Source organism: Rhinichthys klamathensis, unplaced genomic scaffold, assembly GCF_029890125.1.
Source record: "Rhinichthys klamathensis goyatoka isolate OS25496 unplaced genomic scaffold, OSU_Roscu_1.1 h1tg000073l_1, whole genome shotgun sequence".
In the NCBI taxonomy this organism is placed as follows: domain Eukaryota; kingdom Metazoa; phylum Chordata; class Actinopteri; order Cypriniformes; family Leuciscidae; genus Rhinichthys; species Rhinichthys klamathensis.
The window spans coordinates 95,321-239,499 of NW_026606616.1; the positions used below are offsets into that span (position 1 = coordinate 95,321).

At 39.3% G+C, this 144,179-nt stretch overlaps 4 protein-coding genes and 1 long non-coding RNA gene across 5 annotated transcripts; 2 read left to right on the plus strand and 3 right to left on the minus strand.

Moving 5' to 3' along the window:
• Positions 1-7,279: 7,279 nt before the first annotated feature.
• On the plus strand, positions 7,280-7,695 carry LOC130085117 (uncharacterized). The gene is made up of 3 exons (XR_008807110.1): positions 7,280-7,370; positions 7,407-7,536; positions 7,579-7,695. It is a non-coding gene; the product is annotated as an uncharacterized LOC130085117 (long non-coding RNA).
• LOC130085115 (fibrocystin-L-like) lies at positions 7,403-59,736 on the minus strand. Its single transcript, XM_056250687.1, has 60 exons — positions 59,614-59,736; positions 59,383-59,493; positions 59,034-59,192; positions 58,791-58,912; positions 58,529-58,680; positions 58,264-58,430; positions 57,293-57,428; positions 56,954-57,108; positions 56,295-56,417; positions 55,628-55,733; positions 55,432-55,539; positions 44,959-45,120; positions 43,394-43,515; positions 42,759-42,891; positions 41,272-41,464; positions 40,970-41,112; positions 40,691-40,795; positions 38,233-38,421; positions 37,010-37,180; positions 36,658-36,875; positions 33,391-34,366; positions 32,383-32,631; positions 31,232-31,385; positions 30,793-30,963; positions 29,553-29,709; positions 29,236-29,392; positions 28,935-29,144; positions 26,823-26,952; positions 26,235-26,476; positions 26,016-26,152; positions 24,864-25,893; positions 23,452-23,643; positions 21,541-21,692; positions 20,869-21,028; positions 20,557-20,737; positions 20,340-20,428; positions 20,082-20,236; positions 19,791-19,920; positions 19,548-19,666; positions 19,264-19,393; positions 17,569-17,742; positions 16,181-16,284; positions 15,981-16,104; positions 15,768-15,889; positions 15,419-15,509; positions 14,570-14,718; positions 14,299-14,421; positions 13,885-13,996; positions 13,662-13,778; positions 13,401-13,566; positions 12,747-12,979; positions 12,494-12,658; positions 12,207-12,364; positions 10,449-10,584; positions 10,019-10,360; positions 9,790-9,941; positions 8,642-8,788; positions 7,883-8,036; positions 7,579-7,775; positions 7,403-7,536 (listed from the first exon to the last, which is right to left on the minus strand). The coding sequence occupies exons 1-60, from the start codon at positions 59,683-59,685 to the stop codon at positions 7,525-7,527; spliced, it is 10,746 nt and encodes a 3,581-aa protein (XP_056106662.1). The 5' UTR covers positions 59,686-59,736; the 3' UTR covers positions 7,403-7,524.
• Positions 59,737-61,920: 2,184 nt separating this feature from the next.
• On the minus strand, positions 61,921-66,949 carry LOC130085112 (fibrocystin-L-like). Its single transcript, XM_056250685.1, is given in 16 exon segments — positions 61,921-62,111; positions 62,238-62,373; positions 62,547-62,706; positions 62,843-62,934; positions 63,559-63,824; positions 64,377-64,466; positions 64,635-64,745; positions 64,837-64,907; positions 65,003-65,045; positions 65,130-65,203; positions 65,276-65,329; positions 65,442-65,535; positions 65,623-65,680; positions 65,767-65,875; positions 66,397-66,688; positions 66,845-66,949. Coding segments are annotated over 16 exon segments (1,908 nt in total). The 5' UTR covers positions 66,912-66,949.
• Positions 66,950-68,756: 1,807 nt separating this feature from the next.
• On the plus strand, positions 68,757-113,376 carry nudcd1 (NudC domain containing 1). Its single transcript, XM_056250689.1, has 10 exons — positions 68,757-68,962; positions 69,254-69,408; positions 73,574-73,762; positions 73,925-74,114; positions 76,516-76,704; positions 87,250-87,457; positions 91,049-91,193; positions 99,958-100,083; positions 112,473-112,632; positions 112,811-113,376. Exons 1-10 carry the CDS (start codon positions 68,848-68,850, stop codon positions 113,095-113,097), a joined length of 1,764 nt encoding a protein of 587 aa, XP_056106664.1. The 5' UTR covers positions 68,757-68,847; the 3' UTR covers positions 113,098-113,376.
• An 11,735-nt stretch (positions 113,377-125,111) lies between these two features.
• trhrb (thyrotropin-releasing hormone receptor b) lies at positions 125,112-127,174 on the minus strand. The gene is made up of 2 exons (XM_056250690.1): positions 126,268-127,174; positions 125,112-125,582 (listed from the first exon to the last, which is right to left on the minus strand). The coding sequence occupies exons 1-2, from the start codon at positions 127,027-127,029 to the stop codon at positions 125,157-125,159; spliced, it is 1,188 nt and encodes a 395-aa protein (XP_056106665.1). The 5' UTR covers positions 127,030-127,174; the 3' UTR covers positions 125,112-125,156.
• Positions 127,175-144,179: the final 17,005 nt, after the last annotated feature.

A 144,179-nucleotide genomic window follows, 5' to 3' on the forward strand; every position in this document is an offset into this window, starting at 1 on the left:
TTTACACTGTCTGAACCGTTCCCTATCCCCTATAGTGCACTATGTGCCATTCTCCATTCACCTGGACGCTTTAGATCAGCGGTTTTCAAAAGGTGAGGCGCGCCTCCCCTGGGGGGCGCCAAAGAGCCACAGGGGAGGCGCGACATGCGAAGAAAGATTAACATACATTGCTGCTAGGTAACTTCAGACTGTTAACGTTAGCTAAATATTTATTGTAGAACATTCTGTGTAGCTTACTAAAAAACATTCTGTGTAGGCCTACCATGAAAACGAATCCACTTTAAACCGCAGCATTTTTCTGTCAGTAATGTATGACAAGTAGTGCTGTCAACGTTGACGCATGCGATTAATTTTTGCCCAGCTTAAAGTATTTAACGCAGCATTCGTTCTTTCTGTCATCCTTTAGCTAGGGTTATATGATCACGCTCTTATTCACGCAAATGCTCTTAAACCATTCATGCGCGACAAGACAAAAGAGAACGCGCTGTCAGTGAATGTCCTCCTGACACACACACACACACACACACGACTCACAGAAAGACGCGCGCCAGTATCGAGTTCTCTTTCGCGCTTGAACGAACAATAACACACACATTTATGCCAAAATGTTCTCTTTGTCGAGTATCCTCACAATACCAGTCTTAAATTAATTAAATAAAATCTTAAATGGAAGTAAAAGTGAGAATGAGATGCGTGAGATCCTGTCTGCAGATCTTAAAGTGATAGGAGCCACAATTCTCTGTCAGTAAAGTTAACCAAAGAGCAAAGGGAACAGAGAAAATTACTCCCTGCTCTTGACTAAAGAACACTTGTAGCTTTAATAAGGATTAATCTATATTTCATTTATAATTTATGCAGTGCGGACTGTTTTATAACCTTAATCAATTTCTGTATATTTCATACCTCTTAGACAGGAAAGGCACAGGTAAATATGACATTTATTATGGGTTTAAGTGAGGATTGTTTTAAGTTAACTTAAATAAAAAATTGTTATATTTTTTGAAGCCTAATAAATGTTTAAAATTTGGGGAAAAATCATTTTCATGGAGACATCAGTAGCTATATTAATATCAGTGATACTGGCCTTCATTCATAAAAAGATGGCATTAACATACAGCCATAATAATTGAAAATAAATGGTTCCACTGAAGATAAGTCTGTCTGTGCAGTTTCAGCCATCGGGTGTCGTCAGCGTTGGCGCCGATTACACATGTTAAGCATGTTTTGTTAACTTGTGGTTAGGACTACTGATGTTCAATGTTCAATTTTAAAAGTAGCCTCAATTAGGTCTGCATGAAGTTGGAAATGATTTGCTGTTGCAAAGAATCGTTTATGAATGCACTTTTAAAAAGGTCGTGGAAATAAAATGTCTTCAAATACAATATTTTAAAATATTTAAAAAAAAATCTACATTTATCAGTTTTTATTGAAACTCATCATTGCCTGGAACACACAAAATATGGCATTTACTGCAGAGGCGTGTGTGGGTTAGGGCCGGCGGTCGGGATTTTGGGGAAGGGGCCGGGGCTCGGCTGTCCTTACCTACTGTAAGGGGAGGCTCATGTTCACCCAATTTGAAAACCCCTGCTTTAGATTATAGAGAGCATTTGATTGGACAGAAAATCTGATGAGAATCTGAAGTGCAGAGTGATGTCATCAAAATCAGTTGCTGAGTCCCAATTAGGAGGCTGGATCCTTCGAAGGGCGCATTTGAAGTCTGATTGCGGCACAAGGTAGACCGGTTTTATTTAATAGCTCAAGATCTAAAATAAATTTTAAACTTTTATGTTGGTTCAACTCAATTAATTATCTTTTTTAATGTAAATAAGCTTAAATGTTGAGTCAACACAACTTGCAATTACTTGGTAGATCTATTTGCTTGAGTAAAGAATGCTGAGTGAACTCGTAGCCTACATATAACAAAGGTTTTCTTGTTAGTTTGTCGTACATTTGTTTAAATGTGGATTTAGTTAAAAAGTGTGATGCAAAAATGGTGCATGCATTTTTTAAATCAATCCAACACATCATTTTTGTTAAGCGTAAGACTAAACAGGCACGCAAAGAAGTGCAGCTCGTATTGTAAGTGTGTGAGTTGTCATCATCTATTTTGGAATGATTGTAATGTATTCTAAAAATAAACTTGTTCTGTCCATCAGCATCATTTTGGGATATCATTTGTCAGTTTACTATGAGTTTAAAAGAGTGCGAGCACAAACAACACATCCAGATTGTAACTCCTAGTTGTTCGTATAGTTCTTAAGACACAGTCTAATGGATGTTTATGCAACTGGCCCCAGCCCAGACCACTACTCTACAGGTTTATGGAAGTTCAAGTCCATTTACTAATATTACATAACCATATATTCTGCCATATAAGCAGTAGCCTATAAAAACAATTAAATAATTACACCACCATTTACTTTTCTTCTTATTATTATTATTATTATTATTATTACATTGAATTGCAACACTTTAATATTATATTATTAAAAAAAATGTTAGTGTTGTTAGGACTTTTTTTATGCTTAATGGATTAAACAGAGCTGCACACATTTCGCCTGCCACCTGATGGCACTGTTTTCTACACTCCTGGTGCTTTGAATCTTTGCCCGAAACAATCAGAGAAAAGCTTCATAGCTTTAAGAGGCTTAATTTCTCCATCTCTAGTCCCCTACAGAATTTTATGTCGAGGTTTTTAAAATGAATGCTTGGGAAATATAAAACAAAAAACATTATACAGAATACCAATGCATAAAACATTACTTAAAAAAGAACAAGAAAACAAAGCCTATAGTGTAACCAATAGTTTTGTTTATTTGTTTCATAAGACAGACTCACCAATTGGCTCTATAATATGCCGAAGCAGAAAACAGGAATAAAGCGAGGATTTGCTTTATAGGCAAAATTTTGAAGCCTTGACAACAGAATGAAAGCCTCTTAACAAAGATTGCATCATTTTATAGTTAAATGAACCTGGGATTAAAAAATGCAGTTTTAATGGGTTTCAATGGGGACATTTTTGTCCAAAATGCGTTGAGAGGGAGTATTTTGTGTACCTAGTGCAAAAAATATTTGAAGAAGAAAATGGCAGTGAAATAGAAAAATTCCAATAAAAATACACACCTGTGCCAAATTTTATGCAGTTAGCATTAACACAGGCTAAGTGATCAAAAACACAAAACTGAAAAGGACAAAAATATCCATAAGGATGCACAAGGGTTCATCAATCCTGGAATTGTATGTGTTTGATGTGTTTCTCATAGGTGTTTTCCATTCATCACCCTCCCTGATGCGAAAAAGATTATAGGCATTGCGGAGGTCTTGTTTGGAAAATTATTTGGCATTGCAAAGTTGTTCTAGGGCAGCTGGTACCAGAGGCAATGGATATCGAAACTTGACAGTGATGTCGTTGAGACATACAGAGGCTGCAGGTGACGTAGAAGCTCTGATGAACCCCTTTGAAAGTAACCCCTCGATGTAGTTCCTCATGGTTTCGGAGTAGGGTTGTGATATGGGAAAAATTCGACCCTTAGGTGGTGCTGCGCCTGGTAATAGTTCAATGGAGCATTGAGCGGTGAGGAGGAAGTTCCAATTCCCTGGTCTTGCTAAAAGCCTTGATGAGGTCAGAGTATTCAATGGGATGAGTAGGAAGAAGAGCAGGTTCGTCTTATAGCATAACGGTCTGAACGGAGAGTGAAGAGCTGGCAGTTAAACAATTGGAGTGACATGACGAGTCCCATTTGATGATTCGACCCTCCTTCCATGAAATGAGGGGATTATGTTCCCCTGTTATGTTGAACATATTAAGAAGAGGATCTATGACCTCTGGAAGCATCTCTTTCAATAGCTTAGTCGGTATAGGGTCTAACATGCATGTTGTCGATTTAAATGATTTAACGAGTTTAGAAAATTCTTCCTCTCCTATAGAAATTAATGAATCGAAATTTTCTGTAGTATACCAAATGCTAGGCAATCCTGAGATAGACACCCCGGAGGAGAATATTTTGTTCTCCTTTTCTTTTCCTTCCGCCTCACGGTTGACGGAACCCAATTTGTCAAAGAAAGAACTAACACAAACTCTACAGATCCCAAGAGGGCGCGGATGAAAGTGGGCGACACAACGCCTCGCCGCTCTCGTCCCCATCTTTCCTTGTCACCAGCTCTCAGTCAGGCGGCCCCAAGAGAACGCATAGCCTTATCACACCCCCTCTGCCAGTCCGTGGAACCAGACCCCGCCCTTACCACGGGACGCTACGCCTCTCATGTCAGGGTCGTCTGTTCACCACCTCGCTGACCCCACTGGTTCGGTACCTGGGAGCCTGGCTAGAGCTTCCCAGCCCATCCCGCTGGCTCGCTATGCGATTCAATTCGCCCAGCTAACCACCAGGTTTCGGGGAATTTGATTCATGGTGGGCAAGGACACCCCTGTCATGCAAGGAGAGGTCGCAGCCTTACTGGCGAAGGGTGTGATCAAGCCGGTTCCTCCAGCTGACATGAAGTACGGGTTTTACAGCCCCTACTTCATACCCAAGAAAAGTGGTGGGTTACGACCGATCCTGGACCTGCGTTCCTTGTTCCGAGCCTTACACAGACTTCCATTCAAGATGTTCAAACGCATTTTCGAATGTGTTCGTCTTCTGGATTGGTTTGTAACGAACGACCTGAAATACTTTCATGTCTCCATTTCCCCGTGACACAGACCATTTCTACGCTTTGCTTTCGAGGGGCAGGCATATCAGTAGTCAGAACGACTGGCTGATTCTAGCTCACTCTCGGATTGTGCGAACACAGGGACCTGGTGCTCAAGCACCTCTCCCAACTGGGCCTTCGGGTCAACTGGGAAACGAGCAAACTCTCCCCTGTGCAGAGGATCTCTTTTCTCGGTATGGAGATAGACTCGTCGCCATGTTCGTGCAGCTTACGAGTGAGCGCTCTGTAACTGAGTCAATTTAAAGGGGAAGATGGTGGTTCAACTAAAACTTTTTCAGAGGCCCCTGGGGCATATGGCATCCGCAGCGGCAGTCACGCTGCTTGGGTTGCTTCATATGAGACCGCTTCAGCACTGGCTTCACGACCGAATCCCGAGATGGGCATGGCAACAGGGCATGCACTGAGTGTCAGTAACTCCGGCCTGCCGTCGAACCTTCAACCCGTGGTCCAACCTCTCCTTCTTACGGGCAGGTGTTCCCCTAGAACGAGTTTCCAGGCATATTATTGTCTCAACAGATGCCTCCACCATGGGCTGGGGTGTCATGTGCAACGGACAGGACCCCGACCTCAGTGTCATGTCAATTGCCTCGAGTTGCTAGCAGTACGTCTTGCTCTGCACCACTTCAGGGCCCTGCTGAGGGGCAAGCACGTACTGGTCTGGACAGACAACACTGCGACCGTAGCGTACATCAACCGCCAAGGTGGTCTACGCTTATGTCACATGTAGCGACATGTAGCCATTTCCTTTTATGGAGTCAGAACGTTTGTGGAGACTGACGTCGCATCGTGCCATTCACATCTCGGGCAAGCTAAAAGACGGCGCTTCTTACGGCTTTGGCTTCAGTTAAGAGGGTAGGGAACCTGCAGGCATTTTCAGTTGAAGAAGCTTGACTGGAATTCGGGCCGGCTCACTCTCATGTGATCCTGAGACCCCGGCGGGGATATGTGCCCAAAGTTCCCACCACTCCCTTCAGGGATCAGGTGGTAACCTTGCAAGCGCTACCCCTGGAGGAGGCAGACCCAGCCCTAGCACTGCTCTGTCCAGTACGCGCCCTCCGTGCTTACGTAGATAGAACTCAGTGTTTTAGGACCTCAGACCAGCTCTTTGTCTGTTACGGAGGCCAGCAGAAGGGAAAGGCTGTCTCCAAGCAAAGGTTGTCCCACTGGATAGTGGATAATATAGCCTTGGCTTACCAAGCCCAAATTCTGCCATGCCCCTAGGGCTGAAGGCACACTCGACCAGGAGTGTTGCTTCCTCCAGGGCTTTGGTGCATTTACACTCCTCAGGTGAGTTCCACAGTTCTGAACCCTGGGTTCATCCAGCACTGTTGACGTCTAACACCTGTGTGCTGCCCAGTTGGTCAGCCCTCGTGTCGGACTAGGTGCCTCCATGTGTTGCGAATCCCCTGTTTGGGCAATCCCACATGTGTATTTCCATTGTCTCCTCTGGTAGCACATGTCTTTCCCTTGGCAAGACCACTCTTGCCGTCTTTTTTCATCTTTTTTTACCTCAGAGAAATTTGGTAACTCTTGCGTTAAGCCTAGCCCTTCGATTGTGCTGGAATCACGACAAGGATATCTGGCTTGCGCAGGGCACTGGAAGACAGCCATTGTGGTGTTTTGGATAGTACCCCATTCTCAGTTGTTCTGACATAATGTAGAACATGACTGACTGAAAGGGAACGTCCAGGTTACGTATGTAACCCTCGTTCCCTGAAGGAGGGAACGAAGACGTTACGTCTTCTTGCCACAACCGTTATACCTCTCAACAGCCGGGACACACCTCTCGGCTCCTCAGCGAAGAACTTGAATGCGAGAATGCAGGCACTGCTCCTTATATACACACAGCGGGGCAGAGCTTGTGATGCAAATTCCGCTGACCAAGATACTTTGCGTACCATTGGCTCGTTTTGTACAACGCTAAGGTCATTGGGCTCTCGGGCGAGACCACATTCGCCAGTCGTTTTGACATAACGTCTCCGTTCCATCCTTCAGGGAACGAGGATTACATACGTAACCGAGACGATGTTGCAACAGCAGGTTATATATGACAGGGTAATCCAAGAGATAACAGCAGCAACATGAACAAGAGGCAAATCAAAAGTGGAACAAGAAATAAAACACAGGATGGCAAGAGCAAAATGGCAGACATGAACCAAACAACGATCTGACAAAGACTGACTGCAACACAAGGGTAGATACAGGAAGACATAATGAGTGTCAGGTGAGGTTGGCCTGATTAACTCGTCAGTGTAATGAGTTGCCCAGCAACGCTGAAAGGCAATCAGACCACAGACAGAAACACAACACATGCAAGGATAACCACACAGACCCATGAACAGTGACACAACCTGTCATTCACATGAGACCATATGAGATCCAATTGTTTCCCGATGGACAATATCAAGTCCCACCCAACATTCATTTCACACGTTTAATTTATGACAGAAGGAAGAAAAGATCACAACTTTGATTTCATGCCAATGGAAATGTTTGGCGTTTATATGTTCAAGAATTTAATGTAGAAAAAAAGACAACAGAAGTAAGATAGAACTTGATTTTATTGAGCATATAAGAAAGCATATAAATGTATAATTTCCAAAGTAAAGTAATATGAATAGATTTAAAGCAAATAAAAACTTTTGTTAAAAGTAACAGTTGTTTTTTGTTGTTGTTCTACAGTCTCAGAATAATAGTTGTAGCTTACAGATCATGGTCATATGTGAAAACAACAGAAGTATATAGAAAAAGGCAAATCATTTGAAGGTGAGGTTATATATATTATATGTATACGAGTGCACTTCTTCATTGGTTCTAGAGTCCCCTGTATAAAAGTGCACTTCTTCATTGGTTCTAGAGTCCCCTGAGCAGGAGGAGTAAACCACTCAACAACATGAGCAGATACACAGATGGTGACGAGATAGCTGGACTGGAGTCAAAGATGCTGGGGAAATCATCGTCCGTAGTGACAACTATAGAAGACGGGGTTGTAGGTGATCTGAGCGTAAAAGATCTGGACTGAGCTTTCCATTCATTTAGAGTAAAGGCCAACTTCAAGTTATCACCTTTAGAAAAGAGGTACAGAGAGAGAAATTATCGTAAATGCTTAAAATAACAAGTGACATTGGCCTCCAAAAAATCAAAATCATATAGGCTAATAGAGACGACCCACCACTTGTGAAGATGGCTAAGTCAGTGTAATTGGCCCAGCAGCCACTGAACAGGATGGTGGTGTTTCCGTAAAGCCCCTCTGTTGGATTCCCGTTAGCATCTTTGAGCACAGCTGAGATGGTCAGAGTCGTCACACCCACGGACACACAGTCACCCTGGAAACAGACACACACAAAAAAGATGCTCTGCTTATTCGATACCAGGTGTCGTTTCCTAGTAATCAATCACCTAGGTAGGGTTACACCAGTCATTCATAAGTTCTTAATTAAAGGGTCATAAAACCCCCTTGTGTTAGCACTGGTCGTTCACACCTAACATCTAAAAAAAACTAAAGAAATGGGTGTATAAAGCTGTGGAAAAGTGGGAGTGTAGAGGGTGGGAAGAGGGCAGACAAGTAATAAAATACAGACCTACAACACACATTATACAGACAAATGAATATTAAAACATGAGTGGAGAAAGAAACACTTGATGCATTTTAAACATATAACCCTATGACAACAAACGCACAAAAAAAACTTATCATTAGAGACGACTAACAATGATCACGAATAAATCAAATGAGTAAGAGTATTTAAAAGGTCTAATCATATTTTCATTACATTTACGAGCACTGCAATATCTGAACAAATGACACGCGTCAGTTTAACACAGAAAGAATAAAGGCAACTTTATGCCACTTACGTCTAAAACTGTGCTCCTTACGCACAGCTGAAAACTACCTGAAAACTTGCATCAGATATTCTTAATGAAATCTCACCGCTGCGTCCAGAGCCATGATGCTGGGCTGCACGCTGAGGGGTCCGGGGGACGATCCGGCCACTGGCTGTATCGCCACCATCAGGGATGATACCGTCTTGACCGTCTCCACCTGCTGGTCTTCACGGGTCACCTCCTGAGTGGCCACCTGAGAGAGAGACCGTTACAGCTCAAATAAGGAAAAGCATGTTGTGTGCTTTACTGTAGAGCATCATATTGGTTCTTATTCTGATACAAATTCAAAGATATTTTGGGGTTTAGTCGGGGTTAAGCTCAATGAACAGCATTTGTGACAGTGTTGATTACAACAAAAATTAATTTCGTCCCTCATTTTCTTTAAAAAAGCAAAAATGGAGGTTACGGTGAGGCACTTGCAATGGAAGTGAATGAGGCCAGTTTTTTGAAGAATTTAAAAACAGAAATGTAAAGCTTTTAATTTTATAAAAGCACTTATAGTATGTATTCTTGTGTATTATTTGAGTTGTAGAGCTGTTTAAAGCATAATAATTACAGTAGTTTTAAGAGTTATGGTGTTGTCATGGTGACAAAGTTGTAAAATTAGAAATAATTTCACAGAGATAAGGTTAAAAAGTTTTTTTTTCACACTAAAATCATTTTAACACTCATACTGTTCACGTCTTGAGATAATACTGTCTGATGTATAAGTCTTGATGTAACAGTATACACCAAAGTCTCTGGGCTCATGCCATTCCTGACACCAATATTTTAACAATTCATAAAAGATGAATCTGGCATTTTGGTATAGAGATAAATGTTAGGATCATGATTACAGCATGCCATACAGTGTATATTAGCACAATTTGTTGTTTGCTTTTGTGATTGGTTCAATGGCATGATTCAATTTGTTGTTTGCTTTGGGTCCATGTTTAGACCCAAAAACGCTCACTCGTGAAGGTGACTATTTTAATGTTCATGGATTGGCCCCATTCACTTCCATTGTAAGTGCCTCACTGTAACCCAGATTGTTGCTTGGTTGATTGAGTTTAACTTGTATTGAACCCATAATATTTCTTTAAATATCAACTTTGTCGTATGTGTTTCAATTAAAATTCCCAAATGCTGCTTGACATCATCATAACATTTTAAAATGTTAGAGAGTTTGGTCATGTGATCTGATTAGCATCTTACATCATTCCAGGTGGGGTCACTGGAAGAGGGTGGAGGAGGGATGATGCCCAGGGATGACACATTGAAGCCGATGGACTGACTCAGATTGCCGGAGACAGCAGCGCGGCCCAGATCGTCAGCAATGTTCTTCAGGGCCACAAACTGTTGGTCTTCTGCAGATGGTTTATAAATATTAAGACATTGTATTGTGATCTAAACATTGTATTTGTCATTTTATTCTTGCTCTCACCAGTGGTGCTGTTGGTGGATGTCTGAACAGGGGGCTCCCTGATCTCCACCTGCACCGTCAGTCCTGTCGAGCGCCTCCTTCTCGCATTAGTACCCTCACGGACGATGTTGGTAATTCGAATCTTGTTCGCCGGTATTTTCAGAAGTAAAGCTAGATTGTTGATCAGTTTTGTCTTGAAGAACTCCGCCTCAGTCATGGCTGGGAGGTTGAAGGCCAGGAACAAAACCGGGGAGGTGCGGATTTGGACCGGCTCTGAGCCTCGAAGAAGTATGTTCAGCATTTTGTAGTCCTGGTCAAAAAAGTTGGAGCCGTGACTGGAGTTGAAACTGGGAACGTATTGCCCTGAGGAGCACAGAGAGGAATCAAAGTAAGAATTGTGAAAAATGGTCTGCTGGCCTGCATTAACATGCATTATTGTGCTGTACTCTACCTGTATAAGTTGGCTCACGCAGAATGTAGTCAGTTTTGCCAGCATTCCACTCAGCATTTGTTGGACCAACCAAAGTATTGTTAACGTACACATCCAGCCGCTGAGGGTTTGAGTAAAATACAGCAACCCTGACAGCCTGAGAACAACAGAATATTACTGTAGTTAAGGTTCTACTGTAATATTATCTCATAATAACTTAAGTTAAAACAAAAATTATACATATATAAATATACATATATATATATATATATATATATATATATATGTGTGTGTGTGTAGTGGGTTTGTATTGTGTTTGGTGTATTTTTTGGGTGATGTCATGACAAAATGCGTCCCCCATCATTTACGCACAAATCGGCTAAAGAGTGCACAGCGTGATGCTGTGAGTGTGAGACACGTACATGGTTGTTTGCCGTGGTAGTAGTGTGAGCGTGGAGAGCTGCTGCACAAGGAGTGTACATCTTATATCGTCCGCTTCCTTCCTGTTCATGTTGCTGATGATACCCGGGTAGGTCATTTGAATTATGTGCAATAAGCAGAGTATTGTTTGTTCTTGAGCATGTATGTTTTGTTTGTTTTGTTGTAGCAACAAATCTGGCATCGTGGCGAACCTTGTACATCTCGTATCATTCTCTTTTTCCCCTGTTCATTTCACTGATGATACCCGGGTAGGTCGTTTGATTTATTATGTGCAATAAACTGTGCATTGTTTGTTCTTGAGCATGTATGTTTTGTGTGTTGTAGTAACAAACTTGACATCGCGGACGCTGCCTTAAAATAGGAAACATTTTGGAGGTAATTTGAATGGTTTATGTGTTTTTATATTTTATAAAAAAATGTATAACTAAATGAAATGTCTAAATGCAACTTGCATATTTTAATGGTGTATGAATCTAGGTGTATTAAATGTGTATTGTGTTTTATGTGTTGTGTTTTATTGTGTTTAGACTTATTAGGAGCTGATTGTGTATTTGACCGCTGTTTTTCCCGGTATTTAAAGTTTATGTACAATTGTGTTTTGTTTTGGTTGATTTTGTTATGTGAATATTGTATAGTTTATTTGTCTTTGTTTTCTTTGTCATTTGGCTGATTTTGAAAGGTGAATATTGTTTAGTTTATTTATAGTATATATATATATATATAAAATTGCAGGTTTGCATTCCTATTTATTTTGATGCAGATTAGGATATATTTTGGTCATAATGCAGTTTATTTATTTATTTATACACAGCTAGCTTATTAATTTTCCTGAATTGTGTCAACTTTTGTAGCTTTTAAATCAAATATTAACAAATATGTAAAATAATTTAGTAACAAATAAATTAATAAACTATAGAATTTTTTTAATTACTATATTATTTTACATTATATTTGTTAATAAATTAATACATTATTATTATTATTATCATCATCAATTATATAAATATTATATTAGGTATACATTTATATATATATATATATATTCATAAATTTGTTTCACAATTTAATCAATTAATTGTTTGATATTGATTCATCAATTCATTCATTTTTAATATTAAAAAGATACAACGATCTGCACAATTCAGAAAAACAATTAAGCTATTTAAAAAAATCTTATAATAAATTAGAAAACAAAATAGAAATAAAATAATAAGGCAGAATAAAACTGATTAAAAATTGTTTTCTCGTAATATGCCTTTTATTGTTCTAGATTTTGTATCACCTGTAGATGCTTATAGGTCAGTATTGTCTATTGTCAGTATAATCCATCTTACTAACCTCTGTAGGTCCAGCATTCAGTAACATAAGTCTCAGCTTCTGTGGTGTTGTGCTGGTGAAAAAGATGTCAAAGGATTTATTGGTGGCCACAATGGCGTGGAAGAGAGATACTCGCTTCTGACACGTGTAGCCGGCGCACCAGCCGTGGTCTTGTGGGCCTGGAACAAGATATTCACAGTAAGATTAAAATTCAACGATACACAATGAAACCTTTTCTGCTTATATAAAATCCTAAACAATATTATGCATAAAATAGTAGGTGTTACAGGGGGAGGTAAGAGTCATACCATTCACCAAATCCACATATTTGTCCCCCAGGATGGCTACAGGTGAGAGACGCCTGGTCTCTGTGTCTGCGTCCAAACTTTCGATGACCAGCATCCTATAGTTGAGCCCAAAGCACTTGTAGCTCTGCCAGGTGTTCATGTACGTACAGGTGTCTCTGATCACTCCTGCACAGGTAAAACAGCCACGTCATACGTTAAAAGCAGCTCCATCATTTTAAGTTCTCTCTCTTAGATCACTGTAAATGTACTGTACCTTTGTAAGGAGCGATTTGATTCACAGGTATCCGGCTGCCGTTGAGAGAGGTGAGCATGACTTTGGGGATGCGGTAATCGCCCAGTCCGTGTCGGGGATCCCCGTTCCACTCGTACTCGGACTGGGGCACCACTGCTCCTACTGCACCCAGGAAACTGCCATCCAGATCCTTCAACATCGTCTTCTTCTTAGCATCACAGTCCATGTCCACACAGTCTGATGGGTTCACCTTGCTGAGATATAAGAGTGGAAAAAATCAATCAGTCACTTCATATTTTTTGGTCATCCCAACATTGTTCTCTCAATCACACATTTTCATTGTTGTCTTCCTTATAATGTTTCATAATTATTTTTTCGGGAGTAATAGTTTATTAACAGTAGAGATGCGCACCACAACTAACTTCATTAATGTAGAAATGTTTAAACCGACTAGTGTAACAACTCCAGATATTCAAAAAAGTCTGCATGTGAATATCTGTCACGATCACCAGCTGGAGTGCCCTGGTTGTCCACCAGAGGGCACTCCCCTCGTTCAGTTAAAATTAAATTATTTCGTTTTCTGTTTCAGATGTAGAATGTTTAATACAATTTAGTGGACTGTCGCACATCCTTAATTAACTTTGTGAATTGACATTGACTAAGCTTTTGAATTACCCCAGATCAGGCCGATGAATGTATGCCAGAGCGTCCTCTGTGCAGTTTATCTTGGCTATCCTCTCAACACTGATTGAATGTTGTAGATCCTCATTTCCCGGGTTGGTCATGAACATGTAATTTGTCTCCTTTGAGCACACACTCTTGAACCCAACAAAAGTTGTGTCTGGAAATAGAAACAGACAGTGTAAATAGATGCTCTTTTTTTGTATTATGAAAGTTTTAAATTGAAGAGGGACATTTTGAAGCAATGTGACTCACCAGAGACAGTCATTAGACCAGCTATGGCATTGTAGCTCATCAGTCCAGCGTGAGGCTTTTGTGGTGCAGTATTGTGGTAAGATTCAAATGTTGGCCAGGAAATTCCAGACCTTCCACCTGTTGCACACAGAAAATGCAGTTAGAATCAGCACGGAAAATGGATCAGTTACATCAAACGAATGTATTCACTAGTGCATAGATGATTCTTTAATATGTATTGTACCATTGGGGGGGCGAGGGGCCCTGTGGCTTTTGCTGAGCATAACATAGGTCATAGTTGTGGACAGACTGTCAAAACAGTTGAAGTTAGGGCTGCTGCCCACAATCAGGGCACCCTGTAGAGATGATTTTTGAAAAATGTAATAAAAAAATGAACAGAATAAGAATGCTTTATTTTCTTAAGGCCAATTCACACTGCACCAACAGATGCCGACCAACAGTGACAGTCACCAAATTACAGTATGTAACTTCACAGACATTCCAAAACCCGACAAATGCGGATTCAACATGTTCAATCTGCGAAAATGAGAGCTGACAGATGCTCTCATTGACCCTACAAAGTGTCGGTTGCTGTCTGTCGGTGCAGTGTAAATTGGCCTTTAGTTTTGACCGAAGAGACATAATAGTGCATCCTCACCTGTACACGGACTATTTTGTCAGAGTATTTGTGGCTGAGTGAGGGAGGACTGTAGATGAGAGACATGATACTCATTCCATTATCAATGAGGCTCACGTTAGAAACTAACACGTTCATCGATACCTGGAAGTGAGGAGAGGAAAACATGAATGCTCACCAGACCAGCACAATGCATTTGTATAACTAAATTAACAATTTATCTGACCAATAAAACACTTGGCTTTGCAGTTACTGTAATTATAGTAGGAAGTTTGCAGATCATTTATCCTACTTGAACATAAATGCCAAAATCAAAGCTCCTCCAGACAGTGAAGCCCTGGATTTGAGAGCAACCAGCAAGTCCATCTTTATTCATGTAGAGTCCGTACAGACCGCCATGTGCCTCATTCTGACTCCATTGAGCCACTGAATTTGGAGATCCTTTTGACATATTGTTGGAAACATCAAATAAATAAGTAAATATTTATATAAATATTAGGGATGCACAGTGTATCAATACTATATCAGTTATCAGCCTAAATTGGAGGTTTTTAAATTATTTATCAGTATTTGTACATACTCATCAATCACTCACTTAACACTCATATAAAGTTAATATTAAAAAATAATAATTTAGTAACAACGTAAAACAAAATTGGTATTCATTTTCCTAATTGTACATTATAATGTTGTGATGCCTAAATTCACTTGTATCAATCAAAACGGTAACACTTTACAATAAGGTTTAATAAGTTAACATTAGTTAACTACTTTATTTAACATTAATTAAGAATGAACAATAATTGTACAGCATTTATTAATCTAAATTAATGTTCATTTCAACATTTACTAATACATTATTAAAATCAAAAGTTGTGTTTGTTAACATTAGTTAATGCACTGTGAACTCACATGAACAAACAATGAATGACTGTATTTTTTATTAACTAACATTAACAAAGATTAATAAATACTGTCACAAAAGTTTTGTTCATTGTTAGTTCATGTTAGTTAATACATTAACTAATGTTAACTAATGAAACCTTATTGTAAAGTGTTCCCATTAAAACCACCAATTTGTTTTTATTTATTAAAAAAATGTTCTTGTTTTATTTTTGAAAATAATTATTGGCTTCTATACCTGGGCATGGTTCACCATCAATTCGGAATCCCACTCGTTCATAGCCAGCAACAATATTCCCTTGAAGAATTGCATTGGTTGCCTCACTCACCTACAACATCAACACTAATATATCAGTTCTTTATCTAGTACTAATCTATTCAGGCAGTAATACCATGGTTTTTATTTTATTTTATTTTTTTACATGTACCATGGTTATATCATGTTTATTGAACATGTACCATAGCATTCTTGCACTGTGGAGTGCCATCAAGATACCAAGGTAAATGAATATGGTAATCATTCTGGACCATGTAGAACAGTACCATGGAACTAGCATCTGATCACAGTATGTTTCTTTAAGGGTTACCTCAATGGCTGCATTCCATTCAAAGTTAAATTCCTCCGCTCTGCCGTTGTACGATCCAGGCCACAGTGTCAGGGTAACTAAGTTCCTCCTGATGGCATTACTGTCACCCCAGACTCTCATTCCTGGGAAATTGGAATAAAAAGTGCAGAATAGAAAAGTGCTAAATCATATCATATTTGGTTTAATAGTATTTAATAGCCGTTGAATCTGCACCTTCTCCAACGGTGTGATGGATCACGTTGTCATCAATACTCAGTCCATCAGTTCCGAAAACACCAATAGCAGGAGCAAAGCCGTCATGAAAAGCACATCCCTTGACGTAAGACTCACCAACCACCTAAAAATATTGTGACAGTAAGTAGTTGAAAGGAATACGTGTGATAATCATGTACTGCATCAAGACTTTCTCTCACCCCTCCCAGGTCATAAAACACCAGAGAGTAACGTGGGTCTGACGGGTCGTTCCATCCTTCCTGCCCGGTGTGGTAGAACTGAACATTTCTGATCTGGGCTTTTCCTGTGAGGCAAATTATCATTAGCTTTAGTGAGTTTTCATTACTTACACAAATACAAAAATATCATTTTGACATGAAGTTCTTTGAATTTGACTGCTTGCAAGATTATTTTTATCAAAACTATAAAACATTACTATTTTTCTGCTTTATCTCATCTTCTAGGTAATTAAACCATATCCATGATTAATATACACACACACACACACACACACACATATATATATATTAGGGCTGTCAAACGATTAATCACGATTAATCGCATCCAAAATAAAAGTTTGTGTTTACTAAATATATATGTGTGTGTACTGTGTATAATTATTTTGTATATAAATGCACACATGTATATATTTAAGAAAAATATGTTATTTATATATAAAATGTTTATATTTATATAAAAGATACATTATATATAGGCTACATTCAGTCTATATACAGTATATACATGCAAATATTTCTTAAATACACATGCATGTGTGGGTATTTATGTATTAAAAATAATTATACACAGTACACACACATATATTATGTAAACACAAACTTTTATTTTGGATGCGATTAATCGCGATTAATCGTTTGACAGCCCTAATATATATATATTTCTGTCATGGCAACTCTCAGGCATGGTAATGTGTATGTCAATGTTGTATGTTTGGTCTTGGCGGAATAGATCTGCTATGCAGCTGCTTTTATTGCTGCTGCTGCTGTAGGTTATTACGGGACTTGCTACTGCCAGTACATACACAACACGCTGCTGTGAGCAAGTAAGACATGCAGCTGCTGTACAATATAGCGTACATGAATTACCCGTTGGAGATCTATACATGTGGAGCTGGGGAAGGTGGAGGTTTTCTGAAGTGCGCTGCACTGCTAAGGCAAATGCTACCCAAGTATTTGAAGGTTGAGCAGTGGGCATATTGGCTACAGATACAGCAGGAACAATAAAAAAATATATATTTTTCACTGCTTATTGCGCTTAAACAGTCAAATAGACACAAAATAATGTCACAATGCCGGTCTAGGCGAGTATTCACGTAAACACAGTCAGTTATGTTTTCAAGAATGTAAACAGTTGAGAAAGAAAACGCAAGTGTAACAGTATAATGGATCCGTGAGTCAGGTCTTACAGTGACAGCAGCCTAATATACCTGCTGCCAAATTATGAGATAACATAAAAAACATGCCAAAATTGTGGCCAGTGAAAATGCTGACTGGCTAGTAACTTTGGAAAACCACTAGCCATAGTGGTTGGTGAGCAAAAAAGTTCATGTCAAGTTCATTGATTATACCTCTGTAATCAATCCCTCCACTGGAGAAGCTTCCCACCAGCACTCTGGCTCCATAAGACTGTGTGTACATTTCTGGATACTCCTGACCAATGATCTTGATGTTCCTGGTCAGTAAAGCCACATTGCCTGCAAGCTGATAACTTCTTGAAGTACCTGGCACACTGTAGCTCTCCCCTATATGACCAAATACATTTAATATTAATTTAATTAATTGTAATTTTTATTTTTTTTTTTTTAAATCAAAAAAAGTGAAAATGTATCATGGTTTCCCCCCCAAAAAATGTGTTTAGTGTATTTCTTAGTGTTAAAAAATTGTTTTTAACACCAAGATTTGTTTCTTGAGCACCAAATTAGCATATTAGAATGAAGACTGGAGTAATTGTTGCTTAAAATTCAGCTTTGCCATCTTAGGAATAAATGACACTACCGTTAATAAAATAGTACAAAATAAATATACAGTCATGTGAAAAAAAAGTACACCCTTTTGAATTATATGGTTTTACATATCAGGACACAATAAAAATCATCTGGCCCGTGGCAGTTCTTAAAATTAGGTAAATACAACCTCAGATCAACAACAACACATGACATATTACACTGTGTCATTATTTATTTAACAAAAACTAGGCCAAAATGGAGAAGTCATGTGTGACAAACTAAGTACACCCTTACAGCTTCCATAGGAATTAAGAGTGTAAGTAACAGTCAGGACTCAGCAGCTGCTAATCAAATGCCATCAGAAAGTGTGACCAACTCTATAAAAGCAGACGTTTTGGCAGTTTGCTGGTCTGGAGCATTCAGGTGTGATTTAACACAATGCCAAGGAGGAAAGACATCAGCAATGATCTTAGAAAAGCAATTATTGCTGCCCATCAATCTAGAAAGGGTTACAAGGCCATTTCCAAACAATTTGAAGTCCATCATTCTAATCTACATTGAGGAAGATTATTCACAAGTGGACAGATGTCAATTTTACAAGGAGTGGATGTCCCAGAAAATTCACCCCAAGGTCAGACTGCATTGCTCAAAAAAACTGCAAAAAATCTATAGAAGCTATATCTCAGACTCTTTAGGTGATGGCGCAGTGGATAAGACACATGCCTTTGGTGTGAGAGACCCGGGTTCGAATCCACTGTGAGACACCAATGTGTCCCTGAGCAAGACACTTAACCTCTAGTTGCTCCAGAGGCGTGTGACCTCTGACATATATAGCAATTGTAAGTCGCTTTGGATAAAAGCGTCAGCTTACTCAGCTAAATGAATAAATGTAAATGTTAAAGTTAAGTACAGTACAATTAGAAAAAGACTGAACAAGTATGGCTTGTTAGGAAGGGTTGCCAGGAGAAAGCAACATGGCAACACGGCTTAGGTTTTGCAAAGTTGCATCTGAACAAACCTCAAGAATTCTGAAACAATGTCCTTTGGACAGATGAGACCAAAGTGGAGATGTTTGGCCATAATGCAAAGAGCCACGTTTGGCGAAAACCAAACACAGCATATCAGCACAAACACTCATACCAGCGGGAAGTAACAGTCATATCATAACAGTCAACCTCATACCAACACAGGATTCAAAAGGGTGTACTTTCTTTTTCACATGACTGTTTATCTGTGTACCTATTTTCAACAGCTTATCGATACAGCATAATGCCTATTATTGCTATAATGGCATTATCTATAATCTAGGGGACTAACCGATGTGTGTGAATGATAAAGGCTGGTCCAGAGTAAGTGTGCGCCCATAATCTGAGATAGCAGTTATGGTGCGGATTTCTGTCTGCCAAGGGTCATAGCTGGTGGTGGAGAGCAGGATCTTCTCCCCAACCTGGAGGAAATAAAAGTGTTTTATTCAAACAAAGAGAATAATGGTTCAGAGTACTAATGCATGAAATCTAAATGGCATCACCAAATAACACAAGGAGGTTAAATAATTATCTTAACTTCTCTGTTTTTATTTTTATTTTTATAAAGCTTCTGACCTTCCAGTCCACAGATTCCTGTAGAGAGAGAGTGCTGTTTCCTGCCTGGGATGTGTTAGCCAGCTTAGTGTGATACACGTTGTGTGGCATCCCATAAAGGTCAAGAGATCCAAACACACCTGGAAGACAATGTTTCCACTCAAATCAACTTCTTTTTTAAGTTGGCAAACGATTGAGAGGAACGTCTCTGATGCATATACAATCAATAAGGAGATTTCTTTATTTTTATTCCTGTTGATTTACCTAGAACTTTGGACCCTTGGTTTGGTCCAGAGGGTAACAGCCAGTCTGGTGTGGAATGGCTTCCTCTCAGTATGATCTGCAGCTGACCTCTGAAGGGTTCATCAGGCCACCCAGCAATCAGACGTCCACCCTGATTGAGTCAAGTGAACATGTACAGATAGAGTTAGTGTCTTTAGAATGGACAGAAGTATGTGAAATTTGCACACAGAAAGAGTCTGGTTCTGATTTTGTGTAATAATCCTAAGGTGTCTATAGTAGTACGATGCCATTTGAATGTAGTTATGTGCTTACTTGAATGGAGATGTATGTGGCATTCAGAACAATGTTATTATATTGAGAAACATTGCTGGTGGAGGTGCCATTGTTTGTGTCTGGAATCTCCAGAACTCCAACTATTTTCAGCTTGTTCAGGGAGGGGACTACAACATCCACAACCATCCAAATGCCTTCAAGAAATGATGGGACATTTTTTAATGAAATAACATACCATATTGATAAATAGCTTTTTCTTTGTCTTTGCTTGGGATTTGTCACATTAGAGATGCTTACCAGCTGGAATTATCACATCAGAGCCTTCTTGTGGCACATTGAAGTTGTTCTCTGAGCTTGACCGCCAGAACGATGTATTTGACCAGAGACTAAACCCAACATATGTTTTATTAGAAAAGGTCAATCGATTCAAAAGATCAAAATAATAATAATAGGTATTATTATTATTATTATCATTATATGAAAAAAAGTGCTTAGCGTGTGTGTGTTAACATACACATAGATGAAGTTTGCAGGTCTGTGGGCAGTTGTGTTGGCTGGATTGATTACAGGAGGGATAGGTTGAATACAGCGGGGATAGTAACACTGATACACTCTGAAGTTCAACGATCTGTCTACAGCTGAGCGGTCCACACTGTTCCTCCTCCTCCGGCTAGTCACACGGTCTCTTCCAGACACTGTAGTCACAAAACTCAAAATCTTAATTTTTTTGCATAGTACTGAACAGCCCTAAGTATGATACTGTATGTGTCCTCTTTAAATACAAAGATAGCATATATGTCTTGGGTGAAAGGACAAGTAGTTTTACCCATGTAATAGAGGCTTCTGGATGACTCGTTAAAGTACCAGTCTCCATTTACATTTGCAGTGTGGTTCAGGGGCTGGGAGGAACCATTCCTGTCATCTATAATGCGGAAGTGGTCAGGTGTCTGAGTCAGGTTGTGATTCATGATTATATAATTTTCTCGCTGTCATGGAGAAAGAGAGAAAAAAATGACTTGCTAAATAACAACCTTAATTGGATGGAACATAATTAAAAGCATAGTTTTATTGGCCAAGGGTTGTGATGCTAAAAGCCACAAAAAAAAAAAAAAACATCTTAAAATTTATGTAAAATTAATTGATTGTGAAAAATTATTTACAAAAATCTGAATTGAATGAATGAATAGTAGTGGGTACTAGAAATGTAGATATAAATATTACAAAAAATAACAATGCTTTATATCATAATTAGGGCTCCTGGAGAGCAAATAGTTAAACCCCTGATGTAAGTCGAAATAAACGTTCTGGGTTTCTTTTTTACTTTTCTTTTTTTACCCTTATGGAGTTTCACATACTAATTATTAATGATCAGTTCCACAGATACTATAAATAACAATAAATGGGTTTGCAACAATATAAGGGTGAGTAAATGTTAACAAAATTGTTTCATTTGAAAGCATATTGAATTATTTAGTAACGTGTAGTGTGAACACTTTACCTGAAAACCGTAGACCATTCCATTGTATGAGATGTTAGTGATTTGGGAAGCACCATCAAAGTTCCAGTTATAGGTTTGGCCGGTGGGCAGCATTGCCATCCAGCCAAATGTGTGGGTCACAAGTTTTTTAAGGAAAGGAAGCAAGCATGTTCCTAAAGAGAGGTATGAGAGTAAGACATGAGTTGTTGTGCCAACAAAGATGCTTTCTAATCATCACAGCTCACTTCAACCCAGCAAATACAGAATGCTCCCTTACGAAAATAAAATATATTTACCAATATATGAATGATCAATATATTAAATGATATAACAGTATATTTGAAAATATACAGAATAATATATTGTGTTAACATATTACAATATATTGAATAATACATAAGGAATTGCCGCTTTTCATATATTGAAAAATATGTGACAATATATTTACTAATATATAATAATGTATGTAATTTTATATTCAGTAATACACTTCATAATACATAGATGTATGTGATCAGATATGGTACTGCATGTGTTATATATTGCATATATATTTACTCATGCATTATAACACACATATATAGAGAAAAGAATAATGGAATTTATTTCTTATATTTTATAATTATTTACATTAAAAATGTTCCATATTTTCAAGCTAGTTAACAAAAGCACAAGCACACCTGCATGTACTAAAGATAGTCAAGAGACTATCACTGTGCTGAGGAGCACACAGCCATAACTTTTAAAATATAGTAATTACAGTCTTCCTGGTATTCGGCCAATCGTCAACTGAACCACAGGCTCTACTCTTCAGTACAATGGTAACCCCAAAAACTCAGACATACCAGAAAACCTTTTTAAATTCCAAAATAATAGAACATTAAATAGTAACAGATCTCCCCCTATATTAATATTGAGCAAAACACGTCAAATAACACTTTTAACCATTTTAACCATAGACAGTAAAAGAAATGGACACAGCGACCCCATAGATTTCAACGGAGAAAATTGAAGCCCATTAGGACTGCTTTTATGGATTCTCTATCTATGGGCTTCTCCCTTGACTTTATGCCTCCATGTCCACCCGATTGCCTCATAGACAGTAAAAGATTGCCTACGAGCTTCTCCTTCTGTCTATACGGTAATTTCTCTACTGTGCGACAGAGAGTCCCGTGGTTATGACGCAATCGTTAGCCTATTTTTACAAAAACGGCTTCTACGGGGCCATAACGTAAGATACAAAGTAATGGAGCCTTTTATACATTGTCGTGTTTCTTTAGAAATAAATAATGGACAAATGGAGTCTTTGGACACCTCAGATGTAAAGTTATTCGCTGTCAAAGTGACGCCAAAATGAATGGGAGTCAATGGAATGCTAACAGCAGGTGAAGTTCTGCTACAATGGCGGCCCCCAAGCAAAGCTTCAGTTTCCGGCTGGTGAATTATCCCCTTGGATTTTAACATTTGCTCTCCTTCAATAGTCAGAAGCAAAGCATGCTGGGAACTAGACATCTGTTGTAACTCATTCCGTGAATGTGTGTGTGTGTGTGTGTGTGTGTGTGTGTGTGTGTGTGTGTGTGTGTGTGTGTGTGTGTGTGTGTGTATATATGTGTATGTGAACATACATTAACATTTAAATGGGAACATGTATATGCAATATATGTACACATTAAAGGATAAAACTTTGTGAATATTATTTGTCTTCATTTATAAGTATTGTATATGTATTAATATATAGCCACACAAGGTCAATGCATTACAGTCAGTATATTACATATGGCCCCTAAGATTTTTCAACTACTGTTCCCAGAACATTCTGGAAACCAAAAAAGTACATACAGAAAGAGTCAATTGTATTGAAACATGTCTAACATATGCATAGCATACAACTTTTTTTTTCATGGCTCAATCACCCACATTATTTTCTCGTACCATATGAGTTGGTCAGAATCACATCCTTAGCTTGAAGTGAAGCTGGTGAGGGATTGAAGACGACCATGCGGTGGAAGTTAATAGTGTTGTCACACACTGCAGCAGGGACGCCAACACTCCACTCTGTTCCCGGAAAGCAGTGTCTCGGGTCGAGCAGGTTATTCCTTGGTACCACCTTGTAACTAATGTTCCCTTTTCAGAAATATAAAATATTTATATATTCATTATTTTTGTTTTGGGGGGTTTTAACGCAACAGTACTAATGCTTTTTCAATGTAAAGTTTCAGTTTTATAATGCCAATAAAGCTATGTATCCATTAACACTAGAACGGCCACGGCGGTCATTTTGACCGTTTTGAATTTTATATCTGCAATAACTTTGTTGAAAAAATAAATAAAATCCTGCTGGTACCTGACTTTTCCTAAAAGTGTCTGTATTTTCATTTAAAATGTTTTTAATATAAATTACACATAAGGGAAAAAAACAAATGATCATATTGACCTATTTCGGCCATAGACGGTCATATTGACCGCACTGAATTTCGCGGTATTCTTTTGTTACATTTCTCGTCGCGGTTGACCTTGTCTATTAAGAAATAATCAGAAGATTCAATTGCAAAATGAAAGATATGTTTATTGAGAGCTGGTCAGATGCTGGGAGAGTTAAGGTGTGTAAATGTCCGGTATGAAGCCCTTAAGCACAGGGACGCTGCGTGTAGAATGGAGTGCTGAACGCAGGATAACACACGGAAAACAGGCAGGGAACAAACACGCAGGAAAAATCCACAACGATCTGACAAAGACTAGGCGACAACAGTAGGCCTAACACTAAAAAGGGTCGAATGCTGATCAGTTGCAGCTGGTGCGTTGATCAGAGCGGGCGTGCTGATCAGCTGCTATGATCAGCGACCACGCACGCACGCACGCACACACACACACACACACACACACACACACAACAAGACGAGAAAGGAGACAGCGAATTCATAAACCGTGACATTGTCTCTCTCGCTGTCAAAAGAATATCTAAATAAGATACTTTTAGTTATTATCCTGTTCTGAGTTATGTTGAATGGATATGGAAATAGTGCTATCTGTTGAATATGCGATAATTACGGGCTACTGATATTATTATTTATAAATGTATAATTAAACTTTTTTAAATTTACAGTTTGGTGTTGTTTTGTTTTTAAAAGATATCCTAATACAATAAATGCATTCATCTCTCAATTGGGTATTTATCATTAAAGATATAGAGATTGCAATCTAACGGTCAAAATGACCGCTTGTGGCAGTTCTAGTAGTTATGGAATTCTGGCACTTCTAGTGTTAAGATATTGTTACACAGATAAAAGGTTTTTTTTTTCAAGTTATCATGATTCTATATATTGTAATATCTAATGTTTCTATACCTGTCAGGGACCCATCAGTATCTACTAGTGCCACCTCATGCTCCCATCTGAACCAGGCCTTGTTGGGCGACTGATGAAACTGGATCCCACTGAACCTCGCGCTCCAGCCTCCACAGCGGAACATGCAGGTTCCAACTATTTCTGCCACTCCGACAGCAGCACACGATGGACGATCAAAGTTCACAAACTTGGTGTTGATGACGCTCATACCATCATCCAGGGGCAGGACAACGCCACGAGCGGTGCAGTAGTCGCTCCCCAGCCCCAGCTCATCCACATGACCCACCACAGTGCTGTTGACCACGGCCGCTCCTCCATTCAGTCCCCATCCGCTGACATACGGCTGGATGATCCTCTTGGCCTCCACTCCTGCCTTCTCATTATTGACCATTAGGAACTCGCTGAACTGAACCGCTCCTACGTTCACCCACTCGGCACCTTTCTCATTGTTCCAGGAAGTGAAGCGGCGGAAGACCGCTGGCGCTGGTGTAGAGGAGCTGCAGCTGCCAGTACGCATTGGGAAAAACTCTTGGAAGATCCACAAGCCAAACCAGCCCTGTGAATGCACCGTATTGTTGAAAAACTCTCCTAGTGGAACTCTCTTCTGACAGATGTTGGCATCATACGAAGGGCCATCTGGATTATCGTGCATGCGGTACCAGAAGCCGAAATGTGTCCCACCAGCCGCAGCATTGTGCCTAATGATGTTATTAGGGTTGGTGACCCAGTATGCAGCTGGAGTTACATCATCATTTAGCAGACTGGTGCTCTGTTTTACAAATATCGCCAGGTTGTACTGTAGAATGTTGCCGGTCTCAATGCCATCCTCAATAAAGAAGGCTCCACCCATGATATTGTAGATGACATTACGTTCCACCAGCAGGTTGTGGGTGTTGTGGATGGTGATGGCACGGTTGTAGGACTGGTGAATGCCACATCCACGCACGTATGACTTAAACTTAACATCACCCAGTAGATGCCAGTGGATTGGGTAGCGTCCCAGACGGAACGCCTGTCCAACATTGAAGAGCTGAAGGAAGAATGTCATACATAATGCCACAATTAAATTTCAAGGAAAATATTTATTCTTAAAGGTCTCCAAGAGTTTTGAAACAAATGTTTTTTTTTTAATAACAGTAAATCAACATTTACCTCGACATATTCAATTCTGCCAATTGCCAGATTTTGGTTTGGTTGTGGTGCGTGGAACATGATGCAGCCACCAAACTGGTCACTTCCTACCTCTTCTCCAAACCTACCCTGGAAACAAGTCTGGGTGGCAAATTCCCCTGTAAGCAAAAGCATTCATATAATTTGATGACTTTTAGCTGTTTGTCTTTCCATCCACAGCTGAGGAAATAACATCCAAACCTGTGTTGAATCCATCAGGGCAAGCTGCAATCTGATCGTTCCACTCCACGTTGTTGGATCCACGGACAACGATATTTCTGGTAAGAAGGCCCACCTCTGCTCTCGCTTCAAAAACTGTCCCATCAGGCAGTGTGACAGACACACCCAGATGAGTGTATCTCAGTGGTTCGGTCAGAGTGAGGGTCCTACCGTCAGCAGAAACTGAGGCAATTCTCATCAACTCGTTCTCACGCTGACTGTGTCTGTGAATTCAGTCAAAACATATGTTTTATTATTAGCATTAGCACTAATTTAAATTAGCATTAGCAACTTATTTTTTAGCATCATTATTAGCATATTTTATAGCATTTAGCATATTCAATTTGAGCAAGAAGAATTTAAACAGTAAATTTATAATTTAGTTTTTTACCCCTAAAACAAATCAAATGATATCACCTAAAAATGCAAAAATGTTTATACATCAAATTAATTGATTTGGGACCATTTTATAAAGAACAACTGCAGCACTTTTCATTTCCTTGGTCCTTGTTCCTACACTTATGTAGATGCAATTAAATCAACCTGAAATTTTTCACCCTGCATCAATACCTATGCCCAGTGGAAGCGATGGCAATTTCGTCACCAGTCTTCCAGGTGACGGCATCCATCAGTGTCAGCGTGTTGGAGCCGTTTCGTGCAGTCTGAGAAAGGCGAGTCCACGGCATAGGGACAGGGATTCCTGGAGAAGTAGGACTGTAGTTAAGCCCTGAACAAAACCTCTCACTCCAGGGAAGTGATTACGCACTATGGTGTCTGTATCAGGGAAATTTAGCACTTCTGTGAAGCCCACCAAAGGGGCTTTCTGACTTAACTGAGCCTTCAAGGAATGTTATGTAGGTCATCTCTATATTTGTGAGGATTACTTCATTTTCTAGGTATTATGTTTCTGAATTAGTGACCTTTAGATGCAGATGTACTCGAACCTCTGATGTTCCTGTTACTTCAATCAAGTCAAGTCAAGTCAAAAAAAGAATAATAATAATAAATTATAGTTTCAGGTACTGTACATCTGTTTAATGTTTATGGTTACTCTATCGTTTAAAAGTTTAGGATCCGTAAGAATATTTTAGTGTGTTCACTGGAAAACGGGCTCTCAAATTTCATTCTCACTTCTGCATATTCAAACTTTACAAAACACACACATACATACGTATATGTATGTATGTATGTATAGAGTTGGCAAAAAAAAAAAAAAGAGGATTTGTTGCTTAAGCAACATTTCTTATTAGGGGTTCAAACCCTATTGTAATTGCTGAAACCCTATTGTAATTTTAAAATTTTAAGGATTTTTATTATTATTCTTCCGCCATAAAACTAATCGTTCAGAACAAACCGTAAGGCCTAGAGACTTGAAACTTGGCCAGATGGTAGGTCTCAATTTGGGCCGAGACTAACAAGGGGTGACCCCGATTTCTCCAATAGGGGGCGCTACAGTGATCAAAAATGCGAAACTGCTCATAACTCCTAGACCGTTTGTCATAGACTCAAGTGCCTTATATAGTGCCTGTTATCCTTTCTGCCATAAATAAATTGTGAAATTTAGAATTTTGACGAAAACCTTTTGCGAACAAGTCCTATTTTTTTGGCCCAATCGGAACCAAATCAGTGCAGAAATATTCTCTGGAGTCTGAATATCAATAATTATCGAGAAAAAAAAAAGTCTAAATTTCGATTCATTGTCGCTAAGGGGCACCAAAATGTTTAAAGTGGGAGGGGCCACTTTTACTAAAATGACTGTAACTCAATCTTTGGTTACGTGAAAAAACTTGCGGTGATTGGCCAAGTGGTGGCATTATAACAGTAAAAAAACATGAAAATGGCTATAACCACCCAATCGTTAGTCCGATTGACTCGAAAATTGGCATGCAGTGTCTTTGTCCAAGGAGTCATGATTGTCTATGAGGACATTGGTTGATGGCAGCCATGTTTTTTTTAAATATGCCAATGAAGTTTGAGCATCTATTAGACAAGGTTAATGGAGGCCGATCGGAACAAAACTCGGTAGGCCTGTTTGACTCATGGCCCTAAAGGTCTGTAAAAAATTTGATAGAAATTGGCCCCTGGGGGATGATATCGCATTTTATGAGTGTGTAAATGATTGTATATTACCCAAAGCTTCAAACAATATTTATATCATATGTTAGATCTCCTCATTCCGAACAACTTTGCCTCGAGAACCACGACTGTCAATCAACCTCAATAACACCACTGCAGTACAATTATCTGGACTCTCTAGGTCAATAATAACAAAAAAAAAATATTTACTTTACCCTTTGGGGTTTATTTTTCTTTGATGAATAGGAAGTTCAAAAGAACAGCCTTTATTTGTGATGCAAATCTTTTGTAACATTATAAATGTCAATTTAAGCTCAATTTAGGTCAATTTAATGCATACTTGCTGAATACATACAGTATTGATTTTTTTTTTAAATAACCTTACTGAACTCAAACTTTTGAACAGTAATGTATATTAAATAAATAAATGCACACACATATATATATATATATATATATATATATATATATATATATATATACACAATTTCTTGTATTTATTTATTTTAGAAATGTTTAATATAACAAATAGTTGTATATACATTTTAATTATATTGAATTCACTAAAAAATCATTTGAACCGAATAGTGTTGTTTATTTGCATACCATGCAGATCCAACACCCCTTCTCTGACAGCCAGGGTCTTGGTGCCATAGACAGGAAGTTCTGTGGAACGCAGGTGTCCATGCAGTGTGATTATGGCCTTGTGCTGGAAGGGGGCCTGCTCTGTTCCGATCTGCAGCGCTCCACCATCTGTGATCAGAATATTCTCTGCCTGCAGCTCAATATCTGCCTCATCAAAAATCAGTCGCCCACCTAAATAGAAAAAAATACATGAACATAACTGTGAGTGTAAGTGTACCAAGGCTTTGTTTAATAAAGGCAGAATTTGTCTAAATGAGCATACCCTGGATAAGGAGCATCTTAAGAACTGGAGTGCTGATGTCCAGAAGGATGGTCTGGCCAGGAGTAATTACAGCAAACATGCCCTCCTCAGGTGGGGAGAGACCACCCCATGTATAGGGAGATGACCATACATCAATGTAGAAGAAGGTAGCATTATTCTGAGAGAGTGGACAGACATTATTATATTATTGATATTACAGATACATATATTATTATTGTTATTATTTAATAATATATATATTGAGAATAAATAAGTATTTATTTTGTCACTGTGCTGTTTAAGAAGGTCAAATATATTTATGTCATGTTTGACGTTACCATTCTGGCAATTCCTCTGTTCCCCAGCTGGATTCGCACTTGAGTTTCTTGGGATCTGCGCTGAGAGTTGGTCACACAGATGATTTGCGATTCATTGGCTGACTCGACATCGCAGACAGACCCTGCGATTGTGACGGTGACTTCATTGACATTTGAGCTACAGGTGAGATGGGGAAGACAAAAGCCAGTGAAATTGAGAATGTAAAAATGATTCTGTCATCATTTCTTCATCCTCAATAGGCTTTAGTAGATTTGAGATATAGTGTACAAACTGTATGGTCTACTTTTGTAATTGACAGCACCTGGTCAACAATGAAAGTGAATGTTTGTGAATAGCTGCTCTGATATTATGCTTAACGCCTTTTTGTGTTAAAGGTTTGGAATGACATGAGGGTGAATAAATGATAGGTGAATTTTTGTTTTGGGTGAATTATTTTTTATTTATTTTATTTTTTTACATAGATAACAAAAATTGACTTGTATTGACCAGGGTTATTATCATTAACTACAATTAAAACTTAAAAAAATTCAAGGATATCAAACAAGCATGCTTGAGCTTCCATTCATCAAATTTGTATGTTCGCTAATAAAGCGACAATATAATAACCGAAAAAAGAAGACTTGGATTAAACTGCTCGTTTCTTATGGATTTATTTTATGATCTCTTTATGAATGATTTGAAGCGTCAAGAGTTTTGGGTGACTTTTATTGGAGGGACAGAAATATTTCAGATTTCATTAAAAATATCTTAATTTGAGTTCAGAAGATGATTAATTTGAGTTCATTCTGAGTGAACTAACCTTTTAAACTAAATAAAAATGAGAAATGTTGCTTTTTTTCAACTAACTGAAATAAGTTTAGGTTGAAGCATTAAAATTACTAACTGGATAACTGGACTAACTACTAACTGGACTAAATTACTAACTGCAAATAAATAAAACTAAAACTAAAATAAAAATAAATCTAAATAGTAATATATATAGATATATAAATAAAAATACTAAACAGTTAAACTAAGTAAAAAATGAAACTGAAAATATATCAAATAAAAGCCAATTCAAAATATGATTAAAAATATAATAGTATACAGTATAAAATAATACTAAAATAACACTGCTATTGGCTGTACTTCACATAATGTTATATTTAGAAACAATAATGCCGAAGTAAACAATGAACACTGTTTCCAAGCATGATTGGAGGACAATCAGCCACAATGTAATTCTGGTCTGTTCTGCACCTGAAACCTGAGCCGGTAATCGTGAGTCTGGTGCCTCCAGCGGTTCCCCCTCTGCGTGGTGAAACGGTGGTGATAACAGGGGTCAGAGAGGATCTGTAAGTGTAGCTGTTCGTGAGGTTGACGGTGTCACCTCCATTCATCACTATGACTGTGCAGGCCCGCTCTGCTTCACTTCCTGCAAGAGACAAAAGCATTCATTAAGATACAAGCAGGCAGACTGATAGTCTTTATTTCAGTTCTATTCATCTGTGACTTGTTTCCGAGCTGTCACATTTGTCATTGTCTCTCAGTGACTGACGTCTTTCAGTTCCATGCATTCCTGGCATGTTTTGCAAATCTTTGTACTGGGAGTTCATTGACATACTTAATTTGATGGATTAAGCTTTGTTATGCTAACTGAACACTTCTAGACACACATGCAATGCTTTTAAACTGATACATGCCATTGTTGGGTGGGACCTCGCAGTTCAGATGGGTAGATGTGGAGTTCTGCAGGTGCACGTTACACTCTCTGTTACAGATAAGGACTCGTGTGATGTTTGGGTCAAATCCAGAGCCTTGAATGGCAACAACAGCTCCTCCGGCGTAACTTCCTACGGCGAGACAGAGCAAATTAGGTATCCTGTAGTATTTTATTAATCTGAAATCTTGTGTGAATATGACAGTAAGTATGGAAAGGCACTGTGTGACAGTGGTTCCCATCTAGTTTTGCTTCAGGACCCACATTTTTTATCAAACATAACAAAAGTGTTCCTAAAATCAAACAATGATATTACCTTTACCATTATATATATATATTTTTTTAGTTGGTTTTGTGTTTTGAAAATCTGTTTTTGCTTCTAATCATCTTTTGAATATTGATTGATTGGATTGATGCTCTTGGCAGCCAATAATTCACTGGACAAATACAATTGATATTCATCTGAAAATTCATGTTTTGTTTTTCCATGACGAGGCAATGTCACACAACCAACATGTTCACAGATAAATGTGATAGATAAATGTGGCCAAGTAGTGTTAAGTTTGATTGACATCATCAAAATATATTTTATAGGAATAAATACATGCATTTTAACACATATTAAAATAGAAAATAGTTACTTTAAATTTTAATAATATTTTACAATATTTACTTTTTTTATTGTATTTTTGGTCAAATAAATGCAGCCTTGGTGCCATTCTCAAAAACAATTTTTGTTTTTTTTACCATCCCCAAACTTTTGAAAATGATGGTATATGCCTTATTAGAAATCTGTGATTTTGTGATCCCACAACAAATGCATTAACACAGTAACAAGGGGAATTTACATATAATGTTTAATTGTAATGGTCAGAGAAGGTGAAAATTGCCATGAAAAGCTGAATTACTGAATAATTACTTCTTTAAAAAAAATAGGTTTTTATTAAAGAGTTGATTTGGCTTCATATCTATATTCTGTATGACACGTGTTGCTTAAAAATAAGCAATTTTCAGGTAACTAGGCAAATTTCCTTCTAAGTCTGCTGAAATTTTTCACACAGTTTGAAACTTTGGCTATATTCTGTCCATATTGACAAATCTTTTGCCCAAGAGAAAGTGTTTTTGATTACCCTCATTCGGTGTGACCCCTGTCAGCAGCAGCTCATAGGTGAAGACAGACTGGGTCAAGGCATGACCTTTGACCTGATGGTGAAAAATGACTGGGAAAGTTCCTCCTGCGTGCTCTCCAACAGTGCACAGCAACTGCATATCTGTGATGGATGTCACGCTACAAGCCACACCGCCGATCTCGAAGGAGACGAGTGCTACATCTGTGCCAAAGCCAGAACCAGACACGGTGATCTCTGTTCCACCCGAACCTGCGAGGAAGGGATTATGTCTGTAGTATTACTATGAAGTGTTGTGATATTCAATAGTTCAATAGAGTGCTGCAGAGATGACGTATTTGTGTTGGCCAATACCTGGAAACAAGTTTTTTAGCACTTCTGGTCCCATCATCCTGAAGTCAATGTTTTTTTTAATGGGCTTTAAATAAGGTCTGTGGTTAACAAAATCTGAAGATATTTTCATGTTTTATTCTAAAACATAAAATACATCAGTAAATACCCCCTTGTGATTTTTTTTAAAGCTTGTACTTGTCTTGATAAAGGTGGTTGTTAACAAGTAGCAAAATGGGACTACAGAGGTTGTCTGAGACATTAAACATCTCGCTGAACAGGAAAACTCATCGAAAATGTTTTTAAAATAAAGACCCATGAGAAAATTCAAAAGCTTAATGGTGGTGATGCTGAAGTTATGCGACCATTTATAGCCCATGTTTAGCTTTTTACCTCTGCGATAGTATTTAGACTTTAAATTTCATAAAAGTTGTTCATATGTGAAATGATCAAGATTATCATGGGCGTCTTATCACAATACATGTAAGAATCCAAACCTTTGTTGGATACTGAGCTTATTTTATGCAATAATTCAAAAGCCAATGGAAAAATCCTATCTGTCAAGGGAAAAAGGGTGATGTTAACTTTTGGGTTGGCCAACAAAAATATGTCATCTCTGAAGCACTCCATAGTAAATGCCACTATTTATATAATTTTTTTTAATGTAATGCATGTTCGTACCTGTTATAGGACTGAGAGAGGTGATGTTTGGAGTTTGTTCCCTAGAGTAGTTGAAACGTTGAGGTGGATACACAACATCAAACACCCTAATGTTCACCTGCACCTGTCCCTCTGCATGAGGAGGTGTCATGCACCTCACCGTGTCTGGAGTCACATCTAAAATCCTGCAGGGGGAGTTAGCGAGCTTCACGGTTGTATTTCCTGCCACAAAGCCATTTCCTGTGATCAAGAGTGGAGTTCCTCCAGCAATGCTGCCTGATGTTGGGTTGACGCTGGCTTGTGCTATGCTGGTCAGGGTGGCGTCTCCAGTGGCAAGACCTTTTCTCATGACCACCACCTGTAGGACGTGCGCGCCAGCGGGAAGGGCACCAACTAAAACCGTGATGTTGTTATCAGTTACTTCTGTGACTTCCAGCAGGATGTTGGCCGCAGATACCATTAGATCAGCAGAGTTGTTCCCAAATCCACTGCCAGTGACCTCAACGGTGGTGGCGTTTCCACTAACCGAGTTAGGGAACACCGTGGATACGTTTGGTGCGATGGAGTCAGAATATTCAAACGTGCAATCAAAACTGCATGAGGAAGAGATGGAGTTGACGTAAACTGCGACGTTTCCCCTGCGAGCCGCAGATGGTGAAGTATCGCACACCACTTGGGTGTAGTTCATGAAAACCACTTTGCATGGAATGTCTGCTACCGTAACTAAGCCGTTCGAGAACCCAGAACCAGAGATGAAGAGTCGTGTGTAGCCTGTGGTGCTGCCCACCAAGGGAAAGACAGAATCGACCACGGGTAGAACTACAAATCTGCGGTCGTACTCTTTCGGCATGTACAGGATGGCGGTGCCAAGGTTGTTGATTCTGACACTTACGGATAAAGGGATTCCCACTGGTGCTCCGCTGTCAGGACTGAGTTGGCAGTTAATCTCAGTGGAGGTGCTGTTGATAACGTTGCATGGACGATCTCCAACTTTGACCTTTGGTTGGCAAAAAAATAAAGACTTTTGTTTCACTTTTTGCTATGCTGCCCAAAAGTGAGTGGAATTTACAGTGAATATTGTCATAATATTTCATTCAATGATAAACTGTATATAAGGGATTTTTTTTTTTGCAAAACAGAAACAGATGAGCCCATCTCTGATGAACTTCTGTTCATTCATTTTCCAAAGTTACTCTTTTGTTTTAAAATAATATGTTTTTCACTTGTTTTTCCAGAAACAATATCTAAACATCCTTTAAACAAAATGAATTAAGTAAGGAATAATTGACTCCAGGCCGTTGAATTATTAGAAAAATAATGTACACCCGAGGTGGTAATGCGGTCACGACACGAAGCATTATTTTTCTAATAATTCAACGGCCTGGAGTCAATTATTACGCTTATACTACAGTTACCACACCTCTAAACATTATTCAGATGATGTATTTCAAGACGTTTGTAAAGTTTTTGTTTTGTCATTAAAATGCTCTTGTATGTAGGACTAATCTCTTATGCATCTAATCCCATGCCTCCGTTGCTAATTCCAAAACGTCATTTTAGAGTTCGTAACGGAGGTTTGAGCCACTGATCGCAGATGGGGACACAGTTAACGACTGGCTGAAACATTCTAGACTGACTGCTTCCATCGACTGTAGCAGATTTTAAACACCGACTGTGAACACAGACTGAATGCGCTGAGAGAGAGAGAGAGAGAGAGAGAGAGAGAGAGAGAGAGAGAGAGAGAGAGAAGCGTGTGCGTCAATTATTATTTATTTATTCATTCAATTCGTTTTAATTCATTCATTCTTTTTTTTCTAATAAATGAAACACAAAGCCCTTTTAACAAGTATAGGCCTTGAAACACAAAGCCCTTTTAACAAGTATAGGCCTATCAATAATTATGTATTTGTTATATTATCTGCAATAATTACGAAAACCTGTGCAGCAGGACTATCAATTTATTTATATATTCAGTTTAATTTTCTATTGATTATAGATAGGACTATATACTTTATTTATCAAAATTAAGGCGCACTTGACCACATTCAAATCTTGAATACTGCGCCGGTCTGAGTCTACGCCCAAACAGCCAGGGGGACCCGGCCTGTCTCGGTTTGAGGACCGCAGACATGGCCAGAGGGCTAGCGTCACCTCTCATGCCCCTCCTCTTCCGAGGAATAGGTCACGAAGGAGGCGTGATGCTAGAAAGAAGCAGCAGGATCTGAGAGAAGTGATCCACAGACACTCTCAGCGTTAGTGAAGGTATCCTTTCCTCTGAGAGTCATTACATCTACCCTTCTCCTCTTCTCTCTACCTTTCTGCAACCTCCGTCAGATCAGCTCTTTTAAATAAAGCTGGATGTACTCCCCTCTCTAGGGTCTTATATAAAGTACCCAGCCTCTACAGTGCTTTGACACGCTGTAGATACTGGGAAACCCCTTTGGGCATGAGCATTGTAACCCCCCTCTGTTGCAAGGGTCGGTATGCTGAGTCGTGCTCCCCAGGACGCTTTTTGTGTCTCTATTGTGAGAATCTGTTTAAAAGAAACATACAGGTTGTTGGCTAGCTAGCCTCTCTGGTGGCTCTGGGGGTTGACGTATGTACCCAAATAGTGACTGGGCAGGGCCATATTCTCTTAAAGGAACCTTTTCCCAAAAACAGAGTGAAGATTTTGGTTCCAGGCCTGAGCAAGTCCTCTGTTCTCTAGGTACCCCTTATATTCTTCCTGGCATAAATCTTACGCATTGTTGCTTCTCAAGTAAATTTAATTTAGCTATTTGAAAATAACCATTAAATATTTTTTGTTAATATGGGGTGATCACACTCAAAAACTTTTATAAAGTATTATTTTAGTTAGAAAGATAAAATGAAGGATATAGAAAAATATTTAAATTTAATTTAAAGCATATCTGAATCAATATTATTTGTTAGAGAATTTTTTTTAAAAAGTGTCAAGATTTGGATTAGTTAAATAAATAAATAAAATTAGTCAAATTAGTGTGCTTTTTTTTTTGGAGAATAGAGTAAAAAAAAAAAATTCCCTACTGTTATAAATAGATGAATTGTATACGTTTTTATTTCTAAGCCTAAGTAATTGATGTACCTTTACTCTGAAATCTGAAGTAATAAATATATATGAATTTCTATGTGTGTATGTTTTTTTGTGTATAGCCACAATACATACACATTTTGGTGCATTGTATTTCAGTGACATCTGTCGGGTGTTTGGGACATTCCAAAAAATCCATTTCAGCGCCTTTAATGCCATAGCTGACCACTGAAGCTCACCTCATTTGCACAGTTAATGTTGCTAAAGCCAGATCCATTGATGTTGATGATGTCATGTGTGGTACCATGGTCAGGCGTAATCTGGTACACAGTGGGGCTGGCGCAGGAAGTAAAACTGAAGTAGTGACCGTCTGAGGTCTCATTCAGTTCCAGCTGATCTTGAAAACAGTTCAAAGTGGTCATACACTCAGAGTCAGATGAGTTCATTTGTCCTGCAACTGGGGAGGACACAAAGGACAATTAGGATGATTTTACCTTCCAATTCCTTACCCAAAACCAGCTTATGCTGAAATGTGAAATTCTGAATGTAATGTTGAGTTAAATTACTTATGAATATAGGTTGTCATTGTACCTATATTAATAGAGGCCTGTATTCCTGTCACAAACACCTGAAGCCCAACAGTGCTTTTCTCCCGAGGCATAACAGTCACCACTCCCTGCAGCGTCTTCTGGTTGCCAGAGTCGATGTAACCGCTGCTGTAGTAGTAAACTCCAGGAGAGGTGAAACGATAGGCGAAAAACCCTAACAGACACAACAAGAACAGCATTATCAGATTTTGTTCCTCCTCAATCAAACTGGCATCATGCCTCCAGCTCTTATTGTTCTCTGTTCCTTTACAGAATACAAACTTTAACATCTACAGCAAAAGGCATTCAACTAATTTTCTAACAAAATAGCACAGAACATTGTTTATTTTATTTATTTATTTATTTATGCACAATGACTGGTGTGTAATTAAATATGTTGTAATTATAGTTCATTAGAAAGCAGACACCTTGGGTTTACTCTTCATGAAATCTGACACTCTCACAAAACAAATGCTTGTCTGGATCAGGGGTATTTAATCACATTTCCCCGAGAACCAGTCTCTAATGTCAGAAAGGTCAGGACAATCAAAAGCCACTTACACTGTTTCAGAGTCAATATATTGTATTGTGTGTGACAAAATGAAATAATGTACATTTCGTAAAAATGTCCATTTTAAAGCTGGCAGCCATTAAAAGTAAAAGTAAGAAACAGCTTAAAAAGTTAGAAGTTATGTATTCAAAATAGTATCTCCCCGACTCCAGTGTTTCCAGTGTAGAATTGCAAAAAATTAATTTAATTAAATTCAAATGTATTTGTATAGATACTTTCACCATACAAATTATTCCAAAGTAACTATACAGAAAATAGGAAAACAACTTTAGACTGATAAATAAATAAACATAACAAATCCTGAATTAATAAAAAAAAATGCTTTACTTGTCTTGCTACTTATATTGTAGGAATAATGTATTTTTCAAAAGTATTAATATTTAATATAGATATTAATAGCATAAATGCATATTTATGAAAACCATTAAATTGTTTACATATTAATATTCATGATTTGCAGTTTTTCATTCCTCTAGTTACATAGGATCTCTTTATAAGAATGAGCAAGCAAGACAAATTTAAGCAAGGACTGGTTTTCAAAATGGTGTTCAGGAAGATGTTGTTCTCACAAACAGTTTATGTAGTTGTTTGTCTGCTTGATGTAAATTAGAATGAGCAGGTTTAACACACAGGATGTAAGATAGTAGTTTTTGTACCTTTGGCAGTTCCTGTGTCTCCACTGCTGAAAGCAATGCCATCATAGTCTGTGCTGCTGGGACTGGACACACTGAAGACCCTGTAGTTTAGACCGGGCACAAAAGCTGGTGCGTCCCAACGCCAAACCACTGTGTCTCCCACTGAGGCTATTATCCCAGAGGGACTCCAGACGTAACCCTGACCATACACTGAACACATATGATGTTATTAACTGTATGCAAGTGGGCAAACAAGCACATGTAGTCAAACACAAACATTTTATGACAATATTTAGGGACATTTTCCAGACTAGATGAATTATTTAATAGTTTAGACCCAAAACAAAAATTCATTTATATATATAAAAAAAACATTACTTTGCATAATTAGAACACTTATTTGGACTGTAAAAATCTCCATGATTTCCATTACTTAAGCTTTTGTTAATTTCCTTGTTAAAATTTTTCATGACCTTTTAATATTTTATTTCAATGCGATTTCCATTACTTTACGATTTTATTTGTTTATCCCTTTTGTTATTTTGAGATTTTATTCATTTCTATCACTTTTCCATTACATTAAGATTTTAATCTCCAGCATTTTCCATTGCGTTTTAAAATTGTATTCATTTCCATAATTTATTTGTCTGTAACACTTTACAATAAGGTCTCATTTGTTAGTATTACTTAAATACTGTATATTAACATGACCAATAAATAATACTACAGCATGTATTAAAGGTTGTATCAGCGATGTCAGGCCCAAAAAAGGCCCAAACATAAATGATCACATTCATCTAATCTTTCCTAACAATTCGCTAGCTGCCCGCCCCATAAGCAGGCCATCAAAAAAACGCATCTCTGTAGGCCTATCGATTGGTTCCAACCAATCACCGACAGGGGGTGGGTGTTGTGAGGTTTTGGGCTTGTGCATGGCTGCACGCGAAGTCGGTGCTGAAGAATAAGCCAGCATCTATCAACGAACCCATGTCGGTGATTGGATGGAACACTATTTATTTTGGTTTTGAGTGGTTGGTGAAACCAGTTGTTTTTGTGTGCAGATCTTAGAGCCTAGGCTGACTCCTAGGCCGTTCCACACCTCCGTTACTGCATGCCCTTTGTACGTGGCCCCTCAGCCAGTTTTGATGGACACTCGTCCTAGGGACAGTTGGCCCGAAGAAACAAAAGGTCTGTTATGGACTTTGAGTTTGGCAGCAGGCCAGGGTGCTTTCACATGGAGCGTGCCGCTCTGCCACGGCCACCTCGGGACTCGGCCGTGAAGTCAGTGCTGAAGCGGTCTTCATATGGAGGAAGCCAAGCGGCTGCATCTACCATATGCCCCAGGAGCCTCTGAAGAGTTTCAGTGGGACCCTTTCTCACTTCTATACAGCACTAACCATCCACACACTCTTTTTCAGAGATGCGGTGGACCGAATCCATCTCCAAACTAGAAAAGAGATCCTCCCTACTGCGGCCGGCTCCATGCTGAGGCCTGGCAGGAGGCTGCTGCGGAGGCCCAGCCGGAGTGGCAGCAGGGAAACGCCCTCGACCGCATCCAGAAACGCCAGTGAAATGACATCTTGAAAAAGACGCAAAGCACCAGTGTTGCTCTTTCAGGAAATAGGACCCATCACCAGTGCCGGAGCACACAGGGGAATGACCGCGGCAACACTGAACAGTGAACTGAAACAGTGAAGAACTCACTTTTCCACCCACTAACCAGCCGTCAACACAAACATTTAGAAATTTGTTGCTCAAAGCTTGCGATCATCGCTGCACTCGCGTTGTAGAAATCACCAGCACTGGGAGAGTCTTCCAGAAGAACACCGACACACTCGCTCGTTGTAAACAACAGCACTCTTCAGAGACATCAAACGATCGGCTCCGAAGCGAAAGGCAATTAGTGCATGCATCCACTTCCGTATTTATACCCGCGCCGCGGGAGCGGAGTGTGTGATGCATATCACGCACGCCAATTCCATTGACTCGTTCAATAGTACTCGAAGATGACTGGCTCCCTGGCGTGATCCCATTCAGTCGACGTCGACTACGTCTGACGTTCTCGACTGAAAGGGAACCATGAATGTGAGTAAGCGCACACAGAATTTGTGTACTTTTCATATTTTTGGCACTGATTGTTGGGGGATTCTTCGTAATAGTCAAATAGGTAACATAAACGTCATATCAGCACAACTGGTAATATGATGCTTTGTGAATTCTTCAGGAAAACTACAAAGGATTTCACTGAATTCTGCCAGTGTGGATACTGTGTGGGTTTAAATACAGCTTAACAAGAAAAGAAAAAAAGAAAGAAATTATCCCGCTCAAACAGTGCTATGGAATATCATGGGGTTTTTTTTGCTCTAGTGTATTTGATAAGTCTGAGTCAATGTGCTGACAGCCATTGTTTCACTGTCTCTGATGTATTCAGGTATTGTGTGCGTGACAGAAAAAGAGATAAAAAGTAAAGAGATATTACCGGGGTGGAAACCTTGGTTCGTCACAGTGTGTGTTTTATCTCTAGACTGGGTCACACACTCAAGATGATGATCTGAAACGGCTTTCACTCGGCATTGTGTGTCCCCTGTATGAAACGCACAATGTGACAACAGTACTAAATGATCTGGAAACGATTGGTTTGAGTAATACACTGTTTAAGATCAAAGAGTAAATCAAAGCATTTCACGGTAGTTTTAAACATGGGGAATATTTTAAAGAATGTTGATATATACTTTTGTCCATTGTAGTCTTGTCTTACCTAGAGTGACATTATTGTCTGCTGTGACAGGGCTGAACCCGGAGCCGGTGATAGTGATGGTGGTTCCGCCATACAAAGACCCCAGAGATGGAGAAAAACTCGTGACCTCTAGAACATACTTTATGGTGGTATTAAGGCCAGCACTGCAAACACACACAAAAAAACAATTAATCACTTTTAAAAAATTCACTTATGATTAAATGTCACTGTAAATGCAATTTCACAACTCATTCTACATTTGAAGCATAATATTTACATAGTTTGAAATCTGATGTTATGGAGCATAGTAAGTGATATGAGACCTGGTTAAGGTGTAACCCTGGTTTCCGACTCTCACACGGACATTGTACATAGCTGGGGGAAGTGTGGGTAACAGGCAGGTGATGTTTTCATTGGTCCACTGCAGCAATTCACACTCAGCTTCACCAATCAAAACAGAGCTGCCATTAGCCTGCGCCCCAAAATTTGTGCCCAAGATGGTGAGAATTCTGTGCCCTTTATCAAAAAAGATAAGTGAAAACAGGGTAAAATTAATCTTCTTGTAAGATTGTGAGGGGAGAGAACAATGAGGAAGTCAGATACAAAACTGTTGTTAGTGTGATTATTTGAGTTTTTAGAGCAGATTTCAGTGTTGTTGACAGGTCCTTTTATGAAACATCACATTGTTGATTGTCCTTCACTGCAGACAAACCGACTTTTCTGATTGCGTGACATCAGCTAAAGCCAGTGGAATTATCTGGCATGCACAAAAGAGCTGAAAAAAAAGTCTGGAGGCCTAATTGGGGGTTTACTGCTGTAACCAAGATGAAAAAGCAGATCAGAACAATGGGATGGAAAGAGACACTGGAATGTGATTCTACCTGTTTGTTTGTTTGTATCCCCTTGACGTTCATCTTTATTATCATGTCTCTCTAAGAACAGATGCTAACCAGTGTTTATTTGAATATGGATTCGAATTCATTAATTATAGGTTGGAATGTGTGTGTGTGTGTGTGTGTGTGTGTGTGTGTGTGTGTGTGTGTGTGTGTGTGTGTGTGTGTGTGTGTGTGTGTGTGTGTGTGTGTGTGTGTGTGTGTGTGTGTGTGTGTGGTGTGTGTGTGTGGGTGTGTGTGTGTGTGGGTGTGTGTGTGGGTGTGTGTGTGGGTTTGTTGGTGGGTGTACATATATGAAACTGTAAAAAAAGAAAATTAATAAATACAAATTATGTAATTATTGTAAATGTTTCATATAAGCTTATATGTGAACCTGTATGCTCTAAATGTATATGACATTTTATCAAACTATTAGAATAAATAATTTTCATTGAGTTGATAAATTATGCATAATTTATAGTTGTTACATATGTTACATGTAGTTACTATAGTGATAAGGACACTGTAAAATAAAGTGTTACCATTACAAGCTTGGCTATTCTTATTTACTACTCGACATTCTTTTGAATAAAGGCAAGGGAAGAGACAGAGTATCGGATTACAGCTCTAATCTCAGATCGGAACACAATCAGTTGTTGACTGTTTGCAAACATAGAACGAGGCCAACAACTGTATAGGGCACCAATTTTGACAAGATGAATAGGTATTGAAAAACATATTTGAACATCTAAAGCAATTCAGGGTACTTGTCAGTGTCACGGTCTGGGTCTAATGTAATGTCTAATGAAAAGGGCCCAGCTTCTTTAACGTTTTAAGGTCATAGGTTAAATTCCCAGGGAATAAATGGACTGTTAAACATATCTGCCCTGAATTGGGTAAAAGAGAGTCTACCAAATTTATAAATATTAATATCTTACCGAATACTGTTGTAGTTTGTGGGCTCATAGATGTGATTAAGGCTGTCAGAGTGCTGCTGTACGTGAAAGAGCCATTTGATATTGCTGTCATCTCTGCCGTGGTCAGTGTTACTGTCCGTTCACCTTCTGACCCCTGATTGATGTCATACACAAGATTCATGAATAAAAATTCCATGGATTCAGTATTGTACAGCATAAGGTTTATTTTTTTGAAAGCAAGTACATTAAGGGGGAAATTCCCTAAGATTGCATTGTGCCCACTATGATATTTATTTGGATGTGCTGTCTTGTTTCAGAATGGGATTTACCAAAGGAAAGATGCAAATTCCATATAAACGCAATTCACATGTGACAATTTCACATCTTTCAAGTCAGCTCTGAGTGCCAAGTTGTGGGGCATGGGGATGCACATTTAAAAAAAAAAAAAAAAAAAAGACATTCCATTTAAAGTGGTACAACTTTTTAGTGAATTTGCCCTTAGGAGTTCTGTTAATACTAATAAAACAATATTCATAATAATAACTTTTATATTATATTACAATTTTATTTAAAGGGGTTTATAACTCATTTAGGATTTAAAATTTAAATACTTTTTTTTTTTTAAATCTTCATGGGAAATCAAGCTCTTCACTTACAGCAGGAACTATGCATCTCAGCTGGAAAAGTTCCACTTCTATAATGTTACATGGCTGAGTGCCAATGGTGACTGCGGTATCATTCCTGAATCCATAGCCTGACACTATCAGAATCGTCCCTCCTGTGAAACCATACAAAAAAAAAAAAAAGATCACGCTAGTAGCTAATTGTAAGTAACAGTCATAAGATATGTTGGGATAACATCGGTAAGCAGATTTTGGACACACCAAATCCAGTTTAGAAATGAATGTGTCAGTTCAACTTGTCATTTCAATTGTGCTGTTGATATATATATATATACACTCACCGGCCACTTTATTAGGTACCCCATGCTAGTAACGGGTTGGACCCCCTTTTGCCTTCAGAACTGCCTCAATTCTTCGTGGCATAGATTCAACAAGGTGCTGGAAGCATTCCTCAGGGAGTTTGGTCCATATTGACATGATGGCATCACACAGTTGCCGCAGATTTGTCGGCTGCACATCCATGATGCGAATCTCCCGTTCCACCACATCCCAAAGATGCTCTATTGGGTTGAGATCTGGTGACTGTGGAGGCCATTTTAGTACAGTGAACTCATTGTCATGTTCAAGAAACCAATTTGAAATGATTAGAGCTTTGTGACATGGTGGAAGTAGCCATCAGAGGATGGGTACATGGTGGCCATAAAGGGATGGACATGGTCAGAAACAATGCTCAGGTAGGCCGTGGCATTTAAACGATGCCCAATTGGCACTAAGGGGCCTAAAGTGTGCCAGGAAAACATCCCCCACACCATTACACCACCACCACCAGCCTGCACAGTGGTAACAAGGCATGATGGTTCCATGTTCTCATTCTGTTTACGCCAAATTCTGACTCTAACATCTGAATGTCTCAACAGAAATCGAGACTCATCAGACCAGGCAACATTTTTCCAGTCTTCAACTGTTCAATTTTGGTGAGCTCTTGCAAATTGTAGCCTCTTTTTCCTATTTGTAGTGGAGATGAGTGGTACCCGGTGGAGTCTTCTGCTGTTGTAGCCCATCCGCCTCAAGGTTGTGCGTGTTGTGGCTTCACAAATGCTTTGCTGCATACCTCGGTTGTAACGAGTGGTTATTTCAGTCACTGTTGCCCTTCTATCAGCTCGAACCAGTCTGGCCATTCTCCTCTGACCTCTGGCATCAACAAGGCATTTCCGCCCACAGAACTGCCGCTCACTGGATGTTTTTTCTTTTTCGGACCATTCTCTGTAAACCCTAGAGATGGTTGTGCGTGAAAATCCCAGTAGATTAGCAGTTTCTGAAATACTCAGACCAGCCCTTCTGGCACCAACAATCATGCCACGTTCAAAGTCACTCAAATCAACTTTCTTCCCCATACTGATGCTCGGTTTGAACTGCAGGAGATTGTCTTGACCATGTCTACATGCCTAAATGCACTGAGTTGCCGCCATGTGATTGGCTGCTTAGAAATTAAGTGTTAACGAGCAGTTGGACAGGTGTACCTAATAAAGTGGCCGGTGAGTGTGTATATATATATATATTACACTCTTCCATATGTAGAGAATTGTAATGCTATGTACCTGCTACACTTCCTGTTGTGGGGTTTATGGAAGTCACTCCTAACAGATGTGTGAACAAGCTGTTATTACTTTGGTATTGGGCATTTCCCAGCACAGAGAAACTCAGAGAGACCGGCTGTACACCTGCACTTGCAGGACCGACCTGGCAGGTTATAGAAGTATCTGAAACACAAATAAATAATTTGATCAGATGTTTGCTTGAATTGTATATTTAAAAAAAGTTCAGTAAAAATGTACTCACCAAAACTTTATGAATAATGATTTAAATTTTTATTTTTCTCATGCAAATCTATAGTATGACTTTGGAAGACTTGGAATATAGTGAACAAGTCATTTGATCCACTTTAATGGCGTTATGCATTCTTTTTAAAGCTTGAATGCCTCTGTAAGCTTCTTAAGACCTGAACGGATCCAATATAATAATACACATCCGTTTTCTTTCTCAACTGTTTATATTCACTTAAGACCAGTGTTGGGGAAAGCTACTTTTAAAAGTAATGTCTTACAATATTGCGTTACTCCCTAAAAAAAGTAACTAGCCTAATTGTGTTGCTTAGTTACTTTTTATGCAAAGTAATATGTTACTTTTGCGTTACTTTTTCTCACCTGGGCTGGGACTGATTGCTTGTAGGGGTGTCCCCGACTATGGATTTTCATAGAATCAGAATCGTCAAGTCTTGCCTATAGTCGACTAATAGTCTATTCATGTGTGTGGGGGTGGGGCTGGGGGCGGGGCTTTAACATTTTAAAGCCGCGATGTACAGAACATCACACAAAGATATAGAAGAAAATGTATAAAAACATTTTGGATCAATAAAACTAAGAAATAACATAAACAACTCTAGAAAGGCCACACTGCAGACAGGATTTGCATTTCATTAAATCGGCTAAATTGCCTGTGCTGTGTGAGCAGGCTATAGTACAGCACAACATCGATGCACCGAAAAAATAAACAATTAATTTACAGAATTAAATTAGAACAGAATATACCTTTCTAATAAATAAAAATACAAAACGAAATAAATCAGATTCAAGTCCCAAGATGAGGAGCAAATGTGTGCAAAATGCCTAAAGTGGAGGGGAACAAGCCACAATGATAACCCTGACAGATCAATAAATACAATTAAAATAAATAAATAATTAAAAAATCAACTTTGTTTTTTTAACTGCAGAAACAACAATAAACGCTAAACTGGAGAGGCAGTCTTTTTAGCTAAAAATGTTCACAGCATCCAAAAATCAAATTAGAACCGGCTGAAATGTTTTGAAATCACTTGTAGCAGTGTTTGGATTAATTCACGCAAGTTAAAAAATATTTATTAAAAGCTTCTTTCTTTGCACAATTTTATTTACAGCATTATCATAATAGGCTGTATATTAACGTAGGCTATTGACACAAAACCGGTAGTTCTATGTGAAATCAGACATTGAGCACCCTCATATAACCAAAGAGGCATGATCCTCGTTTCATAAGACCTCTGCGAAAATTCGACTGTGAGATCAGGCTCATATCGAAGCATCGAATCTTCGACTATTCAGGGTCTACTTGCTTTTTAAAACCAAAAAGTTATATTTTTGACAAATTTAAAGGCCCTTTTATACGGTGGCCGAGAGAGCTCAACGCGCTGCAACTGAAGAAAACGCATGCAAATAGAAGACAACGCGTGCAAATAGAAAAAAGCACATGCAAATAAAATAAAACGCATGCAAATAGAAAAAAACGCGTGCAAATAAAAAAAAACACCCGCAAATTAAGAAAACATCTTCATCAGTTTCACAACACAGGTGTGCTCCAAATACTCACAACACCACCAAATACATAAACGCGCTGCAAATAACACAGAGCACAACGGAAATGTTTCCAGGGGAACCAAATAAGTGACGAACCCGGCTGGGACGTGCTGGCATAGATATCCATAAATCTATGCGTGCTGGTGCTTACAGCTTAAAATTATACTTTATTTATTTGTTTATTTATTTATTTGTTTGTGCAAAACATACAGAGATTACATTTTTTATGACATACAACTTGTATACAATGTACAAAATGTATTAACAATATGTTCAATGTCATCAGAATACAAATGAGAAAAGAACAATGAGCTGGAAACTAAAATAAATAAATAAAAAAGATAAAGAAGAAAATCATGAAGGAAAGATATTTATCTATAGATCAGTTACACTGTACAAATTGTTTCATGTTATTACATTTTCATAAAGAAAAGTTTCATAAGAAATGTTAGGTAATGTAGGGTCCAAAATTTTAAAGTTGAGACACAGATATATAACGCATATTTTAAAAGCTTTTTTTGTAAACTAAAAATAAAAATGTATTTGCATCCGTTATGTTAACAGCATCATATTTCTGTGGTAAGACCAGCTGATGGACGCCGTGCTGCGTTGTCATGGGAACATCCCAGGTGAAAATAATGAGGAAATTACGTTGTCTTTAGTTGCTCCCTTCATCAAGTGCGTTCCACACGGCTGCCTAACAGCACACTAGAGCCTTGCTCACTCCAAAAGGGCTTTGCAATCTGCCCTTCGAAGGGAGTATGGCATAGGGAAGCTCTCGAGCAATAAGCACGTCTCAGCCGGGTTCGTCACTTATTTGGTTCCCCTGGAAACATTTCCGTTGTGGTCTGTGTTATTTGCAGCGCGTTTTCTGTATTTGGTTGTGTTGTGAACTTTTGCAGCGCGTTTCCTTATTTGGAGCACACGTGTGTTGTGAAACTGATGAAGATGTTTTTTTTTATTTGCAGGTGTTTTTTTCTATTTGCACGCGTGTTTTTCTATTTGCATGTGTTTTTTTCTATTTGCATGCGTTTTTTTCTATTTGCACGCATTTTTCTCTATTTGCATGTGTTTGCTTCAGTTGCAGCGCGTTGAGCTGTCTCGGCCACCGTAATTTTACACCAAAAGTGAATTAAATAAGCCCGAGGGTGAAGGAAATGCAAATGCACGCCTGTACAGTAGATGTTTCAGCTCAAAGAAAACCTTTCAGCTGCTTCTGGATTACAGAAGAATAGGACACAGGAGAAGAGAGTTCCCTTTCAAGGCGGTCACTTCGACATTACGTCATACTGACGTATATGGGAACTCCTCCCTTCTCCATTTTCACTGAAATCTTATAGGATAACGCCAGCTGGAGACAGCTGGCCAATTGACGCAAAACATGCAAATGCTGACCGGACCGCGGGCAGTATAAAATAGCATGGGCGCGACAATTACGTCAGAATCTCTTTCTTCACGCTAGAAGTCTTATCTGAAGTCATCGTGGAAGTTGCAATAGAGGTTACTCACCATGTTTCCTCCCCGCATCCGATGGCTGCTACATGCCAGATATGTGCGGTATTGACTCGCTCTACCCAAACAAGGATCTACCGAGGCCGCACTCACGGACGACTGGCATACGTGCTGGTCTACCAGTGCGCGCCCTCATAAACTCCGGGCATCAGCAGGGATGAGGCCCACTGCCGCCAGCGGCTGCTGGTGGGCCCTCTCACGCCCAAAGAAGAGTTGACAGTCGTTCTCCCCTGTGGCCCAGTGGCGGAACCTGAAGCCTTCGCGCGAGAGACCCGTGTTCGATCCCGGCTCTCGCAGCAGATACATTTTAAACCTGCCCGTCGCCTCTCCGGTCCTTTTCGCGGGCTCGCTAGACGGACTCGACGCGATAGGCTTCGTCGGAAAGGATACTTTTATTATTTTACTTAGCCCGGTATCTAACAGCCAGGCTACTTCAAGAAAGATTCCGTCTTCACGACGTCCTATAGGTAAGTCATGCGAAGACGCATCCAGAGAGACGAGGCAAGGCGATGGCTCTGTGTCTAAAGGCGCGAAAGTGGTTGTTTCCCCCTGTGGCTCAGTGGCGAACCCCAAAGCCGTCGCACGGGAGACCCGTGTTCGATCCCAGCTCTCACAGCAGATAAAATTTAGTCGCGCCGCGGCCAGACATTAAACCGAAACTTTTGATCTCTATACGTCCAGCCTTCCTCGATGTCTCTCTTCGTCGGCACCTCGTCCCGCCTAATTCGGCTACAGCCGCCAAAACGGTTCGAACCCGTAACGAACCGGATCTTCACCGTTGGCAGAGGGCGGGACCGGGAATGTGGCGACACAGGCCACGGAGAGCGCCGCGTCAGGACGCCCCGCTCTGGTAATGGAGGTGCACAGCTTACAGCTTATGTCGTCAGGCTGCCCTGTATCCTTCAGTGCAACTGGCCATTCTGATTTAACCACGTATCCACAGTTGTTGTCGTTACGCCACTGACGCTGTGTTTATGTTCAGACTACACACTGATATGTGCTATGATTGTGCCGTCATATTTTGCCCTGTTTCTTTCAGTGCGAATGGCTATTCTGATTACCACGTATCCACAGTTGTTGTCGCTATGCCACTGACGCTGTGTTTATGTACACACTGCACACTGATATGTGCTATGGTTTAACTGTTATATCCTTATATATTGCCCTGTATCCCTCAGTGCAACTGGCTATTCTGATTTAACCACGTAGTCACAGTTGTTGTCGCTACGCCACTGACGCTGTGTTTATGTACACACTGCACACTGATTTGTGCTATGATTTAACTGTTATATCCTTATATATTGCCCTGTATCCCTCAGTGCAACTGGCTATTCTGATTTAACCACGTAATCACAGTTGTTGTCGCTACGCCACTGACGCTGTGTTTATGTACACACTGCACACTGATTTGTGCTATGATTTAACTGTTATATCCTTATATATTGCCCTGTATCCCTCAGTGCAACTGGCTATTCTGATTTAACCACGTAATCACAGTTGTTGTCGCTACGCCACTGACGCTGTGTTTATGTACACACTGCACACTGATTTGTGCTATGATTTAACTGTTATATCCTTATATATTGCCCTGTATCCCTCAGTGCAACTGGCTATTCTATAACCACGTAATCACAGTTGTTGTCGCTACGCCACTGACGCTGTGTTTATGTACACACTGCACACTGATATGTGCTATGATTTAACTGTTATGCCCTTATATTTTGCCCTGTATCCCTCAGTGCAACTGGCCATTCTGATTTAACCACGTAATCACAGTTGTTGTCGCTACGCCACTGACGCTGTGTTTGTTCACACTGCACACTGATATGTGCTAAGATTTGCGCCGTTATATGCTGCCCTGTTTCTTCAGTGCAAATGGCTATTCTGATTACCACGTGTTCACAGTTGTTGTGCGATGAAATGACGCTGTGTTTACGTGCACTCTACACACTGATATGTGTTCATGATTCATGCCGCTATAAATTGCCCTGTATCCTTCAGTGCAACTGGCTATTCTGATTCACAGTTGTGCGATGCCACTGACGCTGTGTTTATGTACACTGATATGTGTGTGTTATGCTTATGCCACGATATTGCCCTGTACCCTTCAGTGCAACTGGCTATTCTGATTACTACGTATTCACAGTTGTTGCGTTGCAACGGACGTTGTGTTACGTACACACTACGCATTGTTATGTGTATGATTTACGCCATTATATATTGCCCTGTTCCTGATCCTTCAGTGCAAATGGCTATTCCGATTACTACGTATTCACAGTCTTGCGATGCAACTGACGCTGTGTTACGTACACACCGTACACTGCGTTATGAATTTTGCCGTTGTTGCCCTGTATCCTTCAGTGCAAATGGCTATTCTGATTACTACGTATTCACAGTTGTTGTGCGATGCAACTGACGCTGTGTTACGTACACACTACACAGCGTTATGTGTGGGGATTTATGCCATTATATGTTGCCCTGTAATTTTCAGTGCAAATGGCTATTCTGATTACTATGCAGTACGTATTCACAGTTGTTGTGCGATGCAACTGACGCTGTGTTTATGTACACACTACACACTATGTGTTATGAATTTTGCCTTTGTATTTTGCCCTGTATCCTTCAGTGCAAATAACTATTCTGATTACTACGTATTCACAGTGTGGTGCGATGCAACTGACACTGTGTTACGTACATACAACTCACTGTTATGTGTATGATTTATGCCATTATATATTGCCCTGTTTCTTTCAGTGCAAATGGCTATTCTGATTACTACGCAGTGCATATTCACAGTTGTCTTGTGATGCAACTGACGCCGTGTCTATGTACACTCTACACACTGTATGTGTTATGCTTATGCCGTTGTACATTGCCCTGTATCCTTCAGTGCAAATGGCTATTCTGATTACGTACACAGTTGTTGTGCGGTGCAACTGACGCTGTGTACACGCTACGCACTGATGTGCTATGTTTACGCCGCTAAATATTGCCCTGTATCATCAGTGCAACCGGCTATTCTGACTTACTATGTATTCACAGTCGATGTCGCGATGCCTCTGACGCTGTGTTTTTGTACACACTAATGTGACTATGCTATCGCGTTGCCCTGTATCATTCAGTGCACCTAGCTATCCTATCTAACTGTGCATAGTCACAGTGTGTCGCTACGGCGACTTGCGCTGCATCTGTGTCCACACTGAAGCGATTATGCAGTTATGTTGCTAACGTAACTGACCATTATGTGAACTGTGCATATTCATGCAGTCTCGGTCGCTTCATCGACTTGCACCGCATTATACACTCAGATGTTTGATATGTGCACACTGATGGGTAATGCTGTTATGTTGCCCTCTATCCTTCAGTGCAACATCCAGCTATCCTATCTAACTGCATATTCAGTTCTGTCGCTATGGCGACTACACGGCACGTACAAGGACAAGTTTTTGCTATTTTATTGCCCTGTTTCCTTCAGTGCAAAACTAGCTATCCTATCTAACCGTGCATATTCACAGTTCTGGATGTATGTACGTAAACGGATGTGTTATGCTGTAATGCTGCCCTGTTTCCTTCAGTGCTGCTAGCCATCCTAATCTAACTATGCATCTTAGTTTCTGAAAAATGCTGTACGTGCATGTGCTACGCTGTTATATTGCCCCGTTCCTATCAGGGTAACTGGTTATTCTGTGCAAACTCATATATTCACAGTTGTAGCTACAGTTATGACTGTTTGTTTGCTTACTGAGGTGCTATGCTATTATGGGGCTATTTTCTAACTGCGTATATTCACAGTTGTCGTCGCTACGGCCACTGGCACTGTGTTTATGTACATTCAGTTATGTGTTGATTTGCACTTCTGTACATTGGCTATAGAACATCGGCTATGTTCTACAAGGTGGCACCCCAGCCCCAAGCTGTGGAACCTTCTTGTGTGTCCGCTGCTGGGTCCTTAGTTGAGCAAGACACTTCACACTGACAAGTGCTGAGAAACGGAGCTCTCCCTAAGATGGCCTTACCACCGGCTCTCGCCCCAGCGAAGCACTTGGAGACTTACGCTCATTCTAGTGAATGTTGTCGCATTGTCTCGGACCTGATGACTGCAGCGTCACTCCCAGTCTGATACCAAGCTACGTTCCGAAGTCGCTTACACCGTTCAGAGCACAGGTTGATCCCTGCCCGCCTTATCTGCTGAGTTTCAGCCTCGCATGATGCCGATGCTCAGAGTGATGTTGGCCCTGTAAGGGATTTGTGGATGTACGTGGATCACTTGGCAGCAGTCTACCAGCTGTTGTGTGCTTGGTGGATGGTACTAGGGACGTGCTGTTTTATACAGAGACTTCTCTCTGAATTCGATGCTTTAAATGGTTGCTTAATGCCTACGGGATTTAGGTATGCTGGCTGTCTTCTCAGAACACATTCGCCAGGGTTCCAAGTTTGATGCACCACCTTAGCGTGGTGGGTTCGGTGAGTTTTATCAATGTACTCATGAAACTGTTACCACCAGCTGTGCAGTAGTCTGTATTGCAGAGTTACCATTGCTGCTAACTCTGTGTTATGACTATAAGGTTACATAGATGTTTCCACATTACGCAGTAGTTCCAACAAACTGTTAACTCTGTGTGTGGCTTAAGGTTATGCAGCTGTCACCGCTATGCCGTCGACACTGTGTTAGCTCTTGTGCTCGAGTGCTTATGGTATTCTGCTGCCCTGTCCAGTGCAGCCTTCGCCTCATTGCAGTGGATGCGCAACTTGGTAAGCCGGAGCAGACGTTGGTCTAGTTTCGCCTATCAGTTTTGAGTGCTCCTAGCGGCGCTGCTGGCTTAGAACTGTTGTTCCTGTGGGAGTGTAGCTTGACCCCGTTCAGGGCTTATCTTCACTGGGCTCACGGCGGGATTCTATACAGTTCCCATATACGTCAGTATGACGTAATGTCGAAGTGACCGCCTTGAAAGGGAACGTCTCCGGTTACTTTCGTAACCTAGGTTCCCTGAGAGGCGGGAACGAGACATTACGTCAACCGCCGTGCTCGCCGTTTGATCAGCTGTGCTAGCGTTCAGTCTTGATTCTGACGTAATTGTCGCGCCCATGCTATTTTATACTGCCCGCGGTCCGGTCAGCATTTGCATGTTTTGCGTCAATTGGCCAGCTGTCTCCAGCTGGCGTTATCCTATAAGATTTCAGTGAAAATGGAGAAGGGAGGAGTTCCCATATACGTCAGTATGACGTAATGTCTCGTTCCCGCCTCTCAGGGAACCGAGGTTACGAAAGTAACCGGAGACGTTCAACACTCTTCCTTTAACAATTTACACAAACACAAATGTGATGTTTATCCTGAAAGTAATTTGTCTTATTGCATTAGATCATCGAAGGTCAGCAAAGACATTGGTTAATAAAGTGAAATTAAATACATAAAGTAGCCTATTTGTGTTATGTAACATTTAATTACTGCATATATTAAAAACATATTTAATGAGTTTGCATTTAAGGAATGCTGTATCTATTTTTGTGCAAGTGAGATGAGTAATGCCTGCTCAGGTCTATACAAGACGAATTATATCTCATGTTTAACCACTACAGAGACGTCAGAGTCAGCGGCAAACATCAGAACGACTAGCCGAGGAAAGGCTGTTCCAAGCGGGGTACTTGAGCGCCGAGCACCCGGTGATTGGTGGGAATGGATCTCAGTCAAATTATCATAACTCTATAAATAAACCACAGATTTGAGCTTTAAAAAAATACATTCTCGCCTGAAAAACTCTTAAAACTACATTTCGTGACACAATAACAGTAGTATTATATTTCAACTGTATATTAAAAATGGCGCTTCTAATGCCCTTGTAGCACGCGCAAGTGACGATACTCTGTCAACCGATCAACGTTCTGCAGTGAGCCTAGCTCCACCTTTTAGTACCGTACCACTGTGCCAGAGCCATAGAGCCATCTATGGCTCTGCACCGTGCTGGGTAACTTACCCCAACGGAAGGGTACTAAAAAAGTGGTATACGGTACGGTTCAGCTTTTTGGTACCATTCACAACTTTTGACAGTGGAAACGCAAATAATTGCGTACCGTACCGCTCAGTGGAAACGAGCCATTAGTCGGCATATAAAAAAAAAAAAATTTAAAAAACGGATGCCCCATGTAAGTTAGTAACAAATTGTTAATTATATATTTGAATATTAAACCGTAAAAAGACTATTTAAATACAAATACTGCATGTTCTGTGTCAGTGCAGACGACGCGCAGATTCATACGTTAACGTTCGTTACCTCACACATAACGTTAACTTACACACACTGAAGCATGTGTGACGCTCGCGCTGTTCTTTGCCTAAATGAGGACACGAATGCATGAAATTTCAGATCCACTCTGAAAGTCACTTCGTGAGCATCTAACCGCTTCATTTGAGAAAAACTATCGTCATATCATAAACACAGAAACTCAAAGGTCTTCACGGCAACCCGTCAAAATAAAAGTTCGGTTTAACTTGACAGAAATATATTACTTTTGTTTTGTACAGTAGAATTTAGATACGTCTCAGTGTAATAATATTACTAACACTTATACAAATAAATTATCATCAAAACTTTATTTTTTAAGGAATAAATCAAATTGTTCTTCCCTGTTTTAATTTTTAGCAGTAAAACTCATTGTGCAGCACGTTGTTTGACAAAACGTTTGTTTAATTCCATATGATTAAAAGAAATGTTTTATGTCTTCATTTGATTACTAGAAAAAACACACATTTAATATAATTTTTTTTTAATGTTGTATAAGTTTAATAGTTGTATAAGTTTCATGATTTCAATTAATTAGACATGCTTTTTTTATTACAAAAAAATTAAAACGGAATTTGGGATAAAATAAAACGGATTTCATAGGGCCCTAAATGTGCGCAGGTGTGTTTTGCTTTTTTATGTTTTTAATTAATTTATGAAGCCACTATCGTTACATATTGTCAGTGGTGGAATAACGTTTAATCGACTATTAGGGGGCAACCCTAGTATTTTGACATTCTTTTTTGTGTATGTATCCATCCAAGCCCAAGGAGATGTGAAAAGGAGACAATTCTGTGTTTGTGTGCTGTTTGAAATGCAGCTCTCTGTGTGCGCACTTTGGGTGTGTGCGAGCAAAAAAAAGATTTTATGACATTACTGAGTTTTGACTTACTGGTAATCTGTAGAACAGAGCATTCCACATCTCCAATCTTTATAGTGACATTTCCGCCATCAAAACCAGATCCAGTTATGGTAAGAACTGTTCCCAGACTGCTGGATCCTGAAAGACAAGTTATATCAGTAATATAAACCACTGTGAATGGAGATGACAGCTTTTATGTGATACTGGATCATTTACTCTTCTTTACCTTCTTTAGGCGAGATCCCGGTCACTGTTGGGGTCTTTGGCTCACTCCAGGTGAAACCACAGTCCCCTGTGCACCGTGATGGAATACCATTGATGAAAACTTCCACCTTAAAGATTAGCACAGAAATATACATTTCTGTCATTAGACATCCTAAACCAAGGTTTCTCAACTGGTTTTGCTTCAGGACCCAGATATTAAACTAGACTTAAGTTTACATTTATATTAAGAGGAGACCCAACACAGTACTAAAATAGAAAATAAAAAATCTAAAACATTTACATTAATATAAAAATAATATTAATGTTTACTTCTTTTACCAGTAAAACTGTATGTAATGCATTCTTGAGAACTTAGAATAAAATATTAATTGGATTAGGCACATTCAAACTATAAAAAATGCACAACTGTCTTTTTGTAATAATACAAAGAACCTTTCAATTCAGCCATAATCCTCTCAACATGCAAATTCCCTAGAACATTTGGATATTCAAACAGAGTAACAACTGGACAGCCCCTGCACCTGACCCACTATGCAGCGCTATTGAAATCTGCACACTACACTGCATCAGGTAACATGAGGAAGAGCCTTAAAAAGAAGCTGCATTTATATGAACGATGTATGTTGGACAAACATTATTGCAGCAAAAGCAGTGAGTAAGAAACTCACCTGTGGTTTATTTGTAGGCACGCGCAGAAAGTCTCCCATAATTCTCTGTTTGAAGAGGCCTCCTTGCTCGGTCTCGTGTGACGTCAATGAAGGGTTCACACCAACCACATTGGAAGCATTGATCTGGTTAACGTTATCAAAAAATGTTTAATTCATCCAGGTATAAAATGAAAAGTTTGAGTCAATTAAGATATTAAATTTGGGGTTGGAAAGGTTTTTTTAATATAAAGGTTTTTAAAAGTCTCTTATGCTCACCAAGGCTGCATATCCTTCAGAAATCATTCTGATTTGGTGCTCAATAATATCTTATTATTATCAATGTTTAAAACAGTTGTTCTCCTTAAGATATTTCTACCCACTGGATACACTCAAGACTGGCACTTTTTTATTTTTTCATTGAATATCTTTTTTACTTTGAAATATTTCACATTGCAGAAGTAAAAATGGGTTGCAAATACCTTTCCATGTTGACTTTATGTTATGTTATATACACATGTTTTGTACACATGTACACATTTGATTAAAAAAATTAGCACATCAAATTTTTTTTAACCAAACTTTTATTTAAATTGCCATTAGCATTTCTCATGAGCAGTTCTCCTGCCGTCTTGCAAACCCCAGCTCATTTTATTGTAATAGCACTCTGAACTCTTTCTTGCCTTTAACAGAGGCTGATTTCCAGGGATGGTGAGCCACTGTATGTACCAGCTGTAGCCTCTACAGTCTCCAGATCTCTGCACCTGCAGCTGGCCGAGCTCTGGGATCCCCTGCAGGGAGTACTGCAGGTCCGCAGCACTGATGTCTACCGCCAGGCCTGGGAACACAATGCACATACCACATGAAAAAAAACAGATAACCTCTTGGGAGATTGTGGTTTATGTAGAAATAAGTCTAGTTCGCTATTCTACTAAATTAGTTTTGCGACTCAAACAATTTTTCAGTTATTTCCAGCAGCTACACAACAAAGTAACAGAGAAACCCACAGCCACCATGCTTACCTTCAACACGCCGGGCTAAGAACTCAACATTAAAGGTTCCTGTAAGAGGGGGGGTGGCTTTCTGAGGGCGCATGATAGTGACAGTGGCATTTCCTTGGCTTTGAATCAGTAGGTCTCCTGTTCTGTTTGGCATCTTCTGTTGGATATAAATGAAGACTGAAGAATGAGAATATGGAAGGCTTACATGGGATAATTCACCTCCAAGTCCATAAGACTTTCGTTCATTTTCAGAACACAAAGACATTTTAATGAAATCTGAGAGATTTATGTCCCTCCACTGAAAGTCTGTTCACCCAAAATTCAATCAAGTGATTTAATCCAAATCTTCTGAAGAGACACGATTGCTTTATATAAACAGATTTAATTTATGCTTTTATTAACAGAAATCGTTAACCAGCGAACATGCATAGAGTTTAACCGTACTTGCTTGATGCACAAGAACCTCATTGTTTCTTGCAGAAGCTCAAACGTTCTGAGTGACACACAAGAATGTACTTGAGCTTCTGTTTACCAAATTAGAATGCTGAAAACATTGTTCGCTGATCAATGTTTATATGTGATTAAAAATAATTTAAATTCATCATATAAAGCAAATGTGTCTCTTCAGAAGACTTCAATTCATTTGGATTGGTTTTATGATCTCTTTATGATTGTTTTAAAGCATTAGAATGTTGGGTGAATAGACTTTAAGTGGAGGGACAGAAATCTCTCAGATTTCATTAAAATATCTTCATTTGTGCTCTGAAAATGAGCAAAAGTCTTACGGGGTTGACAGAATTTTGTAACTGTGTGAACTATCCCTTTAACTATGCAATTATGTGCACACAATCTCCAGGAAACAATTCAGAGATATAGCAATGAACTCAAATGTCAAAGACATACAGTATGAAATGCAAATATTCTGTTGTCATCTGTCACATCAGAGAAATCTGGAAGTTCCAGCACTTCACTTCCATTTTACTCTAACTTACCTTCAGAAAGCCTATTTCAAACAGTGGGGCACCAAAGCCACAGTTGTAAGGTGTCGCGGTGATCTCATAGCTGACTTGTGAAGCATTTGCTTGTTTGCTCACAATTATGTTTGAAAAGAAAAGTCCTGAACTGGCCAGAGCAGGTGGTCTTCTTCTGTGGATTATAACTGAACACGTGGAGAGACATAATAGAACATTACATTTTAAAAGACCACTTTAAAATCAAATAAAATGTCAAATTTATTTTAAACGTATTCCTATTCACCACTAGAATCCAAAGCACGTCCAATGTGAACAGCATCTATGAAGTAACCAGAGTTTGCCACTCCATACACACTGAACTGAAGAAGTTTGTAGTTGGAGCCTATGTAGTTTGTCTGTATGGAACTCAGGAGATCCACACACTTGTAGTTCCACCTGAGAATGATAACATCAATGGTAACCTCACATGAATTGATTTTGTTATTACATTTTTGCGATAAAGACAGACATCAGGTTACTATTCATGTTCAGTAGATTAAACTTACTCATCCGTTGAGTCAAACTGCACAGAGATGCGTATGTTCTCTTCCCGGACAGTATTTGCAGTCATGTAACTGAACAATATTCCCAGTTCATTCACCAGACGCCCTTTGTAGGCCAAGCAGAGCTACAAAAAAAATATATATATACATATATAAATATATATATTAATCTTTGAAAATGTTATTTCCATGCTGAGAAAGATCCATTAGTAAGGATGAGATGCTGAGGTGTTTAGTGGAGCTTACAGTGTTGTATGTTTGTAGCAGTATTGGGTTGTAGATTGCTCCGGATGCTGTAATGTCATTGACATTGAAGAGAATCTCTGGATTCTTCAGAGACCAGCGGCCACAGAAAGCCTCCGAATCAGTGACCCGGACCCCTCTGCGGCTTAGATCACCTGAAAACTGTTTGATAAGGAGAAAGCTCTAAAAACTGGACAACAAAGTGATGTTTTCAACAAAATAACTGATGTCTATAATGCTATACCTAATGTCACACATTATTTGCAAGGCAAACTTGACTTGATTTGAAATAGGTAGGCATGTCCTCTGCATGTAGAACATACTTGATCATCTGCTTTGCAGCCTTGCTTACCCCTGTGGTGGTGGTCTCATAATCTCTGAAAAATTTCACATTAGTGTTCTCCATGGTCGGAATCTCTGCTGGACATTTAGCGCTGATCATCATATCTAGTGCTGAACGCACCTTTAATAAAAAAAGAAAACGAATATTTCAAGAGAGTATTCAAGCTGTTTGTACACAGGACTGTAATGGCTATCATTTTATTCTATGGTAAATATTAAGAAATATAAAACAAACAAAAACCTCAGCTTCAGAAGCATTGAAAGGCAGAGGGAGGGACGGAACTCCACCCCACAGCAGTGTGAACGTCTCCATGCTGGCCTGGCCTTTCACATCCTCAGTAACTGTGATGTTAGTATCTGAGCCCATGATCAGGTAGTCAAGATCCTTAAAGTCACCTGAGATAAAAAAACAAAACAAAAACATATTGCAAAATACTCTTAAATGTACTGGAATAATTTACAAGCAACATAAAAGGCAACAACAAAAAAACACCCTAATGCACAAAACTGCTAACAAAAATAAGTAACAAGTTAATAATTTAAATATATATGAAAAGTATATAAAGTGGTGCGTTATGCAGAGACTTCTTTTTTACTCTTTTTTTTTATTAGTAGTATTTTGGTAACACTTCACTTAAAGCCTTTATGTATCATGCATTATGAAGGTATTCATTATGTATGTTATAATGCCTTATACATATTCATAAATAATTGTAACCAAAATTGTTTGTCATGTTATTTTAATGCATTACACTTTCTAAAGATGTAAAAATTAAGTTTATAATGTATTATAACTGTGGTTACAATTATTCATTAAATCATACAATCCATTATAAGCTGCATTACAAAGCATAATAATGCATTATATTTAAAGGCTTTAAGCTTAAAGCTCCAGTCCGTAACTTTTTTGGGTTAAAAATTTAAAATATTTTTTTGAGAAAATACATAACCAGTCAGTGTTCAAAACTATCTGCTTGCCTTAGCTCGATTCAAAACGGTAAGCTTGTAATAATGTTTTTAATTCCAGTGGTACTGGTGGATTTCCGCGGGAAATTCAAGCATGTCTTTGTGTCATTACGTCACATCTGTACACATAAAGAAGGAGTCTCGGCTAGTAGGCTATATTGCGTGTGAGGATGTTGGAGGTGGAGATCTAAATAATAAATTGATTTATAGTCTTTTCTCACAGCACTTAATATAAAACATATTAATTTGATGGATCCAGAAAGGTTCAAACGACAATCACTAGGGACAACAGATTCACCCGATGTAAAATGGAAAAGACTTTGGACTGAGAGTTTGGAAAAAGAGACTGCAACCGGCCCATGCGAAAACAAGGATAAATATCTGAAGGGCTTTAAATGTAGTCACGCAATGCTAATGTTGATAACATTAACAATTTGACAACAAAGTATAATTTGGACGGTTTTGACGTGATATGACAAGCGATCGTTAGATTTAATCAGCGCGATTTACTGCAATGCTTTTTTCCCCTTAGTTGGTCCCCTTAATCCCTTAAACGTGGATGTTATTTACTTTTTCAGATGACAATTTATGGTGAAAATTCTTATGTTGGTCACACTTCCAAAAAGTAGAATCTGTGATTCTGAATGCCAGTATCCACACCGGCGCAGTGACTGACAGCCGCACACTCTCCTCAAACATTGGATTCATCCGCGCTGTGCCGTGCCAAGGTACAACTCACGTAAAGTCGATAATTCCGCGAATAAATGCAATTGCAGATTTCGAACAGAGATGGCGACAAAGAGGAAAAACTGCGGACTGCAGCTTTAAAGTGTTACCGTATTGGTTACTAACAAACATATTATTTTAACATTATTTTACCGTAGAAGTGCACATTAAAAAGTATAGTCTCACCATGCTATATATATGTTTTACCATACTTTTTAATTTCAATAAAACATATATCTAACAGTATTTTACATGTACATACATTACTGTCCTGTTAAATCAAAATTGTCAAAATATAGCGGTGACTAAATAAAGAGTGACACATTGTTGGCCAATTAACCAGTAAGAGCAATAGGTTTTAACTGTAGCATTTATAAATTAGTGTCATTACAAAAAATTTTTATTACAATTTATATTTTTACTGAAATTTAGTGTAATTGTCACATGTCTGTCCTGTCTTGTGATGCACATGGCTGTTTGTTATTTTGAGCCATGTGCTCTTGTCATTGTTTGATCCCTCCCCCTTGTTATCTGATTATTGGTTTATTTGCTCCACCTGTCTGTCTCGTTACCCTCCTTTGTTTGCCTCCCTATTTAGCCTTCCTGTGTTTGCTGTCCTGTGCTCGTTCGTTCTATTGGTTACGCGTGTTGTATTCTGTGCCTGGTCCTGCCCTGTCTGTTTTTGGATTTAGATTTGGTTTGTTTATTTTATGTTTTGTCTTATTAAAATACTTATTCTCTGCACCTGAATCCATGGAATTATTCCCGGTCCCACCGTGATAGTAATGGGTAATTTTGTTAAAGTACATAAACTCATGTATGTGTTTTTGTTAGCAAAAATCAGATGACAGAGAAATCAGTCAAAGAATCTTGATTTTAAAAAAAATATTGTTTTAAGTTCACCTCTGTTAGAGTTGAATGTCACATTGTACAGTGACTCATTGTCCAGTTCTAGCTTTGTGACTGTAACGCTGTCTGGTTTAATTGTCCACAAATCATTCAGAGCGTTCTGCAACTCCATCGCTGATGCACTAACTGGGATCGGTCCTACAACATGCAAAGCAACTCCAGTAAACATTACAAATATCCAAACAAAAAGATGTCTCTAGAGGTAGTGCAAAAGCGTGAATGCAAAAATATGGAGAATTTATAGTGCTGTGTGAACTAATGCACCTGTTTTAAGATCTCCATATGCCAGGAAGTAGTATGTGTTTTCACAGTTGCTCAGAGAGAAACAATCACTGTTGATTCTCAGAGTCTGCACCTCGTTGATGGGGGTTACTGGCATCCACCCCATGAAACGAACCACCTAAAACAATAAAGAATAAAAAAAAATGCACATAGCAGGTAGATGAGATCATATCTGAGACTTGAGTTTCTGCAGGTGCAGTGCAGAAAATGAATTCCTAAGGCTTCTTTCTATCTTATTTTATCTAGATAAGCTTTGAACTTTCCCTAAAATGCATCTGTGAGCTCACTTACCTGTTTTTCAGGTACTATATCATAGTATGCGTTAATCTTTTGTCTCTCATTAACCGCTTCAATTGTCTGCTGGGCTGTGAAAGGGCTGATCTCTTTGAAAAAGGCCACATCCACTGATGCTGCTACTCCATACTCCTGCACTAGAATCTCAATGTAGTACCTGTAGCACATTGAAAGATGTTTCATATTGACAATACTGTAATCAATATAGTCAATAATAACGACAAAAAGACTAATAGAGAGAAACCATTTATTACTTTATTTTAAACAATTTTTACTTGAAACCCTTCACTTACGGTTTTCCCTTCTCTAAGCGCATGACGTCTGACCTCTGAGTGTTATAGCTGAAAAAACTGCTTGTATATGAAGGCTGTGATGCAATCTTAACCTAAAATAAAACAAATGATTACATTTAAATTAAATTAAAACATGCTTGTGTAAGTTACTAGCCTCTACATAGCATGTTAATTGTCAGTGTATTGCTAGCACTTAGCACACTTTTTATTGCCTTTTTTTAAATTAGGTATCATTCGAAAGCTTAAACACTCATAATTAATCCTGTAAAAAAAACTTTTTTGAAATTGGACATCATTACCATGGAAAGGGTACTTTAAACCCTTTAGCTGGCTTAATTTTCATGATATCAACTTCAAATTTGGTAAACAACTTGGTTAAAAACATGGCTTTATTTTTTCTAGCAATTTTAGAGTCCAAATTATTTTGTAAAATATTTTGTGTAAAATAAAAAACATTTAGTTCAGTACATTTGCTTTACATTTAACCTTTAACTTTTTTACACTTTAATTTTTCTGATGCTGCTTTTACTTCTGCAATAATCTGCTAAGTGCCTTCTTTAAAATAGATCCACCTTAGTAGTATTCCAAAGCATTCATACATTATAACCATTTAAGTCCAGATACAGTATATGCTCAAAAAGGCAGTTAACAGGAAAATTGCTTGCACTGATAACTACTGAAATTATGAAACTATGATTTTATTATCATTCAGGTACCTTATCCTGGGGAAGACCTGTCTTGCTGAAATATAGCTGGCATCGGTCGTCTGCTTTGATTCGGAAATAGTAGTTGTCGGTCTCCGTTGGAACAAAGAAACCACTCAATCGTGCCACAAAGTTATCCATTTCATTGGGCCAAACAAACGACAGTGAATCCACCCACTGGAAGGAATATCCAGGCCTACTGGAATTATACTTCAGGACGTCCTCAAGAAGGTTTGGAGAAGAACTGTTCCACATCTCCATTTTAAAACCTCTGCCACCTACAAACATAATCATTTAATCATCACTCAATACAATCAAGACAGTACTGTAATAGAAATGTACATTTTATATGTGTAATTAATTTCATAAATAGTAGGGGAGACCTCAGCATCTTGAACATTTTTACTTCAATGAATATTTTTCAGGGTAGCTTTCAAAGTCAATGTGTATGAACACATACCTTATAGCCATGGCTTTTGAACATATCCACCATTATTAACCATGAAAAAATATTCTGTACTAATTAAATTAAATTAAATATTAAGATCAAAGAGACGAATATTAAGGAATTATATAAATTCCAGTTTCCTTGTTGCCAATTATGTGATGGCCTCTGATATACAATGTCCTGTTGAAAACAGACAGTTACGTGACAAAAGAGAATCATGTTCTTGTTTGAGATAATGTGTTGTGACACTTCAACAGTGTCAAAGTTAAATGTTCTCGCGTGTGGAGCGCATAATTCTTCTGTCGTGCCAACAGTGTCGGGAAAGATTTTTACAGAAATATTACATCATCATAATAGATCTGACTTCAGATAAGGTTCTCACCAGGAAACACTGTCATATTGTTTTTTTCATAACCAGGTGTTATGCAGACAATCCTCTCATTTGATATCTTCTGAATCTGACACTCACGACCTAAGGAAGAAAATAATAAAAAAATACATTCAATTTTTTTTTTTTTTATACATAATTTATAATCATTTGGATAATTATAATTAGTCACAAAATTAATTAAATTATATATTTTGTTATGTATATCACATAGCATATATATATATATAATATTGATTTCCAAAGGGTTACCTCCTACTAACACCATGGCTCGTTGGTCAGTCTCATCAAAGTAATGTCCCTGAATGGTCAGTAATGTGCCGCCCAATATGCTGCCCTCAGAGGGAGAAACTCCTGTCACATCTGAAAGAGAACGGCCATGTTTTTTTTAAATCTGATTTTGTGCAGACAATTCCATGCTGTATTATTTAAGAAGAATAAATGTTATCCACACCTGCGTATGTCTGGAACATGGCAAGCTTGTTCAGTGCTGAGATGCTGAAAACCCCAAAGTCTGGCAAACTCCTACAAAAAGAAAATATGTTTTGTCTGCTTTTCTGTCGACAACATGCAGAGACTTTGATGTAAAGTTTAGTACAGTAAAATCAAACTTCTCTGACCTCCCAAATTGACCGTCGATAATGTAACTGAGGTTGTGATGACCTGAAAACCAAAGGCAATGACATTTAATCTGACAAAAATCTATAGTGAATGAAAAATTATTGAATGTTTTAATAATGTCCTCACCAACATACGTTCCAGTCATTTTACAGCTCATATATCCCCATTGACTGCTCTCATAATCCAAAAAGAGGCCATACCTGAAAAAGGGTGGAGGGTGCATTCACAATTAATGTTTACATTTATTAGTAACTTAATTTAGATATACTTACTTTTCATCTGAATTGGGTTTTAGAAGTTCACAAGGCATGCCTCCCATGTACGCTCTGTTCAAAGAAAACACATTAAAACAGTTTCAGACACACTTTATGACAAGACAGAATATATTTAACATTCATACAGTTATATTTTTCCATTGTGTATTAAATATTTCTAGACCTTAAAAATCTTGCATCCAGACCATTTGAGCTTTTGTCTGTGTTGCTTCCGTACACATCAGTGTAGATTCTTCCCCGCAGTGTCACCACAGTCCCTAAAGGTCATTCAGTTTTTTTTGTGAAAGGTATAGTTTTTTATAAACCAAAGCAGCAGAGTAATGACAAAAACTAACAAAACTTACCTGGGGGACCTGAGAGTGGACTGATACTTTGAATGCTAGGTGTATAGTATGTTCGGCTCTGTGAAAGCAGTGCATGTTTTTATGAATTGTAATATTTTGAGAAGATTATATTTTAGTAAGTATAATGAAGTCCATCTTACTTACATAAAACATGCACCAGTAATACCACTGATATCCATTACAAATTCTACTGGGAGGAATTGGCACGCCATCCACGCTGACCCGCACCTCATAGTCATCTTCTGGCAGAGCTCTAAATATAATGCAATATAAAGCTTTCTTTGAGAAAAATAAGCTATCAACATTGCACATAACACTATGTGGTACAGCTATTTCAAATAATTAAAATCTTATTATCTTCCCCATTTATGCACAAATATGACAGACTAAAGTCTGCTAGTAAACCTGTTATAACATCAAATGCAAAGGGAATTTAAAAATGCAACTTTTTTTTTTCAATATTACATACATACAGAATAATCTAGAATAACATTAAAAGAAAGTTCAGTCAAAAAATTTCAATATTCACATTTTCAAATTGCATGAATAAGATTTGGGAGCAGCGAGATCGGGGAAGATTTTCAGGGAATAAACTATATTAATTTTGGTATGTTTCTCATACATTGCTTGTATGAACTCAGAAGGCTTGGAGAAGTCATATGGACTGGTCATGATTTTCACATTTGAGTATTTAAAAGAAATCTACTTAATACAATGCCATGACTACAATCAAGATAAAAGAATAGCCTATATGTTATCTGATTCACTGCTTACCTTGTATAACACATGATCTGATTGGAGTGACTGGAGTCTTTCTCGACATCACAGGGAACAGATCTGGTTCGCGACACCAGCGTCACACTGTTGCCGAAGTTTGGGGGGGGAGAAAAAACGCTATAAGAGACTTTAAACTGATTCTGATTTTTAAAAAAATCTGAATTTTGGGATTAATTTAAAAGCATATTGATTTTTTATTTATTTGTAATACCTTGCCCCTCTATGGTGAGTCTCGTGCCGCCATTGAGGCCTCCAATTTTTGGGGTCACTTTGTTGACACGTTGCGCTCCTGTCAGGACAGAGATAGGCTAATAGGCAACTAAAATCTATTCATTTTAATGTCTGTAACGCGTTTAGGATGACAACAATGATATGAAATTTAGCAAAACGTTCAGAATGACGGAGGTATACAGCAATAAAAGTGGAAGATAAATCCAGCGCGTACCTGAGGAACTCCACAGTAAAATACAAACTGTGAGCGACAGGTGAAGCTCCCGTCGCACGTGCCTCATCCTGACGCACTCGCGCGCTTCAAAACAAAGCAGCCTGCAGTTACTGGAGACCTTCTGCACAAACAATATACACACCGTTTGTGATTAGCCTACACTTGTCATTTGTATTTCTATTACAAAACATATTTTAACATGTTCGTCTGAAAACAATGCTGAACAGACAGGCTATACCTATTCAGTATTCAGGCTATAGCCTATTCAATAAATATAGACAATAACGTGAATATAGCCTACATAAAAAAATTACACCGTGAATACATAAAGTCTATATATAGCCTAATTAAATATAAAGACATATTTGTAAAAAAAAAAAAAGAAAAAAAAAAGGTTAAAATAGTAGGCCAATGATTATTCTTGACAACAGGAAATAAGTGTTAGATATTTAGAAAAGTAATCGATATTTTTAGCCTATGTAAGTTGTAGGCTACTTTATGTATTGTTTTGGTGTATTGATGATATATATATATCATCAATACACAAAAAAATACATAAAGTAGCCTACAACTTATAGGCTAAAAATATCGATTACTTTTCTAAATATCTAACACTTACGGTATCTAACACTTATAATATCTAACACTGTTTAATATATATATATATTAAACAGTGTTAGATATTATAAGTGTTAGATAAGTGTTAGATATTTAGAAAAGTAATCGATATTATTAAACAGAGATTACTAAATAAGAACATTATAGTAATGTGGAAAATTCTTCAAAGTTCACACTGACACAATTAAGACTCACATACCTGTTAAAGCACTCTAGGGAAATCCAAACACCAGTGGCTCATTTGTTGAGAGGAGCTCTCTCTTTTTATAGCAAACTACCAGCCCACAGGCAAGAAGAAATGCGCTTTTCCTATGTGTCTCAGGTGATCATGAACATTGCTGTCATTCCACAAGTTATTCTTTCTCGGTGTACCTTAACAAACACCAAAAAAACTCACAGATAACAATCCTTATTTAAAACTCACCTTTGTGCAGTAATGTCAACATTACTTTTATATTCAAATGGTGACTAAATCTGAATAGACTATTTAATGTCCCTTAAATGTAATCCATTTGAATGACCTAAAACAAGATGAAATAAAGAAGATTTACAAGGAGAATTCTTGTACTTATTCAGTGATAAGTCATAGGCTATACTTGAGCAAAATGTGTTTCAGTATCAACGCAACAAAACAACAGCCCATATATAAAATGATGATTTCAGGTCATTAAGATGATCATGTCCTGATGAACAAGATTTAGGATAATTTATAATTTAACAGCAGTGTGTTGTGCTGGTATATCCAAGTGTGATCTCTATTCATCTTTGATACAGCTTACTTTTTTTTTTTTTTTTTTTTGCCAAATTTGAATAGTGCAACAGTTTTTATCTCCAGGGAAATTTTATCAACTAAATAATTAAATAATTAAAATTAAAGTTAGCTAGATAGATAGATACAAACATACACACACTATTCTTTAGTTTGTATTGCTGACGAATGACTTTCAAGTTCAATTATAATACCTATCATTAACAGATTATGTCTCACATCCACCAAATAGCAAGCGTTGATGAATATTATGCAAATTAATTGTTCGTGCCAATATCAGTCTTTAAGACACAGAGACAGTAGGCTATGCCTATGTTCTTATTTTGTACCAGTAAAAAACACATAAAAAAAAAAAAGCCAAATGCGAATCCGTTTTTAGCAATGCATTTTACTTTGTGACTCATGCTGGACTATGACTATAAAACGAAACCTACAGAGACTCAATTTCCCAGAATCCCGTGCGCTCGGTCCGTCTGAAAACTTGTCCGGGTTTTAGCGTGTGCATGACAGTAAAAGCTTATTTCCTGTTACTAGTAACGTTAGATTTTGGGTTTATTAAAGACATTTGTCCTCGATCTGAATGTACTGTTTCTTTGGAATATAATTTTTAAGAAATATGGCTTCACCGAATTGCTCATTGAAGGTAAACAGAGAGTTGCTGGATCCCAGTTTTGAAAGTTACAGGCTTTCACTGGACTCTATTCCTACTTACAATGTAGAGCTGGATGCAGGTGAGAAAAAAACATTTATTTGACCTGATACCATCCATTGTATAAGTGTTTATTTGTTGCTTTAATGCAGCGCACTGTGAGCTGTATTGTCAATAGTCCATAAACCACATAGCACTACAGATAATGCAGCTCTACAACATGTGCAGTGCTCTTTATGAACTACCAGATGTTTGCATCTTTGTTATGATCTTAAAGTTAGCCCAAAGCTGTGTTTAGGGCACATGACATCATATATGGTTTGGGATGCCTTCTCCAAGTCTGCTGCATCTGTTATGTGTTTCTTTATTTCAGCTGTGGCTGAGGTTAAACTGAAAGACAGTCAGTACACTCTGGACCATGTGAGAGCATTTGGTATGTACAACTACCTTCATATAGATCCCTGGTACGAAGACAGCGTCTACTTTGTTGACAGCAAGGGCCGGGTTCTCAATCTAACAGTCACATTGGTGAGTCTCTTAATGTCATTTCTGAAATATTCTGAAAGAGTATAAGGGCCACATATTTTGATGAACTTATATTTCCACCCCAGAGCACATAGCTACTGTATTTTCTCTCCCTTAGAATGCATGTGTGGGTCAGAAACAAATATACATTCTTAATAAATATAGCCCACTAAACAGGTAAATAGGTATTCAGCAAACTTCCAAGGATGGCACTGGATGACTTAAAAGTATGTATTTATATATATATATATTTCCCTCAATAACGTATTTTTATTGAAAAACATCACAATCTTGAATCTTATAGTATCACAGAATGAATCATGTTTAATTAATTTAGTGGGGTCCTATTATGCTGAAGACTTGATTTAGTTTTTGGGGTGTAGTAGAATATTTTTTATGCTTGATTGTTCAAAAAACACATTATTTTTCACATATTTTACATTATTACAGCACCTCTCTACCCAGTCTGGCTCAAACACGGCAACACACCGATTTTGATGAAGCCCCTCCTTCCAAAATACGCAATGCGCTGTGATTGGTTAGCTGGGCTAGTGTGTTTGATTGCCACCGCTTAGCACGTGTTCGGGAAATGTCCCACCTCCATAACTGTGAGTTCTTCTCTAGTGGAAATATGAATAAGGATGGCGTCAATTTCAAATGAATTCAAGCACGATTCAGACCCTGACAATGTTAACAAACAAGAGGATCGTGCTGAACAGATTTTATGCACGGACTTTGCAAGCACGGATTTCACAGGACGTTTCAGAGTGGTATGTTTTTTTGTAATTTTCGTATACATTAAATATACAATGTTATCTACCATTTAATTGTGATATTTTTCGGAAAACTAAGGTAATACAAACAGTAATGGATCACAAAACCATGGTTAATTTTCCTAAGGAGCGGTGAACCGTCATACAAAAGCAAGAGCTTAAAAGCAACAGAAAACAAGTCCCCTTTTTTGTGTATTCCGTGTGCGCGGATTATTTAAATGAGTAAAATTGTGACTTCGTAAGATCTGGAAAAAATGCGTTGTAATCCAAACGAGTCGTTCATTGTAGTTCTTGGAAAGTGGATTCTGTTAAGTAAAATATCTCCCTTTGGAGTAGAGCTTTGTAACCTTGCAGATCTTTTTTATGCCCAAACAGATAAATTACACATTAAAAAAAGTGGAAAGACCTAATAGGACCCCTTTAACAACACTTCCAGTTTCTGTTAATAAAAAAAGTTTGAAAACAAGCAATTCGGTCATAATTACAGCAAAGGTACAAGGTGAAAAATCTTAGCCAATACGGAGGGCCTTCGATTATTGTGTTGAAAATGGGGGGCTTTTGATTAAAAGGTTGACAAACACAGTTCTGCATGTATGTTCTATACAGTATATGTTTTGAACCAGGGGATACAGCGGGTGCTTCTCAATTGGAAGGCTGCATCCTAGTAAGGCTGCATATCTCAACACCAAGCTCTGTCAAAGGATGTCTCAACTTGAAGGGTCGTATCATTCTAGCATTTAATGCTGAGGAGGACTTTAGCCTACCAACCTCAGAAGGACTCAATGCAGAAATGCAAAACCTCAATGCAGCCTGGCTGATTGAGAAGCATACAGCATGTAGTTTTAGACGATTTCAATTTTTTTCCAGCAGAGGGCATTCATGGTTTATAGTTGTGTCAAAGTAGAAGTTTGATCAAATCTTGAGTTTACCAGTATAAAAAAAAAATAACATTAAAAAACCCCTTACCTGCTTATTATCTTGTTCATTATTTTACTCATTTGCTTGATTAAAACCAAAGTCATCTTATAAATAATAAAAAGCAGTTTATAGTGCTCATAGTGTAATGACAATCTAGGGATGTGTGGTATTTCCACATTGGTTATAGACCAGTATTATTGGATATTTAATTGTGCATGTTCATTTAAATCATTTAAATTTAAGTTTTAGCTTACCTTCTCCTAAAAAAAAATCTTTAAAAACGAATTTATTAAGACTAAATTTACTTGTATTATTTAAAATGATTTTCTGTTTTTTAGTGTTTGAATTTTAATTTTAAGGAGTTTGATTTCAGATGCATTACTTTCTCAAAGGAATCAAACAATTGCTTAATAAGTTAACATTCACAAATGCATAATAAGATGAAATGCAGCGTGTTTTGTTCTGAGCTAGTTTTAAATCATATGCTGATTATTTGAATGTAATTTATGTCATTCTTGCTACTGACATTCTGGGTTAAGAAATTACTCGTTATGAAATGTGCCAGTTGCGCTATAATTACAGCTAATATACTGCAATTATCTCTTCTTGACTGTTTGTATTCTCTCAAAGGTACTTAGACGGGGGCATTTTACCTCTGGGAAAGAAGTGAAAACTGAGATGGATCTGTTTGAAGCTCCATGGCAACAAAAGGCCAATTGCTGCTCAATTCTTTGGAAAAATAGCTACCTTATAGAGAGTGTAATTGATGATTATTAAGTTCATTGTAATCCTTTTCAAATTGCTGCCTTTGAAGTTCAGGAACATGCAGACTTGGATGTATGACACTTATTAGTTTTACTTCTTAATAGTTTCATTGGCTGTTTAAAAGATTTTTGGCTAGAGGTTGATTCAATAAGCCCTTGTAAAGAAAATGATCGTAGTGAGGTGGTGGATCGCCATGGTACACAAAACAAGTTCTTTCACATTAGGGGTTGAATTTATGTTAACTTTGGATTTGCTGCATTGCTGACTTGCTTAGTGCTTTATTAGTTTAGTTTTAATCATCTGAACTGGTAACCAGAAAAGTTGATATACCCTTTACGGATTGATCCATTAATGTTCCTACCTCACTGTAATTGCATGGATTTCCATTTGCATTGTACACCAAAATACTTACACAGATTAATCATGTCTACATAAAAATATCCCTTTTAGTGTACAGCACTTAGGTATGGAAGCTTGTTTCTGCCACAGAATAAAAAAGAAAAAAGGTAATTGTGACTTTTTATCTCGCATTTCTGACTTTTTTTTCCAGAATTGGCAGTTATAAAGTCAGAATTGTAAGATATAAACGCACAATTGCAAGAAAAATTGTCAGAATTGCGAGTTTTTATCTTACAATTCTGACTTTGTTACGGGCAATTCTGACTTTTTTTTTCTCTTGCAATTCTGAGAAAAATTGTTAGAATTGCGAGATGTAAACTCGCAGTTGTGTGATGAAAAAGTCGCAATTATCTTTTAAATTGTTTTATTCCCCCATGGTGGAAAAAAGCTTCCATTTTCATATGTAATTCCCAAGCTGCTAAAATGATAAATAAATGTATACATAAATATATATATATTTTTAATACATAAATAAATAAATAAATATACAAAGAAATGAAAAAAATAAAAAGTTATACTTTTATTTCCTTTTTATGTATAATTGTATTTTTCACATTTATTTTTTCATTTATTTATTTATAAATTTATTTTTTACCACTATTATGTATGTATGTATTTATGTCTACATTTATTCATAATTTGTTTGTATAAATAAATAAATGTGGAAAAAATACAATTATACATAAGTAAATAAAAGTATAAATACTCTTTTTTCTTTTTTTCTTTTTTTTTTACATTTCTTTTAACATTTCTTCATATATTTATTTTTGCATTTATTTATTTATTTATTTACAAAATGCTCATTTGGAGTGTTTGTTTCAGAACCTGGCACATTTTCGCCCTTATTTCAGTTCGTTTTGGTGTATATGAACATGGCAAAATCCTGCTTGAAAATTAACTCTGGAGCGGTTCGCTTGTGGTGAGAAAGCAATACAGGCTGTACCACAATATAAGATGAGTAATTATGTAAGTTGTGTGAAAAGCAGGGTTTTTTTTATTTTTTTATTTTCATGTTAATGCCTCTCAAAATGACTCGTGGGTATATCTGGAGCAAAGATGAAGTGAAATGCCTAATTGAAATTTGTTCTGGCAAACTCTGACTAATTTACTCGCATATGACTTTTATTAACAGATTTCGGTCAGTTTTGAAATGTTTCCTTGTGAAAGTGAACCGAACCCAAAAGAAATTGCAACATTGGAACAATTTTAGGTCTGAAAATGCCCTTAGACTTGTTCCCTATGGTGTAGAGATGGTCTAGGTGTGGTTTTCAGAGACAGCATAATTGACAGGTGTCCATCTACTATTTTCCCAGGACACAGCTTTGGGCAAACCTCGTGAGATGTTCCTTTTTGAATCGGACCCAAGCTTGTGTGAGGGGGAGCAGTTGTGTGCTTCCCTGAGCCTGACCTCCGCGACTTGGGCCGCACTGTCCGATGGAACCGGAAAGTTGACTCTTTTGCGCACAAGCAAGAGGGGAGAGAGTTCACATCTTAAATGGGAGGTGCGGGAAAGTCGACCAGTATTTTTACTTCACAGTTACATTTCTCACTCATCAAAATATTAGTTTTTAATTGTTGGTTTGAGATTGATTGAGAGTTGAATTCATGTTTATACATTTACTTATTTTGCATGTATACTGTTTTTATTTTATTTTCACTCCCAGCCGATGTTCAGTGAGCGTCTAGGAGAGCCGTTCATCATCGTTCACAGCCTGGCTCACGTGCGCTCTCATGTTCATACCATTGAAGTGCTGCTTCTGAGAGTCCAGAAAGATCCATCTGATGCCAAAGGCAGCGGTTTCTCAATCTCACTGGAGTGGATCACTGTGGACAACTCTGTTGGGGAGGAAGAGAGTGAGTGTCTCCCTGTTGTTCAGCTCAAATGATTTCAGCTCTTAGAAATTGTATACTATTTATTACCAACAGTTAAATATATGGTAATTTAAAGCATTTTCAAGGACCTTTTTGGACATCATTGTATATAATGACAGTAGATAGGGAAATATACACTACCATTCAAAGGTTTGGGGTTGGTAATTCTCTAATGCTCACCATGGCTGCATTAATGTTATCACAAATACAGCAATATTGTGAAATATTATTACAATTTAAAATAACACTTTTTTTGTTTTATTTTACAGTATTTCTGAATTGCTAAAACACATTTTTGAATGTTTCTCTCGCTTTCTCAAAACCTTAAACACAAATCTCCAAACTTAAGCTACACTGTTAAAACCTTTGACTTGTCTTGCTATATCAAACAATTGCTTCAGAACTATGTTATCTTTACCCAAAACCAAACACTGTTTTCAGATAACACACATATCCAGCTAGCTAATGCATAAACACTACACAGCAGTCATTACACACTACAGAGATAAATGCAAAACGCTGCACTCAGGGCAGAGCAGGGGGAAAATTATATTTATTATGAAGTACTTGCACAATCCTGCACACATACAAAGGTAGTCACAAACAAAATATGCAGCAGATCGATAGCAAGCAATGTTTTGGAATCAAATTTCTCTCAAATGAAGGACCATATTGACAATAATGGTCTCCTGCTGTTGTGAGAACATACCTCTCCTTCCACCGGCATGTGGCAGTCTTTCAATTCTAGCAAATAAAACCTCTTGTTAGAATTGTACAGACAAGCCTAATGCATTGAAATGTCACCAAATATGTACAATACGTAAAATACTATTATTTTTATGTAAATTGAAATGTCACCAAATATGTACAATACATAAAAAACTATTATTTTTATGTAATACTACTATTAGTTTGAATGTAATACTGCAAGAAAAGGGCCAATTTTTTTAGATATGTTACAGTAATTTACTGAGATGTCCCACAACTGTACTGTACTGTAAGCTTGAGGGAGCACAAATGATAGTACACTTCCCTGTTCTCTTCTCTGAATGTCCTGACAATGGAGGCCACAGAGAACCTGCTTATATTTGGTTGAACACGGAGTCCTGCTTCCCTCATACTCATCCCATGAACCAGTACATGGTGTATGATTGTTGCTCTAATTTCATTGGAAATGATGGCTCTTGTTCTTCCTCCTCCTCCTCTGTCTCTTCCCCTTCCTCTTCCTCCTCCTCTGTCTCTTCCTCCTCCTCCTCCATCTCTTCCTCCTCCATCTCTTCCTCCTCTGTCTCTTCCTCCTCCTCTGTCTCTTCCTCCTCCTCCTCCATCTCTTCCTCCTGTCTCCTCCTCCTCTGTCTCTTCCTCTTCCTCCTCCTCCTCTGTCTCTTCCTCCTCTGTCTCTTCCTCCTCTGTCTCTTCCTCTTCCTCCTCCTCTGTCTCTTCTTCCTCCTCCTCCTCTGTCTCTTCCTCCTCCTCCTCCATCTCTTCCTCCTCTGTCTCTTCCTTCTCCTCCTCTTCCTCTTTCACTTCCACTTCCTCCTTCATGCCCTCCATTGTGAAAATCACACATGCCATTTGGATTTGACATGGCTTTATATCCAGATATATCCATTACTGATTTGAAACAGGTGTGTTAAATTTTGAGTGCTTGTGTGTTACCGATGACAACAGTGTGTTGCTTGTGTTTCACTTTTGAGGGCTCGGTTGTGCATTCTGAGTTGAAGTGCACCACATGTGCTTTGTGAATGACAATGTGTTTACAGTTTTGCACAAAGAGTGATTCCGATTTGATAGTTGTGTCTAACCACATGAGAAGTGTTTAAAGTTCTGCAAACTGTGTGATTCAATCAATAAAGTGGTTTGTACACTTGCAACTTTGGTTTTGCAAATGGATTTTAGTGTTTTAGCAATTCAGAAATACTGTAATATACAGTATTTATGCAATTTATTCTGAATTTTCAGCAGGGATTACTCCAGTCTTCAGTCACATGATCCTTCAGAAATCATTCTAATGTGCTGATATTTGGTGATCAAGACCAGAGACATTTCTTATAATTATCAATATTGAAAAAATGTGGAAACCGCAATACATTTTTCTTCCCAGAATTATTTGATGAAAATAAAGTTGAAAGTGTATATATATATATATATATATATATATATGTCTTTACTGATCAATTTAATGCATCCTTGCTAAATAAAAGTATTAATTCCATTCAAATAATCATAATGACCTCAAAATATTTATTTATACAGCTAGCTAACAGCTCAAAAGTTTAAGTTATTAAATATATATTTTGGGTTGGAGGTGCTGGAAAAATAAAGAAGGAAAAAAAATACAATGTAGAAAAATATAGCTAGTAAAGTGCTTTCTTTCTCACAGGTGAGGAGAGGAAGTATGGAATGAGGAAGAGGAGGATGATGAAGGGCAAGTCTGTCCCCCACTATGCTGCAGTGGAGCCTCAGGGTAAAGGAGTCGTTGTAGCCTCAGAGAAGCCATTCACTTTTACTGAGGTGGACGGACTTCCGCTTGAAGAACCACCTGCTGTGAAGATGGAGGTGGAAAACTCAGGTGAGCACCAACTGTCAGGAAAACGTCTCCGGTTACTTTCGTAACCTCGGTTCCCTGAAAGGCAGGGAACGAGACATTTACGTTGATGACGTAGTATGGGAACTCCTCCCCTTCTTCACTTCTGCTGAAATCTTATGGGCTAACGCCAGCTGGAGACAGCTGGCCAATTGACGCAAAATATGCAAATACTGACACGCCTGCTGGCAGTATAAATTGCATACGCGCGTCAATTGCATCAGAATACGACTGAACGCTCGAATGAACAAGCGACACGGCATTCGACGTAAATGTCTCGTTCCCTGCCTTTCAGGGAACCGAGGTTACGAAAGTAACCGGAGACGTTCCCTTTCAAGGCGGTCACTTCGACATTTACGACGATGACGTAGTATGGGAACTGTGTCAAATCCCGCCGTGGAGCAGTGAACCCACCCACTCGAGAATGACAGAACCCTCATCCAATAGCTGTGCTACTAGAAATACGAGCTCCTGATAGGGCGAAGCGAGCCAATAGCGCGCTTTCTAAACCTCATCAAAATTTGCATATCCCAAGCAAATGAATAGAGGGAAGTCTTGCACTGAATCATTCAGGGCAGAACAACACAGAGTAATAGCAAGTATAATACAAGTCAGCAGCAAAGCGGCGACAGTTGCATAAGCACAATACATAAATCAAGCATTCATGCACAACCTGAAGGCTCAGCTCACCGAAAGCACTTGAGACGCAACAGAAGGTACATCCAACTTATAAAATCTGGCGAACGTATTCTGAGAAGACCAGCCAGCAGCAAGACACAAGTCCCTTATAGACATACCTCTGGACCAGGCCCACGAAGAGGCGATCGCCCTCGTCGAATGAGCCTTAATGTTGAGGGGACAGACCACCCCCTGGCAATCATAAGCCAAGGCAATAGCATCCACAATCCAGTGAGCAAGCCTCTGTTTCGAAACTCCACGTCCCTTGTTGCAACCGCCAAAGCATACAAATAGCTGATCCGATTGACGAAAAGCGGCTGAGCGAGTCATATACATCCGTAAAGCCCTGACTGGGCAAACAGCGCTCTGAGCATCAGTATCACGCGAGACTGACAACTCAGAAGACAACGCCGGCAGTAAAACAACCTGCGCTTTGAACGGAGTACTGAGTGACTTCGGAACGTAAACCTGTCTTGGCCGAAGAGTGACATTACAATCTCCCGGTCCAAAACGAATGCAGTCCTCGTGAACCGAGAACGCTTGTAGGTCCCCCACACGTTTCGCTGAAGCAAGAGCGAGAAGCAAAGCAGTTTTCAGGGAAAGCTCCTTGATCGCAATCGAAGCCAGTGGCTCAAACGGTGGAAGAGACAGAGCCCTCAACACTAGGGCTAAATCCCACGGCGGCACAGAAGGTGGCCGTGACGGACATAATCTCCTAGCTCCCCTGAGAAAACTGATCACCAACGCATGTTTACCTATCGACTGTCCTTCGATCGGGGGGTGAAACGCAGAAATAGCAGCCACATACACCTTCAGAGTGGACGGTAAACTCCCATTATCCATCCTGTGCTGAAGGAAGCGTAGAATATCCGACACGGTGCAATTACCCGGGTCAATACTGATATCCTGGCACCATTTAGAGAAAACTTCCCATTTCAATTTTTATAAACGCCTAGTGGATGGGGCGCGCGCCTCAGCGATAGTGCTCATCGCTCGAGAGTGCAGAGCGTCCCGCTCATTCAGAGTCCCCGCAGCGGCCATACATGAAGGTTCCACAGCCCGGGGTTGGGGTGCCATACCGTGCCGTTCGCCTGCGATAACAGGTCTCTCCTGAGCGGAATTTCCCACGGGGAGTCCACTAGTAATTCCATCATGTCCGTGAACCAGGGCTGATTCGGCCAGTTCGGGGCTACGAGAATCACAGACGCTTTCTCCTCCCTGATTTTGCATAACACTGTAGGCAGAATCTTCACCGGAGGAAAGGCGTAAAGTCTGGCTCTCGGCCAGCGCGAAGTCAAGGCGTCGTTCGTCCGTCCCAAGGGGGAACGAGACAGCGAGAAGAACGCCTGGCAGTGCGTGTTCTCGCTCGAGGCGAACAGATCGACTTCCGCCCTCCCGAACCGATCCCAGATCATCTGCACCGATCCCGGGTGAAGCCTCCACTCTCCATGAGGAATCCCATTCCTCGAGAGCATATCCGCTCCGCGATTCAAAACACCGGGAATATGCGCTGCTCTCACGGATAGAAGGTGCCGGTCTGCCCACAGCAGGAGACTCGCCGCCTGCTCGAATAGGAGTCTGGAGCGCACGCCTCCCTGGCGATTTATGTATGAGACCACCGACGTGTTGTCGGTCCGAATCAGTACATGCTGACGCTCTAACTGTGACCGGAAGGCTTTGAGGGCTAAGGATACCGCCATCAATTCCAAGCGGTTTATATGCCACTTTCGCTGCGACTCCGTCCATAAGCCTGAGGCAGTCGCGCCCATGCACACTGCTCCCCAGCCTGAGGTTGATGCATCCGTCAAGACTGCGGTGCGATGCGCCACGGTGCCCATCGGAACCCCTGAACTGAATAACGCTGGGTTTTTCCACGGTACCAAAGTGCGAATGCAGCTGCGGGTGACCGTGATGCGCCTGAGTCGGGACGACCACGCCCCCTGAGGGACTCGGAGCTTCAACCAGATTTGAAGAGGGCGCATATGCAACAGCCCCAGATGACACACTGGGGAGGCTGCCGCCAACAGACCTAACAGCCTCTGAAATTCCTTTAGTGGCACAGACCTGCCCGGTCTGAAACGGTCCAGAGACAATGTCAGAGACTTTATGCGCTCTTGAGAGAGATGGGCTCGCATCGTTATTGAGTTCAAGCACACTCCCAGAAATGTTGTGGTCTGACTCGGTGTGAACACGCTTTTCTGTTCGTTTACACGCATCCCCAGCGAGTCCAGGTGACGAAGTAGTATTTCCACATGACTGATTAGCACCTCTCGCGAGTGGGCTAGAATCAACCAATCGTCCAGATAATTTAGGATGCGCATTCCGCTCGACCTGAGGGGAGAAAGCGCCGCGTCCACACACTTCGAAAAGGTGCGGGGGGCAAGAGCCAATCCGAACGGGAGTACTGAGTACTGATAAGCTGTGCCCTCGAACGCAAACCTCAGAAAGCGCATGTGGCGCGCTGCTATCTGGATATGAAAGTACGCGTCCTTTAAATCCACTGAAGCGAACCAATCCCCGGGACGAACTTGCGCCAGAATCTGCTTCAACGTTGTCATTTTGAACGCGCGCTTGTGAAGTGCTCGGTTTATGGGTCTCAGGTCCAGGATCGGACGGAGACCCCCCCCCCTCTCTTGGGTACCACAAAGTGCTCGGTTTATGGGTCTCAGGTCCAGGATCGGACGGAGACCCCCCCCCCTCTCTTGGGTACCACAAACTAGCGTCCGAGAAGCTGACGGCGTCGAGCTCCCTTTCTCTGGGGGTGGGTGGGCCCACCAGCGGCTCGCTGGCGGCAGTGGGCCCAATCCCTGCAGCTGCTCGAGCCGTTTCTCTCCTGGCCTTAAGGGCGCGCACTGGCATGTCCGCGCAGTGGGCGCACACAAGGTCGTCCAACAGGGCCGTCTCGGCGTGGGCCAGGCCCAGGCCCATGCAGGCGACGCAGAACAAGTGGGTGTCGGGCGCCACAATAGGCCCCGAGCACAAGTTGCAGATGGATGCCATCGGATGCCAAAGACAGTGAGGTATCTTTAGATGCACCTTCGACGATGGCGAGTTTTTGTAGAGTATCTTCCAATTCGAAGCACACGTCGATTTGAGCGTGAAGAAAAGGATTCTGATGCAATTGACGCGCGTATGCAATTTATACTGCCAGCAGGCGTGTCAGTATTTGCATATTTTGTGTCAATTGGCCAGCTGTCTCCAGCTGGCGTTAGCCCATAAGATTTCAGCAGAAGTGAAGAAGGGGAGGAGTTCCCATACTACGTCATCGACGTAAATGTCGAAGTGACCGCCTTGAAAGGGAACAGAAGGTCATATTGGAATAAACATTAAATCCGGATAGACAAAACAATCTGAAATAGTCCCAGGAACTTCTAGAAAGTACAGTTTCACCACCGCTCTAGGTTGCACTTTGACAGAATTCTGAAAGCCTGCAGGAAAAGACAATCCAACTAGAAACTCTCAAGTGCTGCAGTCTTGAGGACGCACACTTTCATAGAATCAAGAATCAGAGGCTTTTTGTATCCATAGAAACCTCAGAAAAAAAACATTCGAATAGAATTCCTCAAATAGACTATGAAGAGGACTGGAGAGGACCATGCGCTTCTGTACTGCAGTGGTCATCGGTTGGGTTTATTTTTCTATTTTGGAAAAAGTTTATGTAAAGTAGGCCGGTATGTTTTATGTAAATAGGGCAGCTGCATGAAAAATTGGAACAAAATATATTTCAATTATTTTCAATGTGACAGAACAATGTTTAATAAATAGCAAGTTTTCCATGCTACAATATCATAAATGCAATCCTGTCATGACAAGCAGTTCGTGTTTATTTATATATTCTGTGATGAAATTGGTCTGGCATTTTGAATTAATTAGCACCTCGTTTTAATTATCATTTGACATTTTCTTTATGCCAGCGAGTGCTAATTGCAAATATTGCTTCATTAGTGGTGCTCAGACTTGGACGGTAGAGTCCCTTCTGGTCAAATATTTGTTTATATCCTCATTTTAAAAAAAAGAGTTTTTGTGTTGGAATTCTTCCTTTCTACCAATCCTAAAATAGTCAATGATTGAATTCACCAAAAGCTTATACAACAAAAATTCCAAACATATCGATAGGTAATTATCTTAATGTCCTCTTTCGCTCATTTCCTGTTTTTCCCTCTAACTCATCTGTATTATTAGTCATCTGAAAACCTGCGAGAGAGGGAACTTTTAAAAGTTGCTCCCTTTGAGCTTTTTTTCTGTGACATAAAGGAGTGATCTCGCTTCATCCTCTTTCTCTCTCTCATTTTAAGAGGCTGAGAGTTCTGAGAGACTCCATTGGTAGGTGGATAAAATGGAGGTGCATTAGCTTGTTTCAGAAAGAGAGGTCGACCTTCCTTAGCCACAAAAGACTTTTAATGGTCACACGCACACCAGACATTAATACTCTGTTGATGGTGTGTTGATTTAAGGGTATATATTTAAGTATATACGGTGAACACTGTAATCAGAGGGTGGGGAGAATCAATGTAGTGTGAATTAGAAGTCTTTTTGGACAAGACAAAATCTATACGGTTTTGGCAAATATTAACAATTATTTAAATCTCTCTCTCTCTCTCTCACACACACACACACACACACACACACACACACACATACAGTCGTGGTCAGAATTAATAGTGCCCCTGGTAAATATGATCAAAACTGGCTGTAAAAAATAATTCTAACCTTAAAGTAAAAGAATTGAAAGTGGGGGGGAAATCACATTATGAAATAAATATTTTTCTCCAAAACACGTTGGCCACAATTATTGGTACCCCTAGAATTTTTTTACGAGTAAAATATCTCTGAAGTATATTCCCATTAATGTTTAATTTTTTTAGCACACCAGGGTGACTAGGAACATGAAATTGTTTAGCTATGACTTCTTGTTTCACAGGAGTTTAAATATGAGGAAACACAAAGGTTTCCCTTAATCATCCGTCACAATGAGTAAAACTAAAGAATATAGTTCTGATGTGCAGCAAAAGATTGTTGAGCTTCACAAAATAGAAAGTGTTGTAAGAAAATAGCGAAAGACTTGAAAATCCCCATTTTGACCATCAGGGCAATAATTAAGAAGTTCCAATCAACTAAAGATGTTACGAATCTGCCAGGAAGAGGACGTGTGTCTATATCGTCTTAATGGACGGTGAGGATGAAAGTTTGAGTGGCCAAAGACTCTTCAAGGATCACAGATGGAGAATTGCAGAGATTAGTTGAGTCTTGGGGGTCAGAAAGCCTATAAAAAATAAAAAATAAAACCTACATCCCCACATGTTGTTTGGGAAGGTTTCAAGAAAAATCTTCCTCGCTCATCCAAGAACAAACTCCAGCAAATTCAGTTGTCAGACACGACTGGAACTTCAAACGGCACAGGTTTCTGTGGTCAGATGAAACTTAAAAAAGAGCTTTTTGGCAGCAAACACGCTAGATGGGTTTGGTGCACACAGGGATAAAAAGTACCCCATGTGTACAGTTTAATAAACTATTGGATCTTTAATGTTGTGGGATTCTGTATGGAGGAATGGTCTCTGATCTCTTGTCAGTTGTTCTCCAAACTCTTCAGGCATTATAGGAGAAAACTCAGAGCTGTTATCTTGTCAAAAGGAGATTGCAAAAAAGTATTTAAGAAAAGGGTACCAATAATTGTGCCCAACGTGTTTTGGAGAAAAACATTTATTTCCTAATGTGATTTTCCCCCCCACTTTCAATTCTTTTACTTCAATTTAAGGTTAGATTTTTGGCCATTTTTTGAATGAAAGATCAAAAGGATAAACGATGCAGATTTTTTTTTCACAGCCAGTTTTGATCATATTTACCAGGGGTACCATTAATTCTGAGCACGACTGTACACACACACACACACACACACTTTTTTCCATTTATCCATGGAACACAAGTTAATACAATGCTAGCTTAGATATTCTTAAAAAAAAAAATGGATTGTTATGGGGGTGAGTAAATGATAACAGAATGTTTTTTATTTATTATTCCTAAAAATTGGCCCTTTTTAATTTTTGTTATTCTTTTTGTTTTTTGCACCAAAACATCATGATTTAGTGTAATTATCACCCCCTTTTTACCCCTTAGAATTAAGACTTTTATTTTATACATGACAGTTATTGTGATTAATTAACCCCTTCACGGGTCACATGGTGACATGAAAACATGGACAGACAGACATGACTCGTCACCCTATAATTGGACCATATTTTTACAGTATTTTATATTTAGCCTCAATGTTCACTTATAATCAATAATCACATTTCCATTTTCGCAATTTCTATTTCTGTAGTATTATAAAGATTATACAGTTTTTGCTACTGTACTTTTAGACTTTCATTATGTAACTTGCCTCTATTGTAAGTGAATAACCTTTTTGCAGATCTACTGACATTGGCGGTTACATTGTAGGTCATCAGTGTAAAAGAAGCTGCTAAATACTCATGTGGGGTTTGCATCTTGCCTACGTAGTACATCAAACTCTTATTTCAAAAAGAGCAAATCCTTTCAAATTTCAAATCCTTTTTTCCATGATATGTCCCCTTTATACACACGGAGTCAGAGTGATTTAGCAGTGTCACGGAACATCTTTGCCCTTTTCTTCATTATCCTGTTTTGCTCAGCAAGATCCTGGTTGAGGCGCAAGTTGACTAGACCTGCAACAAAAGAAGATAATGAGCATACTGCTCTCAGTCCTCATTGCACACTAAAGCAGCATTATGGCTTGAGAAAATTGTTCCAATTTCAGTAATAAGGTTTTGCCAGCACAGCTAAGACTGTGCGTGGGTGAGACTCCGACCCTTATTTCCTCATCCACCTCTCTTTTTACCTTCGGCTTCTGATTAAGAGATCAACTACCACAAACTTTTGTGGGGAATTTAGTAAGAATGAATTTGAGCCTGCTTATAGTGTTGTATATTAGCACCTGCTGTATTCCATAACCCGATTCACTAGTTAAAATGCAAAACACGGCCAAAAATCTGTGCTGAATGCAGTTTTCATTGTGCGATTCCCCATGTTGCAGGTCTGTTCTGCATGCTGCAGATTAACAGATCTGGCAAACTTTACTGGGGCTGTACAGCATCAATCCATCACTGTGATCTAAACACCTGAATCAGCTCTTTAAAATGCTAAGTGTGCTCAACTACATCATCTGGATGCCAGTGTGATCAATAGAAATGTACACAACCGTGTCTTCTAATAAAGTTATTTTAAACGCTTAACTCTAATTACTAAAACTTGTTAGTCAATTCGTCCTTTACTTTGTAAAATCTGTCAGTAAGTTTGTTTTAAATGTTTTTGAAAGAATTCTCTCATACTCACCAAGGCTGCATTTATTTGATCAAACATACGGTAAAAACATTAATATTGTGAAGTATTATTACTATTTAAAATAACAGTTTTCTATTTTAATCAATTTTACCATGTAATTTTTGTCATTCTGTCATTTTTGATCAATTCAATGCATCTTTGCTAAATTTAAGTATTCATTTCTTTAAAAAGAAAATAACATACTGTCCCCAAACGTTTGAACTGTATTGTACTGTATATTGACACAAAGGTTTGCCCCATTGTCCTGATAATACCTCCTAAATTTGCTGGCACTGGCAGCTCTACCTACTGGTTAAAACCATATAATAAACCTTATAAATAATAATAATCCGTTGCATTTATATAGCGCTTTTCTGGGTACTGATCTCTTCTGAGTCGCAACAAAATAAGGGAGTCACCACACACACCACGGCCAATTAATAAGTGTATTTATTTATCAGGACAAGACCAACAACATTAACAATCAGTGTGTCAGCAGATGTGTGCAAAGGTGTAGCACATGAAAGACATGTCCAACCATTCTCCGTCCATGAAACCTCCAGAAACAACAACCATCCAAAAGGAGATGGATCAAAAGGCGCCGGTGATCTCCTATATTTCTCCCATATCACGAGTTCTTCAAGATCGTGACAAGCGACCAAAGGTGCGGTGAAAACGAAACCAGCCCAATCTCTGCACAAGCTTAACCCCCGCACCCTCTCTCTCATCTCTGTCCCAGTCTTTGTATTGAGCGTCATGATTTCATTCAGGTGCACGACCACTCCCTTCAGCCAATCACCTGCAACTCAGAAATAACGAGTTACTCACTGAAACCGTCACAGTACTCAAAGCGCTTTACATGGAAGGGGGGAATCTCCTCAACCACCACCAATGTGCAGCATCCACCTGGATGATGCGACGGCAGCCATATTGCGCCAGAACTCCCACCACACACCAGCTTACTGGTGGAGAGGAGACAGAGTGATGAAGCCAATCAGTAAATGGGGATGATTAGGAGGCCATGATGGACAGAGAGGCCAAGGGGCAAATTTGGCCAGGACACCGGGGTTACACCCCTGCTCTTTTTCGAAGAACATCCTGGGATTTTTAATGACCTCAGAGAGTCAGGACCTTGGTTTAACGTCTCATCCGAAGGACGTTAAACCACCACCAGAGGTGCCATAACTAAGCAAATCTACTTAACTTTACAGTTTTTGTGCCACAGGTGTATTTGACTCCTGTCATTTCTGCTTGCAGCTAAAACTCTGGAAAAGCAGAAAATGTAATTGTCGAGAATTGCTTCGGTTTACATCCAGTGTGTCGAATTACTAATTTGTCAATTAGCTCATACTTTTATCTGAAGTGACCTGAGGTCCATGATGAGGGTTTGAGCTCTAACTATAGCCCCTTTCACACAGAGATTCCGGAAAATACATGGATAAAGCGACCCGGGATTTGACCCGGGTTCGTTTGATTTTGGTTCATTCACACTGCCAGTGATTTTCCGGAATCAGAGAGTGCGTTCACACACAACCCCTAAAATTCCCGTAAAGACAAGTGACATCGATGTGACATGTAATGTCTCAGCAGTGTGTATAGTTTGCTTATGAGCTGCAATTTCTCTCTGGAGAAACCACGCTTGTGCATTTTTTTCTCTGATTCGATCATAAACTAGCGCATTACGTACCGTTTCACTAGCCTGGTTTCACTTTACTTCAGCGTCATCATTACGACACGGCATTGGTTACGGCTTTTGTTCACACAGCGCGCGTTCCGGGACTGATCCCGGCAATGTTACTAGGTCCCCAACCCGGCATCGATCCCGGCATCAATCCCGGGTCGTGTTTGCGTTCACACAGAAGGCATTCTGGCAATTTCCCGGGATCAACGCGCTGTGTGAAAGGGGCTTATTAGGCTTCACCACCTCATTTGACCTATCCTTACAGATCCAAATCCGTTTCAAAGATAAGAATTCTTATGTTCTTTATATTTAAGTGCTTGTTGCTGTACAGTCACTACATCATCAGAACTCAACAGCATGTAGAAAAGGCTTTTTCTTCCAATTATGTTAGATTTTCTCAACAAAAGGGCACACAGATTTCTTACTTCCATTGCTAAATAAAGGCACACATTGACACAGAGTGTCATGCATACAGGTTTTATTTGTCATCTTGTGCAGTTGTCACAGTGACCTAAAATTTTCCGAACTCATACTTTGTATTGCGCACAATCACATAGTTCACCATGGTTAAATGATGTTTAATAGACAATGGAATAGATGGAAATAAAGCTTAGTCTCATTATTTTAAAAGTTGTTGTTTTATCACTTACAGAGTTAAAGAGTTATACTCCCAGTTATACTCAAGATATAAAATCTTTGTCTGTAGTGTTTCTTACCTCTTTCAGCAAAAAATCATGTGAAGTCTACCAGATATCTGAGAAATTTAGTTATGCATTCATCCATAAACATCTGCTTTGTATTAGGTGTCACCTCTTCCATTGTTCCTATCACAGATCCCATCTACTTCTGGCAGCAAACAGAAGAGGACGTGACCGTTTGTGTACGTTTACCTGAAGGCACCACCAAAGATGACATCCGCTTCAAGCTCACCGTTGATTTTCTACGTGTCAGAGTAGGAGATTATGCACCGCTGCTGGATGGGCAACTGTTTGCTCCTGTAGATCCCGAGGCCAGCACTTGGACCATTCAAGATGATAAGAGGTAAAAAGATTCTGAAAGAAGTTTGCACAACAATTTGTTGGTTTGTTAAAGGGTTTTTTTTTTACCCGCCAAAAAATTTGTTATTTGCTCATTCTCATGTTTCACTATCTTTAATATGTCCAGGCATGGTAAAGGGTGATTTATAATGTCTGAAAGTAAAAAAAAAGTAGCCTGTGTGACTCATGCATTGAATTATAGGTCTTCTAAAGCCATTCAAAAGTTTTGTGTGGGGAACAGACGAGAATAACTTTAGAATTAAATATTCCCTTGTAGCTCTCTAATCTCATATCCACAATAATGTTATATAGTCAGCTAACATAGATGAGCTTTTGTCAAAATTGCAAAAAGTGATTGTATTGGAAGTTTCAGTAAGCAAAAAAATAATAACTTTGTAATTAAACCTTTGTAAAGGATAACAAACAAACAAAAAATTGGGATAATAAAGTAATATAATTTAAGTAACTTAAAGGGTTTGTTGACCCAAAAATAAAAAAATTCTGTTATCATTTACTCACCCTCATGTCAGTCCAAACCCGTAAGACTTTGGTTCGTCTTTGAAACACAAATTAAGATATTTTTTATGAAATCTGAGAGATTTCTGTCCCTCCATTGACGGTCCGCGCAACTACCACTTTGTGGCTTCAAAAAATTCATAAAGGGATCGTAAAACTGATCCATATGAATTGGTTTAGTCCAAATTTTCTTAAGAGGCACGATCACTTTTTATGATAAACAGATGGAATTTTCATATGGATTAGTTTTATGATCTCTTTGTAGACTTTTTGAAGTGACAAAGTGGTAGTTGTGTAGACTGTCAACGGAGGTACAAAAATCTCTCAGATTTAATATCTTCATTTGTGTTTCGAAGATGAATAAAAGTCTTATGGGTTTGGAACAACATGAGGGTGAGTAAATGATGACAGAATTTTCATTTGAGTCAACTAACCTTTTAATATAAGTTAGTATAATATAATATAAGCTCACGCATGCAAGAAATTGTGGCAACAAATTAAGAATTACTTTCCATGATTTATTCATTTGTGGCTGTGTTTATTAATAAGTGTCCTTATTTTAGTTACATTTTGGCCATGTTCTATTAATTTGTTCCCTTATTTTAGGTAAATCGTGGCCATGTTGTACTTATTTTGTGGAAACAAATTCTTAATTTGTGGCCGCAATATGATGTTTTTTTCCTCATCATGTCATCTGTGGGTCTCTTTGATAAATATTATTTCTGGAAAAATCTTAACTACTTAACTGACTGGAAAACATTCTTAAAGGGGTCATATAATGCCATTTTCATACAAGTTAATTTGATTCTTTAGGGTCTAAATGAAAAGTTTGTAATATACTTTAATTAAAAATTCTCATTAGTATTGTAAGAAAACACTCATTTTACCTGGTCAAAAACAGCTCTGTTTTCAGCACGCCATTTAAGTGCATGTGTCTTTAAATGATAATGAGCTTATCTCACCCCGCCCCTCCGTTCTGTGGGTGTTTTGACACAACACATGTGGAGTGTTGCCTTGACAACAGTTGAGGGTATATTTTGGAGAGAGAATGGCAGCGGGAGTCTCTGAGGACACATTTGTGCAACCGTATCAGTTTGAACCGGAGTCGGACACGGAACAAGATGAAGGCCCCGATGAAGTTCGACAATAAAGGCTCGAACAGGACGTTTCTGAATGGTTGGTTAACGTAATGTCACTTTGATCTATCTTTGTATGTACTGGCAGGGTGGCAGGGTAGAGTAGTGAGATACGAACGCTATGTGTTTACTGATGTATACGTACACAGTTTGTAATAACACAATAACCATAACGCGTTGTTCATTATAAACGTGGGATTATGAATTATATTGAGAATGTCGTACATAGAAAACATGCCGTAATGAAAACCTTAGCCGCATTCATCGTGAAGTGTGCAAGCGATTTGCAAAGATTAATATAAAGGTTAAAACTTTACACTCACTTCTTCTGGAGGTGCAGCAGGAACACGAATAGTGGTACCGATTCTTTTTTCACGAGCAGCTTCTTAGCAAAACCAGCTTTATACTGACCCTCGTTTATAAAGCAGTCTAGTGAGAAATGATTTGCGCAAACATGAAAGCATTGACGTTGCTCGTCGTGGGGAATATTCCCTTCGAAAACAAAACTCAGCCACTGTGTCTTCAGCAGTTCAGATTTAGGAACATCAAAATAACTGCTGTGTTCGTTATTACACCCAAGAACAGAACACCACAATCGCTTAGACGCCATTCTGCTCCAGCGTATCAACAATGACGGACTATAATGACAGCTCGCTCAGGGCGGGGATGTGTTGAAACGCTGCTGTCAATCAACATTCGTGGGAGGGGCGTCTGACCGTGTGACGTCACACGGTCAGACGGCTCGATTTGAAACGGGGAAAACATATTAGGAGATTAAAAAAAACACTGGATGGATTTTTATCATTATATGGTGGTTGTGTACAGGCACTGCCAACACACATTTCAGTACAATCAACTTGAAAAAGTGCATGTACCATTATATGACCCCTTTAATGTCGTATGGACTACTTTTATGTCTTTATTTGGAGATGGTGAGTCCTTGGTCACTATTTGGAAAAGAACAGCCTGGACATCTGCTAAACATCTTCCTTTGTGTTCCACTGAAGAAAGAAAGTGGTCGTAATGACTTGAGGGTGAATAAAGGATGACAACATTTTCTTGAAAGTAGTGGCCAACTTGAAAAATGTTACTAAAGCTTATGGAGTTTCACATTATGTCTTGACAAAGGCTAAATATATTGTGGATATGCACAAGAGGATTTTGGCAAACGTTGAGCTGAAGCAACGCATATGGCGAACAACCGCCCACATTGGTGAATGTTTATGAGAGGTGTGAGTGTGCCTCCGTACACATTCATCACATGTATCAAGGATTGAAAGGTTTTAACAACTAGTCATTTCTCAAAAACATGATTAGAGCGTTAGTTGTTCATCGGATTTGAATTTCCACATCCGTCCCTTCATCCGCTGTGTCTTCCTCTCTCTAATAAACATCATCTCACGTCTCGGTCACTCACCACCTCCGGAGAAACAAACAAGCCCTCCACCCACATTGTTCTCTGTCCTCTCGTCTATGTTTCCAGATCCGTGATTTTAATAAGAGGCCCCTGATGGCCCCTCTTGTGCTCTCGAGTGTGTGAGAAGGACTCTGGGTTTTGAGTGTTTATACGTGCGTTTATGTTTTCTCCGTCTGTTGTTTTTACAGTCAATGTAAAAGTCATTTGCATTTGTATGGGAACCCAAAGCGGCCTTTGTTTGAGGCATATACAATATAATGGAATATATGAAAGGAATCATTTTTATCAGATGCAATTAAATAGATTGGAAATATTCCATACTTAATAGTACTTGTACACCGAGTTCAAAGGGAAAAGCAAGTCCTTTATGAACGACTGAATTATCAATACCAAAATGTGTTTTTATTCATCTACATCATCTAAACTTCATCCAGAAGGTTTAATTTTGCTTTGTTTTTTTGTGATGCACTATGACAAATGGTCAATCATGTTTATCTGTAATTATTTGGAGTTTTTGTGTGTGTAGTTTGGAGGTCAGTCTACAGAAGCGAAGTGAAGGCCCACTCTGGTCCGAGGTGGTTCTGGGGAACCGGAGAGGAGAGTATCTAATGAATGACGAACAAAAATCGCAGCTCCAGCAGAAACTCTCGTATCTCACTGCTGAAGACCTGGTCAGTTTCTTTCAATAACTTTTGAAACACATTTTATATGGGCAAAATTGCTCAGTTTGGTGGGAATGACACCATAGCTGTGGGACTATGGTTGTTAATTTTTGGAAAATGATTATAAAATATTTTTATATTTCACTTCCTGTGAAATGTAAATGTGAAAGTTTTATGGTGGATTTTCATAGTTTTAAAGGTATTGTAGGTAGAAATTTTATAAAAAACTTTTTTCCAAATTTGTTTAAACTTTCAATATATATCAATGCATAATTAAAATGTAAGTACTCTGATAAAAAGAGTATAAAAATCGAGTGACTCTAGACCGTTTAATCTGCACTAAACACAGCTCATTATTTCCTTCCGGGACGAAACAAAGGATTGGCTTAGGCGACTGTCACTCTCTCGCAACCATGGCAACCACCCTTTTGCCACACAGGACCTGCCCACTTGCACGTATCCGTTTGATTTGAGGAATTCAAGAGGCACGGAACCTAGGAATAGCAAAACAATGGCAGAGAAAGACCAATCAAAATTCACATATGCAGTTCGCAAAGGCAAACCAGCCAAAAAAGGAAGAGACTAACGTTACTAGAAAAGGTAATGAACAAAAAGTCTTTGGATAAACAACGATGTATCTGTCCTCGAGCTGACGATGCGGTACTTGTCTCTGGAGAGTGATTATCAGATAGTCCTCATCAGAGTCAACAATGCTTTCATCATGGAAACTCTTACATGCAGAACACCATATATATGAATGTTACACGAAATTCATCTTAATCACAGTGTAAATGATGGCAATGGAAAAACGTGTATCATGCAACCTGTTTTTAGCTTTGCCTTATAGATAACTAGCTCGTTAGCGAATCAATAAATATATATTTTAAACTTTACCGATATCAATATGCTAGCTTGATAGTGAGTACAAAAATACATCTTATTTGTTTATCTTCATAATGATAAAGTTAGATTTTTTTATTACATGTGATTCTGACATGATGTCACAACATGCACTGCGCTCCTTCCTCTCCGCTCGTCTCAGGTAAATAATGCGTCTTCAGCTCAGCGGTCGGAGTCGCGAGTTCATGTGTTTTGGGGGCGTGGCTTTGGAAGGTGCCCAGAAGGGAGGGGGTGGAGTGAATGGAAATAATGAGCTGTCTTTAAAACAGTCGTGAGAGGTCTACAGACATTCGATTTTTATACTTTCTTTTTCAGAGTACTTACATTTTAATTATGCATTAATATATACAGAAAGTTTAAACGAATTTGGAAAAGAGTTTTTTTTTATAAAATTCCTGCCTACAATACCTTTAAAGGGGTCATGACATGTTTTTTTTATTTTTTTTTATTGAGGTACACTTATACTTGTTATAATGCTAACAAATATTTTGCACAAAAAACATTTATGCAATAAAATAGATTTATTTTCAACCTTCATCCTGAGCTTCCGTCTGAAATCGCCCGTTTTTAAGGGATGGCTCCTTTAAGGCTTGCCAGTAAACTGCCACTGTTATGACTGGCTAACGTCATGGGATAGGAAACAGTATCAACACCCACTTGCAATTGCATGTGAGAAAGCGTTTTGAAAACATTATCCATATAAAACGTATCTCGTTACTTACGTAACCTATGTTCTCTGAATAGGGAACGAGACGCTGCGGAAAGCGCAGTGGGATATCCTCTGGATGTGCCGATTGCCTGAAGCCCTATAGAATCACGCCAATTCATTGGCTGATGGCGCTCGCGCAAAGCTGGCTCCGCCCCGACGCTCTTACGTCGTAGCATGATGAACGCGTGCGCGCCATCTTCTCCTCAGATTTCTCTGCCGAAAAGAAAAACTGTCGGCAGCGCGAGGAGCTTGGCAGCGAACGCAGCGTCTCGTTCCCTATTCAGAGAACATAGGTTACGTAAGTAACCAGAGACGTTCTCTTTCATAGGTTCACTCAACGCTGTGGAAAGCGCAGTGGGAACGAAATACCAAACTCGCCAAGCTAAGCGCTGCCATAACTGGTACCAGACCAAATAATAATAACAACCATGACAGGTTCAAGCAGATAGAACCTGGGAACCTGGAGTCATGTCAAGATCTAAATTATAGAACCTCACAAAGGTGTGCGGAGAGGACCAACCTGCCGCCACACAAATGTCTTGCAAGAGGGCCCCTCTAAAGAGAGCTTGAGAGGAAGCCACACTTCTGGTGGAATGTGCTCTGATGCTAAGAGGTGAAGGCAAACCACGCACCTCGTAAGCCAGCGAAATAGCGTCCGTTACCCAGTGGGAAATCCTTTGCTTTGATGCTGCAAGCCCGCGGCGGCCAGCACCAAAACATACCAAGAGCTGGTTTGATTTCCTCCAACCGCCTGAGCGATCTACATACAACTTCAAAGAACGGACCAGGCAGAGCAAGTTAAGTTTCCTTTCTTCCTCAGAGGCAAAAGGAGGAGGGTGGAAAGCGTTAAGGTTAACAACCTGAGAGCGGAACGCCGTGGAAAGAACCTTGGGTACATACCCCGACCTCGGCCTCAAAGTAACCCTAACCAGGCCAGGAGCGAAGTCCAAGCATGACTCACTAATAGAGAGAGCCTGCAAATCCCCCATCCGCTTTAATGAAGATAAAGCTAACAAAAGAGCAACCTTAAGAGTCAGAATCCGCTCAGGGGCTGACTCCAAGGGCTCGAAGGGAGCCTCTGACAAACCCTCCAGGACGACTGACAGGTCCCACGAGGGAACACTAGGGGGGCGAGCCGGTTTTAGGCGCCTAACCCCACGCATGAAGGCCGAAACTAACCTCAGTTTCCCCAAGGGAATCTCATCTGATTCTCTATGAGCGGCAATAGCTGCGACATATACTCTGAGAGTGGTAGTGGCCGCTCCGGAAGCAAACTTTTCCTGCAGGAATTCCAGCACTGTGCCTACTGGGCAGTTAACTGGGTTCCTATCATGTGCTAAGCACCATGCCTCGAACACCCTCCACTTGGAGGAATATAGCCTCCTCGTTGAAGGGGCTCTAGCATTCGCAATGGTCTCCTGAACGTCAGTTGGGAGATCAAAGCTTAAAGGTAACGGCCTCTGATAGGCCAAACGTACAGCTTCCAAATGTCGGGGCGAGGATGCCATATCCTGCCCTGAAGCTGGGAAAGCAGGTCCTCCCTGACCGGTATCTCCCAGGGGGAGGATTCCAACAGAGGGATCAGCTCCGAAAACCATGGCTGGGACGGCCAGAATGGGGCTACCAGAAGGAGGCGGACTCCGCTCTCCCTCACTCTGGACAGAACCGCCTGGATCAGCTTGATGGGCGGGAAGGCATAGAGTTTCTGCATCGGCCAAGGGTGGGCGAACGCATCTATCCCCAACGGAGCTGGAGGGCTCAGAGAGAACCAAAGCGGGCATTGGGACGACTCCTGAGATGCAAAGAGGTCCACTTCCGCTTTCCCGAACACCTCCCAGATCAGGGCCACCGTCTGGCGGTTCAACATCCATTCCCCAGACCTGAGCTTCTGCCTCGACAGAAAATCTGCTGCGAGGTTCAGAATCCCTGGGACATGAACTGCTCTCAGAGAGAGGAACTTGTCCTGGGACCACAGGAGAAGGTGACGCGCATGCCTGTCTAGGGTGCGCGATCGTGAACCCCCCTGTCTGTTTACATGGGACACTACTGCCATATTGTCCGTTCTGACAATGACATGGTGTCCTTCGAGGAAAGGGAGAAAGTGGCAAAGAGCCAGGAAGACAGCCCTCAGCTCCAAGCTGTTTATGTGCCACGAGAGGGTCTCGCCAGTCCAAACCCCACTTGCTGGCCTGCCCTCGAAAACCGCTCCCCATCCGGTCAGAGAGGCATCCGTCGTAACCATCTGGCGACGGAATACCGCACCCATACCGACTCCTTTCTGAAGGAAGAGGGGGTCCCGCCAGATTGACAGGGCGCGAAAGCAACTGCGCGACACCTTCAATAGGCGAAGGGCTGGCCCCGTGGGCCGAGCCCCTGAGAGCTTCATCCACCACAGAAAAGGTCTCATGTGGAGTAGCCCCAGAGGTAGCACAGGGGAGGCCGCGGCCATAAGGCCCAGAAGTCTGCGGCAGGTGCTCACGGAAACATGCTGGCCTAGTGCAAAACGGGACAGACATGTCACCAGACTGGAAATCCGTGCAGGAGCCAAACGGGCCTGCATAAGAACGGAGTCCATGCGTACCCCCAAGAAAACCGTGTTCTGAGCTGGAGTAAGAACGCTCTTCTCCGTATTCAACCTCAAACCGAGAGACTGAATATGACGGAGGACAATGTCCCTGTGGTGAGTCAGCAACTCTCTGGAGTGGGCTAAAAGGAGCCAATCGTCCAGGTAGTTGAGTATATGGATGCCCTGGAGCCGCAGCGGGGCCAGAGCAGCATCCATACACTTTGTGAACGTCCTTGGCGCTAGAGCGAGGCCAAAGGGGAGGACCCTGTACTGGTACGCTTTTTCTCCAAAGGCGAACCTGAGGAACTTCCTGTGTCGCCGTACGACCTGGATGTGGAAATAAGCATCCTTGAGGTCTATCGTCACGAACCAGTCCCCCAGCCGGATATGAGATATGATGGCCTTCAGCGTCAACATTTTGAATTTTCCCTTGTAAAGAGAGAAATTCAACCGGCGAAGATCTAGTATCGGCCGCAGGCCGCCCCCCTTCTTCGGGACCAGGAAGTAACGGCTGTAGAAGCCCTGTTCGACTTCCCCCGAAGGAATCTCTTCTATCGCCCCCTTCAGCAGAAGGGATGAAATCTCCTGCTGTAGTACAGAAGCCTGAGCGGCGCTGTCGACTACAGTAGGAAAGACCCCGTTGAAGCAGGGGGGGTTGCGACAAAACTGAAGCGTGTAGCCGAGCCGAACTGTGCGAAGGATCCAAGGCGATACCCCTGGTAAACGCTCCCATTCTTGAACGAAATGTGATAGAGGGAGAGGAGTGTTGCAGTGCAAGGGACATACCTGAGGTAGGGTGTCGCGCTGGTTCCCATGGGGAGGCGCGGATGACCGTGGAGGAGAGTGCTTGGCGTCCTGACACGTACTGGGGGGTACCACCACCTGGATAGAAGTAACTGGGTCCGCCTGCTCCAGAGGAAAACGAACTGTGCCTCCGAGGAAGCGATTGGCGGGTGTAACGTGCACCGGGAGCGAGGGGAGAAAGCAAGACGCGTCTCCTTCCTCCTGCGCCGGACTGGGTGAAGAGAGTGAAACAGGACCTGCACTTCGAAACACGCTGGGTGGCGAAGGTGACAAGGTTGGATGAGGAGAGCCGGGTGGAGGAGGGCAGAAACGCTTGCGCGGTCTGTCCCAACCTCGTAGATCTGGTGAGGCTCTCCTCCTTCTGACCTGCGGGTCAGGAACGGCTCGAGGAGGCTGGAGCGGCCGATTTGTTGGACCGCTTCAGCTGAAGGCGCTTGTGAGGGCGCTGGCGGGGAAATGGACGACCTCGGGCTCCCCAGACCGTAGTTGGAGGGTGGTGAGCCGGGTCACTCCTGCTAGTAGGGAATTCAGCCCTATGAGCAGAGCGTTCTCGGGTTTGAGAAGGGGAAGGGTTGGAGTCTCTTGGCCCTCTGACCCTCCTGGGTATAAACTGCCTGAACGCGGCCGACTGAGACTTAGCGGCGCGGAACTTCTCAACCACCGTGTTGACCGCCTCCCCGAAAAGACCTGAGAGGGAGATAGGGGCATCCAGGAGGAAACTCTTATCCTTGTCTCGGATCTCCGTGAGATTCAACCAGAGGTGGCGCTCTGCAGCAACCGAGCCCGCCATAGAGCGACCAACAGCCCGAGCAGTGTGTTTGGTGGCTCTTAGGGCCAGATCTGTGGCTTTGCGAAGCTCTTTGACAGCTTCGGGCGTCAGTCCCTCTCTTTCATCCATGTCCTTCAAGACGTCCGCTTGGTAGGCTTGAAGGATGGCCATGGTATGCAGGGCCATGCCTGCTTGACCAGCCGCCATGTAAGACTTCCCAATAAGGGAGGAAGTAGTCCTACAAGCCTTGAAAGGAAGAAGGGGACGCGCCTTCCAGGACGGTGCAGACGACGGGGGCGAGGTGGTTAGCCAGCGTGTCCTCGACCGCTGGAATAGCGGAATAACCCTGCTCCACAAAACCCACAAGGTTGGTGAAGTCAGCGGCTGCCGCGTTAGTTAGGCGTGCGGAGAAAGGCTGCTTCCAGGATCTGGAGATCTCGTGATACAGATCGCTGAAAAAGGGCAGCTTTCTTCGCTCTGGCCTAGAATTAGGGCCACGTAGGAACCTCTCGTCGAGTTTGGACGATTGAGACTCGCGGGGCTCATCAGGCCAGTCAATAGAGAGCTTTTCTGTAGCGCGCGACAGCACGTCAATAAGCTCAGTGTAGGCCGGAGTAGGCCGCGCGTCCTGGCCGCTAGGCGGGATAACGTCATCAGCCAAAGCAGGCCCGAAATCCTCGGAGTCGGAGGCTGCAGTGTAAATCACGTCATCCAGACCGAAAGAAACCGATTCGCGGGCTCCCGGGCTGGGACATAAATAATCATGCGCGAATTCAACCGCGCCGCGTGCGTGCTCGGGAGAGGGAGGGAGAGAAAGGGCGAGGCCCGTCTGCTCATACTCAATATCCTCGAGCTCAACATCCGAGCCCCAGGCCGCGGATCCACGAGAGGCCTCAGCAGTCTCTGGAGCGCGACGGGGGGGAACGAATGACTCCTTCTCAAAAACCGCGAGTCTAGAGCGGAGGGTTTTGAGAAGGAGATTGTCACAAAATTTACATTTCGACAATCCCAATACAGCCTCACGCGCATGCGAAAAACCCATACATTTAACACACTTACTGTGAGGGTCGTCGTTCGAGATAAAACGAACGCATGGCGGAGAGCAGCGTCGATAATCCATGACACTTCACTGTAAGGAGAACAGAGTTCCACTTATACCAGTCGCTGAAGTGTCGAGACGAAAGCTGAAGTTGAATTTGAAGAATTCGGGCTCAGAAAAACCGAACGAAGGGCGAGATGTGACCGCTTCGTGAAGGCAGAGAAATCTGAGGAGAAGATGGCGCGCGCGCGTTCATCATGCTACGACGTAAGAGCGTCGGGGCGGAGCCAGCTTTGCGCGAGCGCCATCAGCCAATGAATTGGCGTGATTCTATAGGGCTTCAGGCAATCGGCACATCCAGAGGATATCCCACTGCGCTTTCCGCAGCGTTGAGTGAACCTATGAAAGAGAACCATCACTTACAAAGCTTTATGAAATCATTCATTTATGGTTTGTGATGCCGCTGCTGTCAGATCCAATGATGACTTTCATCTTTCAACAAAAGTTGAAACACTCCATTACACTGTCCCTCACTGACAAAACAAAATGCTCCGAACAAACATATAATCCTTCAACACGATCCGGGACGCCATAAAAACAAACCATCACTTGTTTCCAATGCTGGGATCCTTCTGAAGTCTGTGCAGTACAAAGACACAAACAATATGTTTAAAACATCTTCCACTCTTCCATTTGTCCTGTTGTTGACAGACTCAAGTGAACGCACATCTGTATGCAGTGTTTATAATGGGTTCTATTTGCTTTTGACGCGACGCTCACATCCGATATAAACAAATGTCAACCGTTAAGTGACTGAATGCCAGTGGGCGGGGCCTATCGGTGCGATGAGGTATTTGTCAATGTTTCGCTCTGGAGGCAGTCATATGCAAATGTATTTTCCTGTGTGATGTCACAGGTCACCCAATATCAAAACGAGCTGTTTATGGTGCTTGATTAAACAAATGCTTGGTTTATAATGAGGAAGACGTTTTAAAGGGATAGTTCACCCAAAAATGAAAATTCTGTCAGTATTTACTCACCCTCATGTTGTTCCAACCCCGTAAGACTTTCGTTCATCTTCGGAACACGAATTAAGATATTTTTGATGAAATCTGAGAGCTGGATCACTCCTCCATACTAGTGCATAGGCTTCTTCAGGGATTGAACTTGCCGGCCTCGAAAAGTTATTAAAGATATCGTTAAAGTAGTCCAAGTGACTACAGTGGCTCAATCTTAAGTTTATCAAGCGACGAGAATACTTTTTGTGCGAAAAAAAAATAAAAATAACGACTTTATTTCAACTATTCATTTCCTTCTCTTTGGGCCTCTAGTCAGTTAACGTAGTGTGATTCCGTAGAGCTACGTCACACGTAGGCTCACTATTGGCCGACGCTGGTCATGTGTGTGATGCGTGTGAAGTACAACAACAGAAGCTTACGCTATTACACTAGTGAACTGACTCGAGGCCCACAGAGAAGGAAATGAATAGTTGAAATAAAGTCGTTATTTTTGTGTTTTTTTGCGCACAAAAAGTATTCTCGTCGCTTGATAAACTTAAGATTGAGCCACTGTAGTCACTTGGACTATTTTAACGATGTCTTAAATAACTTTTACGAGGCCAGCAAGTTCAATCCCTGAAGAAGCCTATGGACTAGTATGGAGGAGTAATCCAGCTCTCAGATTTCATTTTCAAAAATATCTTAATTCGTGTTCCGAAGATGAACGAAGGTCTTACGGGGTTGGAACAACATGAGGGTGAGTAATTACTGACAGAATTTTCATTTTTGGGTGAACTAACCCTTTAAGCTGCTTTAATGGTAGAAAGTATCAAGGCAAATATGATTTCAATTGTCATGACCCCTTTAGGATTTAATGACAATAAAATGTATGCATTAAAGATATTTGAAAAGTAGCGAAAAATAAATCATGAAGGCATTGGGAACATTTTCAAAAATGTTAGTATTTGTTTCTGATTTGACTTCAAAGAATCCAAACCCAGAGAAGGACAAGCCCCCTTGCAATGCCCAGGACCTGGAGGACTGTGACATGTTTCCGGAGGACAGCTCTACACTGATGCGCTTTGATGGTGCCACTCTGAAGCCCACCCATGTGGTAAGGCCACAGAAATACAATAGAGTGAAACAGTAGGGTTTCGGACGGAAAATAATTTTTAAAAATAACTTTTTTTAAGACAGGCCTACTGTGAGTTTAGAGGTTGTCATTCAATGGTATGCGCTTTTGATGAATCTATCTGTTCATATTATTTCAATGTATTTTTTTTAAACAATCGTGTTTAACAGGTGAATTTATGGTGAGAAACTACATTACCCATGATGCTGTACAGAAATTTCCGCTAATCAGAGAGTCAAAACACAGAGCTTGCAGAGATAACACACACTCTGAAAAATGCTGGGTTGTTTTAACCCATGTTTGGGTCAAATATGGACATGTTTAAATACAATTTTAACCCCAACAGTTGGGTTGAAAGAACCAAGCATTTTTTTTAGATTTCTCTCATAAAGCAATCTAAATTATGTAATCGAGTCGGTTTCACCTCGCTCTCAAAATACTTAAATAGGTGTATATATTTACATTTTGCAATACATGTAAAATATATTATTTATACAGAAATAATAAACTTTAAATGAGTAGTTTTATATTATCTTCATAAAAAAAAAATATCTTGTAAAATTAAATTAATATTGGTTCATGGGATTGGAGTTCTTTCCCTCAATAAAGCCATTAAGTAAATTAAGTCTTGCACGTTGTCTTTTTGTCCATTTTTTTGCTTCAACTCAAAGGTTTTAATGTTGTGATTTACCTCGTAGCTAGTTGGTTTGTTTTATTGCTTATAACAGTTTAACTTTAAAATATCTCTATGTGAGAAATGAATGGAAAAAAATACTTGAAATGAAACCAACACAGCTGAAAAAGTGGGCAGGCACTGTTGCACTCTATAGGCTGGTAGAATGGCAATTGGCATAAAACACCTTTAAATGGCAAGGCCTTCAAAGTCCAGATATTGTCTGTAATTTTTCAGGTATATTTCGCATAATCATTTTAGGTGTAAATAATTGTCCAGACCATGGTTGCACTGCTGTTATTTGATTCCTCTCAACCAGTAAAAGCAGCAAGTACCATATGACAACTTCATGTGTACATGTTGAGGTATACTGTATGCATGTTTAGATATTAAACCTTAATTTAAACAGCATGGCACAGTGTGGGAAAACTACATTTATTTAATTTCATTAACATATTTCATTATTAGCTTAAGTTGAGCATTAAGCATTTTTATATTGGAAGATCAATGAATTTCTTATGTACCCCCGGCATGTTGGTGACCTGAGCGACCACCTATATCACCTACAGGACCAGTTGGTTCTGCTTTAGAAAATTGCGGCAGTAGTTTAAAAAAAACAAAAAAAACATAATCTGGTGTGATTGTAAAGATTTCATTGCTTTCAAATCAATGTTTAAATTGCTACTGGCCTAACGCAGCTGTTATTTTGTTCAAGTTCCCATAAGAGGCTCATGATGTGCTTTAAGAGAGTGTGAGTACAAGCACAATATTGATTTTTCTCTCCTGGCATCTTGTGCTGCAAGTAACATTCCTGCACTTGATGGTTCAGCACAATCTAGCGCTAACTGTCTCTTTGACATGTAATCAAGGAATCAGTCACCTAAAAGTGAAGTGGCTGAAAGCAAAGTCAGTAGTACTATGATGGCTTACTACTTAGATTGCAATAGGTCTTTTGTGCCAGAAATCTCATTTAATCACAAGAAATAATTTTCCCTTCTAAACTCCTCAAAGAATTATTTTTATTATCGGTACAGCTGTGATAATCAAGTCAAGTCACTCTAGTTGTTTAGTATATGGATTGAATATACTGTACATATTCATACCTGATGGATACCTCAAGACCTGATTATGAATAGTTAGTAAATGAGAGCTTTTGAAACTCAGTTTCAAGTTCTTTAGTCTTTAATACATTAAATAATAGTAGGAGAGTTGATGGCATCAATTATTTTGAGAAACTTGCTGGATGCTGGATCCAAAATTAGCAGTTGGCATAATTTGAATGAACAATCAAATTATATATAAAATTTAATACAAATTAAATACAAATTACATATACTGTATATACTGTAGGGCTGCCAAACTATAAAAATGTGTAATCTTATTAATTACATGTTGATTTAATTAATCTAACTAATCATAAATCAGTCACACATCATGTTTAGTTGAGACATAACCCCCGCCCCACCCCCCCCCACCCCCCAAAAAAATAATTTAAAGTCATTATTGTGTAAAATGAGAAAAGTATCAAATAAACATTACAAAAAGTAGCTTTAGATAGAAATATTTTATTTGATTCACAAAAAAAAACTGAAAAAAAAACTACAACATTCAACTACAATGACCATGTTTTTGTTTTTTAGAAGCTGCATCTGAATTGGAATTTAGATATATTTATAGATCGTTTATTCAGCTCAGAGGTGGCAGGAATGCATTTACACTGCAGTTACAATTGCATTAATAATACAATGAGATTCATAGGTTTTAAATGGGCATTAAAGGGATAGTTCACCCAAAAATGAAAATTCTGTCATCATTTACCCTCCCTCATGTCGTTTCAAACCTGTACGACTTACTTTCTTCTGTGGAACATAAAAGATCAGTTACACAAAAGAGTTTTTTTTTTTTTTTTTTATACAATGGAAGTCAATGGGAACCAAAATCTTCAAAATATCTTATGTTCCACAAAATAAAGTAAGCCATACAGGTTTGGGGAAAAAAAATGGGAAAAAAAAATTGGGGGGGGGGGGGAAACTTGACACTTAAAATACACAGGGCAACTGTTTGCTACTAGGCATTTACATATATTCATTTGGCAAACACTTTTATCCAAAGGGTTTGACTCAACTATTATTATTAATAATAATAATAATAAAAAATACAATAAAAGTATTATTATTATATTATTATTATCCATTAATTATCATCGTCTTCTGCCTTTGTATTGTAACTCAATATAGGTCTTCTCATCCTACATTTTACTTTTGCCTGTACATGCAGTACATTTTGTAAAGGCTTTCAAATGTTTTTTTTCTTTTGCCATAGAATAAAATTCCCAGTAAGACACCCCCCTACTACTACTACTAATTTCGTCTCTTCCTCTCACTTCTAAATCACTTGCATGGATGCAGCGAAAAACACTGACCTTTTCCTGAGTGCACTCTCTCACAGATTGCCAAGCCGCCTCTCTCCAGGTTCTGAGTAGAGCCGTTCCCACGTCGACCTCTTCAGAGATTTCAGATTGCATGTTTGTTTCCCCTTAGTGGGTGCTGGAGCAGACCTGAAAGAACTTGTATTTCTTTTTGTGTTCCTGAAGAGTCGCACCTCTCTTTAGAGACACACACTCATCTTTCAACTGAAGCCATGACAGCAGCAAGTAAAGGAGAGGGTTTGACATTTACTGTATATCTGAATGATATGTATCTCAAGAGCTCATCACCACCATTTGAGATGAGCTTTTCCGCTAAACATAAACAGAAAAATACTCGAGATGCAGTGATGGATGGTTATTTTAATATTTGAGATGAGATCTGTAGTAAATGAACGCGTAACCCATCACCTATGACTTGAATATATATATTTTTAAACGTGCATGAATTTCGTTTGTGGAACAAAAAATTAGATAAGAAAAAGAAAAAAAGTGTTTTTTTTTCCCCAAAATGGTTTTGGACCTTAAGAGTCTTTCAAAATATTTTTTTTTTTTTGTGTCAGAAGGTTTTGGAATGATGCTAATTAAGAATTTTGGGCAAACTATTCGATTTATTATTTTAAAGACTCAAAATCATTTTCAAAATGTAAGATTTTGGCATTGACACAAACGCTTCACGATTCAATTCGATTACCAAGCCAGCATTAGTGAATCAATTTCGATTTACTCTTGCGGTAAACTATACAGGTAACCCCAGTTGGTACATCACTATAATATTAAAGCTTACAATTACCTGATTTAATGACATAATTATGTTTCTACTCGTTTTAAAAAATATATAAACATTTAAATGGTGGCCATTAGAAAAAAATAACGGATTTATTCAAACATAGGCCTACATTAATTGAAGAACAGGTTAAGTAGAAATACAGCGAATATGGCGGCAAAGGAGAAGTGCTCACTAACACAGATTTAGACAGATTTGTGAACAATATTTGAGAGAAATAGGCCTTTTGTGTACATAGAAAAAGTCTTAGATCTTTGAGTTCAGCTCATGAAAAATGGGGCCAAAAACTAAACTGTTGCGTTTATAATTTTGTTCAGTGTATATTAGGTCATAGAAATGTCAGCTGACAAGAAAGTTGTTGGAATCACTGCATTGTAGGTAAATATGAAATGCTGTGAAGAATTTGTACATTTTAATGTATTATTATTTTTTATTTTTTGTTATTTTTTTATATAACGCCTTTAACCAAGGCGCTGAACAATTTTTAAACTAAATGGTACATTGAAAAGAAAAGGCTGAAGGAAGAAGGTACGTTTATTGGGCAAGGGTGAGTAAGTAGGGTGGTGCTACAGTGAGAACAGAGGCTATGGCAGGGTTGGGCAAGCAATCAGAGTACTGACCAGGGGTTAGGGGCTAGGATACGCAGTGGGATGGGCTAGGGTGAAAAGATGAGGGGGGGGGGGGGGGGGGGGAGTATTTATTTTTTTGATGGGTTGATAATGAGGTATTGGCGAGCCATCCAAGATTGGATTGCAGTCAAATGAGCAGCCCTGGGGAACACCAACAGTCAGAGGGCAGGGGGGAGAAGTGAAGCTGTTGAAAGCAACAGCAGAGGTGCGGGAAGATAGGTATGAGTGCAACCAGCTAAGGGTGTTCCAGAAATGCCGAGGTTGGAAAGGGTGGAGAGGAGAATGGGATGATCGACTGTGTCAAAGGCAGAGGAGAGATCAAGGAGAATGAGAATTGAAGAGAGGCCAGCATGGAGAGGAGTTGGCCAGATGATTCTGGACAGTAAGGAGAGCAGTCTCGGGGGACTGGGAAGGACAGAAACCAGATTGGAATCGGGGGTAGAGGGAGTTGACGGATATGTATTGTGATAGGCGTACGTGAACTAGACGCTCAAGGAGTTTTGAAAAATATGGAAGAAGAGAGATTGGGCAGTAGTTGGCAGGGCAGGCAGGGTCGAGAGTGGGATTTCTTTAACAGAGGAACAGATGATAGCTGATTTAAAAGCAGCAGGGCAGATACCAGTGGACAGGGAGGGGTTAAAGAGGGAGACTAGATAGGAGAGGATAAGAGGGAGTAGTTGGGGTAAGAGGGAACCAGGGACGGGATCCAGGGGGGAAGAGGTTGGGTGGGCCTTTGAAATGATGGAGGAAAGTTCAGAATAAGATGTGGGGGGAAAGTCAGTAAAAATGGCTTTAGGAGCAAATGGAGGTAGAATGGGGAGCTGGGGATGTGTACTAAACTGGGGGAGAGTTTGAAGGTGTAGGCGAATAGTGCTGATTTTGTTGGTGAAATAGTGGGAGAAATCACTAGCAGTGAGGATTGGGTGAAGAAGGGGGACGGAGTAGTTTATTTAGGGTTAAGAAAAGCTGACGGGGATGGGGTCCCAAAGCAGTGATGAGAGTTTGAAAGTAGTCATGTTTGGCTAGTTCCAAAGCAGAGAGGAAATTAGAAAGGAGGGAATGATAGGTTTGGAGGTTCACAGGTGAGGAGAGGACTTCCAGAGTCGCTCACCCCGGCGCAATGAACGTCGATCTGATTTAAGGGAAAGAGTGAGCCATGGTTGAGAAGGCCTATGTGAAGGAGAATAAGGACATAAGGGGGCTAATATGAAGTTGAGGGAAGAGGATAGCGCACTAGATATGGTGGCAGAAGCTAAGTCTGGGTGAAGGGAAGAGAAGTCCGAGATGATGGGAAGCAGCGAAGAGGTCTAGAGTACGGATATTACAACGGAGGACGGAGCAAGGGCAGAGAGGAGGGAGAGGGGAAGGGTAGGGTGAGGGAAAGAAGGAGATGATCAGAGGGAAGTCGGGGGGCAGGTGGATGATGTTACCTTACAGTCAGAGCTTGGTTGTAAAAAACGCGTCCCAGCCGCGGCCTGATGATGTAAATGCCTTCTCCGCCCCCCAGCAGGTTAGAAGCTTCAATACAGGAACGCCATGACACAAAACAGGAAATGCAGACGGTAGACTGCAAGTAGTTGTGAGTTTGAATGTTGAATGAGCGCTACGCGGCGAGCTTGGATGTAAATGGCGTCCCAGCCACGGCCTGATGATCAGTAGCGGAGTGGCAATCGGGAGAGTCGGTTATACATTGCAAGTTCTTAGCAACACACCATCCGGCGGCCTGGTGTGCGGCCGCTGCCTGCTGGTCAAACTGTGCAGCCTCTCTGCTCAACCCGTAAATAAATGCATCGATGCACAGTTTTGTTCGAGTTCTTCAACGGTCTAGTGGTAGATCTTTTCCCAAGCGTGTCAGAGGTTACGGGTTCTAATCCGCACTCGTATAGTTTTTTTTCTCTCTCATCAAAACCTAATATGTTCATCATTGGTTACAGTCTATCATGCAGGGACACGTTTGTGTGCATTTTATTTTGTCTCACCGGAACGAATGGAGATTCTCCGGAACGGCGATAGATTGAAGAGCACGTCCGAGTGAAGACTGTGAGCGAGCCACAAGAGAACACTGTATCCATGCAACTGATCGAAGCAGAAACGAGCTCTCAGCTTGATTTAAAAAACAAAATATTTTAGCGCTAGATCTCTTATTTAATCGCGAACTAAATGACTGCTCTGCTAGTTAACTGGAGATGTTCTTTTTATTTGTATTAGTTAGCCTACATCCGTGCCTCAATGTGGTGGGGAACAATATCGATCCTGAGTAAAAGTGGTGGGGACATGTCCCACCTGCAAATTACACCTATGATGACGACGACTTCACTGGATCTAAACAAATCAACCCCCCCCCCCCTACCCCCCACGAGGGCCGGTGGTCTACAAAATTTCCCACTCCTACAAAATCTCCCACTCCCACACTGCTGATGATGTAAATGCCTGCTCCGCCTCCAGCAGCATGAGCGTGGATGGCGCAAGCAGAAGCACGCGCCAGCAGCTCGACCACGCGTCGCATCCTCTCCGCTCCGTTACCGCCATCTCAGCAACCGGGACGCAGCATTGCTCGACACATCTGTGTGTTTGTTGTTGTTGTCAATGGCAGATCCGGTTTCTCCTCTCCGTTGTCTTTCTGGTTGTCTTTTTGTGTTGAAAGTCTCCAAGAAAGAGAAAGAAAAGATTCTCCACAAAAAGCCGTTCGTGAGGCAGAAACATGATCTCAGACCCGATGAAGAAGTCTTCTTCTGAGACAGATGCTTCTCTGACCTCCAGCTCTCAAACACGGATACTCCACCATCAGCATCTTATTCTCTGGACAATCCTGTTGCGAGGCGTCAGATGCATCAGACAATTATGATGATGATCTTTCAGTGCTTCAGATCTTATCAGTGAGGAAAAGTGGTTGGAAATTTGGTCAATGTCGAGGCTGATGATGGCAGAGACTTCTAAGACCCGTATCGCTGTCGGTTTGGCCACATACGATGTAGTGTTTCTCCCATACGCACTGTAATGCGGTAAAGGCGGGTATATCCTCCCTTGCTTCTCTCTGTCTGTGCGACCCTTTCAGCAGAGACAAAGACAAAAGACATTTAAAACATTTAAAAGACAAAAGCCTCCCAAAGACATTAATGCATGGCTAAATGACTCACTGAAACTGAGTGATAATTGAAATAATAAATGTGTTAATCAGGACTTGATTCGATATGGAATGTTAAGAAAACACTTGTTAAAAGTGAAATGATTACTGTACGTAAATCCAGTGATCAAATGCTGTGGGTCTCAGTTTTCACTGATAGTCACATGACTAGTGGCTGGTCTGTTTGTGCAATTCCACAAACCTGGAAGACCTTCTGAATGTATGCAAGCAGTAGGCGTATTTAGAAAAGAAAATTTAAAAGATAAAAAAGTAGTAATAGAGAGAATCTGTCAATTTTTAATATTTGACTGCCATTGTGAGAATAACATGTATTCAGGCTACAGTTACTTTTTTATTGATAACAAGTATTTTAAACTGTAATATAATCTAATTACAAGTACTTAATTTTTGGAATCTAATTACAAATCCAGATTACAAGTAATCACTTACTACCCAGCACTGCCTCTGACTCAAACTTCAAAAAAGTGGTATATCGGTGCATTCCTAATAACTAACAATAAAATGGAAGAGATTATCAGGTTATGTGCGCTTCGCGCTGCCACTTTGCTTGAACTAAAGGCGCTTTATAATTTGTCGCACTAGAGTGCCAAAACAGTATTTATCGTTTGAATTTCATAATAAAATTGTCAGAATTTGAAAGCTGAGATATTGTTCCAGAAATAACAAAGCACAAAGCATATTGCATTTTTTGAGAGGCATGAGAGGCATGTTACAAAGTTTTGTTCATTTATCAACTGAAAACAGCATAGACTGAAAGATCGATTCTTGGGATTTAATAATCGATATCAGTACTTCAAAATGAGAATAAAATCGAGAAATAAATATATTTTTACCCAACCCTATCATTTACTGTTCCTAATTCTGCTGATTAAAAATGTTACGCCAAGGTAAAGTTAATCAGCTGCCTGACATGAAATGTTTTGAATTTTTTGTGGTGGGGTCGGTGTAAATATTTGCATGCCAAGCAGGCAAGCAGAAAAAAAAAATCTTTATTGTTGAGCTCTTCACAACCACTGCGTTCATGAATTAAACATGAGACTGTGTGATGTTCTTGTGAAGCAGTTCTGGCACAGCCAGGTGCCCATTTGTGGAGAGCCATAAACATTTCGACCTCTCACCGAGAGACCAAACAGTAGCAAGTGTGACACTGAACATAATGAAACAGAGATTTTAAGGGCCTTTATTTTAAGACGTGTTTCATTATATGACCTCCTGTTCTCTTTGTGTGCTGCTGTTGACGGCATAAACGTGTACAGGGGTCCGTTACAGTTACTCTCATAAACAATACAGGGAAACATTTCAGAATACCCTCATAATTGCAGTGTCTAGAGTGGTTGGCTTTGTGTGTGACTTTTTATCAAACGAGTTGAGACCGTAGATAACTAGAACGTAAGCTACTTAAGCTCTCTTTGAAAAAGTTGTTCCAAAAGGCAGGCAGCAATATTATGATTTTAAGAAACCTCATTTTGGTTAAAGAAAATTTTAGGATGTTTTGCACTTGCTCAGTGAAGATACATCAATATCTTCCTCTGTTTGCTTGTCTTTAGGATATATTAAGTATATTTTAGTTCATGTGTTCTCAGTTTTCATTTCATGTTTCGTTTCTGTTTCCAGCTTTGCCTGGGTATTCAATTATGCCCTTGTTTGTTTCCATGGTTGTGGATTAATTTCCACCTGTTCCTTGTTCAGTTCCTCCTACTCTTATAGTATTTATAGACACGTGTTTTTTGAGTTCTCAGATTTATGTTCTCGTTTATTCTACAACAGTGGTTTATTTTCCTTTTTTTCTTAGTTTTTTAGTGATGATCCTTGATGAGTTCCTTGTGTAAAAAAATAAAAAGGACAGAATGCAAATAGTCTCTCTTTACTCTCCTTACTCGCCACCACTGTCATAAAAATGTATCTAAAAATAAATCATATACTCACTAAGGCTGTATTTTTTTTATCATAAATGCAATAAAAACAGTAATATTGTTAAATATTATTACAATTAAAAATTACTTTTCTATTTTAATATATTTTAAAATGTAATTTATTCCTGTGATGGCAAAGCTGAATTTCCAGCATCATTACTCCAGTCTTCAGTGTCACATGATCCTTCAGAAATCATTCTAATATTCTGATTTGGTCCTCAAGAAACATTTTTTCTTATAAATGTTAAAAACAGTTGGGCTGCTTAATTTTTGTGGAAACCGTAATACATATTTTTCAGGATTATTTGAATAGAAAGTTCAAAAGAACAGCATTTAATTGAAATATAAATATTTTGTAACATTATGAATGTCTTTACTGTCACTAAATTTAAGTATTATTTTCTTTAAAAAATGTACTGACCCCAAACTTTTGAACGGAAGTATATTATGAACAATTATTATATCATATATGTAATGTTTTTATATTAATATATTTTGTATTATTTAAATATTTTAAAATGATTTATAAATTGAATGAATATAATGTAAATAGTTCACCCAAAAATGTACTCGCCCTCAATCCATCCGAACACAGAGTTATATTAAATAATATCCTGGCTCTTCCCAGCTTTGTAATGGCATTGAATAGTGCCCGAGTCATCCTTCCACCGTGACCAGTATATATGGCCAGTGCCAAAAACCAGTGATTATAGTTTAGAAAGTTATAAATATCGCTATTTTTCTTACAAAAATGCATTGCTTTGCTTCAGAAGGCCTTCATTAACCTCCTGGAACCGTATGGATTACTTTTATGATGGATGGATGCGCTTTTTGGAGATTCAAAAACTTGGGCACTATTGAATGCCATTACAAAGCTGGATAGAGCCAGTATATTATTTAATATAACTCCGACTGTGTTTGGCTGAAAGAAAAGTCCTAGGATGGCTTTAGGGTGAGTAAATTATGGGATAATTTTCATTTTTGGGTGAAAGGATTAAGCTGAAATTGCTACATAAGTGCCCAAAGTAAAATCAAATCTTCCAAAACTTTGGAAGTTGCGGTGCTGCTTTGTGTGGCACACATCGCACAGAATGGCTGCTTATTTAGAGGGTTTCAAATCAGTAACATACAGTATGATGTTTCAGTTAGGATGCTGCCTTAGAAGGCAGTTTTCTGTGAATGCAGGAAAGCTCAAGGCAGCTAACTTTGGGTTAGAATAGAGCTTTCACTGTTCTTTTTGAAATGCAAGGACATAACATTTGTCATTTCAGCTCTAATCTCTGGATGCCAAAACCAAATAATTAATACTTTTGACATCCAAATACATCCTGTAGTATAGAATCACTCATTTCCTTTCTACATAGATAAATATCAGCAATTAAACTAATTCCAGACTAGATCTGAACAGGTTTCTAGAGGTAATTTAGCAGCATTTTGAATGAAAGTGTTGGCAATTTTAAGAGGCATTTGAGCATATAAAGCTGTCATCACTTGTGAATAGCGACCGTCATATATTTGCTTTGAATTTAATGTGCAGTTAGACTAGTGAGCAAAGCAAGATGCATTTTTAAGGAGATGTTGGTAGCTAGCATTCATCAAACGGATTTTAGGACAAGTGTAAAAGCAGAGGTACAAAACCGTCACTTGAGAATTGAAGTCGTAACGCTTATCATTTTCGGTACAACATGAAAACTGTTGTGATCCATAACTAGAGAGACATTTTAAATCATGTCTGTGACTATAATGATTGACTTACAGCTGCCACCATCTTGCATTGCTGTTGTTTACTCTTGATGGTTCAATCCTGCTGTCGTTTCAGATGGGCGCCTCGTAATGGGATCTTTTTATGTATGAAGATCTTTGAAGATCTTTTTCTTTCTCATTTCATTTTCTGCTAGAGAGACAGCATAATAGACAGACAGTACAATGAATAATTGACTCAAAATAATTCAATATCCATTCATATCCATTCTGCTTCTTCAAGAGGCAACAGCACAGAGTATGTATTTTTTTTTTAACAACAAGGTTTAGACAAAATTTTACAAATGCTTTATTTTACAATTTTATTTTATTTTTACAATTTTACTTTATTTTACAATTTCATTTTACAAATGCTTTAACAATGACAATGTTGTAGATCATTTAAATTTGTACATAATGCAAAAATTAGACCAATTTTAAATAGTCTAAATATAAAGAATTAATTGGAACACATCTGATTCTTTTTTTCCTTTTCTTTTTTTAACATATACATTACTGTTAAAAAGTTTGTGGCCAATAGGATTTAAAAAAAATCCTTGTTCAGCAAGGTTGCATTAAATTGATCAAAATTGACAGTAAAGACAAATTAAAGTTGTCCTTTTTAACTTTGTGTTCAGCAAAGTATCCAAAAAATTGGTTTCCGCAAAAAGATTAAGCAGCACAAATGTTTTCAACATTGATAATAATAAGAAATGGTTCTTTAGCAGCAAATTTGGCATATTAGAATGATTTCTGAAGGATCATGTGACTGAAGATTGGAGTTATGATGCTGAAAATTCAGCTTTGCTATCACAGGAATAAATTAAGTTGTAAAATATTTTTTTAAGAATTTTAAAGAAATGGGTAATAATATTTACCAATATTTCTGTTTTACTGTATTTTTGATCAACAAATGCTGCCTTGGTGAACATAAGACACTTCTTTCAAACACATCTTACTTACCAACCCCAAACTTTTAAACGGTAGTGTTTAAAACATTTTTAAAAAGACATACACAGATAATTTTGAATTATTTACATGCCTTTTCTTGACCTTTAGGTGAGCCTAGGAAGCCACCAGTTCCTTTTCTCCGTGCATATTGACCCCTCTGAGGTGCCCGCTTTCTGCTTACGGCACGATGTCGATGCACTGCTCTGGCAGACCCGTACAAACCAGGACAACAATATATGGGAGCACATTTCTACTTTTAACGCACTCGGTAAGACAAGTTGTTTGTGAACACTGTGAAATGTCTTAAAAGCTCTTAAACTTCCATCTTATAGTGATTTTAATTTCTTTTTTTTTTTTTTTGTAATGTCTAATTGGACAGTGAGATGATGTTTTGCTCTAAAACTGTTCTTATAAATCTTCATTCTTTCATCTTATCCCACGTTTAGGTTATGTTCAGGCTTCAAAACGTGATAAAAAGTTTGCGACCTGTGCCCCCAACTTCTCCTACGCAGCTCTTTGTGAGTGCCTCAGGCGTGTCTTCATTTACCGTCAGCCTCTGCCGGTCGACACGGTGCTCTTCAACCGGAAACAGGGTAGGCAGGTCGGGCAGGTCGCCAAACAACAGGTAGCCAACCTGGACACCAATGACCCCGTACTTGGATTCAGGGCCACTAATGAGAGACTGTTTGTCCTGACTGCCAACAACCTGTTTGTGCTGAAAGTGAACAATTAAGATTCTGCTGGATGAATTGACACTTCTGCTCCAGGGTTGGTCGCTGATCATTTGATTTCAGTGGTGTGCTTTCAACTTATCCAAGTACACCACTGTCATATTTCAGGACTGAGTTGGTATGAAATTCTCTGTTGTATCTGTTTTTGTGTGTTAGTACTTGTCTTTACATGTCAAATATTACGCTCATATGCTCCTCCAGAGACACAATCTAGAGCATGAATGTTACATTGCATTCCATTAGAATGTAGATACATAAAATAAATAAGCATCTGTAAGACCCTGTCTGTTTTCCGCTCGGTGTTTTTCAACATTTTGAACACAATCAGTGCAAAAGTTAAAGTATTTACATTTTCCATTGTTTTGTTCCCAGCAGACCACGACCCCATCAGAACACACCTTTTTGACAAAGCAATTATTTCACCAGATATGAGTCAGCAGTCAAAGATCAACAGATACCAAATGCCATGAGAACTCCTCAAAATTGTACAGACAGTTGTGGCATATTTCAGAAAAAACATCTATATTAATTGATCATACATTTAAAATAATAATAATTTAATAATGTTAACTTAAAAAAATATATTTTTCTATATTTTTATTTAGCATTGTATTTTAGAATATATATATATATATATATATAACATTTTATTAATAATGTAATGTTATGATAACATTGTCCTTGTTAAATGTTACATGTACTTAATATAGGAATAACTATACATTATGCATAATTACATACAAGTAACCCTAAATCTGTCAGGCGCTGTGTAGGCTGTAGTAAGCGCATGATCACAAAGGATAACAAAAGGAGTCTTTAATAGTAAATTCGTAATAAACACGTAGGAGAATCACAGGGAAGAAGCTCAGGAAATAACCACGTTTAACAGAAACAGGTGCGTAGAACCAAGGAAACTAACTATGGAAACCAGAACAGGGAAAACAGAACCAAAACACAATCAAACCAAACCAAAATAGAGCATACGCATTATAAAACCATACCCTAACCCTATAGTAAGTACATGTAGTTAATTAATACTACTCAGTAATGTATAATTACACCGTAACAAGGACACCTTAAAATCAAGTGTAACCTAAGTTTTAATTGAACTGGGGTATATATAATATTAATACAAATTTAATAATTTACTTTTTATTGAAAAAAATTACTTGATTTGAACATTTATTTCATTGTTACAGTTAGAAAACTGATTTCAAGGGAAGCTGTAAATTGAACCACTAAGCAACATATTCTTACAGTCTCTCGGTTTGCAATTAATCTCAATAGTCTGTGCAGGCTATTGCATTCTTGTTCTTCACCTTGTGTTACAGATCTTTCTAATATAATTTGTCGGTATAAGGAGATGTGCCTGGGAGATAGATCTTTTTCAGCTGTTTTGTTTAGTGGGGTGAATGTTATTTGTTCAGGCCTCAGATTAAATTGTGTGTTTGTTATTAAATTAGGCTGTGATGTTTGGATTCATTATCTGCACCAGAATCCCCGGACAGCTGAGAGGAAGAGCAGTTCTTCTGATGCATGTAGAGATGTTGGTTTCTGATTGTGGTGTAAATGGACAGTCATCATCAGGTGATGCTCTTAGAATAGTGAAGGCTGAAAGCAAACAGACAGCAAGGAATAATTAAGAATGATCTAATTATTGAAAATTTGCAGCAGATGTTTTGTGCATACATATATTATGTATTTTAGCTGTTAAAGCATTAATTAGCATTAAACAGCTGATGTCTGATTCCTTGCAACTTTGTCACAGGTTTTATCGTAGTTTTTGAACAACTCCATTTGACTTGACTTGGACAAAAACTATGATAAAACCTGTTGGAAAGCATCTTTTGCAGCGATTTTTGTGTGAGCATATCAGTGAACACCCCTGACCACTCGGTGAGTTTAACGTCTTTGTAAACTAAAGTTTAATGGGTTTTAGGAAGGATTGTTCCTGTGCACCTATGCAACCATTGTGGAGGTGGGGGGGGTGCAACCACAGAAACCGAAATTTCTCGGGACAGCAGCATGTGTCCAAATTGTAATCTTAACCGTTCTATTTCATCAGAAACGATCTTAAAACAGGGCTTTAAGTATAAAATACCGAACTTGTCCTTTAATTCTAGTAATATCAATTTTCAAAATCCAATCGATTCCTGGTGAATAAAGTCTTGCCCCACAGTTTTTCTTACTGAATATCCTGTTTCACTCAGAATAGAAATGTCACGTTATTAAAGTCTAATGGGTTGCGAACAGCAATTCATGTTTGACTTTAAATCATTGTTGCAAATGTCTATTCAATTCAGATTTCAAATGGCGTTTCCAACTTTCGTTGTAGTTATGTAAATACGTGTAGCCAACTGCCGAAACATGCACATAAAAACATGGAATAGGATACGAACTGCTGCATGATAAGCAGGGAGAGCCCCTATAGTTCTAGACAGGTGGTGCTGGGGAAGATGGGTGGCTATAGTGAAATTTTCATGGCGTGCTGCACTGAGTTGTGCCAGTTTAGGACAGAAATAAATAGGTTACAGTAGACAGAACAAAAATATTTATTGAACACTTTTTATTCCCTTTTTAGATATTGTTTTATTTTGTGTTCAATAAAAGCCTGAGGCCACACCCAATGCGTCTGTCATTGCTCCTCCCATTACAATATGTATACTGTATAAAGGGGTGAAGTCAGGTTGAATAGGACACATTTCCAAGCCATCTCAATGGTAAAAAGTGTCCCGATCACCCTGAATTCACCCTGTGTGTGTGTGTATACAGTTGTGGTCAAAAGTGTACATACACTTTATGTTAATTAGTTTAACAAAATAAGAGGGATCATACAAAATGCATGTAATTTTTACTGTCCTGATATTTTACATAACTGACGTATACAGTCCACAGAATATAAGCTGAATTTGCGTAAACCCTGTTTACTGTGTGTCCATAAGTGGATGCTCAACGACTATTTTTGGTTTTGTGATGGTTGTTCTTGAGTCCCTTGTTTGTCCTGAACAGTTAAACTGCCTACTGTTCTTCAGAAAACTCCTCCAGGTCCTGCAGATTTGGTTTCCCAGCATCTTTTGCATATGTGAACCCTTTCCAACAGTGACAGTATGATCTTGAGATCCATCTTTTCACTCCGAGGACAATTGAGGGACTCGTATACAGCTATTGCAAAAGGTCAAAATATTCACTGATGCTCCAGAAAGAAACATTGTGCACACATAGTTTATACACATGTAAACACGCACACACACATTTATGTGCAAACTAAAACGCTCACTTTAGACTGGGATAGCATTTTCATTTTGGCATTATAAATTCTTCAGTATAGTTGTTCTGTTATTGCGTTCAAGGCACGCTGGCGTGTTTGAAAGGAATCTTTAGAGATGAGATCTATCTTCTCAAGTGCGTTTTATAGTCCCCATGAATTTCATGAGATAGATGTGTGACAAAAGATCATGTCTACCCAACAAGGACGTTTCAAAAGAAAAGAGCCTTATTCTCTTTACCATATTTCTGTCCTTACATGGTTTTAATTTAGAAGAATAAAACCACCCATGGTCATTTTGAAGCCGTATGACATCACAAGACATTGGAAAAACTGAAAAGCAGCCACTGTATGCCCATAGAAAGGGAATATGTTTCCTTAATGGATAAACTGTTCTCCAGAACCTTGCCATAAAGCATCTGCGCTCTGCACACCGCAAATGGCGCGGACTGAATTTATTAACATCAAAGGCAGCGAGTGCGCTTCTCCCTGGTCTTGATATATTTATACATCAGCATCAGCTTGTGCGCCCTTGTTTTCCCGCTTTGAATTCGGCACCTGTAGTATTCGCTTTGAATGCACACCTCTCTTCATTTATTATTACTGAACAATCCTAAAGGATTAAACTCTCGTCTTGAGAGTCGCATGAGGTTTCATGCGGAAGCTCTGCTAGTATTCTAGAACAACAATAACAAGGTTATAAAGAGAAATACAGATAAGCCATATAACTTTAAGCTTCTATATCAATTATCCGTTTAACTCTGCAAGTGTCCAAACAGAGCCTTGGGGGCCAGTCAATAAGATACTTTGGATTGCATTATGGGGATTTCTGGGATACATCAGCTTGCCCTTGGGTGCAAACATGCTCTTTTGCAAGGCATTTCTGAGTTTATTGTTTTCGCAGAAAGACAGGTGATTTGGATGTGAAATGGCTGCTTGGCTTTAAGTGTGAAGTTTCAAAGGGATACATTGGAGATGTTAATAAAATAATAACCTCGGTAGATGTTTAGCTTTATGGCGCTGTCAAATTCAGGGACTCACTATAAACACCAGAGCAGCAGTAAAGACTTTGGAATATTGTTCAAATCCGTCTTTCACTCTTGTTTGTGTGACAAAACAACATTTATATAACTGGATAATCAGTGAAGTTGTAGGATAAAGTATGTGAACCCTTTAGGATTCGATTGTATTTTTTGTCAAAGTAACAACAGTAGATGAACACGGTCCAATATTCCTCACAAGAAATTGTGCGTTTCATGTGTTTATCGAATGCATTGTAAATATTAACAGGGGCGTCCACTTGAGTAGCAATTTTACAAGTGACTATTTGTGTTTTGAGATCTTTTGTTTGAGCCATGGTTTATATCAAGTGTTTTTAGGGCAGTCTATTGGACTAAGCAGACTGTGCTTGTCTTGTGATATTTATGACCAATTTACTCAGAAATCCAAGTAAATCATATACAACAATCTTCTAGTCCAGCAGACCTCTGAGTTATTTGGTGGTTTAGCACATAAAATAAACACTGTTACTGTATTTTGTACATTTGGCTGTGGTTGAAAATGAGCTGATTAGCTCTGGGTTATAAAACTGCATGTCATGATAAACTGATATTTTTTAGATGCTTCGGGAAAGAGTGAGAAAAACTGTGAATTGATGAGAAAGATGAAAAGTGAGAAGCAGGGATAAATGAGGTATGAAAAGAAGCAATAATGGATGTATTAATCTCAAGAACTTATTTTTCTGGCCTATTAATCTCAGACTGAATATTCTGTGTAATAAAATAAGATCTTGTTCTGTGGTAAAAAAATAAAATAAAGAGAGACTGCAACTTTGTCACAGGTTTTATAAGTGACACCAAAGCCAAGTTTATATAATTACAGTCCTTTTTTTCCTGCAGTAGATCATATCCTTCTTTTGTGACTAATTATATCTGAGGAGAAAGCGTGTGGACAGAGGAACAATGGCATTGAACAAAACTGTGGGCTTTGGCGCAGTGTTCCCTGTATGATTAATTTGATTTAGTGTTTTAATACCATCTTGTTGGATATAGTCCGAAACATGAAATAGGTTCAACTTGAGTTTCAACATTCTAGGGTGAATCTCAAAAAACCTGTCAGGAATATGTCCAGGATTTTACTCCCAAATCAATATTAACCCTTTGCATGCATTAATTATGACAAGATCAATCAGGATTTTTTTTCTATGCTTTTTATTGCTCTTAGGGCATGAAAAACAAGATCTGAACTTTGTTTTTTTGTACACACATTTTTCAAAGATCCACTTGAGTGGACAATGTTTTTTTTATTTTAACTGAAGAGATACTGTTTTAAACATAATACAGTAAAAATAATAATACAGCAATGCTGTGTGTATTTAACAAACCAATGAATACAATTATAAAAAGTAATGTGAAAACTATCAAATATATACAAAAAAAATATATAATGCAGTTCAATTATTGCAAACGCAGTTGAGTTCGTTCCTGTTCAATCAGCAGATGAAGAACTTCATACAAATTGAATGTTGCATGTCTTTGATATCAGAAGATCTGGTGGAGGTACAACTCTGTGGAAGCCCAACTCAGACTATGTTCAAAATGCTCACGCTCCCTCCAGTCTACCAGAGTACGTCGATTTACCCTTATTAGCTGATAATTCTGATTATGTTCAAAATGGACAAATTTCTACCGTAACTTTCCTCTCTGAGAAAACCTCAGGTTGTAATCTACATTGATCTATTGATGTTTTTGGAAGGTGTAAAAAACTACAGTAGGAATCGGGTGGTTTCAATCTCATCTGAAATGAGCAGTGTTGGGGGGTAACGCATTACAAGTAACATACATTACTTGAGTTGTTACATCTAAAAAGGTAATCTGATTATGTAATGCATGTTATTTGTAATGCGTTACTGTATTTGAGTTGTTACATCTAAAAAGGTAATCTGATTACGCAATGTATGTTATTTGTAATGCGTTACTTTACTCGTTACATAAAAAATGTAATCTGATTACATGCATGTAATTTGTAATGCGTTACTTTACTCTTTACTTCAAAAAGTAATCTGATTACGTAATGCATGTTATTTGTAATGCGTTACACTACTTGAGTTGTTACATCTAAAAAGGTAATCTGATTACGTAATGCATGTTATTTGTGATGTGTTACACTACTTGAGTTGTTACATCTAAAAAGGTAATCTGATTACGTAGTGTAACGCATTACAAATAACATGCATTACGTAATCAGATTACCTTTTATGTTACGAGTAAAGTAACGCATTACAAGTAGCAATTGATGTCCTATTCAGTGGACATGATAAATCAGAATTTCCCAATCTAAAATCAGTACTTAGAAAATTGATCAATGATATGACTCCTGAGATGTTACTTGATATTACAATTTGTTTACCTGCAAGAGTCTCCTATAGAAGGAATGGATGAATATTCCAAAGCAACTTGGCATTTCTGACTGGCCGTCAGCCATCTTGGTTTGGAGGAAAAAAAATTCACAAACAACAGCTTGCCACTTGGTGGCAATGTATAGGATGATGCACTAATGTCCACTGTAGAGGTTTATGTGCAACTGTGCCATCAAAACCCATGCATATTTTGAATAGGTTTTGTGAAACAACATACTACTATATATGCATGCAAGTGAGTGCATGACAAGCTTAGACCATTTTTAATCAACGAAACCGTGATTAGAGGTGTGTGGTCCAGATTGTTGCGCGGTGCAATCATATCAAACTGAATGTTTTAGATTATGGCTTTCTCAACAAGCTTGAAAGCTGTTATAGAGACTATAGCGAGCAATTTGTGCAATTGCTGGTTGTAAGTTTATATTGAGTGACTCTTTAATGTGCAATTTTTCAGTATATCTCGAGGCTGATATATGCTGTATTGAAGCGTCTGTAGATTTCTTTTGTATTTGATTTTACTTCGGTATAATTAAGCACAGCATGAAGCTGTTTTTAGCTGGATCTAGTTATATCTACTTCAATCCTTTTTTTAATTAAAGTGTGACAGGAAGTGAGATGACGTCAGTGTGGATTATTATGCTGAGAGTGACCATGTTGCTCAATAAAATCTCTCCTAGTCATAACTGCTCTGAAGACTAAAGCTCAGGTATCTATCGTGTCACATCTGTAACTGATGGATAAATCACTCTAATTTTCAGCACAGGAGGAGATGGAGCACTTGTAGATAAATAAATAGAAAAATATATATATAATGCTTAATATGGTGACTGTATGAATGGAAGTCCCCGCTTTCAGTTAGAGAAGCCAATCACCTTAAGATGTAATTTTATTTATTATGTTTTTATATATTATTTTATGCATTGTATTTATATATAATTTACTAATAAGTAAATTAGTCATGGTCAGAATTATTTGCACCCTTGGAAAATATAAACAAAGATGACTGAAAATAAATCTCCTTTGTTTATCCTTTTGATCTTTCATTTAAATAAATTCACAAAAATCGAATTTAACGCTCAATACTGTGACTGAATGTAATTTCCAGTGTTCAGTTATAGAAGAAGCCAATCAGCTTTTAGATGTTAGGGATGTCAATAGTAAACTAGAATGTACATTTCCTGAAGAAAATGTGAGTGGTGCTTGCAGTGGCAAAACTCGGCAATCGGTTAGCATGTTTTTAGCAAAATGCTAAGACAATTAGCATGTTTCTAGCATTATGTTAACATGATTAGCATGTTGCTGTTTTTTGCAAGATCCTAACATGATTAGTTTGAGGAATAACAATAGTGATGCCTTGCCTTTGGCAAGCTAATAAGCAAGCTTTATGATACTCTTGAAAAACTGTGCGCTTGTATGCCAAAATTTGCTGACTGAACTGACTTGCCTTAAAGGGATGGTTCACCCAAAAATTTAAATCCAGTCATCATTTACTCACCCTCAAGTTGTTTCAAACCTAAGTTTCTTTCTTCTATACTGAACACAAAAGAAGATATTTTAAAGAATGTTGGTAATCAAACAGTTGATGGGCACCATTGATTTCCATATAGAAAACATTTTTTTATGGAAGTCAATGGTGCCCCACAACTGTTTAGTTACCGACATTCTTCAAAATATCTCCTTTTGTGCTCAACAGAAGAAAGAAATTAATTGAGGTTTGGAACAACTTGAGGGCAAGAAAATGATGACAGAATTTTTTTGGGGGGGGTGAACTATCCCTTTAAAAGGACCTTGAACATTGTATTATTGAGTAACTTAAGAAACTTTTATGTTTTTGTACTTTTTCAACAGCATGACAGTTTAACTTCAGGCCTTTCCAATTTTCCATTATTATTTTGGATTTATTTGGGTACATTGCTTTTGAGTGGCTGAACTTCAGAGAGTTTAGTGTAGAATTTGCATGTATTTCTTTGAAGACCGTTTGATGTTGTTTTGCTGGATTAAATGCATGTCAGTGTTTGCAATATAATTCAATTTTAATTGCCACTGGATTTGTGTTTAGGTGAAGTCTAGACATCAAATGATCAATATGCATGATATTTGGCTGTGTTTGATGGTTACATAATCGCCGTAATGAAAATGTAATTATGGTGGTAGTTTTGTCAGATTTTTATTCAGTGGAGTTGTATGATCTAACAATGAACTTACTTCAACTTCATGACACTCACATATGCAGTCTGTGAGATAATTTGACGTTTAATTGATAATAGGGCCATTATTTTCATTACAAGCAGAATCAAATTTTAAAATAATCTTGAATTACGTGACAGGCAGTATGTGGATGATATTATTCAAAGAGGAAGAAGAAAAGGTAAAAGCAGAGGTAATTAGACGGACAAACAGAAAGCGTATCCTTACATGATATTTAATAGCCTTGATCCATTGCATAAGCAGAAAGCAATGCTTAGAAGAGCTATAACAATGAAAAAAATCTGTTATTCTGGAATATCAAACAAAATTTTAACTGTACTGTGGTTAGACTCAGAATTCAATAAGTAATGATCATTATTAACTATTTTGTAGAACACTAACACTAACATATTTTTATTTTATATTTTATTCAAAGGGATAGTTCACCCGAAAATGAATATTCTGTCATCATTTACTCACCCTCATGTCTGTATGGTTTTCTTTCTTTTTAAACACAAAATAAAATATTTTGAAGAACAATGGGGTCCAAACAACTATCTTCAGGTTTGAGACCACATGAGGATGAGTAAATGATGCAAGACTTTTTAATTTTGGGTAAATTATCCCTTTTTTCAGTTTAACTTGACCAAAACAAAGAAGAAGAAAAAAACAGGCCTATATCGCTGACAGTGCCCTTCTTTCAGTCTATTCGGAGCCTTTGAGAACATCTCTGGGGTGTTCACTAAAATGTAATTTGATAATGCACTTGGTGTTTTTCCTAGGTTCAAGGTGACATTGCATTTGATGAATTATATTTAATATTTTATATGTGTTTCTTCTGCTGAGCTTGCCAGTATACAAACATAGTGGTCACTCTTTAAAATATTATTTTGTCCTTCCATTCGTTTGCCACAATGTCGATTTGATTAGCTGAGAATTTTGCAAGGATGTTTTGTACTTGGCAGCAGCAGCGGTTTCTGAAATGTAACTTCAAGTGGTATTAAAAATGTGCAGGGAATAATTAGTTTAAACAGATCAATTAGACATCTGTGCAACATTATGCAGTTTCAAAATGTTTTAGATTTTCAGAAACCCAATGCATACTAATGAATTAAACTGATGAGTCTTTCGTTAGCCATTATATTTATTTTATTCAGAAGAGGCTTTAAAATGGACGTTTAGATATAATTTTGTGTTTTGTTAAACCCTGAATAATAACACAAATGCAACATAACGAATAGCTACACATATAATAGTGATAATATGGATACTAAAACGTTTGAATGATTCAGCAATAGTACACACTCAAGTATATCAAGAATAATGGCAAGCATTTACCAGACTGAGAGAATAATTACAGCACAATTAAACACACTGAACAATTTATACATGTTTGTTTTCAGGCTGAAAAGAGCTTTAAATTATATATCCTTGAACACTTCAGAACACTCGTCTTGAAACCATCTCAGTGTGTAGAGACAAGATTCAAACCCATTTGTGTAACTGTAACATATCATAAACCTTCCATTTATGAGACTTTGAAAAATTCAATCCTCTGCATCTAAAACTGTAAAAAAAAAGTTTCTGCCTTAAATTAAGTACAATGAACTTGGATTTTTAAGTCATTTCAACTTAAATTACATGACTTTAAAAATGAGTTGAATATTGTATAACTATATTGTATTACATTAAAGCAAAGTAAAAACATGTTGTCATTACTTATTGATCTTTTTACAGTGTGGATGCTGTCTTACTGATTTTCTGCAAACATCTGTTTCAACTGTCACTAAAATATCACTTAGCCTATTCATTGACACTGGACCGCAAACCTGACTAACCATTGAAACAGACATAAAGAGACAATTTCCCACACTAACACCATCAAGATATTATATTCAAAACCTATAACACAACATATTAATTGAAAATAATTGAAAACAGTCAATTGTGATAAAGAAAATATGCAACTTCACATTTGCACATTTGTTGAGAAACCATGAATAAACCCATGTGGTCAGCTCACAAATACAATCATATGCTGTCTACCAATTTATGAAGAGAGTAAATTAAAAAGGTGAAATATTCATTCGTCAGATGTAAGAAGTTTTTGTACACATTTTTTTTTATAGGTACATTCATTTATAGTCATCTAAATAAGTTATAGTCAAAATAGTCTTTATTGTATGTAAATAAATAAATATATATATATAATATATTTGATGTTAAATGTTTTACTTTGTTCTATCATAGTTTAATAAGAAGAGTAAAGTCATTCAATATAGGTATTCACCTTGGTTTATTCCACCTAAAGTCTACACAGTACACAGTGTGGCGCGTTGGCGATAGCATGCATTTGGGGCGGGACAATCTGTTTTAAGCGACCAATGGCAATCAAGGGGAGTGTTTAAGAAACGTCAATTATAATATAAAAACAATTATTATTTTTGCATTTCCTTTTGGTTGCGCTAATGGCACATAATTACAATTTAGCCCAACTAAAAAAATAAAACATTAAGAAATATATGTAATAATGTCTCCTATATCTTTTTATTCATGCATTCCTATGGTTCATCCGAAATGTGCTTATTTACAATAAACTTCCATAAAAGGAGCACATTCATACAACTTAAGTCTAAATATATTTCAGTGTGACATTGTCAGATGGCCAATGACTTACACAGAGTTTATCCCCCCCCCCCCCCCCCCCCCCCACACACACACACACACACCCCACACCCCACACACACACAATATTTATATACAGTGGGACACTAAACTAAGTTAACTCTCATTGAATATTCTTGAAACAACTGAAACTGCAGTTTCAGCATTTTTTCCCCAGGGGTCTGGAGAGGAAGAAGGCCACTCATTAATCACAATGGCAATCCCTAAAGATGTTTTCAGATCAATATGTATTCAATTTACCCTGTATCACATATGGAATAGCCTACACTGCCATTTTAATTTAGAATCATGACTTTAGCCAATAATGCAACCATGCAACTTAATTTCAGTTTCCAGGGAACTGTTTGGCAAGTGAATGAGACGGGAAGATGAATTCGACTGTATCGAGCATGACTTTTTTTATTTTAATAAAGATAAAATGAAACTTTCAAAGTGCTGTCCCTGCAGTTTGTGTAGTTACGGCAGATCGCTAGCACTCAGTGCTGTGTGTAGCTGTTGTGGGTTTATCAGGCCTGACTGAAAGTCTCCTTACTAAAGTCACAGTTCTCCGGATACAGAAGCTTCTTATCAGGGAACAGCTCGTCTGTCGGTGTCAAATCGTCTATCTCGGTTGAAAAATGCCCAGTGCTTCCCACCGTTGACGTTTCCTTGGCAACACTGTAGGTTAGTGCCACACTATAAGCTGCCTTGTTCACCAGAGCGGTGCGTCCGCAGCGGCAGAGCCTTTTGAAGGCAGCGCGGAACTTTTGAGACATAGCGTTGTAGATAAGAGGGTTGATGGCGCTGTTGAGGTAGACACATGTGCGGCAGAACAGCAGAAACCAGGTGTCCAGGTAGGCTTCTTGCAGGAAAGAGTTCACCACCACCAGAGTGCGGTACGGCATCCAAAGCACAGCGAACAGAATAACCACCACTGCCAGCATTTTTGTAACCTTTAATGAAGAAATCACAATAACCATGTTACGAATAATGTATTGCAATTCAGTGTAATACGTAATGTTTGTTATCCGTGTGTGTGTGTGTGTGTACAGGTTTATATTACATTGTGGGAACCAAATGTCCCCACAAAGCAAAACCTGCAGATCACATTGTGGGGACCAGCGCAGTGGTCCCCGCGAGGAAAATGGGTTAATAAACATACAATTATTATTATTTTTTTTGAAAATGTAAAAATGCAGAAAGTTTTCTGTGATTGGGTAGGTTTGGGTTAGGGAATAGATAATACAGTTTGTACAGTATAAAAATCAGTACGGCAATGGAGAGTCCCCACAAAGATAGCGAACCAGACGTGTGAGTGCGCGCGCGTGTGTGTTTTGTGTGCATCTGCTTATATATTTGTCTGTCTGTCAGGATGGATGGATGGATGTTATGTACGCTATAGTCTATAATTTCATCCAACCTGGAAAGAGACATAAAAATACTTTGGCTTGCATAACAAATAAAATGCATAATTTTACTGTTCTAATTGTTTGTTTAAATTCATTAATTCATGAAGAACAAGTAAATATGCTAGTTCTGCACCTGAAACAAGTTTTGTTTTGCTCTATGATTTGTATGGATACATTTATAGCCTTTTGTTGTTTCCAAATATTGAGGTTTTGAACCTTAAAGGCTCACCTGTCTTCTGGATGCTGCGGTTGTACTGGAGCAGCGGCTGGAATTCTTCATTTTGTTCTTTTTGGCTTTGGAGAAGTTGTCATGCCCGTTCTTGTCCGACGGGAGAGGATTAAGAAACAAGATTCTCGCAATGAGGCCGTACAGGACAGTGGCAAGAGTGAGCGGCAGGACAAAAAAGATGCCAAAATCGACAAAATATATGGGTAGATAAAGGTTTCTGGACACTTTGTAAGCGCACGTAATTATAGTCACATCCTTGTAGGAAACCTGTTGGATATCGGACAGGTAAAACCACATTACGCAGTAAAGAGACGTGAAAACCCAAACTCCAAAAATGATCTTCTTCGCGCGCGAGAGCGTGCATAAAAACTGCGCTTTGATTGGGTGACATATAGCGATGTATCGCTCTATAGTGAAGGCTGTTATGGAGCACGAGGATGCGTTGATTCCTAGATACTGGAAGTATGTGATGCACAGGCACCCCGCGTGTCCAAAAATCCATGAACCGAACAAACTGTCCGCTATGCTCGGCAGACCGGCTCCGATCAACACCATCAGGTCTGCGACCGCCAAACTAACCAGATAGCCATTGGTCGGGGTCCGCATATGTTTGGTTGTGAGGACCACCAGGATGACCATCACGTTTCCAACTATCCCGAAAGCGCATATGAGGAAAACCACGAGGACGCTGATCACTTTGTATTCGACACTGCGGTCCGTCCAGGTTTCCAGAGTCTCGTTGAATACTGTGAAGTTCTCCATTCTCAAACAATCTCCCAGGTTCTTTAAAGATCTATTAAAAATAATGTTAATTCCGTTGAGTTGACATAAATGCGGTTCATCCCTCTTAGAACTTTGCTTTCTTGATTTGGCTGTTCAGTTTTTGATTAGTTTTTGTTCATCGGGGGAAAAAAGAGACAAAAAAAATAATTTACATCCATTTAAAATGTTTAATCATAGCTTAAGTCACATTTGTTTTATTCTCCGGTCTCTGTTCTCCTCTAAATGTTGTGGAATAGACTATAGATGTGCTCTCCACTGTTGCAATGTATCAGATGATGGATCTCCTGTGTCTGGTGCTGAATTTAGTCTCGCCTTTGGCTGCGTGATCAGAAAAAGGGGCGTTTTACGCACGCACACAATTCAGTCATATGAAATAGGCATACTTTTTTGAGACTTTTAAACTTATCTTAAGACTCCTTGGTTAATTTTTATGACTTTATGGTCCTATTATTATACTATGTCATTGAAATGCGACACAACACGACAAAAAAGTTTAAGACTGGAGCTTTAAGAATATGAAAGATTCAACGCTATCTCACGACCAATTCGTCCGAATTTGACGATTGATTAAAAGATGGCTAATTCGTACGAATTCGTACGACCTCATTCGTACGAATTTGTACGATTTGTCTAAACCCACGTGATGGGTAGGTTTAGGGGCGGGGTCAGGGGTAGGTCATTCGTACGAATTCATTCGAATTGGGCAACTCGTCAAATATGTACGTTTTAGCAAAAATCGATGGATCAATATGCCTGTCTCATTCATGTTCATTTTTGCGACTTGATTTAGGATGCCATGCTTATTACTCAACTGTGTTGGGTGTAGACCTACAACGTGTGAATTTTATAATTACTTTTTTTAAAGATGGGGTAAGCGTGGTTTACCCTAAGCAAACCATTTTCATGTTTTAATTAAAGGTTTTTAAGTAGAAGATGGATGCATTTTTCTCATTTACCAAAACTCATGGGTCTTTTAAAAAGCATGTTTGCGAACATGCCAACTAATTCCTTTGTTCCCTCTAAATGCATACAAACGTGTATGTTTCTAAAAACAAAAACATTATTTCCTTTTAAAGGACTCTTAAAAATAAAGTTTCTGTATTGGCATCTATGGTTCCATGAAGAACCTTTAACATCAATGGAACCTTCCCATTGTGCAAAAGGTTCTTTATAGAGGAAAAGGTTCTTTAGAATTTTAAAATGCTCTTCGCACTATAAAAATGGGTTCTTTTAAGAACTGGTCACTGAAAGGTTCTTTGGGAAACCAAAAATGGTTATATGAGAATGTTTATTTTTAAGAGTGCACACTTGTTTCTATTTGAATTTACCCCCGGTTTTACAGACAAGTCTTAATGTCCCAGACTAAAATGTATATTTGAGCTGTTTTAACTGAAGCAACTTGCATTGACACATCTTAAAATATGTCAGGGCCATTGTTTTGTCTCAAGAAGCACACCAGTAATGTTTTTTCTAAGGCACGTTTATAAAAGCTACTTAAATGTCCTAATTGAAATAAGGTCTAATTATGGCTTAATCTAAGGCCTGTTTGTGCCATTGTGTTTTGACAGGTTTCTGGGAGGGTTATGTTTAGTGGAAGGGGTCGTGCATGAGATAACAAGAAATAATGAGAAAATATCATTAACCTGATAGAAAAACAAAGGAAGTCTATGAGATATCCACACTAATAGTGAAACACATGTGTGCATGCGTGTTTTGTATGTGTATGTTTGTACCTATTTTTGTGGACACATTTTTTTTTGGGAGTTTGGGGACTATGTCCCCAAACTCCTTTTGGGGACATAGTCAGTAAAAAAAACTGCATGGTATGGGTTCCCTATACGTGTTCTTCTGAGAAAACCCAGATTCTCATGCATCCTGCACATGCATGTGTCCCAATAACTCAGAGTGGAATGAACAGCCTTGATTATGTGCCTAAAACACACGTCCATCTCAATAAATTACACATTACAATAGTTGTGACAATGTACTGTAACACCGTTACATTAACGATTAACCTCTGTGACCTGATAAGTAGAATTTGGCTAAATTCATACTGTAATGTAGTCATATGCCCCGCCACATCACATTGTCCTTGACATTTGATCTATTTCATGAACAAAAACTAGACCTGGAAGAAGGGTTGTTGCTGGGGGGAAAGGTGGGACTGAGTACAGGGGTCCAGAGCTATAGGGGCCCCTGCGATTATCAAGAGGGAACTTCAAAATCAAGTAAATTGTTGTATATACCGTTGTGGTCCGAATTATTGGCACCCCAAATCTGCATGGTTTATTCTTTTGATATTTCATTTAAAAAAAAATCTCAAAAATCTAACTTTTCATTGAAGTAAAATAATTGAAAGTGGGGGGGGAAATCACATTATGAAATAAATGTTTTTCTCCAAAACACATAGGCCACAATTTGTCACACAACGCTCAGGAACAAGCAAAATTGAGGCTTTATTTATACACGGTACGCAGACTCCAAAATAAAAGGTAAAACAAACGCTCAGAAGATACTTAGGAATACCGAAAATACCAGAATAGTCTCTTGTGCACACAATTTTCTGAATTTTTTGTTCAGAAAATACAGGATATTAGATTACGCCTCTCTCCTCTTTACATAGATCATTCTGACCTGGTCCTTACATCCAGTCGTTTTTCAAACTTTCAACCAGTGTCTTCATCCCAATTACTTAACATTATCTCTCAGATGAAATTCACATTCTGTCAATCAGATGTATTGCCTGGACGTCTTTTCAGTGAAGTTTTAGACACAATCTGCCCCATCCTCTTAGCTATAATAAATAGCTCTTTAATAAACGGGGTTTTCCCAGAAAGTTTTAAACACGCTATCGTACAGCCCCTATTGAAAGGACATCACCTTGACCACACTGTGCATAACAACTACCGGCCTATCTCTAAACTGCCTTTTATTTCAAAGATTTTGGAAAAAGCTGCACTGCTACAGTTTACCTCTTATCTGAATACTTTTAATATTTTAGATCCATTTCAATCTGGTTTTAGAGCGCTGCATAGCACTGAGTCAGCACTGCTGAAGGTTACAAACGACATTCTATTGTCTACCGATTCTGGGTCTTCTGTTGTCCTGATACTTTTAGATCTGAGTGCTGCATTTGACACCATTGATCATAATATTTTACTGAGACGACTGGAGTATATTGTTGGAGTGGAGGGCCCTGCTTTACAGTGGTTCGCCTCATATTTGCAGGGGAGGACCTTCTCTGTAAATATTGGGTCATTCACTTCACCCTCTGCGCCGATCCAGTGTGGCGTTCCACAGGGATCCATTCTTGGCCCCCTTTTGTTTTCCCTCTACATGTTACCTTTAGGCTCAATATTCAAAAAATATAACATAAATTATCACTGTTACGCCGACGACCTCCAATTATATCTCCCAATCAAATCAGGAAATGACTTTTCATTAGACAACCTCTTTACATGCCTTAACGAAGTCAAGACCTGGATGACAAATAACTCACTGCAACTGAATGAAAATAAAACCGAAGTGCTTTTACTGGGTCCTGCTGCTACCAACAACTCCATTAAAACACAGTTAGGTCCTTTAAGTAATAACTTACACAATCATGCAAAAAATCTTGGAGTCTTTTTTGACCCTCTTCTCCAATTTGATAAGCACGTAAATGCAGTTGTAAAGAGTAGCTTTTTTCAACTACGATCTATAGCAAAAGTGAAAAACTTTCTATCTAGTAAAGACCTTGAAATTGTGATTCATGCGCTAATTTCCTCTCGATTGGACTACTGCAATTCTCTGTATATTGGCCTACCTCAAACTACACTGTCTCGGTTACAAATGGTTCAAAATTCAGCAGCCAGATTGTTGACAGGAGCTAGGAAAAGGGATCACATCTCCCCTGTTCTTGCCTCATTGCATTGGCTACCAATAAAATTTAGAGTCGATTTTAAGATCCTTATTTTTGCATACAAGGCCCTACATAGTTCGGCACCAGATTATATTTGTGATCTTATTAGGCCATACACAGCCTCTAGGTCACTAAGATCTTGTGATCAGTCACTCTTATCTGTCCCACGCTCTCGGTGTAAATCAAAAGGTGACCGAGCTTTCTCTGTAGTTGCCCCAAAGCTCTGGAACAATTTACCTTTAACTATTAGGACCTCTCCATCTCTGGTTGCTTTTAAATCCAGCTTAAAGACCCATTTTTACTCTCTCGCATTTGAGTAAATTTTAAATAATTTGGTGTTCTACGTTATGTATGTGCTGTTTGTATAAACTGAATGGTTTGATCCTTCATTTTATCTATTTTTTGCCTTTTGTCTACTACTTTTTCTTTTCTCTTTTTATTTTTCTATTTTATTTTTATTATACTGTAAAGCACTTTGGATCAACTACGGTTGTGTTAAACTTGTGCTATATAAATAAACCTTGACTTGACTTGACTTGAAGATTACTCAGGAACCAGGGACCAGAATTGACGAGATCGGACCAGGAGTGTAGGGTGACTGAGGCTTTTATGCAGCGTGAGTGGTGATCATGAGGAGACGAGGTGCAGGTGATAATCAGGGAGAGTGCATGCAGGTGAGGATCCAGGGGAATGCTGGGAAGTGTAGTGTGGGACAGGACCAGGGGAAACCGTGACATTACATCCCCCTCCCGGAAGGCGCGACCTCGCGCCTAAACCAAACTGTGCTCCACGGTGGCATAGCTGGAGGGAGGAGCCATGGGGAAAGACAGCCGGCAGGTCTCATGGTGATGACAGGAAGCGATGACAACGTGGAAGGTGGAGCCCACCGTGCCGCCGGAGACCCGAAGGAGTGACAGGACACAGAAGACCTAGGAGACCACGACAGAGCCGCAGCGACATCCCCCCGAGGTGGAAGCAGGGATCCGGAGGGCTGAGGTTGAGCAGGAGTGACCAAGTGCAGAGGTGGAGCCTGAGGGAGGGTGGAGCAAACCGCAGCCGAAGGGGTGGAGGGTCGGAGAGCACTGAACGACCCGCAAGTCCGCAGCGAAGGTGGTGCGATGTCCGACCCAGGTGGAGCCGAAGTACCGAGGGAGCCCGGTGAAGCCGAATGTCCGATGGTCACTGCAGACATCAAGGGTGGATGGAGCATAGGCGTGGGAGTCAGGGCGACGGGTCGAAGTGGAGTGGAGTGTACAGAGGCTGGAGGCGAAGCCACGGGGTCCTCACGCCCAGGGTGAGATGACCCCCAGCAGTGAAACCACACCACTGAGAGGAGGCAGAGGTGGAACAGAGGGGCTGATGGGGGGAGGCGAAGATTGGGCAGCAAAAATGGTTGGGAACTGGGAAGGAGCTTGAAGGGCCAGACAAACCTCATCCAAACATAAAACAGTATTTTGGAGAGGTGGTGGGAGAGGGAGGCTGGGCGGGAACAGAGAATCCGGGACATGACAGACAGATTCAGAAGACAATGGGGCAAATAAGTCAAACTCTCCAAAACACTGAAAGTTCCTCTGTGCTGGAACCAAAAACTCACTCGATTCACTTGACTTGGCACGTGACTCGGCACTCGGCTCACTTGACTCGGGATTTGACTCACTTGACTCGGGACTTGACTCACTTGACTCGTGAACCGCGGGTTCGGCTGGGCAGACGTTAGTCGCGGGCTCGGAAGACAGAAACTCAGGCATGTCGGTCTCGGCGGGAAGAAGCTCAGGCATGTCGTGAAAAGCAGGCTCGACTTGGAAAAAAAAAAGGGGGGCTCTTGCTGTCGATCCACGCGGTCTGGGTGGTCTTGGTTGTGCACTGTTTCGGCTGGCCAGATGAGATGCGGTGGTTCGGCTGGGCTGGTGAGGGGAGTTGACTCGGAGGAACCGAAGCGAAAGGGTTCTTCGGAAGGGCAGGTGTGGGGAGTGGGTTTGGTGGATCCAAACAGAAACGCCGGTTCGGCAGGGCAGAGACGGAGGATGAACGGAGTGGGGTAGACTTGCGGTGAAGGAAGAGGTGCTGGGAATCGAAGGGCGTGGAGGAAATCCAGTAGAGCGGCGTGGATGGAGTCCTGCATTGTGTGTGGTCCGATCTTCTGTCACACAACGCTCAGGAACAAGTAAAATTAAGGCTTTATTTATACACGGTATGCAGACTCCAAAATAAAAGGTAAAACAAACGCTCAGAAGATACTTAGGAATACCGAAAATACCAGAATAGTGTCTTGAAGATTACTCAGGAACCAGGGACCAGAATTGACGAGATCGGACCAGGAGTGTAGGGTGACTGAGGCTTTTATGCAGCGTGAGTGGTGATCATGAGGAGACGAGGTGCAGGTGATAATCAGGGAGAGTGCATGCAGGTGAGGATCCAGGGGAATGCTGGGAAGTGTAGTGTGGGACAGGACCAGGGGAAACCGTGACACAATTATTGGCAGATCTAGAATTTTTTTATGAGTAAAATATCTCTGAAGTATATTCCCATTAATATTTACATTTTTTAGCACACCAGGGTGACTAGGAACATGAAATTGTTTAGCCATGACTTCTTGTTTCATGACTTCAGGAGTTTAAATATGAGGAAACACAAAGGCCAAATTCTCTTAATCATCCATCACAATGAGTAAAACTAAATAATATAGTTCTGATGTGCAGCAAAAGATTGTTGAGCTTCACAAAATACAAAGTGTTGTAAGAAAATGGCTAAAGCATTGAAAATGCATGGGTTACACTTTTCCATAATGTAATGATAAAAATTAAACTTTCATATATTTTAGATTCATTGCACACCAACTGAAATATTTCAGGTCTTTTATTGTTTTAATACTGATGATTTTGGCATACAGCTCATGAAAACCCAAAATTCCTGTCTCAAAAAATTAGCATATTTCATCCGACCAATAAAAGAAGTGTTTTTAATAAAAAAAAAAAAGGCCAACCTTCAAATAATTATGTTCAGTTATGCACTCAATAGTCAATACTTGGTCGGGAATCCTTTTGCAGAAATGACTGCTTCAATGCGGCGTGGCATGGAGGCAATCAGCCTGTGGCACTGCTGAGGTGTTATGGAGGCCCAGGATGCTTCGATAGCGGCCTTAAGCTCATCCAGAGTGTTGGGTCTTGCGTCTCTCAACTTTCTCTTCACAATATCCCACATATTCTCTATGGGGTTCAGGTCAGGAGAGTTGGCAGGCCAATTGAGCACAGTAATACCATGGTCAGTAAACCATTTACCAGTGGTTTTGGCACTGTGAGCAGGTGCCAGGTCGTGCTGAAAAATGAAATCTTCATCTCCATAAAGCTTTTCAGCAGATGGAAGCATGAAGTGCTCCAAAATCTCCTGACAGCTAGCTGCATTGACCCTGCCCTTGATAAAACACAGTGCACCAACACCAACAGCTGACATGGCATCCCAGACCATCACTGACTGTGGGTACTTGACACTGGACTTCAGGCATTTTGGCATTTCCTTCTCCCCAGTCTTCCTCCAGACTCTGGCACCTTGATTTCCGAATGACATGCAAAACTGAGCAACAGTCCAGTGCTGCTTCTCTGTAGCCCAGGTCAGGCGCTTCTGCCGCTGTTTCTGGTTCAAAAGTGGCTTGACCTGGGGAATGCGGCACCTGTAGCCCATTTCCTGCACACGCCTGTGCACGGTGGCTCTGGATGTTTCTACTCCAGACTCAGTCCACTGCTTCCGCAGGTCCCCCAAGGTCTGGAATCGGTCCTTCTCCACAATCTTCCTCAGGGTCCGGTCACCTCTTCTCGTTGTCCAGCGTTTTTTGCTACACTTTTTCCTTCCCACAGACTTCCCACTGAGGTGCCTTGATACAGCACTCTGGGAACAGCCTATTTGTTCAGAAATTTCTTTCTGTCTTACCCTCTTGCTTGAGGGTGTCAATGATGGCCTTCTGGACAGCAGTCAGGTCGGCAGTCTTACCCATGATTGCGGTTTTGAGTAATGAAACAGGCTGGGAGTTTTTAAAAGTCTCAGGAATCTTTTGCAGGTGTTTAGAGTTAATTAGTTGATTCAGATGATTAGGTTAATAGCTCGTTTAGAGACCCTTTTCATGATATGCTAATTTTTTGAGACAGGAATTTTGGGTTTTCATGAGCTGTATGCCAAAATCATCAGTATTAAAACAATAAAAGACCTGAAATATTTCAGTTGGTGTGCAATGAATCTAAAATATATGAAAGTTTAATTTTTATCATTACATTATGGAAAATAATGAACTTTATCACAATATGCTAATTTTTTGAGAAGGACCTGTATATATATATATATATATATATATATATAATATTCTGGGGACAAAAACGGCAGCCATTCTGTGAAACAGCTCTTGTGCTTTGCTATTGCTGTGATTTAATGTGCCCTCATGGGGGTAAACACATCATCAGAGAAGAGAAAAGATGTCACTGCAAGAGGGAGGGGGAGTTATTTTGAATAAAGATTATAAGGAACATGAAATAAAAATATAAATAAAATAATGTTGTGCACAGATAAATTATTTTAATAAAGTCTGCACTTTTCCATTAAAAAATGTCCATTTTGATTTAATGGTGACTTTAAGCTTTTGATTATTCTTCTCTCAGCTTCTGTTTGATGAAGTTTAATTAATGTGTCCATAAATTGTAAGAGAGAACGGTTACATTTAATGTGAAAGGACTGAGGCAACTGCCTTTATTTTTCATTGATCAAAAGGCATTCACATGAAATGTAAAATCGTACAACAAACCAGGACATTGTGACAAAAAGTCCTGTTTAGGAGAAATGCTCAATGCAAAACGGCTCCTCAAAACCAATTTCCATTTTCATAGGCTCTGTTAGAAAAGAAATAGCTTGTGCTATTACCAGAGATATTTGAACCAGGAAGTGTTTTTAGGTGACGCATGAATGACAGTGTTAAAGGGATAATTCACCCAAAAAGGAAAATTCTTTCAGTAATTACTCACCCTCATGTTGTTCCAACCCCGTAAGACCTTCGTTCATCTTCGGAACACAAATAAAGATATTTTTGATTAAATCTGAGAGCTGTCTCACTCCTCCATAGGCTTCTAAGGGATTGAAACTTGCCGGCCCAGAAAAGTTAAAGACATCGTTCAAATAGTCCAAGTGACTACAGTGGCTCAACCTTAAGTTTATCAAGCGACGAGAATACTTTTTGTGCGCAAAAAACAAACAAAAATAACGACTTTATTCAACTATTCATTTCCTTCTCTGTGGGCCTCGAGTGAGTTCACAGAGTGTAACAGCGCAGCGCTTCTGGTTGTATGTCACACGTATCACACACATGACCAGTGTTGGCCAATAGTGAGCCTACGTGTGACGTACAACACAGAAGCGCTGCGCAGTTACACTACGTGAACTGTCCCTTTAATGCTTGAAACTTCTCTCAGCGATAGCATGTCTTCAATTGCGCCCTTGAAATTTAGGAACATCACTTCTTTGAATTATTACCAGAGGCATGTGAGGGCAAGTCTACATGACAAATGTGTCAAATAAAGTATCAATTCAGAGGTTGTGCATTATGTTCTTTTATACTTTCTGCATTGTTGTTTTGGTCCCGCATTGCATCATCTCCAAGAGAACAAACAGTTAAAAAACAATAAATTAGCAATATAAAATAACAATATTAGCTTATGTAACATGTCGTGACATGCCCGTGACAATTCTTTTTTTCTATTCTTTTAATTTATTAATTTTTTGCTCAGTAACATTTGGCAGCTATTTTAACAGGCTTGTAAGATTTCTTTAATTCCTTGTAAGAGTAATTGACTCATGTGGGACCGCACAGTTGCTCCATTATGAACATGAGAACAGCTCTCCTCCTCACCAACTGTGGTTATGGCATACAGACAGAAGAGACCTTATCGTGCCAAGTCACTTCAGCATTTATTTAGGGGTCTGTTTCCAAGGGAAACAGACAGAGGTGTTCACAACCTAATTAGCTGGTGGAGTGGCACCACTGGGACAATGCCACGGTTAATATCAAAATTGATTGATCCAGATTTTTAGATCTTTAATTTAAAACAAGAACACCTTCAGATGCGTGACATTTTTAAATTATCTTTACCATAATAGACTGACAAATAATATGCTGTTTAAAACTACTCTTGTAGAATGCGTGAAATGAAGACGACTTAAAATGCAAATGATGTTTAGTGGCTGGCAAAGCAGTCTAATGCATGTGGAAATGTGTCTCCACTTTTGTGCTTTGCTGTCACCTTGTGTCAAAGGAAGGAACTGCACATGATGAGACTGACATCCACTGGAAATGCTTTCAATTTAAAGGGGACTTTATGCTTTTTTTTTACATTTTCATCTTTCTTGTGTGATGTTGCTGTTTGAGCATGAAACAAGTCTGCAAAGTTACAAAGCAGAAAGTCACTCCAAATTTAGTCATTCTCTATATCAGTAAGCATTGTTTCTGAACTCTCTCAAACTCCTCGATTAGTCTTGAGTGTTTTCTTCCGGGAAGGTACAAGTCAAAATATAGCTGCGAGCAGCGATTACGGGCCCAAGCCGGTGGCACCGCAACCCCGGTTCCTTTAGTTACCTAAAGGCACCGGGACGGCGGTGCCGCCGGCTTTGGCCCTTCATCGCTGCTCGCAGCTATATTTATATATATATATATATATATATATATATATATATATATATATAAATTATATATATATATAAAAAAAAAATATATATATATATATATATATATATCACTTGCCTTACCGGATTAGAACAATGAAAACAATAAAAAAATAACTAGGGAATCACTAAACCGAGAGAATTAATCTGTTTTGATGATACACTCAAAATATTACACAAGCAATTCTTTAAATTTAATGATATTCAGAACAGAACAAGAATAAAAAAAAACTATAATTAAGAAATAACCGAAATAATTGAAAGCGAAAGTGAAAGTAGGTGGTGTTTGGCTCACGTAACTCTCTCATTAGAATCAAACTGTTTCAACATTTGCGATGTATTTGGATGCTAAACTATTCTTCATTATGGGCTTTGTACTTCACTCAGGTTTCAATATGTGTGTGTGTGTGTGTGTGTGTGTGTGTGTGTGTGTGTGTGTGTGTGTGTGTGTGTGTGTGTGTGTGTGTGTGTGTGTGTGTGTGTGTGTGTGTGTGTGTGTGTGTGTGTGTGTCTGTGTGTGTGTGTGGGTGAGGTGCGGGTGCGGGTGCGGGTGCGATTGAACTGTTACACATAAAAACATACTCCGTCATTTTGTTCATAGAGGACATCATTCAAACTGCAAAGTGTTTACTTATATTTGTGTACACTCGCAATAAAACACAACAAAGTGCTTTTGTCAAACTATAAACTCTTGTCAAACTGTAACCTACAACTGTCACCCAACTAAAATCACACGCACACACTGTCTAAAAGCAAAAAATATTTATCCAACCCCATTTAAAACAGTCTGTGGGAGCCATCTTTTGGACATTCACCATATCGCATTGATTTTCATTTATTGTCCTCAGAGCCCTAATCTGTTTATTTTTCAATTACACATTCTACATTGATTAAAAAAGAAAATTCTAATGTGTTTTTATTTTATACAGGAATAAGTTATTTATAATTCAGATGAGAATAAAGTTAGTGTTAGTTCAAATTTTAAGGAAAACAAATATATTGATCTGAAATATAGCACATTCATCTCAGGTTAAATTACCAAACATACAATCTTAATTTAATTTAAAGCAAACGATACATTTAAAATATATGGGTTGTATGCATATTTTGGAATTTAAAAAAAAGATATATATCCAAAAAGACAAGGCCTTAAACTTGAACAAGGGTTAAACTCTTGTCGCTGTAAGAGACACAATGATTCAGCATTTTGAACGAATCGATTGACTCAAAGATTCAATGACCAATCCATAAACATGTATTGTCTCATTCATGAATGACTCAGTCGTTCGAACGAATCATTTGAACGAATGAATCAATGACTCACTCATTAAGACGGTCGCCTGGCGACACCTAATGACGGTTTAGTGTTATGTTTAAAAGTATCATTCTTTCCAACTCATATTTAAAACAATCTCACATTATTTAATGCATTGTTATTTTTCAGTGTAAACGATTTAATTTGATCACCCCTACCTAGAGTAACAGCCATATAGTGTCTTATTATTCTAAATAATTGAATTTATTGATCAAATTTACAAATTAAAAATGAAAGATGAAGCATACATTTAATAAGACTAGACTAGGGGTGCCCAGCAGATATTACAATTGGCAGATTTAAATATACCATGGCCCCCCACCGTCAATTTGGTGTGTGTATAATAAAATCATTTAGTCACTACAATTAAAACTTGAACGTATTTGCTTACTAAATTGTGAGCAGAACGAAAGTTGCAGCAAAGATCAGCAACAGGAGTCAAAATTCATTAATCACGAGAGTGAAGAGCTGACTGGAAAAATTATGACGGAATATTTTGTGTAAAAGCGCCTATATAAGCGAATCTGTCATTTACTCTTTTGTTGTTGTCTTTTCCCTGAAAACCGGAAGCAATCGGTCCCCGATATGGCGCTAATTTTAGTGACACTAAAAAGTATGCGGCTGCACTGGAATTCATAACGGTGCGCGTCCATGGCGACGAGCGAGCAAAACAGAGCGAATGTTTTTTCATTTCTACTTCCATAGAAATTCATTCGAGCGCACTGTGAGCGCCACCACTATAAATGTCCGTGCGGACGTCCTTACTTTACTTTCACTTTTAACTTAGCGATTTAACACGTTTTACACGTCAAATAACCGGTGAGAAAATATTCTCGGAGTCACATAGGCTACCTAATATATTTAAATACAATAGGCCTACCTGATTTTGAACACAAGAGGGCAGTATAGCCCTATGTATTATTTGATATATTTATTTTTTTAACTGAATAGTGCATCCTGGCTGTTTTTAAACTTGTACATTACTCTTAAATTGAAAACAAGAATAAAATGGGTTTAGTTGTGATATTTGTATAATTTTATCTAGAAATAAATGGTGTATAATTAAATTTTTAGAAGATATGAGGCTTTTAGTGTTTATTTTTTTTTTACATGATTTTAATCCCTCGCCATAGCAAAACAATTAGAGATATTCAATAGATATTCACAATTATGCTTCTTTAATGTATTTTCATCATGTTGAAAAAGTTTGGTGGGAATAAAATAAACCACTTAAGAGGAGTGGGTAAAAATGTAGAGCCTGGTTTTGCAAAACATCCACATTAAGACAAAAATAGCCCACTTCCTGTTGGGCTGGCTTAAAGTTGTTTGGCCCGATGAGATCTATATACCGAGTTTCATAATATTACATGCAAGTGTGTTTGATTTATGGACCAAATTTTCTGACGAAGTTTATGGACCAAGTTAATTTAATTAATAAACTAATTATATAAAACTATTTTCAATGCACTACAATTCAACTGGTTATATGCCTTTACTTATTAATACAACTTATTTAAAAAATACAAGGCGTAAGACATTTATTTTCTTTTTTAATGCAGGCCAAACAACACAGCAGTCAAATGGTTAATCTAGCCCCCCTCCCCCTCCCCACACTCACAGACACACACACACACAGAGACGTAGGCTCAGAGAGAGAGAGAGACATAAAATGACAATTTTCAAACCAAAATATCTGACTTCCTGTTGGTTGGAGCTATTGAGTGTAAATTAGAAACTTGTCTGGCTGGAGGAGAACAATACACATACCGATTTTTATTACTGTAGATAAAATTAATCCCCCCACTTTTGACAAAAGGTGGCGCTACTGAGCCCTCAACACGCCCGTTTCTGAAACTTTGCACATGTCTACTGGCTAATAAATGAGATGTGTCTGTCGAGTTTCATGCAATTTTAAGCAATTTCAGGCATGCTAAGAGTCTCAAAAGCATAAAAAAAGAATATTAAAGTTTGATGCGTTGCCACGACAACAGTATCTAAGATATCAAGAATCCATTCACAGGTCTACATCTGCCGTGTGTTTACATTATAGTAGTGAAGTTTGAAGCAAATCGGGTAAAAATAAGAGGGTGATTTTAAAGCATTTAGGAAGTGACACACTTCCTTCTGCCAGTTGGTGGCGCTATAACTTTGACTCACAATAGTCACATCCATGTGATCGGGCTCTTACAACGAACACACTGGTGAAGTTTCATCAAGATCAGTTAATGTATGCAGTAGTTATGACACACTTCCTGTTTCACGTTTCTCGCCATAATTTTGTTTCCTCGCCACGGCCAAACCGTTCGAGATATCAAAAATCCCCTCGCAAACTTTCATCCTCAATGTCTTGACTTCATGCTGACCGAGTTTCGTGCCGTTTGTTTGAATTCTCTAGGAGGAGTATTTCACATTCCATTGCGTGTGTTTTACCAACAACCCTAAATAGCCGACTTCCTGTTGGGCTGGGGTAAAAAGTAAGAGTGTGAAGTATATATGAAACGAGGAGATCTACATGTGTACCGAGTTTCATATTATTACATGCAAGCGTGTTTGATTTATGGACCATGTTTTCGGACCCCGTTCCAGGGGGCGCTGTCGAGCCCCCCTGCCACGCCCGGGTACCATCTTCAGCCCGGCCCTGATGGCCGCGGGTTCTGACCAGTGTGCAAAGTTTCAGGAGTTTTTGAGCATGTTAAGGCCTCCAAAAGTGTCCAAAAGGTAGCAGAAAAATAATAAGAATAATAATAAATATAAATATAGCTGCGAGCAGCGATTACGGGCCCAAGCCGGTGGCACCGCAACCCCGGTGCCTTTAGTTACCTAAAGGCACCGGAGTGGCGGTGCCGCCGGCTTTGGCCCTTCATCGCTGCTCGCAGCTATATTTATATATATATATATAAATAAAAGAAGCCGGCGGCACCGCCACCCCGGTGCCTTTACGGTTATTTTACACGTCGTGCAAAAACGTAACCCCTCTTTGACTCTCGAAAAGAAGTGTGCTGTAGAGCTTGCATCAGTGTGGGCTCTGCAAAAGTGCGCATCGAGGGCACGTATCAACCACAATGCATGAGCAACCTTCTGAATCCTAAAATGAAAAATGAGACACCCTACAGACGGTCTCATGGATTTAACGGACACATGAAATAAGCACACAAGACTGAAAATCTGCCGAACGGCTCTGGTAGTTCTGCTTCAGCACTGATGATGTTGTAGGAAAAGTGCACTCTAGTTGGTCTGGATTATTCTGGATTTTTTATTTTATAAAGAAATAAATTATTTATAATTCAGATGAGAATAAAGTTAGTGTTGATTAAAATGAAGGAAAACATTGATTATATTGATCTCAAATATAGCACATTAATTTTAAATTCATTTAGGTTCAATTACCAAACATACAATCTTAATTTAATTTAAAGCAAACAATACACTTAAAAGATATGGGTTATATGAATATTTAAAAAAAAAAAAAAAAAAATATATATATATATATATATATATATACACACACACACACAGACACACACACACACACACATAGTTTAAAAGCAAAAGATCTCTCTCTCTATCTCTCACTCTCTCTCACACACACACACAGTTCGACCGCGCCCGCGAGTCTCTCTCTCTCTCTCTCTCTCTCACACATACACACACACACACACACACACACACACACACTCCAGCATTGCAATGTTGACATCGCAGCCTGTTCATTATGCTGCGTTCACACCAAACGTGAATAGAGCGAAATTTATCGCTATTTAGACTGAATAGATGATGAAGGAATATTTTGTGTAAAAGCGCCTAAGCCAATCTGTTATTATACTCTTTTGTTGAAGTGTTTTCCATGAAGAATAATAGGCTATTAAACTCACAATTCAAGCAATCGGCCCCAGAAAAGGCGCTAATTTTGAAATGAAACTAACGGCTGCACGGTCATTCACAACGGTGCGCGTCCACGGCGATGAGCGAGCAGAACAGAGCGAACGTTTTTTAGTTCATTCCTACTTCCATAGGAATTCCCTCAAGCGCTCTGCAAGGGCAACCCTTATCAATGTCCGTGTGGACGTCCGTATTTAAAAGCTCTCGGTCCTCAGTCACATGCTTGCCAAATATATGTATAAATATCATTTTGGACACAAGATGGCAGTATGGCCCTATGTATAATTTTGTGTTTAAACTAACTATCACTCGAAGAGCCCCTCCCCCCCTCCCCACACAGACACACACACACACACACACACAGTTCGCCCGCGCCTCTCTCTCGCGCACACACACACACACACACACACACACATACTCCAGCATTGCAATCTTGAGATCGCAGCTTGTTCATTATGCTGCGTTCACACCAAACTTTTATACTCTTTTGTTGTTGTGGTTTCCATGAAGAATAATAGGCTATTGAACTCACAATTCAAGCAATCGGCCCCAGAAAAGGCGCTAATTTTAAAATGAAACTAACGGCTGCACGGGCATTCATAGTTGCGCCGCGCGCGTCCACGGCGATGAGCGAGCAGAACTTTAGTTAATTCCTACTTCCATAGGAATTCCCTCGAGCGCTCTGCACGTGGCCATTATCAATGTCCCGTATTTAAAAGCTCTCGGTCCTCAGTCACATACCAAATATATGTATAATGTATATATAAATATAATTTTGGACACAAGAGGGCAGTATGGCCCTATGTATAATTTTGTGTTTAAACTAAACTATCACACGAAGAGCCCCTCCCCCCCTCCCCACACAGACACAGACACAGACACAGACACAGACACAGACACACACACACAAATGGCAGGGTGCATTCTCTCTGTCAGAGGGAGAGGGAGAGAAAATTCTCAGAAACATCCACATTCAAACTAAAATATCTGACTTCCTCTTGGTCTGAGCTAATGACAGTTAATTAGAAAGTTGTCCGGCTTGATCTGAACAATATGCGTACCGAGTTTTATGATTGTAGGTAAAACTATAAAACTAACACCCCCACTTTTGTCAAAAGGTGGCGCTACTGAGTCCCTGCACCATGCCCGTTTCTGAAACTTTGCACATGTCTACTGGCTAATAAATCTGATCTGTCTGTCGAGTTTCATGCAATTTCAAGCAATTTCAGGCATGCTAAGTCTCAAAAGCATAAAAAAAGAATATTAAAATTTGATGTGTTGCCATGGCAACAGTATCTAAGATATCAAGAATCTATTCACAGGTCTACATCTGGCGTGTGT

What these genes read in the sequence shown, in the direction of transcription:
- LOC130085115 (XM_056250687.1), bottom strand. Translation starts at nt 59,685, where the DNA reads ATGGAGACGTTCACACTGCTGTGGGGTGGAGTTCCGTCCCTCCCTCTG. An exon ending in ACAAACTACAACAGTATTCG is followed by an intron (nt 41,465 to 42,758) that starts GTAAGATATTAA and finishes TTTTTGATAAAG; the next exon opens with GGCACAGAATTCTCACCATC. An exon ending in AATGGAATGCAGCCATTGAG is followed by an intron (nt 15,510 to 15,767) that starts GTAACCCTTAAA and finishes TTGATGTTGTAG; the next exon opens with GTGAGTGAGGCAACCAATGC.
- nudcd1 (XM_056250689.1), top strand. Translation starts at nt 68,848, where the DNA reads ATGGCTTCACCGAATTGCTCATTGAAGGTAAACAGAGAGTTGCTGGAT. An exon ending in CTCTGTTGGGGAGGAAGAGA is followed by an intron (nt 74,115 to 76,515) that starts GTGAGTGTCTCC and finishes TCTTTCTCACAG; the next exon opens with GTGAGGAGAGGAAGTATGGA. An exon ending in ACCATTCAAGATGATAAGAG is followed by an intron (nt 87,458 to 91,048) that starts GTAAAAAGATTC and finishes TTGTGTGTGTAG; the next exon opens with TTTGGAGGTCAGTCTACAGA.
- trhrb (XM_056250690.1), bottom strand. Translation starts at nt 127,029, where the DNA reads ATGGAGAACTTCACAGTATTCAACGAGACTCTGGAAACCTGGACGGAC. An exon ending in CCGCAGCATCCAGAAGACAG is followed by an intron (nt 125,583 to 126,267) that starts GTGAGCCTTTAA and finishes TCTTCATTAAAG; the next exon opens with GTTACAAAAATGCTGGCAGT.